The sequence below is a fragment of the Pimephales promelas genome, chromosome 18 (genome assembly GCF_988280905.1).
Source record: "Pimephales promelas chromosome 18, fPimPro1.hap1.1, whole genome shotgun sequence".
Taxonomy (NCBI): Eukaryota; Metazoa; Chordata; class Actinopteri; order Cypriniformes; family Leuciscidae; genus Pimephales; species Pimephales promelas.
Window position 1 is genome coordinate 19,289,415 of NC_142786.1, and position 144,179 is coordinate 19,433,593.

At 37.1% G+C, this 144,179-nt stretch overlaps 2 protein-coding genes and 2 long non-coding RNA genes across 6 annotated transcripts in view; 2 read left to right on the forward strand and 2 right to left on the reverse strand.

Annotated features, from left to right (window-relative positions):
* Positions 1 to 1,841: 1,841 nt before the first annotated feature.
* On the reverse strand, positions 1,842 to 3,096 carry utp23 (UTP23 small subunit processome component). The gene is made up of 3 exons (XM_039680476.2): positions 2,711 to 3,096; positions 2,457 to 2,631; positions 1,842 to 2,371 (listed from the first exon to the last, which is right to left on the reverse strand). The coding sequence occupies exons 1-3, from the start codon at positions 2,896 to 2,898 to the stop codon at positions 1,973 to 1,975; spliced, it is 762 nt and encodes a 253-aa protein (XP_039536410.2). The 5' UTR covers positions 2,899 to 3,096; the 3' UTR covers positions 1,842 to 1,972.
* Positions 3,097 to 3,873: 777 nt separating this feature from the next.
* Positions 3,874 to 109,322, forward strand: eif3hb (eukaryotic translation initiation factor 3, subunit H, b). 2 transcript variants are annotated; one of them, XR_016147387.1, is made up of 9 exons: positions 3,878 to 4,032; positions 23,459 to 23,615; positions 57,226 to 57,393; positions 62,535 to 62,634; positions 64,343 to 64,492; positions 96,798 to 96,918; positions 104,070 to 104,202; positions 108,736 to 108,889; positions 109,129 to 109,322. XR_016147387.1 is itself a non-coding variant. In XM_089122971.1 (8 exons), the coding sequence occupies exons 1-8, from the start codon at positions 3,910 to 3,912 to the stop codon at positions 108,831 to 108,833; spliced, it is 1,050 nt and encodes a 349-aa protein (XP_088979097.1). In that variant the 5' UTR covers positions 3,874 to 3,909; the 3' UTR covers positions 108,834 to 108,938. The 2 variants fall into 2 exon arrangements, 1 of the variants encoding a protein (XP_088979097.1); XM_089122971.1 differs by lacking the exon at positions 109,129 to 109,322 and having other exon boundaries at positions 3,874 to 4,032; positions 108,736 to 108,938.
* On the reverse strand, positions 80,066 to 95,336 carry LOC120487972 (uncharacterized). Of its 2 annotated transcripts, XR_016147389.1 has the most exons (7): positions 95,181 to 95,336; positions 91,068 to 91,135; positions 90,889 to 90,957; positions 85,977 to 86,043; positions 84,060 to 84,157; positions 81,260 to 81,304; positions 80,066 to 81,169 (listed from the first exon to the last, which is right to left on the reverse strand). It is a non-coding gene; the product is annotated as an uncharacterized LOC120487972 (long non-coding RNA). The 2 variants fall into 2 exon arrangements; XR_016147388.1 differs by having other exon boundaries at positions 80,066 to 81,304.
* Positions 109,323 to 136,915: 27,593 nt separating the features above from the next.
* The window catches only part of LOC148970980 (uncharacterized), a 98,565-nt gene continuing 91,301 nt past the window's right edge, over positions 136,916 to 144,179 (forward strand). The window contains exon 1 of the long non-coding RNA XR_016147379.1: positions 136,916 to 137,096. This is a non-coding gene — a long non-coding RNA (uncharacterized LOC148970980). The remainder of the gene's footprint in view (positions 137,097 to 144,179) is intronic.

A 144,179-nucleotide genomic window follows, 5' to 3' on the forward strand; every position in this document is an offset into this window, starting at 1 on the left:
GTTACACAGTCAAAAAGACAGAATGGGTCCAAGTTCTGTTTCAGAGCCTCTGCCATGATGAAACAAACACACACACACACACACACACACACACACACACACACACACACACACACACACACACACACACACACACACACACACACACACACCCCACACACACACACACACACACACACACACACACACACACACACACACACACACACCCACACACACACACACACACACACACACACACACACACACACACACACACACACACACACACACACACACACACACACACAAACACACACACACACACACAAACACACACACACACACACACACACAAACACACACACACACACACACACACACACACACACACACACACACACACACACACACACACACACCTGCTCTTATAATGTCCTGCAAGATGTTGAGCCAATATGATGCAATTACGCATTTTTTAGGCGTTTTCTAAGCGAAAACAATGGAATGCATTATTAATATTAACGTATTCATTAATATATACGTATTCATTTATGTTAACAAACCTTACAAATATCACATTTATTGGCCAAGCAAATCAGCCTGATTGGCTCTTCGAGGCTGAAGCTCCCTCTTGTGGTGAAAAAATATAATCTCAAATTCTGACCATTAAATGCAACTTGATTCTTTATTATTATAAAATAATAGTATTTAAACATTATCACTTTAAATTGATTTTATTCATTTATTTAAAAGCATGAAAATCTAATCTAACCCACACTTGTTATTATATATATATATATATATATATATATATAATAAGCCAACTACACTTCTGTTCTCAAATAATAAAACTAATTATAATATATTAGTGAGTCTCACATCTAACATAAAAGTTTGTGTATGTATGTTTATATTCATTTATATATCAAATACACACACACACACTTATATATAAAATAAACACACATATATTCCATAAAAATAAACTTTTATTTTAAATTCGATTAATCAATTTGACAGCACTATAAAATATTTATAACTATAATGTTATTTAATTATAGCTTAAACCTTCACAAAAATCAGGGTTATTTAAATGGAAAAAACTGGGTTGTTTAAATGGAGGCAAACGTATATCTCAAATTATATCTCAACCATTACCTAAAATTAACATAATTAAACTATTACATAATCTTAAAAATATTAATTGATTCATTTGATATAATTTGAACAAACACACACACACACACACACACACGTATAGTCTACAACATAATTGGTTATTAATATTTCATTGCTTCTGTCTTTCTGCATGCTTTCATAATTTCTTTTTATGACAGCCTGGACAAAAATGATGTGTTATCACAAATAACTAATAACAAATAACTATTGACTCTGCAATATACTTAAACAATCTTTAACAAATTTTGAATAAAAAAACCCCAAACTTGAAAACAGGTGAAACTCGAAAAATTAGATTATCGTGCTAAAGTTTATTTCAGTAATTCAACTTATGAAACTAATATATTATATAGTCTCATTACATGCAAAGTGAGATATTTCAAGCCCTTAGTTGCTATAATTTGAATGATTATGGCTTATTTTATGAAAACCCAAAATTCAAAATTAGAATATTGTGAAAGTTTTACATAAGCTGTAAGCCATAATCATCAAAATGATAACAAATAAAGGCTTGAAATATCTCACTTTGCATGTAATAAGTCTATATAATATATTAGTGTCACCTTTTAAGTTGAATATTTTAATTTTTCGAGTTCCACCTGTATACTACTGTGTATACACACACAAACCCTTAATTATAATTGCGTGTCTTAATTATAACATCCACAAAAAAAACAGGCTTGTTTAAAAGAGAAACACTGGTTTATTAGACACACATTATTATTATGCACATTTGCACAGTCTGGGAAAAGTCTTCACAATGAAAGAATGGTGAGAAACGAACACACTATTGCAAAAGCTCTGCTCGACTCTAAGCATTCGTGGGATCGGATCCGATTGCTTTCTCTCCTCCAACGGGCCGTCGCTTCTTTTTTCTAATGCGCTTCTTCTTCTCTCCATCCGTCTTCTTGCACTGCGGAGGCAGGGGTTTCTTCTTCTTCTTCTTCAGGCAACTGAGTGGGTTGGGATTGCTGGATTTCCTCTTGCGTTTTTTGCCTCTCTTGTCCTCGCCGTCTTTCCCGAGGCCTTCCTTCTCTTTCAGACTCTGGATGCTCTTCTGTTGCGACGGGTTCACGATCTCACCGAGCTGAACGGCTTCGACGTGCTTCAGCGTTCGTTCGGACGGCTTGTCCAACACCATTGTGTTGACGATAATGTAGAGCAGAGGAACCCCTGGGATCTTCTTCAGCGCCTTCGTCAACTCCTGATCCTGGTTAGAAGAACCATTGTGTGTTACTATTCCTTAATTCTACAAATTAAACCACATGACTTTGTTCCAGTTATTGAGTCCTTACCTGAGTTGCGATGAAGTAGTGGTGTGGATTTGTCTCTCCAAGCATTGACAGCAAACACTCAGATGCAGGAACCGGATCGTTCGTGTGTTTGCATCTCCTGATCTGAAATCTCTGTAAGATGAGTTTCGCTCCATAAAGCTCTTTCGGAAGGGTTTCAAGTTCCTTCAGTGCGCAGCTGCAAAATAACACCACACATCTGTTATTATACAACATCTAACACACGTGTATCAATACTAGAAATAAGATTGACTTACTTTGTGGTGCAGAGCTGAACCTCTCCCATCAGATACTTTGGCAATTGCTCTTTGATTTGAATCTTATTCTTTAACGCCGCATGACAAAACGTCCCGTCAATTATTATTTGGAAAGGTTCCCGGAAGCTAAAGTTGTACTTGTAAAAACTGATGGTTTTCTTCGCGTGCTTCTGACGCTTTATCTTCATGCTGGATTATTTATACATAAAGCTCAGACAGTTTGAACTAATAGATTATTTTGACAGGGCAGAAGAAGAAGAACAATTAATCCGAATTGGTGAGGATTAATACCTTTGATTTATGTCAATATGTCAACAAAACAGTTGGAAGAAACTCACGCCAATCCCAAACATTTCTAGCATGGTACCAGCGTGGTTACAGTAAATGTGAACCGGGGGGGAAACCGCAAGCTGCTGTACTTGAAATACCGCGTTAATCCTAACAAATACTAATAGGAATAAGGTAATAATAACTAAGAACAATATCAAAGTTTAATGAATTATTATTAGATAGTCATTTTCAGAAATGTATTAGTTAACTCACTCTAGGAACCGTGAGCAATAGTTATTGTTTCTCCGACCACTATTATAGCTGTACCTTCTAGCGAGCGCGAATCGATTCTTTCAAACAGTTCATTTCATTGCAGGGAACGGTTCAAAACATAGATATCATATAGAGAAGAGACTATATATATATATATATATATATATATATATATGAGATGTATACTATATACCTATAGACTATATACTATGTATATAGACTATAGACATATGCAGACTAATATGTCTATAGATATATGATGTCTATGGTTCAAAACCATCGTAATGTGAAATACGTAGTAACATATTGCTCTTTATTAAGGGATTTCTATTAATAAGGCTGTTTATTGTAATTTTATGGATTTCAGTTAAGTTTTTTGCTGTCATGTTTTAAAAAAAATCACGTTTAAAAATAGTTTACGTTATAAAAAAGTAATTTAGAACATAAATAGAATGTGTGAATATACAATAAATAACATTATATTTGACGCTCAGCTGAACATGTTTTTGCTCGTTTTCATAATATGTTTTTAATCGCTCAGTCCCGGTTTCTGAACCGGTTCAACAAACTCATCGAAAAAGATCCGATTCCAGTAAATGATTCTTTTATCTATTCTCAGGTTCACCGGAAGCCACTGATTTAACGGTATTTTACTTATGCTTGTATCCCTGTATATATCCCGTGTCTCTCCAGCGCGAGTGAAGATGGCATCCCGTAAAGAAACCCCGCCTGGAAAAACACTGGATTCTCCCGTCAAACAAATCCAGATCGAAGGGCTGGTGAGATCCCGTTTAACAGACTCAATGTTGCTGAGTTTAAACAGTGTGTTTAAATGTTCACCTGCAGGTCACTTTGCAGAATGACGTCATGATAATATTCTAAACAGAGATTTATAATAACAATAACAACAATGAGTAATAATAACAATAGTAATAATAATAATTTTTCAAATTTGTCCACAAAATACACATCTAAATAGTAAAAAATAGAGAAATATATTTGTTTAATTTGATCAATGAACATATATTATACAATTATTATAAATTATTATTTAAATATTAAATAATTATTATAAAAATATTATAAATATTTTGATGCTCACATATGATCAAAAACACTTGAATATGTTGTCTATTGCTGCCCATTTAGCGGTTTACCTGTACATAACCTATTTAATTCCAGTGATTGACTTAATTCCAGTGACTTTCCATATATATATATATATATATATATATATATATATATATATATATATATATATGAAGAGTTCAGATGCAAAAGCCTCTAAGTACCATTTGAAATTTTCTTCTAAAATGATAATTTTTATAAAGCTTGTATATTTAAGTTCAGTAATTTCACTTAAATGGCAATGAAGATTACCTATTAATTGGCAATTAAGTGAAATTACTGAACTTAAATATACAAGCTTGATAAAAAAATGACCATTCTAGAAGAAAATTTCAAATGGCATTTAGAGGCTTTTGCATCTGAACTCTTCATATATATATATATATATGGAAAGTCACTGGATATATATATATATATATATATATATATATATATATATATATATGTCACTGGAATTTTTATATAGTCACTGGTTATTCAGTATTACTGTTTCTTGCTGTATTTTTAATCAAATAATTGCAGGCTTGATGAGCATAAGAAACGTCTTTCATTAAAAAGAGTAATGTTTCAAAACTTTTGATTGGTACTGGTTATATATATATATATATATATATATATATACTGTTTTATTTATATATATGCAAATACAGTATTACGAAAAAGTTGCAAACACATACTTTTAGACCCCTGAAACTACAGGTTTTATGGATACGTGGTAAAAGTTTAGTAATCAAAAAGCATAATTAATTGAAATCATGAAACTTACAGAATTATTAAACTTAAACAACATTTAAAAAAGAATTACACAAATTCAGTGTTGTGTTTTTTTCTGGCAATCAAATATTATAATAAATTATATAATATAATTTCTTTTAAAGGTCCCGTTCTTCATGTTTTTTGAAGCTTTGATTGTGTTTACAGTGTGCAATATAACATGTGTTCATGTTTCGTGTCTAAAAAAACAGTATTTTTTCACACAATTTACTTATCTGTATACGGATGTTTTCACTGTCCAAAAAACGGCCTGATGACTTCCTTGTTCTATGAAGTACCTCCTTCAGAAATATGTAACGAGTTCTGATTGTGTCAGCGAAATCGCTGTGTTGTGATTCGACAGCAGCTTATCGCACGTTGCCCGGTAACGTCATGCCTCTTAGTCTTACCATAACTTTATAATTTTACAGTTATTATTTTATTTATGCTCTAACCGCAACATTACACACTAACTAAAGTTTGAAAAATGGAATCGCGAAGAACAGGACCTTCAAATTTAAGTTACAAATACAATATATAACAATATATGTCAGTGTTAGCAAAATTATTATCATCAAAAATGTAAGTTATAATAATATTACAGTGCTATTTATTCATCAGCTTTGATTAGATGACAATTATGGATTATGTGCAGATGTCAAATATTCACATTAATATAAATTGCATTGTGCAAGTCTCTGAGTTTTTTTTTTGGCAGTAATACGCCCCCTCTGGCGACAAGCGAAACTGCAACCAGAGGTGTGCACACTCATGGACCACACACACACACACACACACTTGCACGAGCTGTTCATAACCAAAGGAGCGTCAGCCGCACACATCTTTTGTTACAGTCATAATGTCTTCAGAGGTAATAAAGTTATAAATCTGCAAGTCATTTTAAATATTAGAAAGGAAAGGCATTTGAGTAAATTACACACTTGTGTGGGTGTGAGGGGAAAACGGGGGTTGTAGAAAACTTCGCTTTTTGTTTCCATCTATCTCCATGCTTTATGTGCTTACTGTATCCACTTATGATTGTATTATTATGGAAACACGTTCATGAACATTATAAGTTATTACGTTGTGCAGGACCCGTTTGAGCCCTAGAGCAGACCGGAGATCTCTCCATTTGTTGAAACCCTTCCCGATGTTGACTCTCGTCTTATTCCGACGCCTGGCACTAGACAAACGTTTTCTTTTCTTTGTCTTATGTGGAGTTTGCGTTGAACTAGAAGCTGGTCTCTTTGAATCCATCTTCTACTTTTGTGGAAAGTTGACTAAAGTTTAGTTGCGCGAGTTGTCTTCTCTGATACGGAGAATGGTGGCGAATAGACAAGCCAGGTGAGCGTGAACGCGCATCACGCCCAGTCTCAAATCCGTCCCGAATCCCTCTTATTTATTTTACTGTACAGGATTATTGAGGCAATGGCAGTGATCAGAGAAGGGCAATTGTTTAAGCATGTATGGGTTTGAAAAATGGGTATTTTTAACATGAAATGTTGCGCAATGCACCTTTAACAATATGTTATGCATGGTCTACAATATGTAGATTGAGAATATGAAGATTTTAAGTTAATGATGTACACATTTCTCTATGATTGTTGCTCAACAATTACACCCTTGTTATCAAATATGAAGATGTTCTATTTCTATTTCAATGTGTTTTGTCAGTTTTTCATTGTGTTTTTGTGTGTTGGAGATGTGCTCATCTGAGCAGTCTGAGAGTTTTATAATTATTAAGTAACCGCGTTGTCTTGTTATGAACCCTCATTGTCTTGCAAAGCAGCTGTTTTACTCTTAAACATTATTAATGTAGTTCCATCAGGCTGAAGAAGACCATAGCTTCAGTTTAACAGGCCTCAAATCATTTTTTGCTGTGTTTATGTAGTTTATTCGTTTGCACCGTCGTCAGACACAATAAATTCACTGAACCGAATTTAATTCAGTGAAGATTCTCAGTCATTTAACTTTCTTGTCTCGCTCCCCACTGCCAAGTACGAAATGTTGTGAATGCTCAGAAACTTTATGCTTGTCTTCAGCATATGCTTTGTTTCTTGAAAACCGTCACACATAGTGTTCCTCTTTTGTAGATTTCATTGCTTTTCTCAGTTTCAGGCTCCACTAAAGCTCGGCTCCGGGTCTGAATAGTTGTTTTGTGCCTGAAGGTTTTCCAGCTCATTCTCTGCGGTGTCTTGATCCTCAAAGTTCAGGCGCTGACTGTTCACAGGCCTTTTTGCACATTCTGATGTTTCCGATGAACATTTGGGCTTCCTGAAGGTTTTTTGTTTGTTTTTGACTTCCATGATTTCACTGAATAAGGTTTTTCATGCGCACGTCTTTTTTGCCCCGTAGTTGCAAACTTCATTATTGTTTTTCTAGCTCAGTGCTGCAGATATGTATGCATATATATGGATGATGGTTCAGAATAACAAAACTCTTAACCAGGAAAACATTGTGAAATACACTCACCTAAAGGATTATTAGGAACACCTGTTCAATTTCTCATTAATGTAATTATCTAATCAACCAATCACACGGCAGTTGCTTCAATGCATTTAGGGGTGTGGTCCTGGTCAAGACAATCTCCTGAACTCCAAACTGAATGTCAGAATGGGAAAGAAATGTGATTTAAGCAATTTTGAGCGTGGCATGGTTGTCAGACGGGCCGGTCTGAGTATTTCACAATCTGCTCAGTTACTTGGATTTTCACGCACAACCATTTCTAGGGTTTACAAAGAATGGTGTGAAAAGGGAAAAACATCCAGTATGCGGCAGTTCTGTGGGTGAAAATTGTTGATGCTAGAGGTCAGAGGAGAATGGCCCGACTGATTCAAGCTGATAGAAGAGCAACATTGACTGAAATAACCACTCGTTACAACCGAGGTATGCAGCAAAGCATTTGTGAAGCCACAACATGCACAACCTTGAGGCGGATGGGCTACAACAGCAGAAGACCCCACCGGGCACCACTCATCTCCTCTACAAATAGGAAAAAAGTCTACAATTTGCAAGAGCTCACCAGAATTGGACAGTTGAATACTGGAAAAATGTTTCCTGGTCCGATGAGTCTCGATTTCTGATGAGACATTCAGACGGTAGAGTCAATTTGGCGTAAACAGAAAGAGAACATGGATCCATCATGCTTTGTTATACCACTGTACAGGCTGGTGGTGGTGGTGTAATGGTGTGGGGGATGTTTTCTTGGCACACTTTAGGCCCCTTAGTGCCAATTGGGCATCGTTTAAATGTCACGGCCTACCTGAGCATTGTTTCTGACCACGTCCATCCCTTTATGGCCACCATGTACCCATCCTCTGATGGCTACTTCCAGCAGGATAATGCACCATGCCACAAACCTCGAATCATTTCAAATTGGTTTCTTGAACATGACATTGAGTTCACTGTACTAAAATGGCCCCCACAGTCACCAGATCTCAACCCAATAGCGCATCTTTGGGATGTGGTGGAACGGGAGCTTTGTGCCCTGGATGTGCATCCCACAAATCTCCATCAACTGCAAGATGCTATCCTATCAATGTGGGCCAACATTTCTAAAGAATGCTTTCAGCACCTTGTTGAATCAATGCCATGTAGAATTAAGACAGTTCTGAAGGTGAAAGTGGGTCAAACACAATATTAGTATGGTGTTCCTAAAAATCCTTTAGGTGAGTGTATATTATAAACATTTCAGAGAACTATTTTCAATTTGAATATATGCTTTAAAATGTCATCTATTTCTGTGAGGCAAAGCTGAATTTTCAGTCAGAAGATTTATATAGCGAGTTTAAAAAAAATGTTTTCAATTCGTGATTGACTATTGGCCTTACTTTCTCTTTACTCGGTTACTCAACTTCATCCCTATAAAACATATTATTAGGAGAATTTGTGGACATTATTTTAACTTAGATGCCTTAATCAGGTCATCTGCTGATAAAAGGTGATTATGATTGGTAATATTGACAATATCGGGCCTAGTTGTGTCCGTCTTTGTCTTTGGATCCCCAGAGTGCTCTAATCTCGGTCCATCTCCATTTTTTAAATAATCAAAAACTGAATTTGTCCGACGTGTTTTGTCCTCTCAGTGAAGCCGCCAGCTCTAGTCGCATAAGCAGGTTTCTGAAATCGCATCTGATGCTGGTGTTATTGATATGCTTGTTTTCTTGTTAATCCTCCCCTGTGAGCAAAACGGTGAGTTACGAAGGAATAGAGGAAGACCCTGATATTAACCATCTGCTGTATTTTCCCTCTCGGTTCGGCCACCTGAGCATCCGGCATTGTTGCCTGCTGTTCACAGAGTTTTTAGATGAATACAAATATGCTAAATTTACAAAGCAGGTGGATTAGAGGCGACTGCTTCAGGGTGGGTAAGCAGCTTAAACGGAGAGCTCTACAAATCCCTTTCAGGGATATATATCTTCTCAGCTCTCTCTTTTTCTCTCTCCGTTATGTGAAACTCTTTATTTTTGACCTTTCAGGCAAAAGCGAAGCACTTTTTAAGCAGTGTGAAATAAGGTCTGCTTATGCATTAGAATCATATTTAAATCATTTCTGATTTCTGAGACCCTCAGGAGTTTTTCTCTTTTTGTAATGCAAAAAATACAGACTATTCATATTTCTTCCTCATCTCAATGGCAAAATATTAACCTGAAATCACCCTATTTCATTTAAAAATGATATGCCGTTTCTGAATCACCTGCACTTTTACCGTTTGACATCCGACTTGTCTTCTTCAAGGTGATACACACCTCTTTTACTTGCTGCCTCTGCTGTACAAGTTATTCTCTTTATTAGTTAAATAAATACCCCCTTAAATGCTTTGCTTGAGCACTTGTCACCCGGAGGAAAGGCATGTGGTCAACAGGGGGCAGCAGCGATCCACTGAAATCACTCTTCACTTCATGCACATCTTTACAAACGGTGACGTTCGGGTGAAACACTGAAGGCTAGAAGCTTGAATGAAGCATGTCACCGACACAAGACAGTAGACAGTGCTTTGGAATATTCTATTTTAATATATTCTAGTTGTATAAATATGAAAAGAAATATTACCTGTCACCTGTTCAAATTAATGCAAATATTTATTTATACAGCAACTCAATGCATCATTTAGGGATGTAGACATGATCAAGAGGATCTACCGAAGTTTAAACCGAGCATCAGAATGGGGAAGAAATGTGAATTAAAGTTATAGTCTGTAGCTTTTTTGGGGGTAAAAATTATCCAAAAGACACATTTGAGACAATACACAACCAGCCAGTGTTTAACACTATCTGCTTGCCGTAGCTCGATTCAAAGCGACGAGCTTGTAATAATATTTTTAATTCCAGTGGTACTGGTGGATTTCCTCGGGAGATTCGAGCATGTCTTATCGTCATTACTTCACATCTGCACACACACATCTGTACACGTGAAGAAGAGTCTCGTAAGCTATGAGTGTGAGAATGTTGGAAGTGGAGATTTATAGCATTTTCTCACAATACTTGATATAATTAAACTGATCAATTTGATGGCGGACCCAGAAAGTTTCAAACGACAATCACCAGTGAAAACTAGAGACTTGAAAAAGTCAATAGACTTCGGAGTTGGCTAACTTGCGAAAAAAAGAGACTGCAAGCAGCCTATGTGAAAACAAGAATAATATTGGAAGGGAATGCTATGTCATGCAATGCTGACGCTGTTAACTTTAACAATTTGATATAATTGGTAATATTAAATAAATATTTGTAATATAATATTAATAAGTATAATTTGCACGGTTTTGTGTGATATGATATGCGATTTTTAGATTTAATCAGTGCGATGTATTGCAGTGTCAGAACCAGAACAAAAGTAGATGTTTGTTGCTTGTTCAGATGACATTTTCCGGTGAAAATTATTATGTTGGTCATACTTCCAAAAACAACGTGTTCAACTGCGCTGTGCCGTGTCGAAGTACAACTCACATAAAGTTGATAATTACGCAAATAAGAGGAACAACTGCAGATTTGCAGCTTTAAAGGGTTAGTTCACCCAAAAATGAAAATTAAGTCATTAATTACTCACCCCCATGCTGTACCAACCCCGTAAGACCTTCGTTCATCTTCGCGTTCAATAAAAGAAAAATAACGACTTTATTCGACTTTTCAGACTGATCTCATGAAATTGTATGACACGCCAATTCGTATTTCCATTTCCATTATATATAAATATATGACCTACCCCAACCCCGTCCCTAAACCTACCCGTCACTGGGGTTAATAGCATTTATGAGTCTTCCCCTACCATCCTAGGAAAAAAAATATCGCTCCCCAGATGTAGATCTATATTTTGCTTCGTTTTGCTCGGACATTTAACGCCGTGTTACACAGTTACACAGTTACACCTTTATATTCAGCAAATCATCATGTTCAACCAACAGAACTCAATAAAGGCTGGACAAACTAGTGTAGACAATAACTTGTCTATTTTATTCAGGCTAGTCAGCAGTGCAAAGACAGTTCACCCGAAAATAAAGTAAGCTAAAATATTAATATCGCAGTTAGATCGGCGGCTAAACCCGCGTCAGGCTGACCGGGAGAGGGAGAGAGAAGCGGCCGCCGCCAGCATCTGACTTGCCTTCTTGTGGGTTAAATTAATGACTCTGAAGAACTGGGCTGGGTGGACTCAATAGATGAAGGAAGTGGCGTGTCTTCTTCCTCAACTCTCACTTTTTTCCAAATAGCACATTAAAGAAAGTTGTTTGGCCATTATTATGGCGCCGCCGAGCGTTATCCTATCGGAACCCTCAGCAACCATAGCAACCAATAAAGTTCCGGAGGGAGGCTTACAACTTGCTTCGACAGTTGAAATTTCTATGGCTTGTTTGAAAACACTGATTGATCGTTATTATGTTTAAATACCTTTCCGTAAGTTGTACTGTATCTTTAAATAAAAACTAAAGTAACATGATCGGTTTACTTGAACTAAGAAGCAACGATCTGTGATCAGAACCTAAGAGCTGATTTATCAATAACTTTATCAATTTATCAATAACAACTTTCATATCAAAAGTAATACTTTTAAAGTAAAAGTATTTTTCTCTGTGTGAGAGCGTGTGAAAAGTGTCAAATGCGTTAAGCGCCTTTCAGACAGGACGCGGAATGCGCGACGCTGGCCGCTTGGTTCAACGTTGCCCTTCAGATACAACGTGATTTGCTATTTTACAAATAAAAAGTTGAACTATTTTGAACTTTAACCCCGGCGTGTGTTGATCGATGCAGGTCGACGCAGAAACAAAACATCCCTGCGCGTCGCGTGCGTATTCCGCATCCTGTCTGAAAGTCTCAAGCTTGAGTCTCAAGCTGAATGTGTGAGAGTTGGCAGCCCTGCGGGGATAAATCGTCGGGAGCGTTCCGTCATGCATGCTTCTACTCCATGTGAGGATTGTTTACATTAGACTAGTGCGCACTGCTGCATGCACAGTGCTTATACATGTGGGGATCGTTTAGGCTACATCAGAGTGCGTGCGTGTTTTGTGCAGCATGTAAGCAGTGTTTGAGCGGTTGATGGAAAATAAGATAATGGGCGCTCTAAAAGTCTAAATTCGAATCTATTATTTTTCACGGTATATTGAAGAGCCCGCGATAACAATATTGTGCATATTAATTACCGCGATTTATCGCATTACCGAATACCGGCACATGTCTAGTGTTGATATTATGCGTGTTGATAGCACACCAAAATTGGAAATACGAATTGGCGTGTCATACATGCGCCATTTCATGAGATCAGTCTGCTGGTTTTTAGACTATAAATTCTTTGTATTTTTAGGATCAAAATGACTGGTTCCTATCATCTAAATGGATAAATTCGACACGGCTAGCAGGTTAGGCAACTTCCCTCTGGCGCTCTTTATGACTAATGTGTTTAGGTATCTTTAAAACTGTGATTCACTCTTTCAACAACCTTTTGGTGGATTTTAGATGGTGACAGAAGGTGAGCGTGAGTGGAGCTTATATACGACCCTTGAGGGCCCTCTGAGAGCCGGGACCACAGTGACGGCGGGCTATGAAGTGCAGATTAACAGGCTGAGAGAAGAACTTGATTTGCCGTAAAGCTGGAGCACTTCTACAGCAAGCGTAAAAGATTGATGGCTGAGCTGGTGCCATGGGTGCACAATAAGATCTTGCTAGCAACTGGAAGAAAGCGAATCTGAGTTTCTTATTTGTCCTTCAGCATTTCTCACTGTGCTCTTTCTACGGCCAAAGTAGCAAACTCCGATTGGAAGATTTTTCTTTAGGTTTTGCTGGGAAATATTGCGTTGTGGCATCCAGAAGTCTAATTCCATCACCATTTCATATCTATAAACTCAATTTATAGCAATTTAATGTCTTTAAAGCATCTTTTAAAGCAGATTTCTTTGGTCCTACACTTTTAAAAATAAAGTGATGCCACAAAAGAAGCATTTTTGGTTCCCCAAAGAATCCCTTTTCCACCAAAGCATTATGAGAGCCCATTTGGAGCCGGTGTCTACTCGCGAACCAGTTCTTTGTGTTTCGGCAGCCAAAGAACCGGTTCCCGTCCAGGAAAATTGCTTCCAAAGTGGCACCAACTCTTTGCTGGACTAGAACCGTTCTTTTACCACGTCATGCTTATGTCGGGCTAAGACGTCAGGCGGCGTACACCGTGATGTAGCGACATCGTTCGCTCGGGTCTCTAGTCAGTGGAAAAACAAACCGGTTCTGAGAAGGTTCGCAAGTTAAACCAACTTTGAACCAGCGCCATTTCCGAACCAGTTCTGTTTTTGGTGGAAACGAGGTACTGGTGCTGAACTATTTTTTTCCAATTGTGAAGAACATTTGAAAAGAACCTTTTTCCTTTGAAAGTTTCCATGGATGTTAACAATTCTTTATCCAAATTGATCCATATCCACATTTATCACCATTTCATAACTAAAAACTCAATTTATTAGCCTGACTTCGTCACTTCACTTCGCCTGACTCATAGTCTATTCCGAATGTGAGACTGATACTGGTCCATAGGGCTTTGATTATGAGACGTGTCTTAAACGAACCAGGAAAAAAACAAAAAACTCTGCACTCAATTGGATAGTTTATAATTGGATATATTAAGTGCTCACTCTTCCGTGAGCAAATTTTTTTTAAATCCTTACTTGTCTGGTTTATACTTCTCTGAGCAATGTTTGAACTTTGTTTATTTAGTATTTAGCCCTCAGATGTAAGTCGTTTTCATCTGCTAAATGACTAAATGTAAATGTAAATGTTCACGGCAAGCACAGTTCTTTGTCCCAGACACAGCCGACGCGAGGGCGACAACACTTTTTGATCACCACTATTTTTTAATGTCGGCTTGGTGTCTCAGACTTGAAGAGCCTTGGGAGGCGCAGCTTTGTTTGATGCGTTGATGTAATTTCAACTGAAACAGGAAGCTAAGGCGGGACATATTGAATGGCTCCTCCCCCTTTTCAAAGAGCCAATAGTGTTTAGTTTTCCTCACAGACTGCGGTCGTACTTGACGGCTCCATGGAAGCGAATCCGAGCTCTGATGATACGTTGGATTCAATAGTAGAGGTGTGAATATATTTTAGCCATTTTATTCTTAACCACCGAACACACATCTCTGTGACGTGTCAATGGTCGCTTTGGTCAGGTGGTGTTTATAACATAGTTGGCGGAGCTTTAGATTCTAGAGAGCATTTGATTGGACAGAAGATGTGATTAGAAGCTGAAGTCGGCAGTGACGTCATAAAAATCCCTGATTCATTTTAGCGGAAGTGAGAGACTAAGTTTTGAATGCGTATATCTCCCAATTTTGTCATTGTTTTGGAACACAGCTTATTCATAACCTTAAGGCTAACATATTCATTCTAAAAGCTAAAAAACTAAAAATTTGATTTCAGTTCTGACACAAAGTAGATGTCCATCTGCTGGAAACTCATCCACCTTTTCTGATTAGTGTGCACCTTGCCGTAGAGTTTCTGCTCTTCCTCGTGACTTTGCAGTGTCTGAGTTTCGGTTGCTTGACATGTGGACTACAGGGACTAGCGCTCAATGCCTGCCTCATTCTCACTCTGGATCCCCGGTGACTTCGGCTTGGGTTAGAAATCACTCTCTCTACGACCTGTGAATGCCACTTGCTCTGAAACTCTCACAGTCACCTTGTCCCACTAAGACAATGAGCAAAGGCTTTGTCGAAACTTGACACATCCGGACATACGGCTGCTTTCCTCTCTGGCCATTTCTTTTTGTTTTTTAAAAAAAAATCTTCCAGTGCTTTTTTGCGAAGGACAAACCTATTTGAATCAATTTGTTAATTAGCTTTTTTTTTCTTTAGTCAGCATAAATTTTTCCATCTCATATTCATTGATTTTAGTCAGTGTTACTATCATATACAGTATATATATATATATATATGCATTTTATTATAGTGGGTACAAATAAATTTTAGGTGACGGGAGTGCACATAAATACTATATATATATATATAAATACATAATCTATATTATATTTACATATTTTATATATGAATAACACATTTTCTTGAATATATATATGTATCTTTGTGTATTTATATATACAAAATAATTATACACAGCACAAATATATTATGTAAACACAAACTTTTATGTTTGTGTGTGTGTGCTGTATATAATTATTTTGTATATATAAATACACACACGTATAACAAAATGTTTATATATAATATACGTAGATTATGTATTAATATACACTCACCGGCCACTTTATTAGGTACACCTGTCCAACTGCTCGTTAACACTTAATTTCTAAGCAGCCAATCACATGGCGGCAACTCAGTGCATTTAGGCATGTAGACATGGTCAAGACAATCTCCTGCAGTTCAAACCGAGCATCAGTATGGGGAAGAAAGGTGATTTGAGTGACTTTGAACGTGGCATGATTGTTGGTGCCAGAAGGGCTGGTCTGAGTATTTCAGAAATCTACTGGGATTTTCACGCACAACCATCTCTAGGGTTTACAGAAAATGGTCCGAAAAAGAAAAAACATCCAGTGAGCGGCAGTTCTGTGGGCGGAAATGCCTTGTTGATGCCAGAGGTCAGAGGAGAATGGCCAGACTGGTTCGAGCTGATAGAAGGGCAACAGTGACTCAAATAACCACCCGTTACAACCAAGGTGGGCAGAAGAGCATCTCTGAACGCACAGTACGTCGAACTTTGAGGCAGATGGGCTACAGCAGCAGAAGACCACACCGGGTGCCACTCCTTTCAGCTAAGAACAGGAAACTGAGGCTACAATTTGCACAAGCTCATCGAAATTGGACAATAGAAGATTGGAAAAACGTTGCCTGGTCTGATGAGTCTCGATTTCTGCTGCTGCAAATCTGCGGCAACTGTGTGATGCCATCATGTCAATATGGACCAAACTCCCTGAGGAATGCTTCCAGCACCTTGTTGAATCTATGCCACGAAGAATTGAGGCAGTTCTGAAGGCAAAAGGGGGTCCAACCCGTTACTAACATGGGGTACCTAATAAAGTGGCCGGTGAGTGTATATATATATATATACATACATATATACAGTATTTACGTGCAAATAATTCTTAAATATACATACATGCATGCATATTATATATTACAGTGGGTGCAAATAAAATGTTAGTTGATGGGAAAAAAACCTGGTGAAACCTGCTCTCCTGAAAACATTGATAACTAGACAATTGTAATAAAACATTGTCAATTCTTTATGCTTTCCTTTTCATTGTCCTTCCTTTTTAGTGCGGTATGCAAAGTGACTTCACAATGTATGCACACTTTTGATCACTGTTCACTTTAAACTCCCACCAAGGCATTATTGACTGAGTACAATGGGTCTTGACTAGCACTGTAGGCCTGGTTTAATATGACTAAAGCGACTGTCTCTTTGACCCGCTGGAGTCTTGCCTAATGTCCTAAGTGCTTGTTATTCACAAGCTGTCTGCTTTATTGATAATCAGATGGCAACCCGCCAATACAGCCATCAGCTGACAAGTCGAGACCCCTGCCATCGTCAAGTCAGCCAAAGCTCTACCTCTGGGTTAGGGCATTATGGGCATGAATGTTTGCTGTCAGGGTCCCGCGGTCTAATAATTATGTACGTTCTATGAGTAAAATTGGACCCCTGAAGATAGTCAATTTCAGTAATAAATTTGTTTGGATTGATTTCTCAACTCTTACAGGCTCTGTCAGTTTTTTCTTTTGGACCCCAAGAGTAGAAAAGTATATTTGGATAATTAAAAATTGTATATATGAAAAAAAAATTGTATAAATAATTGACAATGTTTTATTACAATTGTCTACTTATCAATGTTTTCAGGAGAGCAGATTTCACCAGGTTTTATTTTGCACTCCTGTCCCCAAACATTTTATTTGCATCCAGTATATACTGTATATATATATACACTCACCGGCCACTTATACCTGTCCAACTGCTCGTTAACACTTAATTTCTAAGCAGCCAATCACATGGCGGCAACTCAGTGCATTTAGGCATGTAGACATGGTCAAGACAATCTCCTGCAGTTCAAACCGAGCATCAGTATGGGGAAGAAAGGTGATTTGAGTGACTTTGAACGTGGCATGATTGTTGGTGCCAGAAGGGCTGGTCTGAGTATTTCAGAAACTGCTAATCTACTGGGATTTTCACGCACAACCATCTCTAGGGTTTCCAGAGAATGGTCCGAAAAAGAAAAAACATCCAGTGAGCGGCAGTTCTGTGGGCGGAAATGCCTTGTTGATGCCAGAGGTCAGAGGAGAATGGCCAGACTGGTTCGAGCTGATAGAAGGGCAACAGTGACTCAAATAACCACCCGTTACAACCAAGGTGGGCAGAAGAGCATCTCTGAACGCACAGTACGTCGAACTTTGAGGCAGATGGGCTACAGCAGCAGAAGACCACACCGGGTGCCACTCCTTTCAGCTAAGAACAGGAAACTGAGGCTACAATTTGCACAAACTCATCGAAATTGGACAATAGAAGATTGGAAAAATGTTGCCTGGTCTGATGAGTCTCGACTTCTGCTGCGACATTCGGATGGTAGGGTCAGAATTTGGCGTCTACAACATGAAAGCATGGATCCATCCTGCCTTGTATCAACGGTTCAGGCTGGTGGTGGTGGTGTCATGGTGTGGGGAATATTTTCTTGGCACTCTTTGGGCCCCTTGGTACCAATTGAGCATCGTTGCAACGCCACAGCCTACCTGAGTATTGTTACTGACCATGTCCATCCCTTTATGACCACTATGTACCCAACTTCTGATGGCTACTTTCAGCAGGATAATGCGCCATGTCATAAAGCTGGAATCATCTCAGACTGGTTTCTTGAACATGACAATGAGTTCGCTGTACTCAAATGGCCTCCACAGTCACCAGATCTCAATCCAATAGAGCATCTTTGGGATGTGGTGGAACGGGAGATTCGCATCATGAATGTGCAGCCGACAAATCTGCGGCAACTGTGTGATGCCATCATGTCAATATGGACCAAACTCCCTGAGGAATGCTTCCAGCACCTTGTTGAATCTATGCCACGAAGAATTGAGGCAGTTCTGAAGGCAAAAGGGGGTCCAACCCGTTACTAACATGGGGTACCTAATAAAGTGGCCGGTGAGTGTATATATATATATATATATATGCATGCATGCATGTATATTTGCAGGTAAATACTGCATGCATATATAAGTACATCATCTATATTAAATATGAATATGAATATTTTATATATGAATAGCACATTTTTTTATACACATGGATGTGTGTATTTATGTATGCAAAATAATTATACACACACACACACACACACACACACACACACACACACCCACACACACACACACACACACACACACACACACACACACATACACTCTAAAAAATGCTGTGTTGTTTCAACCCAATTTTGGGTAAAATATGGACATACCCAGCCATTGGGTTAATTTTTTTAATTACATTTTTAACCCAACATTTGGGTTTGTCCATATTTTACCCAAAATTGGGTTGAAACAACCCAGCATTTTTTAGAGTGTATATATACTGTATATTTACGTGCAAATAATTCTTAAATATATACATGCATGCATATATTTATTTATACAAAATAATTATACAAACACATATTATGTAAACACAAACTTTATTGAGGGAATGCATTGATGTCACTTTCCTGCCGGAACAACCCCCCTCAGCCTGACTGAGTGACAAAAGATCTGCTGTGTGACTGGATTTAATTTTTGAAACTGCGAAAATGCGACTAAAACGAACAATTTGATCAATTTAAACTAAATGTTGGACTAAGTATAGAGTTCCTTACAACTTACTAAAGATTCAGTGATCCATGGATATTGACATGCAGCCTATAGCAGTCTGTAAAAATATACCTCTTTTTTTTTTTTTCGATTTTTTTGTCAAATCTAGTTGTCCAGTCAATCGCAAAGCTCTTTCCCACTTTTTATATGTGTTGTTTGTTTATCGCGGCATTCACGCTGAAAACAAAAACAGCCGCTCAGTCTTTTACCTTTTATGCGCATACCCTATATAATTTTGCCTCCTGTAACCAGCTTTCAAAACCTATGTTCTCTTAGACTATGAGTCTACTAACGCATGTGTAAGTCCTATACATGACAAATATCTCATCTTATAAAATGTGTGGTCAGTACTGCCGCTCCTTAAGCCCATACTTTATTTTACTTTTGGATTTTATTCTAGTTTAATTTAATATAATTGTTTTAGTTCTAATTTATGTATATATTTATATTATTTATTATTTATAATTTAATTTAATTATTTAAAAATTCTGTTTATAAATTATTTTAATAATTGTATTATTCTATTCTATTCTATTCTATTCTGTTCTGTTCTGTTCTGTTCTATGTTTGGGGGGACACACAGTTCTGGAAATGTGATTATCCAAGTAATTTTGGCCCTACCTTGTGAGTGACAGAAAGGTATTTGGTATCTTCCACTATGAGAACTGGAGATTCTGGTTGTAAGTCTTTAACTTTCAGAAATTGCTTCCAAGCACAGGCTCTCCACGAGGGTCACGCTTTGAAGTTGAATGGATGGTGTGTTGTATTGATTTTTTCCACCCCATATTGGTTCTGTAATCCTGGCTAATCATTAGGAGATTTAAGCACAGGCCTATGTCAAAGGTTCCTGAACCAGGATCTTGTTAACCAGGTCTTTCCTTTGGGCCCCACTGACCTTTCAGCGCTGGTCCAATGAACACGAGTTTATCAGTGTATCTCTCCGCTATTTTTATTTGAAACCTTTAAGGGGTTTAACATAAGACGTTTTTTATTGTTGTTGTTAGGATTTAAATAAGGTTGCGCCTGCTGGTGGTCACAACTGAAAATCTATTATTGCGTTAGATGCCAGGCGTCCTGGACTCGGGGATCGATGCTGCTTTGTCGACAGATTCGCGCCCCTGCTGTGCTCGGCTGAAGATGAATTAGATTTTTCTATAAAAACGCAGAGCTTCGTCATTCGCCATTGAGCTTATCGCTGCCGTGTGGGATGCTTTACTCTTCACCTGTGCTATTTCATCCACTGTTATTACTGCGGCCCCACTCGCATTCTCCCATTCTCTATCTGTCCTCATCTGTTATCTATAGGGCACATTTCCAATTACAAATGGTTATGATGTGTATTAAAGTTTACGGATTAAAGATTGAGCTTTATTTTGTCCTAAATCCACCTGCTACCATATTCCTTTCATTCCTTTCATATTTCCAAGGAATTCCTTCAACCTTTATCATTTATACTCCAGACCATGCTTTCCAATAGACTATTATTCAGACATGATATACAAGCACAGCACACTTCCAGTCAAATTTCTGGTTACTAACTCTTTATTTGTTACTGCCATATGTCATGTTAAATAATAAATAAACAAATTACCTAAAACTATAATGAATTTGATTAATGTACATGTGTACAGTATATCTGGCTGTTTCCTTGCAGTAATTTAAAATCTTTCAGGGTGTTTTGCGAAGGGCAAACATCCCATTTTATGTACCACTTTGTCACTGATATTTACATCCCTGCATTGCGGTGCCAAACTTGTGCAGTGTAAAACGATGCATTGCTAGAAGATGCTTAACAATAGCAACAGACAGACAATAGTAATCAATGCTTGTAATGAATTACAATAATAATCAATTACAGCAATGTAATTGTTTATAAACGGTTATTTGAGAGGAAAAATGTCAAATGGTGACAGAAAACAAGACCACTGGAGTGAAGAAGAGACCGTTTCATTCTTACAGTAAACTTGATATGGTAAAGTCTGTGATTACATAAAATGAGGTTGTGCTTGATGAAGGCAAGGGAATAAAGCTGTGTTGCTTAGTACTATTCAGACAGGATTTATTTCTAAATGACATTTGAGTTACAATTATTGAAGTAAGACATCTTGCCATCAGCACTGTCGCTTAAAATATAATTTTATTCAAGGATCAAATTTAGCTTTATATCGGTTCTTTCGCACCGGGTACTCAGTAGAGATCAACCGATAATTGGTTTTCCCGATATTTAAGCATTTTCCCATTATTGGTATCAAATTAGACTTGGATGACTAACTTTTCTTAGCAGTTTATGCAACTTTGTTGCTGATCACATACAGAAAGACTAATTACTCCTAACCAGTGTTGGGAGTAACGCATTACAAAAGTAATACATTACTGTAACATATTACTTTTTGCTGTAACGCAGTAGTGTAAGGCATTACTAATCAATTTTCAGTAATATTTTACTCGTTACATGTTCAGTGAGGCTTGTATTACAGTTGTATAACAGTGTATTTTCTGCTTTTACTTCTTAAAGGCAACAGACTGTGTGAAAGTTTTAAAGTCTTTTAGTGCCAGTTCAGAGCGGTCGCGTCTGTAACATTGTTTTTTCCTCATAAATGCGAACACGAAAACTAAAATTAAATGAATATTTTAAGTTCTATGGAGACTGGAGAACCCTTCCTCATCCGATTTGCGCAGTGTAATTAACAGAATTGCAAAAAATATATTTTGCCTCCTATTTTTTTGTCACGCATGAATGTGTGTCTTTTTCCTAATGTTAAAAATAAAACATAGACTGATATTTGTCTAATGTCTCGAGTCCTTTAAGGAAGTAGCCTATATACGTTTCAATACATGTATTTTCTAAGAATTTTTATTTCAAGTTTTGACTGCAAATGTCATGTCCATAATGCTGGACTTCCCCAATTTTCAATAATTTATCCTCAACTAGTTTTGTGGTTAACTTCAAATGTTAACTTCAAATAATAGCCTAATTTAAAGATAAGGCAGCATTGGATCTGGATTGGTCGCAATTCTGTAGGTTCGTGGATCTGAGTCGTGTGGCGAATGGCGATTTCGGTTTCATATTGCATATCGTTACAGCCCAAAAGTTAAGTTCTACTTAGTTATTTTGGTGAAAGTAACTCAAAAGTATTACATGAGTAATGTAACGCATTACAATTTTGGGACAGTAATATTGTAAGGTAATGAATTACTTTTAAATAACAGTAACAAGTAATACCTAATGTATTACAGTTTGGAAGTAACTTGCACAACACTGCTCCTAACTAACTGCTAGTTGATCATACTAGTTCTTAAAGTGCAGTTTTAACTTGTTTATGCAAATATGAAGTTTAACCCAGGGTTTAGTACAATATTCAATGTTCAATGTTTAATGTCAGCATATGAATAAATAGAAGTATGAGAAGTGTGAAATGTGATTCTGTTAATCAGGGTTAACTACACTCTAAACAATGCTGGGTTGTTTTAACCCAACTTCAACTTTCACTTTCAACTGTACATTTTTTAACATTTCACATTGGGTTTGACCATATTTGACCAAAATTTGACAGCATTTTTTAGAGTGTAACTAGCTTCTGGAGAAAACATCAAACTTTGTTGCATAATTTTCCTGTTATCTCTTGAAAGCTGCTTTGATGCACTGTATTGTACAAATCGCTGTATAAATGAATGTGACTAGAGTGATAGTGTGAGTGTTAGTGGATGAATTTGATAAATGTTAATGTAGTTTTGTGTAGGGTTGCTTTTTTCACAGGTTCACATTTCTAAAGTTTACGTAGAGAGAACATAACCGGAGTTGTGTCGTGTTAGTGGACCCTAAGTTAATAACTAATTTTAAATAAAATTAACATTAACTGGAAAACAACTTTATTCTAGAGCTGTCATAAAGCCAAAACAATCTCTGTTACTTTAATTTCCTATTATCTCTATAAAGCTACTTTGGAACAATCTACATTGTTAAAAGCGCTATATAAATGAGGATGACTTGACCTGATGTTCAAGCATGTGTGTGTTGTGTTCCAGGTGGTGATGAAGATCATCAAGCATTACCAGGAGGAAGGTCAGGGCAGTGAGGTGGTGCAGGGGGTGTTGCTGGGGCTGGTGGTGGAGGACCGGCTCGAGATCACAAACTGCTTCCCATTCCCTCAACACACAGAGGATGACGCAGACTTTGATGAAGGTAAGGAAATAAAGCTTTGCTTCTTAGCACTATTCAGACAAGATTTATTTCTTAATGTTATAATTATTAAAGTAAGACATCTGCCATCAGTTTTGTCGTTTAAAATAGAATTTTATTCATGGATCAAATTTAGCTTTATATTGGTTCTTTCGCACTGGGTTGTCATAGGATCTCAGTAGAGATCAACCGATAATCGGACCGATTATTGGTCAATTACCGATATTTTTCCTGATATTTAAGCATTTTCCCATAATCGGATTCACCGGTAAATGGTGCTACAGAAATCAAACATTGAATAAATATCGGTTCTGTATATCGGTTAGCGAGACATAAACACAAATAATTGTTATCGGTAATAAAAAAATCAATATCGGTCGATCTCTAGTACTCGGTTATATGAACTTACCACTAGGGCGGCCCCCTGAATTTTTATATATTGTCAAAGGAGACTCATATATCGTACATCTTATCGCCCACCAATAATCATGCGGTGAATTATCATGACTGATATGATATTGACCAAAAATAATAAAAAAATACAATTCGAGCAGGCCTAATTGCTTTTTTAAAAAAGCGGATGTTGGTGTTTCACAAATGCAGTCACAAATGTAGCCTAAATTGTGCTAGGTTGAGCTAATTTAGTTCCTCCAAAAGGTGTTCAACTAAAATCAGTCGTAGTCATAGCGTAAAGCAGGTTCTTCTGCCAATATTTGAAGAGTTCAGATGCAAAAGCCTCTAAGTGCCCTTTGAAATTTTCTTCTAGAATGATGATTTTTATCAAGCTTGTACACTCTAAAAAATGCTAGGTTGTTTTAACCCAATTTTGGGTCAAATATGGACAAACCCGAAATGTTGGGTTAAAAATGTAATGTAAAAATTTAACCCAACGGCTGGGTTAGTCCATATTTGACCCAAAGTTGGGTTAAAACAACCCAGCATTTTTTAGAGTGTATATTTAAGTTCAGTGATTTCACTTAAATGGCAATGATAATTACCTATTAATTGTTATTTAAGTGAAATTACTGAACTTAAATATACAAGTTTGATAAAAATCATCATTAAAGAAGAAAATTTCAAATGGCATTTAGAGGCTTTTGCATCTGAACTCTTCATTTATAGTGACTATGAAAATGTATCTCCAGTGTAAAAGCTCCTATTGTATCAGAAATACCCATTAGAACTGATGCGACTCAGTTGACTTTCTCAGAAATAAAATTAATATATTTTCCGGCTTCCTGAAGAAATATTGAAATAATCATTATAAGCAGCTTTTGGGGAGAAAGCCAATGATTATATGACAGTGTTGAGATTATGTTTACGTTAAGCACTGTTGGAGTGCAGACACACAAATTAGAGTCCTGGCAATACTATGAATGCATTCACTGCTAGATAGTGATCCTGTTATTCCAGTTCAATGCAGATCGTTCTGCCTTAAATTGTGTCTGATAAGACTGTCAACAACTTTCTGATTTTATAAGCAGCCATTTGGTTAGAAATACCTTTTGCACTTTTCTTCCTCTTGTTCTTTTTCTTTCAGTTTGCCTAATCACACAGGTAGATGAAAAACCTGATGTATAAACCATCATAACCTCGAACTGTTGTGTTTTTAGCCCCATATTTTTATCTGCTAATCTGCTGTTGCATTATTGTCCAATTAGCCACAGTGTTTGAATGTGGGCCATTTGTATCTGACGGCAGATTTTCAATTATTGCTTAAGGGTCTGTCATATACAAATGGAAGATGGTCCTGTTATTCAAATTGGTGTTTAACCAGCTATAAAACTATGATATATTGTTTTATTTATTGCTGTTTAATGCAGTTTTGCACACAACATCAACATTAAAGGGATACTTCAGGATTTAGCATTAAGCTTTCTATTAGCAAAAAACCTGTAGTATTTTCAAATTACCATGCTTTCCACCCTCAAATCCCCCAGAGACGAGAGATTTCTATATTTTTTGTCTGGAAAAAATCCTCAGATGACGCAAAAATCATCATTTTTTGTCCAGAGGCTAAAGACTACAGTCAGTAGTAGGGTCTGTCCCGCATGTTCTCAACCCGCCCATAGAGGGTGGACGCAAAGTGTCAGTAAAAGTGACGCAAAGTGCCGTTCTCCCGCAGCCCTCACTCCTCCTGCTCGCCACAGTAAACATGACTCGTGCCGTTCTCTCGCGGCCCTCACTCGTCCTGCTCGCCACAGTAAACATGACTCGTGCCGTTCTCTCGCGGCCCTCACTCGTCCTGCTCGCCACAGTAAACATGACTCGTGCCGTTCTCATGCGGCCTTCACTCGTCCTGCTCGCCACAGTAAACATGACTCGTGCCGTTCTCTCGCGGCCCTCACTCGTCCTGCTCGCCACAGTAAACATGACTCGCGCCGTTCTCTCGCGGCCCTCACTTGTCCTGCTCACCACAGTAAACATGACTCGTGCCGTTCTCTCGCGGCCCTCACTCGTCCTGCTTGCCACAGTAAACATGACTCGTGCCGTTCTCATGCGGCCTTCACTCGTCCTGCTCGCCACAGTAAACATGACTCGTGCCGTTCTCTCGCGGCCCTCACTCGTCCTGCTCGCCACAGTAAACATGACTCGCGCCGTTCTCTCGCGGCCCTCACTTGTCCTGCTCACCACAGTAAACATGACTCGTGCCGTTCTCTCGCGGCCCTCACTCGTCCTGCTTGCCACAGTAAACATGACTCGCGCCGTTCTCTCGCGGCCCTCACTGGTCCTGCTCACCACAGTAAACATGACTCGTGCCGTTCTCATGCGGCCTTCACTCGTCCTGCTCGCCACAGTAAACATGACTCGCGCCGTTCTCTCGCGGCCCTCACTGGTCCTGCTCACCACAGTAAACATGACTCGCACCGTTCTCCCGCAGCCCTCACTCGTCCCGCTCGCCACAGTAAACATGACTCGCGCCGTTCTCCCGCAGCCCTCACTCGTCCCGCTCGCCACAGTAAACATGACTCGTGCCGTTCTCTCGCGGCCCTCACTCGTCCCGCTCGCCACAGTAAACATGACTCGCGCCGTTCTCCCGCAGCCCTCACTCGTCCCGCTCGCCACAGTAAACATGACTCGCGCCGTTCTCCCGCGGCCCTCACTCGTCCCGCTCGCAACAGTAAACATGACTCGCGCCGTTGTCCCGCGGCCCTCACTCGTCCCACTCGCCACAATAAACATGACTCGCGCCGTTCTCCCGCAGCCCTCACTCGTCCCGCTCGCCACAGTAAACATGACTCGCGCCGTTGTCCCGCGGCCCTCACTCGTCCCGCTCGCCACAGTAAACATGACTCGCGCCGTTGTCCCGCGGCCCTCACTCGTCCCGCTCGCCACAGTAAACATGACTCGCGCCATTGTCCCGTGACCCTCATTCGTCCCGCTCACCACAGTAAACATGACTCGCGCCATTGTCCCGTGACCCTCATTCGTCCCGCTCACCACAGTAAACATGACTCGCGCCGTTGTCCCGCGGCCATCACTCGTCCCGCTCGCCACAATAAACATGACTTGTGGCCCTCACTCGTCCCGCTCGCCACAGTAAACATGACTCGCGCCGTTGTCCCGTGGCCCTCATTCATCCCGCTCGCCACAGTTAACATGACTCGCGCCGTTGTCCCGCGGCCCTCACTCGTCCCGCTCGCCACAGTAAACATGACTCGCGCCGTTGTCCCGCGGCCCTCACTCGTCCCGCTCGCCACAGTAAACATGACTCGTGCCGTCCTCCCGCAGCCCTCACTCGTCCCGCTCGCCACAGTAAACATGACTCGCGCCGTTGTCCCGTGACCCTCATTCGTCCCGCTCACCACAGTAAACATGACTCGCACCGTTCTCCCGCAGCCCTCACTCGTCCCGCTCGCCACAGTAAACATGACTCGCGCCGTTCTCCCGCAGCCCTCACTCGTCCCGCTCGCCACAGTAAACATGACTCGTGCCGTTCTCTCGCGGCCCTCACTCGTCCCGCTCGCCACAGTAAACATGACTCGCGCCGTTCTCCCGCAGCCCTCACTCGTCCCGCTCGCCACAGTAAACATGACTCGCGCCGTTCTCCCGCGGCCCTCACTCGTCCCGCTCGCCACAGTAAACATGACTCGCGCCGTTCTCCCGCGGCCCTCACTCGTCCCGCTCGCAACAGTAAACATGACTCGCGCCGTTGTCCCGCGGCCCTCACTCGTCCCACTCGCCACAATAAACATGACTCGCGCCGTTCTCCCGCAGCCCTCACTCGTCCCGCTCGCCACAGTAAACATGACTCGCGCCGTTGTCCCGCGGCCCTCACTCGTCCCGCTCGCCACAGTAAACATGACTCGCGCCGTTGTCCCGCGGCCCTCACTCGTCCCGCTCGCCACAGTAAACATGACTCGCGCCATTGTCCCGTGACCCTCATTCGTCCCGCTCACCACAGTAAACATGACTCGCGCCATTGTCCCGTGACCCTCATTCGTCCCGCTCACCACAGTAAACATGACTCGCGCCGTTGTCCCGCGGCCATCACTCGTCCCGCTCGCCACAATAAACATGACTTGTGGCCCTCACTCGTCCCGCTCGCCACAGTAAACATGACTCGCGCCGTTGTCCCGTGGCCCTCATTCATCCCGCTCGCCACAGTTAACATGACTCGCGCCGTTGTCCCGCGGCCCTCACTCGTCCCGCTCGCCACAGTAAACATGACTCGCGCCGTTGTCCCGCGGCCCTCACTCGTCCCGCTCGCCACAGTAAACATGACTCGTGCCGTCCTCCCGCAGCCCTCACTCGTCCCGCTCGCCACAGTAAACATGACTCGCGCCGTTGTCCCGTGACCCTCATTCGTCCCGCTCACCACAGTAAACATGACTCGCGCCGTTGTCCCGTGACCCTCATTCGTCCCGCTCACCACAGTAAACATGACTCGCGCCATTGTCCCGTGACCCTCATTCGTCCCGCTCACCACAGTAAACATGACTCGCGCCGTTGTCCCGCGGCCATCACTCGTCCCGCTCGCCACAATAAACATGACTTGTGGCCCTCACTCGTCCCGCTCGCCACAGTAAACATGACTCGCGCCGTTGTCCCGTGGCCCTCATTCATCCCGCTCGCCACAGTAAACATGACTCGCGCCGTTGTCCCGCGACCCTCACTCGTCCCGCTCGCCACAATAAACATGACTCATGGTCCTCACTCGTCCCGCTCGCCACAGTAAACATGAATCGCACCGTTCTCCCGCGGCCCTCACTCGTCCTGCTCGCCACAGTAAACATGATGAATGGTGACTGTAGAACGCAAAAGCCGAATCCCGGACATTTTGTGCGATCTCGAAACACATTTTCAGGCAGACTCATCACGGAGACTCACTAGTAGCCTAGACTTGTTGTTTAACTACTGCGCTCTGTTAGCGGTAGGCGTGGCCTCCTAGGGCAGCGAAGCAAATGCATTCTGTGAGTTGTTGTCTTTCATCCACATAAGTCAAAAATACATTTTCTGGCATTTCTCAGTCTAGAAAGCTCCAAATTCAAAAATAATTTATAAAATAAATGACCCATATTAAATACACATTCATCTTGCCAGAGGAGAAGTATCCCTTTTAAGAGACATTTATTTCAGTGACACCAGGGAAATTTCACTTTTATCTCTCGTGCATTTCGTCACACATTAAAATCCTTTATAAGTGTAAGCTTTTGTGTTTTATCACACCACTGTGTCCGGCCTGCCAGCTTGTCAGTGATCACTAAGGCAGAAAAACGTCACTGTCGATAGTCGCGCTAGTAAACGGCAGAGTAAATTGCTGTGTAATTCAACAGAAACCTGTATCGGAGTAAAGGTTCGGGGCTCAGCTTTTATAGGGTCTCTCCAGAGAGGCCTGGTTTCGGCACAGAGCGAGAGTTGTTTATTGGGTTTTAAGGCCTGCGAGATCACAGGTGTTCGCCTGTGAGATGTGTCGCGAGTCATGCGAGGAAGAATAAGGCAGGGTCGGATTATTAAAAGTGTAATGGGCTGTAGAGGCTCTGAAATGGAGGCAGCAAAGGAACCAAAATTGACTAAGGTGTTGTTTTGTGGGACACCAAAATAGGGCTGGGTGAAAGGACCATAAATACCACAATGGCAGGAAAAGATTCTGCTCATACTGTGAGATATCCATTTCGTAATATAAATATAAAAATTAAGTCGAAATTAAAGCCAAAAATTATAGTCAAAACCATGCCATTTAAGATTAATCTCTTGCCTTTTTGGTTTGTCAATGAAGTTTAAAATTTGAAAATGAGTTTATTAAAGTATGTTAGTCACTAGAATAAAAATGTGCAATACTAGATGACTGTGATATATGTTTATTATTATCAATAGTGATACATATAATTTTACTAGTAACTTATAATAATAATAATAATAAAACTTTATGTTGTTGCAGTTCTACATGTAATATAAAATATTGTTATTGTCAAGCCAATTAATCACAATTAATATATTATAAACCTATATTATATATAAACACAGACTTTTATGTTAGATGTGATTAATCACAATTAATTGATTTGAAAGCACTAATAATATATAATGTAATGCAGCATAACTTATTATTATTAATTATTTTGTTTTGTTATTAGCATTGTTATTAATACATTTTTAGACATTATTACATGATGATACTTTTATAAATAGTAATAAGAATATATTAATAATACAGCAGTACATAACAAAAAATGTATTAATCACTGTTTAATTTTTGTTTGTTTAAATCCATTACTATATATATAATCATTAGTGTGAAATAAAATGATTCATGCTATAATATTTGGCTATAATATCCGAAGTGTTTTGCAGACTTGGATTTAAAAATATATATTAAAATTAAAAAATATATATATATATTTTAAATATGAATATTAAAATATTTAAAAAATGTATATTTTGAATACTTGAGTCCATTTTGAATGCGTTAGAAGGAAAACATGAACACCTTTAAAGCAGCAACTGACTTTAATGTCTTATGATGCATTTATTAGGAAGAGTTGAGTTGTGCATGGCATCTCCAAGTATACATTAACTCTGAGACTGTGACACTGCCTGAGGTGTCCTCGTGCTTCAGTGACTCTCCACTTCTGCTACAGACTGTGTGCATACACCACAATGTGTGTTTGAGTGACCCTCTCCCAGCCTTCCCATCACAGCCTGTTTCTCTCTCCGTCTTTAGCCCGTAGGGCTGTGCCTGACAAATTATGAAGTCTAATGGATATTTAAACACCCTTCATATGCAAAGCAAGGAGCCTTGAACTGCACATGCCGTGGAAAGGTGTAAATTCACTCTTTAATGAGCAGCCGAGAGTCTTTTGCTTGTTTTTCCAGCAAGGCAATTGCTTTATTTATTACTTGACTTTAAAAAAAGTGAGTTAGAGTCTGCCGCCTCCTCGTGAGTGTTTTTTTCCATGGGCGTTTTCAATTTCGACCATTATGAAACCTGCCGGTGACCTGAGGTGACTTCCATCACTTCGCTCTATTTTTACCTGGTGTTTGACTGCCTCAAACAGAGCCGGTCTTTCAGGTGGTTGGATTAAGTCTTATCTGATGGAGGAGTGCAGGTTTGCTGAAACACCTGAAGAGTGCAATACAAACATTCACAGGCCGTCTCTGCAGAGATAAGCTTCCTCTCTGACCTTCCGTTTTCCGAGTCAGAAACCGATCATAAAAATAACTTTTTGATCCCAGCTCTTCATATTTATTAAATCGGTGATAATGCATGCTTTTTTTATCTTGGCACATTTTTGTAAAGTATTTTTTTTTTTAGATCTGCCAATGCAAAACATGCATCGACAACATAATGCAACATCTAAATACAGATTGAAGCTTAAGCTGAAGAATGTTTTAATGCACCATTGTTAATGTTACATTTATTGTTAATGTGCATGAAATCCCCTCAGGGTTTTGTTTCTGTGTACAAACTTTGACAGCCATGATTTGATTTCACGGGCATGATTCTGTAAAAAGTTAAACGTGAACGGACAACCAAAATGTTGGTAGTTTACAAGTTTGTCTTCGCTTGTTGTGTTTGTTTCAGTGGCTTCTGCCTCTGCTGTTGAAAACACACTTAGTGGAATAAACTGCTTTTAATCTGTGTTTTCTGCACTGCATCTACATTTCTAATCTTCATGTCTGTATTCACTGTGTTTGGGTCCCATTTTTTTTTTTTAACCTTTTGACAAGGACATATTATGCTTTTTTCCATGTTCATCTCTCTTTAGTGTGTAATGTTGCTGTTTGAGCATGAGAAAGCTCCAGTTCTTCTCTATAGCAGTGTCTCTGTTTCTGAACTCCTGAAATGCTTCCATTGTAGTCTTGAGTTTCTACCGGGAACGACCACATCATAATATTCCTCATTATAATAATTAATGCGCAGAATAAAGGGGCGGGGCCTGGTTGAGTTAGTTAGTGGTGTGTTAAACTGGCAGTTATGGAAAGGGGCGGGACATTTCCCAATCACACTCGAAGCGCTCGACCAATCACGGCACACTGGTCCAGCCGACCAATCAGAGCACAGTGTGCTTTTCAGAAGGAGGGGCTTCATAGAGACAGGAAGTAAACAGAGCATTACTGACAGACTGGGAAGAGAGGAGCAGCAACAATGGAGAATATGAGGAAAATAATCAACATTCAAGCAGGAAAACCTGTTCTAGTAGAGCCTGAAAACATCAAGACTATATATAGCATAATATATCTTCTTTAATGTTTAAAATATTAGAAGTTGCATTAAAAACACGACTAAGCAAAGCAAGAATTATATTTAATTACTGCCATTTATGCACCAATATAACAATAGACAGTTTATTTTTAGTTGCTAGCTAGTATAATGAGTCTTTGCATGTTGGTCAGGGTTAATTCAACTTTGGCTAAGCCCCGCCCCTCTTAGTTACTGTTGCTACATCCGTCAAACTTCATCTGCGCTCTGCATGGCTTATGCTGTAACAGCTCTTCCTGCTGAAATGTTATCAAACTTTTATAAGGCAGCAAATAAAGTCTCCGATAGAAGTAGGCAAAAGGGGCTGCAATATGCGTTCGAAGGCTATATTCAGAATCAAGACATGCAGGTGAAATGCAAGAACAACAAGGCATCCAAAATAGAGGCAAAAGCATAACGTTACCGGTCACAGTCAAAAAATGAACCACCGCAGATCCTAATCGAGACGGAGGCTGGGACTAACAATATCAGGGAGCAACACTGTTCATGCAAAGCTGGGTAGGTCTCTATTCACTTCTATAATCGTTATTACAGAGCAAACGGACTACACGAGTATAACGTTGTATTTATTAGCAGCGTGTGCTAGCGTATCAACAACTGGTATGAGAACCAAAATCATAACCTAAAACATTATAAAATGGTCTAACTAGTCTAACTTCACACTCACAGTAAGGTTAGAAGTAAAAAAAGATGTGATTGTTGATCTTTGCAGGGTTTAGCAGACTGAGGACGTCCATACAGTTTAATCCAAAAACGACACTTGTCAGGATTTGACTTCGGTTTTGGGAAGGGAAAAAACGGACATCCCCCTCCAACCTCTCTGGGAAACGCGTATCTGTGTTACGAATGCCTGAGGCACAACGTTTAACCATAGTTTGGATAAAACTGCGACGGAAATAGCCTGTCGAGACCAAAAATATGAGACGCCTGTGTTGAAAGTCAGTGGAGCGCTGTGAAAAAGTGTCCGACCTCTGTGGGGGCTCGTTCTTGGCTGCGCTGTGATTGGTCAATCTACATTCTAGGGTGTGGCTTAGCCAAAGGTGAATTACATTGACACCTATTTATTTAAATGTTTATTGATATACATTGCTATAAAGAGATGTGTGTTTTCATCATGTTCCAGGTTGGCGATGAAGCATTCAGTGTGAAAGCTGTTTGCTCAACCCAGTCATTTACTCACCCCCATGTCATCCAAGATGTCCATGTCTCTTTCTTCAGTCGAAAAGAAATGAAGGTTTTTGATGAAAACATTCCAGGATTTTTCTCCATATAATGGACTTCAATGGGGTCCAAACGGTTCAAGATCCAAATGAGAGTTTCAGTTTGCGCTCGTTACGCTCTCAAAATGAAAAAAAATTTTTTTCCAGTCATTTGGTTCAATCAACGACCTAAATGAATGAAATGACAGCTTCGTTCATTTTGATGAACGAGTTCGAACAGGAGAGTCACGAACGCACATTACAGAACAGAGCATGGCAAGCATTTGTGCTTATAAAACTTGTTTTTTATTTATCTTTTAAATGAGCGATTGTTTCACTAGATAAGACCCTTATTCATTGTCTGGTGTCGTTTAAAGCCCTTTGAAGCAGCAACGAAACTCTCGTTTGGACCTTGAACTGTTTGGACTCCATTGAAGTCCATTATATGGAGAAAATGTTTCTGGAATGTTTTGATCAAAAACCTTCATTTCTTTTCGACTGAAGAAAGAAAGACATGGACATCTTGGATGACATGCAGTCAATTATCAGCAAAAGTTTTTTTTTAAAGTGAACTACTCCTTTAAGATGTGGATCTTCCTTTAACGTTTACATATTCCCTAGAATCAAATGTCTCAATTACGTAGGACTGTATTTCTCAATTTTTAACCTGATATTTTGTGTCCCCTTTATTGAATAAGCCTGATTGAGGTCACAGAGCTTCTGCTAACGGGTTAATCCGTAGAATCAGGTTAGTTTGAGAAGCGAGGCATCACAAAAGCTCAGTCTTGGGGTCCAGATAGTGGTTTAGCATGAAAGCACCTCCGCAGACAGGCTTTTGAGGCACTATAAAGTCATGTCTAATGATCTAGAACAAATTCAACTGAGCTTTACACCGTGTCCTAACCAGCTGTGACACAATACGTTACTAGAATCAGGTAATTTGTCAGTCCATGATGAAAGTGAAAATGCTGAGTGACACAGAATTATTAGAGCCGGTCAGAACATATTTTAAAAACATATTATAATTTTTTTTTGTGTGTGTGTGTGTGTGTGTGTGTAAAAATGGCATCTGATGTAGTGTGTATAATTGCTTTATATATATCGTTGTCATTATTATATAAGTATTTTATAAATATACACTATAAAGATCAGAAATATTTCAGTATTTTTTGAGAAGTCTCTTATGCGTCGCAAGACTGTATTTATTTGATCAAAAATGCAGTAAAAACAAAAATATTTAAAAAAATAATACCAAAATTTAAATAAATAAGTGTTTTCTGTGTGAATAGTAAAGTTTAATTTATTCTTGTGATCACAGCATCAATACTCCAGTGTTCAGTGTCACATGATCCTTCAGAAATCACTCTAATATAATGAATTGGTGTTCATAAACATTTATAATTATATTATCAATGTTGTAAACACTTGTGCTGCTTAGTCCTTGATAGTTTTTCCTGGATAGGTAGATACGCTATATATGGTTTTATATGGTTTTGTAACCATATAAAAGTGTTTAGTTTCACCTTTGAATTTTGCATCAGTAGATCCTAATGCATCCCTGCTAAAATAAAGTGTTAATCTTACTGACCCCAAACTTTCTAAACTAGCAACTTATAGTGAATGTTTTTAACTTGTTGAACAATATTTATATTCTGGATCTTATATATTATATATTGGATATATTGGATATATATATATAATATATAAGGATGCAGCCATAACACCCTGTGTACTGTCTGAGAAAGCAACATTTTTCAGGTTTCTATCTTGTGAGTCTCACAGAATAAGAGACATGTGATATTTTTTCACCAGAAGGCGGCAGTCTGGGACCTATTTAAAATGCCTGTGTGTGTGTGTGTGTGTGTGTGTGTGTGTGTGTGTGTGTGTGTGTGAGCTCAGTGACTCTAACTGGGTGGGGGAACTTATCTGATAAATGCATAAATAAAACGGTATGACTTAAAGATTGCAGCTCTGTGCTGTCGGAGGTAATCCGCAGCCCATATTTCCAGGCAGAAAAATTGAGTATTCATTGTGGAAATGATCTTGTAGATTAACTCGGGTGCACTGAGAATGGATTATCCATTTAGGCTGTTTGTAAGTTTGTGTTTTTACATGAACGGAGCGTTACGACTTCACCTCCGTGGCAGGAGTGATATATTTTTTAAGTTGATTTCAGGTTTGTGACAGAGGAGAGAGTTGGGGAGGTGTGTGTGTGTGTGTGTGCCACATTTAACAGCATGTGGACCAAGAAAAATGAAGGCTTTCAGGGATGTCGTCAGTCAAGCGACGTGCCCGGCATCCTAATGTGCTTGGGGTGTGATTTTTATTTTCTCTCTTCTTCATTTTCCTGAATTTGATGTTATATAACCGCAGACCCTGCTGAAAGCAATCTTAAACCAGTGTAAACTAGTTTTCTCCTGTCTGATTGCTGGTTTAAAGAGGTTTTGGGGGATTTTCAGCCGGTCAGGTTGCAGGTTTAAGATTTTGCAGGAGTGTGTGTGTGTGTGTAGACGTGCCAAGAAGTGACTGAAACGATGAGAAAATGATGGACTACTAATATTATCTTGTACCATTGACTCTTTAAGGCTGTGATGTATTAATCAAGCTGGCCTAGCACTCAGTTTTAGGAGTTAAACATGACAGTCTAAATCTTAACCTGCATCATCAACCTCCTGCCCGGTCCCGTCGGCAAGCGTGTGATTCTTCATATTACATTTTTCCACATTTGAAGAATTAACCACAATTAGGCGTATTTGTTTGATATCCAACATTGTTAATCCTACTTTTGGAATGTTTTTTTGGCAAGCTGGATTCATCTCTTGTGGCTGCTTAGCAGTGGGATTTGGAGAACTACATATTTTCAAAACCGACCAGTCGATTAATTGGTGTGTAATTAGGCCGGTTTTGGGTTCACCTTGACCCAGTTAAGTTTTTATGGTTTGTTTATATGATGTAAGTCACGTGTTCAAAAAGAGAGCGTAAAATGGAATAAAATATATATATATATTTTTGCATATTATGCTTTGAAGGAGACAACCCCAACATTTAGCGTTTTACCATGCAATCTTAGCTCACTAATGAACAGTGTTGTGCAAGTTACTTCCAAACTGTAATACATTAGGTATTACTTGTTACTGTTATTTAAAAGTAATTCATTACCTTACAATATTACTGTCCCAAAATTGTAATGTGTTACATTACTCATGTATTACTTTTGAGTTACTTTCACCAAAATAACTAAGTAGAACTTAACTTTTGGGCTGTAACGATATGCAATATGAAACCGAAATCGCGATTCGCGATTCGCCACACGACTCAGATCCACGAACCTACAGAATCGCGACACACCTCTTCCAACTCCAGCGTTATTCTCCTTACAATCCAGATCCAATGCTGCCTTATCTTTAAATTAGGCTACTAGTATTATTTGAAGTTAACATTATAAAATACGTAGACCTACACCACAAAACTAGTTGAGGATAAATTATTTAAAATTGGGGAAGTCCAGCATTATGGACATGACATTTGCAGTCAAAACTTGAAATAAAAATTCTCAGAAAATACATAATGTATTGAAATGTATATAGACGTATATATATACTTCCTTAAAGGACTCCAGACATTAGACAAATATCAGTCTATGTTTTATTTTTATTATTAGGGAAAAGACACACATTCATGCGTGACAAAAAAAATAGGAGGTAAAATATATTTTATTGTAATTCTGTTAATTACACTGCACAAATCGGATGAGGAAGGGTTGGCTCTCCAGTCTCCATAGAACTTAAAATATTCATTTTATTTTAGTTTTCGTGTTCGCATTTATGAGGAAAAAACAATGTTACAGACGCGACCGCTCTGAACTGGCACTAAAAGACTGCTTTAAAACTTTCACATAGTCTGTTGCCTTTAAGAAGTAAAAGCAGAAAATACACTGTAATACAACTGTAATACAAGCCTCACTGAACATGTAACGAGAAAAATATTACTGAAAATTGATTAGTAATGCCTTACACTACTGCGTTACAGCAAAAAGTAATATGTTACTGTAATGTATTACTTTTGTAATGCGTTACTCCCAACACTGCTAATGAAAGTCTAGATTAACTAACTTCACTAATCATCAACTAGTCAGTTGTTGGATTGCTTATCCCATTACCTTTCCTATTAGCAATGTTCAAACTCAGGTCTCTTTGTAGCTTTTTGTATGTTTAGCCACGTCTTCATACTTTTAATTGGATATGGTTTTTGTTTCTGATAAACAAAACAAATTTAGAAGTATTTTTGCTGTTATATACAATAATGCTCATAAGTTTGGGGTCAGTAACTTTATTTTTCTGCAAGGATGCAGTAAATTGATCAAAGCTGACAGTGAAGACATTCATAATGTTACAAAAATTTATATTTCAAATAAATGCTGTTCTTTTCTATTCATCAAAGAATCCTGAAAGCAAGGATTCAACATTATAATAATCATAAATACTTTATTTCTTGATTATCAGATCATCATATTAGAGTGATTTCTGAGGGATCATGGGACACTAAAGAGTAATGATGCTGAAAATTCATCTTTGATCACAGGATATAAATGACACTAAATTACACATTATATATTCACATTGAAAACAGCTGTTTTAAATTGAAATAATATTTCACAGTTTTACTGTTTTTTTTACATTTTTTACAGAGCCCCTAAATGGATAGGTTGGTGGAAAGAAATGTGTGATGGCATAGGCAATGTTTGTCATTACACACAGGTTTTTATTTGCTTTAAAGCTGTTTGATAGAAACACACTTTCACCAGCTTTATTCCCATGAGGTTTTTTACCGAACTTCAGATGATTTGATTGACAAGTGGATGGAAACTTGGCTTGAGTCTGGTTTCTCCCAAGGTTTTTTTTTCTCCATTTTGTCACCGATGGAGTTATGGTTCCTTAACACTGTCACCTTTTTGCCTTTGGCTTTTGTCTTGCTTGGTTGGGGACATTTAAAGAAGTAGTTCACTTTTAAAAAAAAACTTTTGCTGATAATTTACTCACCCCCATGTCATCCAAGATATCCATGTCATTCTTTCTTCAGTTGAAAAGAAATTAAGGTTTTTGATGAAAACATTCCAGGATTTTTCTCCATATAATGGACATCAATGGGAACCAAACAGTTGAAGGTCGAAATGAGAGTTTCAGTGCAGCTTCAAAGGGCTTTAAACGATTCCAGACAGTGAATAAGGGTCTTATCAAGTGAAACGATCGCTCATTTAAAAAAAAAAAAGTTGAAGTTATAAGCTCAAATAGTCGCCTTGCTCTGTTCTTTGATGCGCGTTCGTGACTCTCCTGTTCAAACTTTATCAAAAGGAACTTTATCGTTTATCAAAATGAACGAATCATTTTTGAAATGAACGAGTTGACTCGGGAAAAGATTAGTTCATTTTGATGAATGAGTTTGAACAGGAGAGTCACGAATGCACATCACAGAACAGAGCAAGGTGACCATTTGAGCTTATAAAACTTAAACTTTTTTTTTTCTCGCTTGATAAGACCCTTATTCATCGTCTGAAATCGTTTAAAGCCCCTTGAACAGTTTGCACTGAAACTGTCTTTTGGACCTTGAACCGTTTGGTTCCCATTGAAGTCCATTATATGGAGAAAAATCCTGGAATGTTTTCATCAAAAACCTTAATTTCTTTTTGACTGAAGAAAGAATGACATGGATATCTTGGATGACATGGGGGTGAGTAAAATATCAGCAGTTTTTTAAGTTTTTTAAAAGTGAACTACTCCTTTAAGTTAATATTCAACTATATTATTAATCTGCATTGACACCATTTATATGTGAACTGAACTGAGCTGGGTGATGACAACAAATTATACGGGAGTCGGTGTTAGAAAACTTATTGTGAGACAAGCTGCAGAGCAATGCGTTTCAAAGTAAATATTTCTGTGTTGGTAGAGAGAGCGAGGCTGGTGAACGGAGCCGGGGGGGAGGGGGGGGGGGCAGTAAAGCGCCACTCGCCTGATCTGATGTAACCGGAGATTAACCATGGCTTTAATCCTCACCACGGGCCATGCTCCGCCCGCGACAGGCCCGCATGCTCTCGCTCTGATGAGCAAAAACTCATTAGGCCGTGCTGTAAACTTCACAACACTGCTTACCGTCCCCGCAAGCCACACTTAACCCGCTCCGAAACGACAAACGGGTGCATGCAACGGGGTCTGGGGGAGACATTAGGAGATGTGAACTCGACTGAGACTCTGACACAGGGTTTGTCTGCACTAGAAGATATGTCAGATGTTTTTTACGCATTTTATTTAAGCATTCAGCTATAAATGAGCTCATTGTTTCTGCCTTAAATTATTACATTGTTTGGTTACACTTTATTTTAAGGTGTCATTAGCCAAGTTTCCATCCACTTGTCAATCATATAAAAAACTCGAATAAAGCTGGTCAAAGTGTGTTTCTATCAAACGGCTTTAAAGCGAATAAAACCTGTGTGTATAATGACATCACATGCTGATTTGCGATCAAATTGGTATATCGAATTGATTTGAGACATTTTAAGGTGTTTCCATTCATTTTCTCACCAAATTGCACAACATTCAAGCGAACAAAGTTTTGCTAGGAAAAATGGATCGCGCCATAATAACGTTTCCATCAGCGTTTATCGCCTAAGCCGTATATCGATCAAGATAAACTCCGATGAGTCTGAACATATTTCATTTGAGTCGATATTCATGTTCACTGTTTCAATAAAGCCATTTTTCATTCTATATCACTTAAAGGAGTAGTAAAATTTTACTGATAATTTACTCACCCCCATGTCATCCAATATGTCCATGTCTTTCTTTCTTCAATTGAAAAGAAATTAAGGTTTTTGATGAAAACACTCCAGGATTTTTCTCCATATAATGGACTTCAATGCGGTCCAAACAGTTCAAGGTTCAAATGAGAGTTTCAGTGAGGCGTCAAAGGGCTTTAAACGACACCAGACGATGAATAAGGGTCTCATCTAGTGAAACTGTCATTTAAAAAATAAATGAAATAGTTTAAGTTTTATAAGCTCAAATGCTCACCTTGCTCTGTTCTGTGATGCTCGTTCGTGACTCTCCTGTTCAAACTCGTTCATCAAAATGAACGAATCTTTTTTCGAGTCATGACTCAAAGGGTCCTAGATAAGACCCTTATTCATTGTCTGGTGTCGTTTAAAGCCCTTTGAAGCTGCACTGAAACTCTCATTTGGACCTTGAACTGTTTGGACCCCATTGAAGTCCATTTTATAAAAATCCTGGAATGTTTTCATCAAAAACCTTAATTTCTTTTTGAATGAAGAAAGGTATGGATATCTTGGATGACATGGAGGTGAGTAAATTAAAAAAAAAGTGAACTACTCCTTTAATGCGCATAAAAACGTGTGGATGGAAACATAGCTTCAGTCACTTAGTTCTCCTCTGGCCAACGCACGAAGAGTGTATGATTCAGGCAGCATTACAGGTCAGAAGTCAGATTGGATTGGAAACATTCAGAATAAGACCATAACAAACCCTTATTTTTCACTTCCACCCCTCTAGCAACGTCTCCTCCTTTTTTCTCCTCTTGTTTTCTCCATCTGTCCTGGAGGATGATTTCAGCACTGCATCTCACCCCAAGGCGTTGCTAATTCAGGTCAGGGTTAGTGTAAAGCATGTGTCTATTTGTGGCAGATGTTTGGGTATGTTTGTCCGCTAATGGCACTGAAGATTGCGCTCGCATCCATTTCCATCTTTCCATTTATAAATTTCACCCATTTCGATTCTCCCATTAGCATATTTCAGCCTGTGTTATTGTGCATCACTCATTGACTGTTTACTTCCTGTGATTTGTTTCCATTAGGCAGAATAGAAATGATCTTGGCTTTCCTCGGGATATCAGATTAGACGCCCTTTGGATGACGTGTTAGTTAGTTTTGCGCAATCGGGGGGCCATTGTAGCGTTCGTTACACACCTCATCAGCCGTTCCCAATCCAAGCACAAGTGTTATTCACATAGCAGCCCAAATTGATGTCTCACCTCTTGCATTTGCATGCTTTCGTGAGAGTAAGGAGATGTCTGGGCCAAGGTGTTTGGCAGGCTCGGGATTTGAGCGTTTCAATGGGTGCGCATGTCTGTGTCAGGAGATAAAGTTATCTGTGTGGGTACACACATACACACACACACACACTAGGCTGGCTTCATCCCTCACACAGACTCCTGCGGGGAAACTCTGTGTGGTAAAGTGGAGGTGGTGCGGGGTACTAAAAGGGTTTGTTTCGCGCAACAGCAACAAAGTGGATGAAAACGCTAATGCGGCTAATGACTCTCTTCTTGCCCGACAACACCTCCTCATCCGACTCCTCCACATCCCTCGCTCCGAGAGGCTTGTAGACACAGCAACCGAGACAAAGGTGAGCGAGAATCGAGGACAAGGGGCCGGGTGACGCATATAGGAGTGACGCAGTTCACTGGTTTGAAGTTGAAAAGTCATTTTAAACACATTTTAATCCCTTCTTTAATTCACCAAGGATGCATTACATTTATTAGAAGTAACATTATAAAGACACTGATAATGTTACAACATATTTCTAGTTATTATAAATGGTGTTCATTGGAACTTTCTTTGGTAAACTGTTTTTAACATTGATAATAATCAGAAAATGCAGCAAATCATCCTATTATATACTGATTTCTGAAGGATCATGTGGCAATGAAGACTGGAGTAATGATGATAAATTCAGCTTTGATCACAGGAATAAATTACACTTTACTATATATTCACACAGAAAACTATTATTCAAAATTGTAATAATATTTCACAATGTTACTGTTTTACTATGTTTTTGACCAAATAACTGCAGCCTTGGTGAACAAAAGAAACTTGTTTTAAAAGAATTAAAATATCTTACTGACCCCCAAACTTTTGAATGATAGTAGGTTTTAGAGAAAATGCCCTCTAAAAATTCCGATATTGACTCATTGACTTATATTATTTACTTAATATTGACTTATTTATTATTTATTAAATTATCACTAACAAATTGTAGTTGTAATTGTGGGCATATAGTTACATACAGTTGGGCATACAGTTTTAGCAATATATTGTAATTACTCTTATAAAAAATTTTTTCAACCAACCAACCAACCAACCAAATAACCAAATAAATAACCAACCAACCAATCAACCAAATAAATAACCAACCAACCCAATAACCAAATAAATAACCAACCAACCAAATAACCAAATAAATAACCAACCAACCAAATAAATAAACAAATAAATAACCAAAAAACAAACAAACAAATAACCAACCAACCAAATAACCAAATAAATAACCAACCAACCAAATAAATAACTAACCAACCAAATAAATAACCAACCAACCAAATAAATAACCAACCAACCAAATAAATAACTAAATAAATAACCAACCAACCAACCAACCAAATAAACAACCAACCAACCAACCAACCAACCAAATAACCAAATAAATAACCAACCAAACAACCAAATAAATAACCAACCAACCAAACAACCAAATAAATAACCAACCTACCAAATAAATGTCTAAATAAATAACCAACCAACCAAATAAATAACCAACCAACCAACCAACCAACCAAATAAATAACCAAATAAATAGGCTAAGCAACCAACCAAATAACCAAATAAATAACCAACCAACCAAATAATAACCAAATAAATAATCAACCAACCAAACAAACAAACAAATAAATAACCAACCAACCAAATAACCAAATAAATAACCAACCAACCAAATAACCAAATAAATAACCAACCAACCAACCAAATAAATAACCAACCAAACAAACAAACAAATAAATAACCAACCAACCAACCAAATAAGCAATAACGATGCTTAAGATCTTTTTGCGGTTTAAATGCAGACTTGGCGATAACACTTTTCAGTAAGTTGTTCTGTATCTTTCCCTATACATTCATGTTATTTTCCACATATATAGTAGTAAAGTGGTGTGGTCACGACAATATTTTACAGGAAAAAATTGACAATAGTGTAGTGATGTAAGATTCATTTTTTTTTTGCTTTCAAATGGCTCAGTGCAACTAAATATTTCTCAGAAATAGATTTGGGGATTGAGCATCTGTGATGTTTAGCATGTGAATGAGGATAAACTTCATGAGCAAACTGTGTCTGTGACATATGGCGCACCTGATCTTGTAAAACAGACTCATGTTCTTTGGTTGTTATATGATCCTCTAGACTAGAGCAATCATTGAATGAAGTGACTTCCATGCGACATTGACGGTTCAAGGGCTTTTTTTCGAAGGTAAACCCATTTACTTTTGAGAGATGGAAGTGAAAGAAGATGCAACCAATTGTAAAGCTTTTCCCATCACTTTAGAGTGCTCCTTACCGCCGGTTATGCTCAACCAACGGCAAGGTTTCGTTCACCTCTGGTATAAGTGGTTTTCAAGATTTTTTGCTTTTTTTGAGACTTTTTTGTATGTTCAAGGTACTACTTTTTATAATGTAGTTTGGCTGTTGGTGAGCTTTGACTTTGGATACCAAATATTTGGGCATGTTTGGAATGTTGCTTTATTACCATCCACTACAAGGACAATTAAACTGACCATTTGTAGAAAATTTGACTGGAGAAATTGCAATGCTCAGTATGATTGTAGGATACAAAGTCCCGCCTCAGCTTAATGAGCCAATCAATATAAATATTATAAATAAATAAAATTACATATTACATTTTTCCCTTAAAAAAATATTAAAATAGCTTAAATGTAACTCAACACCCTTGCCTCATTTAGTATATGTGGTTCTATGAATATGCAAATGAGCTCCGCCTCCACTCACTCACTCAGCTCAGAGATCCACTGGTTGATCACACGTTGATCTGATTGGTTACTAGGTTGTTTGTGACGTCAGAAACACCAGCGATTTCAAACCGTGTTTTTGAGACTGTCTTTGGTTCTCTGCAGTTTTAACCAGAAAATACTCATCAATGCTGTTGACTTATGAACTTACATATGGTTTGTCTTAAAGCATATTAAAATCACCACATACACACATAAACAACATTAAAAGCTGGATTTTCACCACAGGGGGACTTTAAGTTTTAACTTAATTCCTTCTGATTGTTTGTTATCGATACATATAGAAATTCTACATGCATCGCAAAAAAAAAAAAAAAAAAAAGTTAAGAGTAAATGCATAAATTTGTGATCGTCTTTTTAATAATGAATAAGAATGTGATTGTTGTAACGGATGCAGTCCTAGTGATGGGCCTTATGTTATTCTGCCATGGGTTCGTTTGTGGAGAATGATGATTTACAGGACTGTGATTCTGTCGAGACATGAGTTGAAGCAGCCAGAGCAGATGTTCCAGCAGATGGAGTGCACAAACACTAGTCCATTTTTGTGTTGCTTTTAATATATTATTGTCTGTATGTAGAGAATTAAGTGGAGGTTGGCAGCTTATTTCACCGGAGAGAGTAAAGGTTTTAGAGGTTTTTAAGTCACATTTCAAAGACGAGATTGAGACCAACTTGTGTTTTGAGACCCAGATCAAGGCCATGTTCTTTTCATGGTTCTTTCAGCTCAGCTTTGTAATATATATATATATATGAAGAGTTCAGATGCAAAAGCCTCTAAATGCCATTTGAAATTTTCTTCTAAAATGATCATTTTTATCAAGCTTGTATATTTAAGTTCAGTAATTTCACTTAAATGTCAATGAAGATTACCTATTAATTGTCATTTAAGTGAAATTACTGAACTTAAAAATACAAGCTTGATAAAAATGGTCATTTTAGAAGAAAATTTCAAATGGCATTTAGAGGCTTTTGCATCTGAACTCTTCATATATATATATATATATATATATATATATATATATATATATCGGCTGATACATGTTCATTTTGAATGTTCTTATTAAAGGATAAATAGGAACCCCACTAATACTGTGTTTGACCCCCTTTCACCTTCAGAACTGCCTTAATTCTATGTGGCATTGATTCAACAAGGTGCTGAAAGCATTCTTTAGAAATGTTGGCCCATATTGATTGGATAGCATCTTGCAGTTGATGGAGATTTGTGGGATGCACATCCAGGGCACGAAGCTCCCGTTCCACCACATCCCAAAGATGCTCTATTGGGTTGAGATCTGGTGACTGTGGGGGCCATTTTAGTACAGTGAACTCATTGTCATGTTCAAGAAACCAATTTGAAATGATTCGAGCTTTGTGACATGGTGCATTATCCTGCTGGAAGTAGCCATGAGAGGATGGATACATGGTGGCCATAAAGGGATGGACCAACAGTGGTAACAAGGCATGATGGATCCATGTTCTCATTCTGTTTACGCCAAATTCTGACTCTACCATCTGAATGTCTCAACAGAAATCGAGACCAGGCAAAATTTTTCCAGTCTCCAACTGTCCAATTTTGGTGAGCTCTTGCAAATTGTAGCCTCTTTTTCCTATTTGCAGTGGAGATGAGTGGTACCTGATGGGGTCTTCTGCTGTTGTAGCCCATCCGCCTCAAGGTTGTGCGTGTTGTGGCTTCACAAATGCTTTGCTGCATACCTCGGTTGTAACGAGTTGTTATTTCAGTCAAAGTTGCTCTTCTATCAGCTTGAATCAGTCGGCCCATTCTCCTCTGACCTCTAGCATCAACAAGGCATTTTCATCCACAGGACTGCCACACACTGGATGTTTTTCCCTTTTCACACCATTCTTTGTAAACCCTAGAAATGGTTGTGCATGGTTTATTTCAAAGCAGCTTAACAGTGATAAACAGGAAAGTAATGATTAATGATGCAAACAGAATTCAATTCTGCTTCAAAACAGCTCTACAAAAAGACAATAGTGTCATTATACAGCTAAAGTCAGTCAGTGTTGGTTCAGATGAGTTCAATAATGAAGGTTATTCATTATGAGAGGAGTTCAATCGAACTATAAAACAGATGCAGAAAATTGTATGTTTTACAATGAAGTGCTATTTCAGTCTTTCATGTTTAAAGGTGCATTGCGCAACATTTCATGTTAAAAATAGACGTTTTCTGATCCATACGTGCTTAAACAATCGCCTGATGAGCTGAATGAGCCCTTCTTTGATCACTGCAATCGCCTCTATAATCCTGTACAGTGAAATATATAAGAGCGATTCGGGCTCGAATCTGACACTGGGCGTGACGTCATGCGCGTTCACGCTCGCCTGGCTATGTCTGGCAGATTCGTGTAGCTATTCGCCGCCGTTCTCCGTATCAGAGAAGACAACTCGAGCAACACAACTCTAGTCAGCTTTCCACAAAAGTAGATGATGGATTCCAAGGGGCTGTTTACACCTGGCCACTTCATGCGTTTTCTGTGATCGGATAGCTTATTCGATCGTGAAAAGACCAGGGTGTAAATGCCCTCCGAAACGCATTCGAGACGGATTTGAATCCGATCGCTCAAACCACTTGAGGACGTGGTCTGGGCCACATTACAGACGAAACTGGACAAGTGTAAATGCATCTGGTTGTTAAAACCAGGCTATATGTCATGTTATTTTAGTCATATATGACGATGCGCATCACCTCAGATGAGCAGCTTAGCCCCTTCATCAAGCCAGCGCGCCGCAATCTATCGCAAATCAAAGTGAAAGTAAGTCGCAGACGCTTAACACTACCATCTTCATTAAAAGTAAGAAATGAAATGATCTTACCAGGCCTGTTGCCGATCTCTCTTATTGCTGTCTTTGCTGATTTTGAAGCCGATGATTAATAAAATGCAGCTCATATTTGTTGCTTTCAGTGACATGCACTTCATTAAATCTGTATATGGTGCGGAAAGAGACTGGCTTGTAGTTCATTACAAACCCCAACGCAAACTCCATGTGAGACAAAGAAAATAAAACTTCTGTCTGTCCAGTGCCAGGCGTCGGAATAAGACGATGCTCCTTTGGTTGTGAACAGCTCGTGCAATCGTGTGTGTGTGTGTTCCTCCATGAACGCGCACAGCTCTGGTTGCAGTTTCGCTTGTCGCCAGAGGGGGCGTAGTTCTGCAAAAACTCAGATACTTGCGTTTAGCTCCTTTAAAGGTTCTATATGTAACTATTTTTATAAAATGAATCCTTTTTTTATTGCCTGTGTTTGAAGGGGTTGTAATCACACATTGCAACGATCCACTTTTCGGGTTTTGCCATTACCTCTGAAGGCCAATATTCTTATTTATATGCGAGGTCTCCGGGTCGGATTTCCTGCGAAATCCATCAGAAGTGACGTGCATGCGCGCTCCCGAGTCCCGAGCCTCTCTATTCTACAGTCTATCATGCGAACAACGGCACTTCAGCTGACGACATGGAGTCTGATAACCCCCCAAAACGTCCTGCCTCCAGCACAACACAGACTCCAACACAAACTCCACATAAATATAAAAAACACTGCTCAAGCTCGTCAGGCAAAACGTGAATCTGATCGACTCCGGACGAAAACGCGGATCAACATAGTAAACTCAAGTGAAATAGCAAGGTAAACTACATGAAACATGACATGAATACAAAATAATGTTCCAGGATAACATTAGTATAACATTTATGTAACTTATTTTATTTACTAGATCTACTGACTAACGTTGTCATCCCACTACCATATTGTTTATACACATTTCCAGACAAGTTCAGTTCAGTATTGTTACTTCCAACGATCTTACTGATACACTGAAACTGTTTCGTTTAGTTCACTAACCATTTTCGTTATCATATTATACATTCACCTATGTTGACATTGCTGATTGTGAAAGATACACGAATAGTTAGAGATATGGCTTATTATGCTATATAACATCACATGTCGGCTAAATGCAGTTTATTGTAGCATTATAATCATGGTACGAGCACAGAGCATTAGTTTAACGTCAAGCTGATAAAAGTAGGCTATTATTGTACCTGCAGTGGGAGTTTACATTAGTTTCCAGCATGTGTGATAATTTCGCCGTTGCGTTGAAAGTCTCCGTGTGGCTGGTAGTGAATGATTGCTCGCTCTTGAGATTGAGCACGAGCACGAGCGCTCTTGTTGCATTCTGAAACATCACCGCTAGAGGTCGCTAGAAATCGCATACAGGACCTTGAATTAAATGTTTCTTTGTAATTATTTGTGAAACTGTCAATATCAGCAGGTATCAATCATCTTTTTTCGTCATTCAAAACGGGAAACTTACCATTTTTGAATAACAATCATGATCAATCATCAAAAAAAAGGGGGGTCCGACTAGCGCCCATGATGCAAAACACACCAAAAACTTGACAGCCTTTAAGAATATTTGAGTTTTTTTGTAGTTCCTGAGCCGTCCAAGACTTTATTCAAGGCTTTAATAGCTTGTTCTGGGAACTTTCTAGTGATTCCTGGCAATAAAACGCCCTGTTTCTGGGGCACTCTTGCATCTACCCAACCCTAGTTTGTGTTCTCCAAGGGTTCTGACTGACTTTTTTTGGCCTTGTCTTGTTGGCCTTGACGTGAGTTGGCCCAAAGTTCTCCAAAGAACCGTGTTTATCGCCAAGGGAGCTCCTCCCTGCCTTCCACACCACAGGCTGTTCACTAGCACAGGAACACTGTGTGCTGTGTGTGTTCACCACATTATTTTTGTGGGACCCCTTGTGTCATAAAATAGGGCGTTTGACAGAAAGCGGCAACTAAGTGATGGATATGAGCTTTTTGCTGAGGCTCACTTTGGTCGTGCTCGGCAAGACATCAGCATCAGGTTATCTCTTTAACATCGGGGAATCAGACTTACGTACTGCCCGTTCCTATTTTTGGGAAATATACTATTGTTATTCGTGTTATGGTTTTGAAAAATGCTATTTTCAAGAACAGTTTATATTTAATGAATCTAAAAATGTCCAGTAAAAAATATATTTTCTTTACACTTTGAATACATGTGAGTGTGCACAATACACATCTTAAAAAAATTGTCAAAGTAAAACTTTTTTTTAAACAAATATGAATTTATTCATTTGGAGAATCACACCACATGAAACTTTACAACCCGATTTAACCTTGCCTTGTCATTAAAAAGGAGGCATTATTTGATATTTTATGCAACTTATTGACCTGATACCATTTGCTGTTTTATTTTTTTTACCATATGAATTTGATTTGTTTAGCAAAAACTTCAAATTATTACATTTTCAGTGAAGAAATTTTGCTGAAATAGATTTTTTTTTTTAGATTATTCCAGAGATTCAGATTTAGATTTCAAATCAGTGCTGTTTTCTTTGGTACTTTCTATTTATCAAAGTTTCTTGTGTTGAATAATCATAAATGTTCCTTGAGCAGCAAATCATCATGGAGTAATGATACTGAAAATTCAGCTTTGATCACAGGATATAAATTACATACTACAATACATTCGCATAGAACACAGTTATTTTTATTTGTAATACTATTTCACAATATTACTATTTCTAATGATCTATTTTTGACCAAGTAAATGCAGCCTTGGTGAGCAGAATATACTTATTATAAAAACATTAAAAATATGTTACCAACCCCAAACTTTATGAATTGTTTATGAATTTCATTTTAATGTAGTTTTCATAAATTAATAGGCACATTTGATTTGAACCTTCTATCTTTTCTGCTCATCCCTTGCTTTTAATCTATAGCTGTGCATAAAGGATTAATTGCAATTAATCACATCCAAAATAAAAGTTTGTGTTTACATAATATACTGTATGTGTGTGCTGTGTATAATTATTTTGTATATATAAATGCACACACATGCTTGTATATATTTAAGAAAATGTGTTATTCATAATAATTTAAATGTACACATGCATGCATATGTATTTATATATATACAAAATAATTATACACAGCACACACACACATATTATGCAAACACAAACTTTTATTTTGGATGCGATTAATTAATTAAATACAGTAATATTTGTACAGTCCTAATATATATAATATACTGTATATACATATACAGTAACATAAACAGTTTTTAATGTTTTTTTATGGTTTTAGTTAGCAATAAAATACTCAGCAATGGTGTCGACTTATGAATTTACACATGATTTGTGTGTATATATGATACAGTATATATGTATTATTTTATGTCATTGTGTATCAAGCATTTTTTTTGTTTTTAGTATATTTTATAATAACCCTGGTACAATATTGAATCAATACAATTAATGTGTATTATCAAACCACAGGTGTGATGTGAAATAGAAAGGGTTGGAGATGTTGATCTCCTTTATCTGTCTTTCCTTCTCAGCAGAATTATGATTGACAGGTGGGTGGGGCTTGTGATGTGTTGGATATGATTCCTGTGGTGTAATTAGGAGGCATGGAGTAACGGAGCGAGCTCTGTCGGGGTTTCGACAGCTTAGTTCAGCCTAGCGGAGAGAAAGGCCTCAGGACATCATGCTATTAAACGTTGGGGACGAATCGACACTGACTTCAACAGGCCTTGACAAGCTTAAGACCTTAGACAAACAGCCTGGAATGTCTCCTGATTGATCAAAATTCAATTTATGCTATATTTTATGCATTATGGAAACCAGTAGCACACTTGTTTGTTTTATTTGCCCCACTGATTGCTTGTTTGTGTGTTTACATGTGATTGCCTGCAGATTTACAAGCTGAGGTTGTGCTTTAATCAGCACTGAGCTGGAAGATGCTCACACTAGATGGCGCCACAGCTCTACACCTAAACCCAGCTCTCGTGCTTTTGATTCAGAACTTTTACTGCTTCACATCCTTGTGTAGATTTGGTGCAACGTGCAGGCATAACCTCAGCTTCGACATATCCACTACACTTGTTTTAACCCAATTTTTGGTCAAATATGGACAAACGTAAACATTTGGTTAAACATATAATAAAAAAATGTAGCACAGTGGCTGGGTTTGTGCATATTCGACCCAAAATTGGGTTAGAACAACCCAGCAGGATGAAAATACATGGTCAACACTGAACGGATGTTGAGACTTTAGCTATATATGATTGTAGTCTCGAGTAAAAGCCCGAAGAGAAGAGGAAGACACGGTTTTTGAGATCTGATCTTCCGTTCACAGTATAGAAGCAGAAACCCTTGCCTGTTCATTGTAATGAGTTGAATGTGATATCATTATGGAAACGTATAGTCTCAGAAATGTCAATGTGAGCCTAATCTATACCGTAATTGAACAGCTCATGAAAACAAGAAAGGTTGCAGAAATGAGGCTTGAAAGCCCTTGAAAGAGTAGAATTGCTTATAACATTTCCTTTTGCGTTCCACAGAAACGTACGAGGGTGAGTAAATTCTACAGATCCATAACATATCAGTTGTTGATATTAGAGTTTTTTTTTTTTTTTAATTTTGTGGTCTCAGGTGATGTTGGATATTTAATAATGCATGCTAATTTCTTACCTTTTTTTAATGCTCACTTAAAGGTGCCATCTGTAATAATTAAAGTTAAAATATCCAAAAAATGAGCTACACGCATTAAAAGAATGAGAAGAAATAAGGTCGATGATGTCATTAAAAAAATGACAAGTTATAGTGCTGCTGAGATATTAACCTGAATTAGCATGCTAAATTGCTAGCCCCAGACCGGCAGGTGTCGTAATACCAGTTTGGGCCATGGGAGGCGGTATGCGGGCGGGCAACATAACCACCAGCCGAACTGCAATACACGAGTAACACACACGGCTTGTGGGTGTACTTGAACCTGATGTCAATCGTGTGTAATTTAAGTACAGCCCATTACTACATTTCAGTTCAGGGAAGAGTTCAAAAAATGATTGGTTGATATTATGCATGAGGAATACATTCTGGTAAGTTGTAACATACTGTATCTTTCAACAGTGTTCGTGTTCGGTTCACGTGCGCGAGGGATCTGTCGAGTAACATTTACAAGCACCAAAAGTGTATGTATTGTTTGAATTGCGTAATAAAGTTGACAGAATCTGAGAGCTGAGATTTTTTTTTATATTTTTAGCTTGGTCAACATCAGCGAATGCTCTCTGTCAAATTAATTCAATCTAACAATAAAAATGTAATATGAACAAAACGAATACCGTAAAACTACAAATAATAGCCTGGGTTTTTATTTTCCCATATCGTATTTTATACAGGCGTCTATGAGACGGCCTTTATAATTTAGTGTCGAGATGTTGTTCATTGAGTCTCTAATCTCTAAAAATCTCCAAATGCTCCATGTGAAACTGCGGTCTTCCAACCTTTTACTATCGTGTCAAATGATCTGATTAATATGCACTAGGGAGAGAGAGCAAAACAGCACTCGCTCGTGTTGTTTGAAGACGTGAGAGTGCACGCGAGCGCAGCCGCGGCACAACTCACTTTCTGGAGGTATACTGACCCCATCTGGTATGGAATATGGAGTATGATTTGATTTTTTTATGGCAGATGGCACCTTTAATATCAATAACTCAATAATTGTAATTTTTACAATATTGATGTTTTTACAGTATTTTTGATTAAATAAATGCAGCCTTGGTGCAGCATCTTGGTGAGATTTCTTTAAAAAAAAAATTAAGTAAATAAAAAACATATATTTATATAAGCATTTTATAGCATCTATATAGCATCTATCTATCTATGTTCTAAAACATCCTATAAATGTTTTTATTAATAATCATTACTCATTTGTTAATAATCCTTAGCCATCATTTAATGTTCAATTTTATTGAGGAAAAACAAGTTAATTTTGCACATTTGATTCAGTCAATAAATGTTTTATTAATAAACTTTGTTCATTTGTTGATGATTATTGAATATTTATCACAAATTATCATTCAGAATGTTCTGTTTAAAAAAACAGGTTCATTTTGCACATATTATTCAGCTGATAAGTTTTTTATTAATAATCATTATTCATTTGCTAACAATCATTGACATTTATTGCTAATTATTATTCAAAAATGTTCTGTTTTATTGAGAAAAAACAGTTTCATTTTGAACATTTTATTCAGCCAAATAAATGTTTTATTAATAGTCATTATTCATTTGCTAATAACTAATTTTAATTCAAAATGTTCCGTTTTATTGAGAAAAAGCAGATTCATTTTAAACATTTTATTCAGCAAATAAATGCTTTATTAATCATAATTATTTTGTTTATAATCATTGAAGATTAATCACTTTTTGAAAAACTTCATTGAGGAAAAAACAGATTCATTTAGTACATTTTGAACATTTTATTTAGCCAATAAACATTTTATTAATCTTAATTCATTTGTTTATCACTAATCGATCAAAGCTTAGATTTTATTGATGGAAAAATAGTTCATTGATCTACAGATTTTGGCATAATGATGCTTTTCATGGGTTTCTAAAATAAAAGTCCTTTCTCCATTCACGTCTATCCCAGAATGCCTCCCCGTCCCAAATGCTGCTCTGGATGTGTATCTGTGGCCATGGGGTGTCCCATTTGACATTTTAAGGTGCTCACGAAAGGCACGTTGTGCCCTTTTACACTGGACGATTACCCAGCAGGCCATGCTTCAAACAAAGTGTAAACTGGGGTGCCATTTGGGATGGGGTCTATGTGAGCTCATGCAGGGAACAGAATGAGCCGATTAGCGATTAGCGCAACGCAGGCGTGTTTTATATACAGTATATGCCTTTGAGAGAGTCACATGGTGAGCTGTCAGCTGACTCATGCCGGGTCTGTTCTCTTTCTTTATTACTTTCGTTGAGTCATTAGTCATGTAATTTCGTTTGAGGTCGTGTTGGTTACTTTTATATGACCACAGTTTTAGATGATATAGGAGGAATATAAAACATGTCCTGTGAAAGTATGAAAGAGAGATTGAAAAGTACGTTGGGTTTCCTTTTGGTTAATTTGGATACAAAATGCATGACTAAAAATGTCATTTTTCAGAAGTAAATCACTAAAATAGGGCATTTCTGTTCGATTGCTAACATGTTTTGACTGCGTTGAGTGATTGTTTGCCCACCCTTAAGTTCGTACCATTATATCATTAAAATTGAAAGTTTTGTTGCTATGGCACAATTCTCTTTGAGTATGAGCAAAATACAAAATACAGTTTTAACCTTTGTGTGAAGGAGGGTGACGTTGATGATGTGCCGTTTAATTTGAAGCGTGTTTAATCTCTTCTGTTTTTGGTAGTCCTTATTTTAACATTAGCGCTTGGAGACGAAGGCGTCTACATCGCCGCTCAGAGCTGCCGCTTTAGGCTTGTTTTTCTGTTTCTAAACCACAACATTTGAAGTGTCCACAGAAGAAGTCAAAAAGTTAAGGAGGTCTCAGATCGTGCAAAAAATTTGGTGGGTTTGGCCTTGTTTTTATATTTTTTTAGTGTTGTTTTTTTTCCATATGAAAATCCATTTAATTACAGGATGCCATCAGCTAGACTCTCATTATCTTGTTTTTTGTGTTGTTGTTTCAAGTGTTTTAGGGGGTTTGGGTTTTGTGCATTTTGTCTCCTTTTTTTTTCTTTTTACATCTTTTTTTTTTTATTCTCATGCAACTCATTTGTCCTTGCAGTATCTGGCTTGGCCTTGCACTGGAATGCTTATGTCATTTGTTTTGGTCCCTCAAACCCTCTTCCAACACACATTTCCTCTCAGAGATGTGCTCCCCCAAAGGATCAACCATTTGATTACTTTAATTTTTTCTTTTTTTTGAGTTACTGATGCCTTCCATCCTACGGCTAGTCTTCATACCGCAGATGTTTTCTCACGAGGGAAGATTTAATGTACCTTACGAGACTCTCGGGCTCTTTTAATAAAATGAAGACCCTTGTTGTGCTCGTCCTCGACGCGTTTCCTCTGTTAATAATCCTGCTATCTCCCTTTTGCATTCGGGATAAAACCGAATGGCCTTTGGATTGTCAGAGGGAGTGTTTTCAGGACATCAGGACTCAGGCTTGGCACACGGGATGGAAACTGTTGTCCAGCTAAGCCGAGGAGTGAATGTGTCTGTGTTCATACATTTATCTCTATCTGTAGTCTTTGGCTGAAAGTTTCCAGGGTTGACGGGAATCCCAGCGCTCCATAAATGCACAAAGGCACGTTTATGTTGCACTTATCAACATTTTTATCTTGTCTTCCCTATAACATGCTCTTTGCGAGTGTTTCGCGACTCAAACCAGTATATCTGTTTGTCAATAACTTCCTTTTACTAACATTGACCTGTGCATCTTCATGGTCTTTTACACACATACTGTACATTGCATGCAGATTTACACTTTTGTTTGGGAGAAATAGTACAAAGTTTATTATCAATTCATTAAGAGGATTTTTTTTCTCATAAGCTCATCATGCATTTGGTAGAACAGAAAAATATGCAGTTTTTTAAATTTATTTTTTTTATTTTTATTTTTTTTACCTGTTTCTGAAGCACAGAACTGGAGCATACTGATATTTAATCATTTGTGGATTTAAATAAATTACTTTTTTTTATGTAATAAATTACCTGGTTGTGCTTAATTTATCCTAGGATAACTTTATCCTAAAATCCTTCTGAATATGAAGACATCCAAATATGAATGTGCTAAATTGTGTATATGGGTTTTAAAATAGTTTAAGAGGATATTGACAGAGCTTTTTTTCATAAGGCAAAAGCAAACATTTACCATGGTCTGTCAGTGAAGCTAACATTCACTAAATTTATTTCATTTCTGAAATTAATTTCTGACATTATACTTATATAGAATATATTTTAATTACTGTAAGTTTGTTTCTCAGATAAAGTTGTCTTTAAGCATGCTTAGTGATAGTATTAATAATGTCATTAACAGTAGTTATTATAGTAATTTAATAATGATACATTTATAATTTAAATAATGATTAATTACACACACACATATATATATATGTATGTATATGTTTATTATTATTAATATTATTATTATTATTATTATCTTGTTTTTAGCAGATTTCTTGTTTTAAGCATGTTTTACCTGGAAACAAAGATATCAATTAAGAATAATATTAATATTTTTGGCACTGTAATAACCAAAAACATTGTCTTTGCTTTATTTTTTTAGTGGTGTGTTCATAATTAAGTGTTCTTACTTTATTTTAATGTTCTAGTTTTTGTTTTTGCATAATGACTTTCATATTCACAGCAATTTCATATCGGGCAAACTATCATAATCTTCAATTAGGAAATATTAATATTCACAACTAAAAACCCATACTGGTTGAATATCGTTCCTCAGACTCGAGGCCAGGTCGAGTCTCGACCCTTAACAGCTCGCTAACTGATGAGGGAAGTGTGGACATGATTTCATCTGTAAGAGAGTCTCCCTCTCAGGGTTTGCATGTTCTTCTTATACACTGTAAAAATCTGAATAACAGACAGATTTCAAAGATGAATTACGAAGTCTTTATTTTTTATTGCCAACATTGAAGACACCTGATGTTAACAAGCAGAATCACCGAAGGAGAAAAACAGAATTTGAAGTCACCATTATGATGATCAGTGTTTATTTTAGTTGGACTCTACACCTTTAAACTTTAGATTTGGCTGCTGTACCTGAGTTATAACATCCATATGAACAATTAGAAAAGGTGATCTGATGGTTTTGGTTATGTTTTAACATAATCATCATTTCACAATCACTGAACTCATATAGAGCCCAATTTCTGAGTTAGGTTTACTTTATTATTTATAGCAGCTCAGAGATCCACAATAATAAGCAAGCCTTCTCTCACCTGTGTGCCTCTGTGTTCTGTCTCTCCTCTTGTAGTTCAGTATCAGATGGAGATGATGAGGAGTTTGCGTCATGTGAACATCGATCATCTTCACGTGGGTTGGTACCAGTCCACCTTCTACGGGTCTTTTGTGAGCCGGGCTCTTCTGGACTCTCAGTTCAGTTACCAGCACGCCATCGAGGAGTCCGTCGTGCTCATCTACGGTACGGCTTTCCTCTGGCAGCGTGTGCTCACAACATACAACCAGATTGGAAATTATCAAGGGCACACATTACATTGATCAAAAGTGACAGCAAAGAATTTTATTTTGTTGCAAAAAAATCTTTCAAATAAATGGTCCACAAAAATATGAAACAGCAAAGTTGTTTTTAACACTGATAGTGCTTCTTGACCTACAAATCATCATATATTAGAATGGATTAATGATGCTGAAAGATAGTTCACAATATTGCTGTTTTACTGTTTTTTTTTGTTTGTTTAATCAAATATATATATATATATATATATATATATAAATTATACAATCTTTCATCATCTATCATTCTATCCATCATCTATTGTTCTATCCTTCATCTATCGTTCTATCCATCATCTATCATTCTATTCATCATCTGTCATTCTATCCATCATCTATCATTCTATTCATCATCTGTCATTCTATCCATCATATATCGTTCTATCGTTCATCTATCATTCTATCCATCATCTATCATTTTATCATCATCTATCGTTCTATCCATCATCTATCGTTATATCTATCATATTGTCTATCCATCATCTATCGTTCTATCTTCTTTCGTTCTATCCATCATCTATTGTTCTATCCATTATCTATCATTCTATCCATCATCTATCTATCCATCATCTATCGTTCTATCCATCATCTATCATGCTATCCATCATCTACTGTTCTATTCATCATCTATCATTCTATCCGTCATCTATTTTTCTATCATCTATTTTTCTATCCATCATCTAATGTTCTATTCATCATCTATCGTTGTCTATCATTTATCATTCTATCCATCATCTGTTGGTCTATCTATCATCTATTGTTCTATGCATCATCTATCGTTCTATCTATAATCTACCATTCTATCCATCATCTAATGTTCTATTCATCATCTATCGTTCTGTCTATCATATATATCATTCTATCCATCATCTATTGTTCTACCTATCATCTATCGTTCTATCCATCATCTATCGTTCTGTCCATCATCTATCGTTCTACCTATCATCTATCGTTCTATCCATCATCTATCGTTCTATCCATCATCTATCGTTCTGTCCATCATCTATCGTTCTATTCATCATCTATCATTCTAACCATAATCTATCATTCTATCCATCATCTATCGTTCTTTCCATCATCTTTCATTCTATCCATCATCTATTGTTCTATCCATCATCTATTGTTCTATCTATCATCTATTGTTCTTTCCATCATCTATCATTCTATCTATCTATTGTCTATCCATCATCTATTGTTCTATCCATCATCTATTCCATCAATCATTCTATCCATCCATCTATTGTCGATTTATCACCCATCTATCGTTCTATATATTGTTCACACACACACACACACACACACACACGCACGCACGCACGCACGCACGCACGCACGCACGCACGCACACACACACACACACACACACACACACACACAGAGCATATTTCATCACCCCTAACCCAAACACACACTTCTTTCCTACTCTCTCTCTCTCTCTCTCTCTCTCTCTCTCTCTCTCTCTGCATCTGTTGGCTGTGGACTGCGTTCCCCTTGTGTAAACAGAGGCTGGTGTGTGTATCAGCCTTGTCTAGACAGGGTTTCCTCCCCCTGTTTATTTAGCCTGCTATCGCAGAGCTGATGTGTGTCTCCAGGAGTGGATTCGGGACCCGGACACCCGGATCCACGGACACAGAGACAGATGGAACAATTCAATTCCTTTTATTGTCATTATACATGTATTATACAATGAAATTAATTAGCAACCCTTATGGTGCATCCACATATTTCAACAATAATTAAAACAACATAAATTTAACACCCTACAATACAGAAACTTGACAGTTTCATGTAGATATTGAACACTGTTGACCTGAGCTGTAATTTACATTTCTGCATTTGGCAGACGCTTTTTATCCAATGCATTTCAAGGTACACATTTTACATTCTTATCAGTTTTTGCTTTCCCTAGGAATCGAACCCATGAAAACGTCAATGCCATACTACTAGTGCAATTGAATCACGACTGTTCAAGGTGTAATCAAAAGTTCAGATCCGTTTCCCTTAAACTCACACAAACACTAACTAAAACGATCTCAGATTACACCCGGATTGAAAGGAGACGCAAACATAAAACTTGAACTGTTTACTCGTGGTCGTGGTCCACGCTGTCTGTAAGTTTCCTCAGACTTCGCCAGATGTGGATCCGTATCAGAGTGTTTGTTCAGCTCCTCCTCGTGGTTTCAGGCCGGCGCTCCTCACTAAAAATATATCAGACACCTCTCGGCTGCCAGAACCCCACCCTGCCCCGGGAGCGAGAGCACACACCAACAATGAGAGCATTCAGAGGCCCGGCGGCTCCATGGATGCAGATTCATATGTTCTTCAGGCTCTCGGGTACAAGTGGGCGGAATTAAAAAAAAAAAATAGCAGAAGAAAAAATGGGTAACACTTTATTTTACAGTGTCCTTGTTACATACATGTGAAACTCGAAAAATTAGAATATAGTGCACAAGTCTATTTATTTCAGGAAATCAACTTAAAAGGTAAAACTAATTTAACTAAAATTATAACAAAGATAGGCTTCAAATATCTCACTTTGCATGTAATGAGTCTATAGACACTTTTACTGTTTGTACACAATGATGACGTGGCAACGTATGCGCGCGCATATTGGCAACGGAAGAATGGCAAGAATCAGCAGTGTATCAAGCTACTCGAGCGGATTTCTATTATGTCCTCGCACCAATCAACACGTTTAATCGCCGGCAGGCACAAACGCCATCGGTTCTTCAGAAACGGCCATGATCCTGTCGGAATCCTAAAAACTTAAGCCCCTTGGTGGAATATTGATTAGTGCAATCGTAAACACAACAACCAGACATTTTGAAGCTGGGAGTTGCTAACACGTTAAAGCCAGTGGGAAACAACACTACTTCTGTTGCCAAAATGCGTGCGCAACTATTTGATCACGTGGGTTGTAAAAGGGTCTATATAATATATTAGTTTCTCCTTTTAAGTTGAATTACTGAAATAAATGAACTTTTGCTCGATATTCTAATTTTTCGAGTTTCACCTGTACTAGTATTAATAGTAAGTAAAATTATGCATAATTACGTGCAACTAACCCTTAATAATTACACTGTAACAATGACACGTTAAAAAAAGTGTAACCAAATAAAGAATCGAAATGCAAATGGACATTTAGTGGGGTTGAGACCAGTAGTGAATTTATTATTTATTTTTTTTCGTTTTTTTTTTTCTGATTTATTACTGAAGGTTTCATCACAAATTAAGTCATTCATAATTCAATTTCTTATTCTTATATTTATTTTCATTTATGATTATTATTATTATTTAGTCTTGGGCATCAATTAATCACAAATAATCGCACCCAAAATAAATGTTTGTGTTTACATATGTGTTATTTTGTATATATAAATACACATGCATGTATATATTTAAGAAATGTTTGCATGTGTATATACTATATATATATATATATATATATATATATATATATACATATATTTATTTATTTAACACACACACACACACACACACACACACACACACACACACACACACACACACACACACACACATATATATATATATATATATATGTATATATATATATTTAAAGAAGAGAAGACTCACTCACTTAAGAGATTAAAATCTGGCCAAGATAAGCAGCCGAGGTTGCATAAACAATTATTCATCAAAGTTAAAACATAAAAAAATAAAAATAAACATACATGCAAATGTGCATAATTTTATAAATAGAAAATAATTATACTGCACACACACACACACACACACACACACACACAGACACACACACACACACACATATATATATATATATATTATGTAAACACAAACTTTTATTTTGGATGTGATTAATCGTGATTAATTGTTGCCTAGCACTATTATTAATACAGTATTATACAATATGAAATTGATAAAGTCTTATGCACATACTGTATAATCAAGCATACAGCAATAACACGCTGAAAGAAGGTGTAGTTGAAAGAGCCAAACACATTAATTAGAGGCTGTTAGTGAAAATGTTTCTGTTTTTTTATGTTTGTTCATTTCATTTATAGTTTTTTGAAGATATTATGGATTTTATGTTAGTAATGGGTCGAGTTGAAATAATAAAACATATTAATTAGAAGAAGTCGTTCAAAAGTCCACTAGTGAATCATTTGTGAAAATGTTTCTGTTTCTTGCCCTGTCTAAACGAACATTTAGTTAGTTAGTTTAGTTAGTGGAAATAAACAAACCTGTTAATTAGAGGGAGTGTCCACATATGGTGGGATATGTGAATGACAGTGAAGCGATGGTAGGTCACATAATAATGACAACATGGAGAATGGATTAAATTCATACATACATTCATATCATACTTTTTAACAGTCGTGAAGTAATTACTTATTCGAATCAAGTACCTACTCAAAGAAAAAATGCGATTTGGGACGCATTTTATTATGCTCTTCTGTGCAGTTCTGTATTTTAGTCGTGTTTTTATCATTTCAAGTTGTGTACACTGTTATTGCAGTATTGTCTCAGAAGTGGAAGATAAATACATCCTCAAACCTGATATTGATTCATTCTTCTCCAGTTCAACAGGTTTGAAGAAGACTAGCTGAATCTTACCTGTGTCTGAGCAGATCTGGAGATTGCCTCGAGTGCTGCTCTTGTGCAATTGTTAAGGACGTTTCAAGGCAGACAATCATCTTTCCACAATGTCTAAATGCATTTAATATCAGAATGAAACCAGTCCATAAATCCCGTCTTTGGATAACAGATAACGGGTAGAGCCGACTGCCAATCTTCTGCCCGTCTTCGTTATTAATGAAGCTTTTTCTGACTCAGAATGTCAGGCTTCTGGCAGAGGATTAATCCAGTCTGACGTTGTGTGTTCCCCTGGTAGATTAACATCGACTGCATCTGTTTAAATCTTCACTTTTACCTTCATGCGGTTGTTAAACAGCCGTTAGTGCTGTAGGGTCTTGTTTCTGAAGCTGAGATAAGCACCCTGTGTTCAACACTTTTGCTCGTCTGCTGTCTTCACTGAAGTCATTGTTTGGTTCTGCTTCTCTGTAGATCCCCTGAAGACGGCCCAGGGCTCGGTGTGTGTGAAGGCCTACAGGTTGACCCCCAAACTCATGGAGATCTGTAAAGAGAAGGACTTCTCTGCAGAGGGGTGAGCCTGAAACATGGGAGTCAAGCTGTAGCTCGACTAATATATCAAAAGGAAAGAAAATCAACATATATTATATTATATTTAGGGCTGTGAAAAGAATAAATAAAAATAAAAGTTTGTGTTTACATAATATATGTGTGTGTGCTGTGTATAATTATTTTGTATATATAAATACATATACATGCATGTATATATTTAAGAATTATTTGCACTTAAATACTGTATATATAAATACATAATCTATATTATATATAAATATAAATATTTTATATATGAATAACACATTTTCTTAAATATATACATGCATGTGTGTGTATTTATATATACAAAATGATTATACACAGCACACACAAATATATTATGTAAACGAAAACTTTTATTTTGGATGTGATTAATCACAATTAATCTTTGCACAGCCATAATTATATTTTATCCAAAATATTTTATATTATTATATTATATTATATCTTTAGTTTATTCCAGTATGTCTCATTTATTATATAATATATATATATTTTTATATATTTTTTTATATTCTTCCTAAATTTATTTCTAAATGTGTTTATTTCTAAATAAATTTCATAAATGTTTATTTTTTTCTCTTTTAGAAATTTATTTCTAAAAGTTTTTCTTTTGTTAAAGATATATATTTATTTATTGTATTGGGGTTGCCTGATTTCAAAATTGATTATTTTATTATATTATATTATGTAGTATATATTATATTATATGTATAAGATGTCATTCATATATATATATATATATATATATATATATATATATATATATATGGTTATATATTGCCCAATTTCAAAATTGATTATTATATATTATATTATATTATTGTATTTTATTTTATATATTCTTTTTATTATATATTCTTCCCAAATTTAATTCTAAATTTGTTATAGTTTTTCTTTTATTTGTTATAAAATGTCATTCATATATATATATATATATATTTATATGGTATTATATTGTATTGGGCCCTGCCCAATTTCAAAATGTATTATACTATGTTGTATTATGTTGTATTATATATGAATATTAATTTATAATCTTCATACATTCATTTATAAATATGTAATATTGCTTTTCTTTTATTTGCTAAAGAAATATTATATAATGTTGCTGACAAAATCTAGAATATTTGGTATTGGGGGATGATGGATTGGCTGAGAGTGGATAAAGGGTCGACTGGTCAGAAACGCTTGCCACACACACACATACACTCGAAATGCTTTGTTGACTTCATCCTCCTTTCAGGAAGTGCCTTTGAAATCCGTTGACTAATCAGCCTTGAGTGCTTGTCTAATGGAGCGATTAGTGATGGAGAAGAGTTGAAATCATCCACTCATTTAATTAGTGATCAGTTGACTTGGCGTCTCTCGCGCCCTCATTGCAGGAGTCCCAGCCACAGGCAGATCCTGATGAGGGGGTTACAGCAGACTGATTGGGAGGGAGTGCAAAACACAGGGAGCGAAAGAAAACAAGTTAGCGATGTTAGTTTTTTTTCTTTATACCCAAAGAGCAACAGGACATTCCGGAAATTACGCAACAGGAAATTAAGTTCCTCACGAATGCAGTGAATTATTGTACCGTTACACCCATAGTGCCTAGTTTGGTCTCAGTTATCAAACACGTGATGTCAAACCTTTGACATGAGTCAAAGTTCTGATGCTTGTCGATCTGCTCTCTGTGTGTCCAGGCTGAAGAAGGCTAGCGTGGGATTCGAGAAGATGTTCGAGGAGGTGCCGATTGTCATCAAGAACTCTCATCTCATTAGTGTTCTCCTGTGGGAACTGCAGGACAAATCCACAGCAGCCGATAAACACGAGCTCCTCAACCTCTCCAGCAGGTCTGAACACACACACACACACACACACTGCAGCCGATAAACACAAGCTCCTCAACCTCTTCAGCATGTCTGAACACACACACACACACACACTACTATACAAGTATCAGTTCTATACTATGAGCTAATGGTGACTTTCATCACACATGACAGTTCACAAGCGGCTTTACTCCTGATTGTGACAGAAACCAGACATCTCCTACCTTTATCTGACAGAGCAAATGTGCGGATGAATTTAAAGACACAATTTCCAGGGAGGGTTTTACTGCACACAGAATTCATCTCTCTTTATTAACCATCGCCACTGGCACCTGAACATCACGTCTGCAGCTCACCTTCAGTAAGCGCACCGAAACACATGCAGGAGCGCTTATTTTAGCGTTTAAAAATCCATAGGTGTCCGTTTGTGAGGACTGTGATCCATTTCTGCAATAAAATAGAATTTCAGAAGTTTAATTTTACATATTTTTTGGTATTACCATTCTAATAGTTTGGGGGTCAGTAAAATAAAAAATAAAATAAAAAATTATGATTTTCTATTTATCAAATAATCCTAAAAGAAAATTGAGTAGCACAACTGTTTTCAACATTGATAATAATCAGAAATGTTTCTTGAGCAGAAAATCATCATATTAATGATTAATATAAAAAAATAAAATAAAAAATGTAATATATTAAAATGACTGTAAACCCATGGTGACATCCAACCAGTCAGGGGCATATAATTTAGTAGGGACGCTAGGGACGTGTCCCTACCAATATCCAGTGACACTGGTAGATCCCTAGCAATAATTTCCATCAAAACTTAAAATATATTTAGAAATTGATTAGGGCTGGGCAAAAAATAGATTTTACGATTAATCGGTTTTTTTGTTTTTTTTTTAAATGTGCTCGATTCAAAATCATTTCTCAACGGCCACGAATCTTTTTCCAAATTAAGGGCCTGGATTATATTTTTATCCCTGGATTATATCGCTTTAACAGTAACAAACACGCAAAATTAATTTCAAAACTCTGGTCTTGAGTAACCTCGTAAAGACAGTCGGTTATGTCTTAAATTGGCATTAAACGCATGTGACAGACAAACAGTACTATAATGAGACAGAGATCCGTGCACTCGTTCTTAAAGTGAACGCAGCCAAATGTGTCTATCATTAATTCGGTTGTCATAACAACATAATATAGCATTAATTGTAAGCAATCAGAATTAAAAGCCTATGTATTTAAAAGACTATCCAGTGTTATTTTACATTGGATTACTTTATTCAGTTTCTATAGTATTTCTGACATACCAAAAAAAAAAAAAAAAACTACCCCAAAATGTCTCTTTATTTGTGTTTTTTTCTATTATATTTATTTGTGCTACTCTTTTCAATTTAATTCAAAGATTGAAATCAAGCTTCCATGTGTTGCATAACTCTTAACTCTTAACAAAAAACAAAAAAACAAAAAACATTTAGGTAAGATCAATGTAATAAAAAAAAAGTCTTAATATCTATATATTTATTTATCTATATCTATCTTAACCCTCTGGGTTTCTTCGGTCAAAAATGACCGAAAACTGTTACGTTTTGAAATGTTTAATTTTTTTGCTTGATCGGATCGGGCTGAAACTTGGTGACTTTTGTTTTATTACCTATATGAACACACAAAAAAAATCAAGGAGATGATTCTGATTTGTTAAAGGGTCGTAAAAAAAAAAGTCAAACTTAGCTTCCTCCCGGTCAAAAATGACCGACATAGGAAATGAATGGGAAATACGAAAAAATAGGAAAAATTTAGAGAAACTTTTGGTGGTACAAGCTACAGATCAGCAACTGTGCAGAAAAAAAGTGTACAGCATTGAAGGGGTGACACTCTCGAACATCAAGAGTGCAAATAAGACCACCCCCCCCCCCCCACACACACACACACGCACACACACACACACACACATACACAGATAAACTGGCAAGACTGCACCAGCAAATTTGTAGAATATGAAAAATAAAATCAATAAATGAGAAAAAAATCTTGCTCAAATGCGCACTCACACACACACACACACGCACACAGACATGAGAAATCATGTCTAAACCAACAAAAAGAATCAAAAAGCCTTTCTATGTATTTGAATAGGAAGCTATAGGCAGCCTACAGGCTGTACAGGACATTGCACACATGTAACTATTTTTTAAAGCCACTAGGTGGCGCTCTTCTACTTGAATTATTTTTTTTTTATTAGCTGACACTCTATTTTGATGTGAAATGTTGTATTTATTGAAAAAAATATATATATAAAATAAAAATATGTATATTAATTCTAATGGAAAAAAATAGCTCATAAAAATTATATAATTAATGCAAAGTATCATAAAAAATTCTAAAAATTCTAAATAATAATCATAAAATATTATAAAACAAAAATATATTTGAATGGTTATCCTGGGAAGAAGTAAAGTAAAATTTTAAGGCTTCGTCCGTTTTTGACCGGGAGGAAGCTAAGTGTAACCCATTTACGAAGAAGCCCAGAGGGTTAAACAAAAAATAACCTGATCCTGTTTGATCAAGCTGTGCGACTGTTCTGACTTTTTTGCATCTTGCATCAAAATCCTGTCTATTCATTGTATGCATTTAGTGTATAGTTTACCTAAAATAAAAATAATTTTATTTACAGGTTTGTGGCTCTTAATTTCTTTGTAGCCTATTAATTAACCACTAGTAAACTTATGTCCACTGTTCTTTTATATATATATATATATATATATAAATATAGGATTTGTATTACATCTATATTCATTAGTCGAATCGAGAATCTAAATCGAATAGATCTGAGAGCTTTCGAATCGAAATTGAACATGTGAATCGATACAGCTCTAAAATTGATGTCCCCGTCCCCACCAATTTCAAAATCAAACCTACGCCTCACAAGTGCATATGTTTCCAGGACCCTGACAGAGACATTGGAGGAAAAGACTCGTTCGAAGCGTCCCGGGTGTGTTTGAAGACCCTGCTCTTCTACGCTCTTGCTGTTGAGGGTGGAATGATGTTTGCTTTGAGTATTCTTGAGTAAATAGATAATTGATTACCCCTGGTTTGCATAGATGGGTCATAAGTGGGTAAGACACATGCTTTTGGTGTGAGAGACCTGGGTTCGAATCCACATTGAGACACCAATTGAGCAAGACACTTAACCCCTATTTGCTCCAGAGGCGTACGGCCTCTGACATATATAGCAATTGTAAGTCGCTTTGGATAAAAGCATCAGCTAAATGTAAATGTAATATTAAAGTTAATTCAGCATCGGTCGGCTAACAGAAGCAGTCAGCTTTTTATTTTGCACAAAAAGTATTCTTGTCGCTTGTTAAACTTAAGGCCGCTATTTTAGTGACTACAATGTCTTTAATAACTTTCTGAGCCGGCAAGTTTCAGTTACAATAGAAGCCTATGGAGGAGTGAGACCGCTCTCAAATTTAATCAAAAATATCTTAATTTGTGTTGCGAAGATGAACGGGGTTGAACAACATGAGGGAGAGTTATCCTTTTTGGGTGAACTAACCGTTTAAATCATAAAACGACAGATTTAGAGGGAATGTTTTGACAACATTGACGTCACTTTCCCGCTGGAACAACCCCCCTCAGCCTGACTGAGTGGCAAAAGATCTGCTGCGTGACTGGATTTAATAGGGGAAACTGCGAAAATACGACTAAAACGAACAATTTTATCAATTTAAACTAAATGTTGGAGTCAATATAGTGTTCCTTACAACTTACTAAAGATCCAGTGATCCATGGATATTGACATGCAGCCAGGAATCTTGTTGCCTGTCATTTATGTTTGCCTGATTTCAACACCAGGGAAATAAAAGCAATATAGACCTAAATATACAGCAAATTTGCCTGTGAACGCTTTATATAAATACAATATAGGTAGGTCTAAATCCGGGTGATCACTTATATCAGTGTTATACATAGCCTATATACATATCATCATATCGTCCAGCCCTAAATCTTTATTGTTTTTTACTACAGCGTCCGTAGATCGACTGGTAGAGACTATTTTTCAAGGATGCTTCTTCCTGTATTCGCGAAGTTGACTGTATGTATAAAATATCTTCTTATTAAACTGTATGGACACTGACAAAGTTCTCAATGCTTCGGTTTGCATGTAGGGACCCTTATTATGCTGCCGTGTTAGTGTGGGGCTATTTTGAGCCTTGTTAGTGGTAATAACAAGCGATTTTTATTTGTCATTACTCTATGCCCTATATACTAGCGTTATACTAGCATTATAGGCTAAACTGTTTTTAGAGATAAAACAATTTACATTCGGCAATCATGAAAACAAATCTCGGATAACGGTTGAATGTGTAATTAGACCAAAGGTTCATTTTGCGCCGGAGTTGTCCTTTAACGCAAACTCATTTTAACTCATTTTTTTATCGTGTGATTAACTGTCTTTTTGGCCTAGAGAACTTCATAGTTTTTTTCACATGCTTTTGCAACAATTTACCCAAAAGTTAATAAAGACATCGTTAAAGTAGTCACTAAAATAGCGGCTCAACCTTAAGTTTATCAAGCGACGAGAATACTTTTTGTGCAAAAAAGCTTACTGCTTCTGTTAGCCGACCGATGCTGAATCAACTTTATTATTGCATTTACATTAGCTGATGCTTTTATCCAAAGCGACTTACAATTGCTATATATGTCAGAGGTCACACGCTGTGCTGAAACATATTCATTTCAATGGCTTGCACTGCACAATGATGTTTTGTTGCTTCATCGACCAACGCGCAAGCGGATTTAGCTAGACCTGAAACAAAACAACAGGCACGCCACACACACTTGTTTAGGCTTGCGAGTCGGTGTGGTGAAGAGATGAGTCCCATCTTAGGACCCCATTAGTATGCTTGATCTAAATCTTTTCTTGCGATAAATTTGTAGCTAACGTGAAAAGAAGTTTTGGCGTTATGTTTAGCTTGAATGCTAAATCCCGCTGCTATGTCCAAGATAAGATAAAAGATAAAAGCAGCATTTGTACACTGTAAAAATGAATATGCTTTTTCTAATCAATAAAATTGTGGCACCAGATTACAAACAATATTATTATTTAAATTCAACAAATTAGAATTGAGTAATAATTAATCAAATTATTCCTTAAAAGTTAACCATTTAAAATGAGCAAAGTTTACACCAAAAAATTAAACTAAAATATCTGAATAACAGACAGATGTCAAAGATTAATTAAAGGGTTAGTTCACCCAAAAATGAAAATGAAGTCATTAATTACTCATCCCCATGCTGTACCAACCCCGTAAGACCTTCGTTCATCTTTGGAACACAAACAAAGATATTTTTGAATGAATCTGAGAGCTGGATCAGTCCTACATAGACTGCCTAAGGGACTGCCTCTTGACGGCCCATAAAGTCATTAAAGAAAATGTTTAAATATTCCATGTGACTACAGCGGCTCAATTATAAGTTTATCAAGCGACGAGACTACTTTTTGTGCGAAAAAAACATAAATAACGACTTTATTTGACTATTCCATTACTTCCTTATGGGCGCATGCGCGAGAACTGAGATGACGATGTTCTTCTTCGACTACTTTTGTTACCGGCTGCTCACCGCTAGGAGTATTACCGCCACCTACCGTATAAGATGATGATCCATATATAAGGCGCTCCGGATTATAAGGCACACTGTCGTTTTTTGAGAAGATTAAAGGCTTTTAAGTGCACCTTATAGTGCGGAAAATACGGTAATTGAAAAGCGTATGTACAGGGCAGATCTTCCTCTGCTTGCAAACAGAAAGTTTTGCGCTTCCAGCTATATCAGCACGTCATCTTATACGGTAGGTGGCGGTAATACTCCTAAGCGGTGAGCAGCCGGTAACAAGAAGTAGTCGAAGAAGAACATCGTCATCTCAGTTCTCGCGCATGCGCCCATAAGGAAGTAATGGAATAGTCGAATAAAGTCGTTATTTATGTTTTTTTCGCACAAAAAATATTCTCGTTGCTTGATAAACTTATAATTGAGCCGCTGTAGGCACATGGAATATTTTAACATTTTGTTTAATGACTTCATGGGCCGTCAAGTGCCAGTCCCTTTGGAAGCCTATGGAAGATGATCCAGCTCTCAAATTTAATCAAAAATATCTTAATTTGTGTTCCAAAGATGAACGAAGGTCTTAAGGGGTTGGTACAGCATGGGGGTGAGTAATTAATGACTTAATTTTCATTTTTGAGTGAACTAACCCTTTAAGAACTCTTTATTTTAAATTGCCAACATTGAAGACACCTGATGTCAACAAGCAGAATCACTGAAGGAGAAAACCATCATTTTAAAACAATCACCGATTACCATAATGGTGACTTAAATGTACTTTTTTTGTTACGTTTTACTCATTTTAAATGGTTAACTCTTAAGGAATTAATTTGATTAATTATTACTCAATTCTGTTGTTAAATTTAATGAATAATATTGCTTGTAATCTGTTGCCGCAATTTTTTTGATTAGATAAAGCGCATACATTTTTACAGTGTATAGCACTTTTCATAGTAGGTTGCGTCAATAGCAGAGGAGAAAAGGCAGTGCAAAGCAAGCACAAAGCAAGCTGATCCACTTTTTCATGTTGATGAGAGCATTAAATTAAAAAAAATGAAGAGACATTTAGAACAGATTAAAATGTGCGATTAATCGTGAGTTAACTGTGACATTAATGTGATTAATCGCGATTAAATATTTTAATCGTTTGACAGCACTAGTTTTTAGTAAAGTTTTTAGCTCGCTCCCTTTAAACGTCTCTTTTCTGTATAAAATAGTCCAATTCAACATTGAGATATCAATGTTAATATGAGCGCTTTGAAGAGGAGCCAGCTCGCTTATGAATGATCGTTGTCTATAAATCATCGTCTTGGTCAGTTTCCTTCTTCAGTTCCCCTGTTTGTCATCAGTGATCTCGCAGATGAGACAATACATCAGACCATATCAATATTTCACACACTTTTATTATTTCATTTCTTTTCCACTCTCATTTTTTCAATTCACTCGCCATGCGTAGCTTGTGAGATCTGTGAGGAAGTTTCCAATTATCGATTTAATCTATTAATTATTTTCGCAGCTATGGTTGAGATGATGCTTTTTGGGACAGAAACATTCATTTTTACTTCTGCTTTTTGGATTGTCAAAGGTCCAAGAGGGGTTTGAAGGTCTCTCTCAGCTGACTAGAAAGGGAATTTTATCTTTTTAATTTGTCTCTCTTAATTCGGCCTGCCAGATTTGGTGTTTCCGGATGAAAGGAGGAACATTCGCCCGGCTGAGGACTAGAAAGAATACATTCATAATTACGTCCCAACTGAACGCATTCACACACACACACACAGGACACATAACATTTTTTTTTATTATTATTATTATTGAGGATGTTAGATTCAAATGTAAAGTGTGTGAATGTACAGTATAAGGGGAAGAGTGTATTTTAGATGCTACAACTTAATTTAATATATAGTAATAATATATAACTAATATATAAAAAAAAAACAACTATACTAATAGACCTAATTATTATGATTTTTTATTTATTGTGTTCTTTTTATTTTATTTTAAAGAAAGGCTAGGTTCCATAAAAATACTGTGAACTGTTTATTTATTTTATTTTAATCCGTTTTTTAAATTTATTAAAATTTGATATTTTTTTATTTATTTATTGCAGCACATTTTCATGATTCTGACAGCCCTAACTGCATCTTTTAATAATAACATATTTTTTTTTATTATTGTTTTTATCTGTTGTCCCGGTCAACATCCTCAGATCTTTTTTCCTTTCCTTTTATTCAGTAAAACAGATGAATTTCTTATGATTCTTTCTCCAGTTTTTTTTCTTTCCTTTTAATCTCTCCTCTGTCTTCCGCATGGTCTCTCTCTCTCGCTCTCTTTTTCTGGACATGATTTGCTGTCTTTAAACACCAAAATACCAGAAACACTCTCAGACAAGGCGGATTTATCTGTGGCTTTTCTGTTTCGTTATTTTTCCTGATTTCTTTTTTGGGCTTTCTCTCCCTCCCTCCGGGTCGGGTTCTCCACATCTGTTTAAGTTATCTCTCTTCTCAGTCTGGCGTTTCCATAGAAACCAAAGCAAACACTGAACCACTGCAGTCTCACTGACACAATACCTCTCTTTCTTCTCTCTCTCTCTCTCTCTATCTCTCTCTCTCTTTAGTTAAATAAAAAAAGAATTATGAGTTTTACAGTGTGTTGGCGCAGATTTTAGGAGGGTGTGTGTGAGAATCCGTAAGTCTGAGCTCAACACTTTTATTATTTTCTTCTCTATACCTCTTTCTCGTGTTCCTGGCACCCTGGTAGTGTGTGTTTGTGTGTGTAACAGGGGGAAGCCCCGTGTCTTCTGTTACCACAGTGATTTAGACTGTAAATCTCTGCTCAGATATACATCTTCGCTGCTACACAAAGCTTGGGCTCTTGATCTGAAAATAAAATCAGCCCCCTCGGGTTGAGTCGAATCCATCACGGCTGTCAATGCAGTGGTGTTAGACTTCATCTGTGCTGAATGTGGCTCCCAAAACCACTAAACTCCATGATCCACTATCCCAGAGTGCTTTGCTGGACTTCATTGACTCTCCTCAATGATCTGGATGCTTCATTTGAATCTGTTTGGCCTTAAGGCTCCCTTTAATTGTCCAGGAATGAGAGCGAGTTTCCTCCACATAAATCCAAGAAGTCGTGACTGTAGAATAACATGTGTTTCTGTCAGCCCGCAGTGTCTCTGTGTTCATCCTCACCAGACATGATGCCATAAAGCCACCTCTATCTTTAATGCCTGTGTTATTGCGCTAACCAGTTTGTTTTGTCAGTTCTTTTTACCCGTGTGTCGTTTTCTCCTGTGACGCACTACAAGATATTCTGAGTACTATTGACGGCAAGTTGCTACTTGCATTTTTACTCGCATGCAAAACACAATGAAAGGGGAATGAAGCTTCACAAAGGACACATTTCTCTGATCAAAAAACTGCATTTGAGCTTGTCTTTGGTAAAATGTTATATAATGTAATGTAATAATGTAATGTAATGTTTCCCATGGGTCCTTGAAATCCTTGAAAGTTTGTGAATCAGAAAAAAAAAAAATTCAAGGACATTTTTTTGTGCAAGATGTTTTCTGGAAAAAATTCCATAATTTCCCCTCCTCTCCGCTAATGTGTTATTTCGACTGCACTTTGTGGCCAAACGTGTCCCCACACTGTAAAAAATAAAACTGTAATTTTACAATAAAAAAAAAAACGGCAGCTGTGGTTGCCAGAACTTTATACCGTCAAAAATACGGTAGCAACGTTATTGGTTTTACAGACTTAACTTAAAATTTACAGTAATAAACCGTATTTCACTATCTGATACAATATTAATTTACCAACCTATTGAAGTATTAATATCAATTTACATTTTTTCACTGTATTATACAATGAGTTGTTCTTTTTCAATTTCAAAAACTGTAAATCTAATGGTATTTTACAGTAAAATGACATTAAATATATACCATGACATCTTTAAATTTAGAAAAATTAGAATATGGTGCAAAAGTTCATTTATTTAAGCAAATGAACTTAAAAGGTGAAACTAATAAATTATATAGACTCATTACACGCAAAGTGAGATATTTCAAGCATTTATTAGTTATAATGATGATTATGTCTTACAGATATGAAAACCTTTCACAATATTCTAATTTTGAATTTGGGGTTTTCATAAGATAAGCCATAATCATCAAAATTATAACAAATAAAGGCTTGAAATATCTCACTTTGCATGTAATGAGTGTATATACTATATTAGTTTCACCTTTTAAGTTGAATTACTGAAATAAATTAACTTTTGCACAATATTCAAAAAATTTTGACGTTCACCTGTATATGGGCTGTATTATATTTTATTTTATTGTGTGTTTCTTTTTATTTATTTTTGTATATATATATATATATAATTTTTTTTTAATAATTATTTTATTTTTTATTTTATTTAGTCTTATTTAACTTAGTTTTCATTTATTTGTAATTTCATTTATTTAAAAGTTTTTTTGTTTAGTTTTAATTAGTTTTAATTTAATTTAGTATTAACTTATTTTCATTGAATGCGTTGCTCATCTTGTCAGCCTGATGTTGTGCAGACAGACCATAACTCTCACGTCACATCTGGATAAATTGTGTGACTCGTCTCTGATCTGTAGCTGTGTTCAGTGTGTGTTACTGGTTTCCTGAAGTCCTCATGGTTGATCATGTGACACGTTACTGTCAGTCTGACTCCTGTGTGTGTGTTTTGGCCAGTGTGTGTTGTGTTATGCTGTCGCGATGACTCCAGACGACCCACACCTTCCGTCAATAGTGTTCAGAAATAGAATGGTGTGATTTTAATGAGTCACAGTTCACATTTGCGGTCCACATTTACAGGCTCATGACGTTGATCACTCCGCAAAGTTTAACAGAAGATAAACATCCAACTGCTTTCTTAAGGGATGCTAATATTCACCGAGTCATCTGGTTTATTCATGACGCCCATTTTAGATATTCAGAGTTTTGCTTTGATTTGTTTGTTTCAGACAGAGCGAGAAGCAGAAATGGTGAAATGTTATTAAATATGCTAATGAAAGTCAGGAGATGCAGATAGTGCTGTGTGTGTGTGTGTGTGTGTGTGTGTGTGTGTGTGTGTGTGTGTGTGTGTGTGTGTGTGTGTGTGTGTGTGTGTTTGTGGGTAAATTAGGGACAACATTAGATAAATCTGACAAACTTCATGCTGGAGACAAGAAATGATTCATAAAGAATAATAGTTATTATTATTAAATTACTGAACATTATGGTCCATTGTTAGTTTATTACAGTTAAGGTTATTATAATCAACTAAAAATATTAAAACATTTTTGTTTATATGAAATAAATTTGAAATAAAATAAAATGTATATTAGTTGAATCTAAAATTACAAATGTTGCCCTGGCAATAAACTGAAATAAGTTTTAAGTTGAAGCACTAAAATTATGAACTGGAAATAAATTATTAAACTATTTTTTTTTGTATTTATCTAAATGGCAATATTTAAAAAACGCACATATAATTGAAGTACAAAAAATAAACAAAAAGTAACATAAAAATATAAAATGTAAATTAATTAAAAATATTAATTATTATAAACAACTGCAGTTTATGGTATGTTCTCAGTTAGATAGCAAGGTGAGCTTAACTGCTATTGTATTTATTCAAATAATAATTAAAATTGTTATTATTGCTTTAGATAGTAGATAAAGTAATAACAATAATAGTATAAAGTAATAAATAAAAATACAATCATTGTTAATGTTGTATATATTTATTAATTGATTGCATAGTTACCTTTTTTACCTACAAAAATGTATGAGATCAAGCAATAGTTAAGTAATTAAATATTGAAATAATAAATAATATTTAAATAAAAATAATTAAATAAAGTAAAATATGACCTGAAATAAATAATAATGCATGTGTGCAAGTGAACCTATACTTTTGTTGCACCTTTGGTTAGGAATGTATACAGTAGGAGTGTGTGTGTGTGTGTGTGTGTGTGTGTGTGTGTGTGTGTGTGTGTGTGTGTGTGTGTGTGTGTGTGTGTGTGTGTGTGCGTGCGTGCGTGCGTGCGTGCGTGCGTGCGTGCGTGTGCGTACAATTGTGTGTGTGTGTGGCCCTGGAAGACATTTTAATGTTTCCGTGGAGGACCGCCAGCTCTGATGAATGAGGGCAAGCATCCCTATATGACCTCCTTCCTTTACCAGCACCTCATTATTCAGAGTCCAATGAGCTCTATGGATCTTCTCTACTTCTGTGTGAATCACACACACACTCTCTCACTCTCTCTCACACACACTCATAGGCACGCACGCGCACGCGCACACCCACACACACACACACACACACACACACACACTCACTCGCTTACTCACTCTCTCTCTCACACTCACACACTCTCACACACACACTCGCACACTCACACACACGCTCACTCACTCCCTCACTCACACACACACATGCATTCACTCCCTCCCTCACTCACACTCACACACACACACACACACAAACACACACACGCTAACACACTCACAAGCACTCACTCCCTCACTCACACACACTTTCTCTTTTCTCTCTTGCAGTTTCCAGAATCTTGCTTTGTTGCCAGACGTGCAGAGCCAGACAACTGCAGCTCTTATCCTGTAGGGGCAGTTAAAGGGGATAAAAGTCTTCATGTGATTTTTATTTCTTTCTTTATGTTCACAGTGCAGTTATGATGGGGCTCACACACACTCTTCTCTGGAGATACAGTGAACAGATTCCCTGAAGTGATGAAGCCATCTCCAGCTCGGATCTGAATCGCTGTTCTCGTTCTCTGTCCTCGTTTAGCTCAGGAACAGAGCCTGGCTTTTGCAAAACATTTTATTTTAACATTCAGACGGTTTACTTTCTGTCCCGTTACTGTTAACTGACACGTTTGGGCATTTATTTATATGTTTACGTGTGTTATAGCAATAAACCACGAAGAGCATGATAAATTATGTCAATACCAGTGATGGACGGTAACACATATTTGTTCATTTTTCAAGAGTGAAAAACGTTTACTTTTATTTTACAACAATTCATGTCATTCCACGTTGTTTCAGAGAGCCATCAACTCACTGATTCAAATGATCCAATTCTTCAGTCAATGATTCACTGAGTTCACGAGTCTGACTCGAAATGAGCCAAAACGGTCAGATATTTAATGCTTTCGCATTTACCGTCTTTTTACATTTACATTTTTATTTTTTTATTTTTGCTGTCTTTATCTAATGCTATCTAAAGTTAATCGGCTCAAGTCATCAACTCACTGATTCAAATGATCCGATTATTCAGTCAATGATTCACAGAGTTCACGAGTCTTACTCGAAATGAGCCAAAACGGTCAGATATTTAATGCGTTCTCATTTATCGTCTTTTTACATTTACAATTATTTATTTTTGCTGTCCTAATCTAATGCTCTCTAAAGTTAATCGGCTCGAGTCATCAACTCACTGATTCAAATGATCCGATTCTTCAGTCAATGATTCACAGAGTTCACAAGTCTGACTCGAAATGAGCCAAAACGGTCAGATATTTAATGCGTTCTCATTTACCGTCTTTTTACATTTAAATTTTTTTATTTTTGCTGTCTTTATCTAATGCTCTCTAAAGTTAATCGGCTCAAGTCATCAACTCACTGATTCAAATAATCCAATTCTTCAGTCAATGATTCACTGAGTTCACGAGTCTGACTCGAAATGAGCCAAAACGGTCAGATATTTAATGCGTTCTCATTTACCGTCTTTTTACATTTACAATTTTTTATTTTTGCTGTCTTTATCTAATGCTCTCTAAAGTTAATCACAACTTTAATAATCTAATAATAGTTAAATGTAATTTAATTTAAATGTAATTTAGCAAATCTCAAAATTAATATCCATTTTTAAACTCCATTACTAAATGGTGTGATGCTTAAATTCAATTGTAAAATTTATTTTCATTTTTTACTTTTAGATTTACTTTATTTATACAAATTTAATGTCAGTGTCACAGTCCGTCGTCTGCACCAGTCTGTCTTGTCATCAGCACTACACTTCCCAGGATCCTCTTTTCTCTACTCCCGAACTCACTCCCTCATCAGCCACCTGTTCCTCGTCTTGTTCATCAGTTTCACCTGTTTTCACATCATTAAAACAGGCCATAACTTATTTTATTGGACATTACTTTTAGCTTATAAAGGACGTCAAAGGAAGACACCAACGTCTGAGAATATTCCTCTGTTCAAAAAAGTTTGAAATCGAATAAATAAATAAAATTCCAGTCTTCAGAGTCACATGATCCTTCAGAAATCACTCTAATATGATGATTTGATGCTCAAGATACATTTATGATTATTATGTTGAAAACAGACTTTATAAATGTCTTTACTGCCACTTTTGCAAACCAGTGCATTCCTAAAGACTAATCTGGTTTTCTCAGGATTTGTCCAGCAGCTTTCGACAGATTTTTAGTGTTGCTTCACATGGACCTCACTGTTCACGTCAGTTGGTGTGTGTGTGTGCGTGTGTGTGTGTGTGTGTGTGTGTGTGTGTACATACATATTCATGCATGATGAAGAGCTGCTCCTGGTTTGTCTGTTCACTTCCACATATCCATCCAGTGTTTTCCCACATGATTAATGGAACACGCTGGTGAGGCTAATTTGTTGGTTTTCCAAGATCAGATGAAGCGCTTTTGAATACTTTTCCCCCATTGTTGGTCTTATGGAGCTTATGGCTGCTGTCCTGTTATTAAATATTAATCTCATTCTATTACAGATACAGTGGGATCTGTTTTGCATATCACATGATACATGCAAATGTTTTTTATGTATGCGGAATTGGATGAATTATTAATGAGAAATCAGCTTTTTTTTAAATTCTGTGTTACTCTGTTGATGGTTAAGATGTGCTTTGATCATTTGACGTTCCCATAAGATTTTGATCTTTATGGTGTTGCCGAGATACTGGAAGAGTTGTACATTTCTGATCATTTATTTGTGATTTTGAGCATATTGAGTTTTCAATAACAATGTGCTGTGAGCGAAAAAACTATATTAAATGAGTTTTGAATAAGCAATATTATTACCTTAGAGATTCAATTTAATAATTTGCTGAATTTATTTCTAATCAGTATTTTTGTATTGTTTTCAGGTAAAATGTTATTCAAAACAAAATACATTTTTTTTAGCAGCATTGTATTGTAAAAGATCTGACTTTTATCTGCCTCATTTTTCCAAATCAAATTTTGTGCTTAAAACAAGGGAAAAAATCGTGGGAAATATAATGTTTTAAGGATATTTAGATACACTACCTTCAAAAAAAATGATGTTAGTAAGATTGGAATAATACTAATAAATGACACACACACACACACACACACACACACACACACACACACACACACACACTTGTTTTTGTGGTATAGAAGGTCGCACCGGTGTGGTAGTGGTATATAGGGACACACCTTTCCCAATGCCCTACAGTGATGATACAACTATCAAAAATTTTGTTTTGATCTGCAGATCACAAATCTGACTTCAAATGTTCTATACACACAACAGAACAGAAAATATAAAAATGGTGGTATACAAGGACATTCCCGCCCCCTCCTAAAATGTTCCCGCCTATGACATAATTGTGATTTATGGGGCCCGACCTGATTATGAGGACACTCATTTTACAATACACAAAATATGTCATTTCGGTGGATTACAGGGACCTATGTGTTTTACTGGTACATGCCCACACACACACACAAACCTGACGAGAGGGTGTATTACCAAGACTAAGGTGATTTAAGAGTACTGGATCTTAAACACAATACACAACTGCACAATCCAACATTATAAGGACGAGTGTGTTTTACTGGTACATGCCCACACACACACACAAACCTGACGAGATGGTGTATTACCAAGACTAAGGTGATTTAAGAGTACTGGATCTCCAATACAATACACAAAAAAACTTGCAACATTACAGGGACAGAAGTGTTTTACAAGTGCTTTAATTATGACTTCAATAATATCATCATAAACATTGAGTTTTTTTTCAGTTTTACCATGTAATTCCATCATGTCATGCCATTTTAAGTGTAAAGTCACATCCACAAACTTAAAAACATGGTCAATGATTGACAAAACAGCCCTTTGAAGCAGACACATTTTAAAGATGTCATTAAACAGGCTTTGAAATGTATAAAATTAACTCACTCAACATACAATAGATGCTGCTTAGTGCTGCACAGTATTGAAGAAAAAAGCGATATGCGTTAACTCATTAAATACTGCGATATTCGATACAGTAATGTTTAAAGTGTGTAAAACAAACTTAAATTATCTATTATTTAACCTTACATAAATGTTTCACATTCTTTTTGTGACAAGAAAACATCAGCTTCTGAAAGTGAACATCAGTGTTTTACTGTACACTGATATTAAAATAATACTTCTTATGCTAAAGCACAGGGTTCAGATTATCCTACATTAGGATTATTTAACAACAGAAACTGAATAATCAAATGTGAAAATAAAACACTGCTTAGTTTTCACTGTATTATTTACATATATACAGTTATTCAGCAAACAGCAGTGAGTGATTTTCTTTTGTTCATGACCCCAGCTATTGCAAGCCGTCGCGATATGCATATCGCGATATATACATTTGCAAAACAAAACAAATTACAACGGACGGTTTACCTCTGTTATTTCCAGAAAATATAAACAGAATTGTCAAGTCAAGTTTCAAAGCAGATTTACAGGAAAATTATTTAACAAAGTTTGCTTGGGTTGTACATCAGCTCTAGAAGCGTCTAGTGTCAATATAACTATCATTGTAAGTACATGAGCTCCCGTGTGTTTAGAGCTTACTAAAGCATGTATTCTCCTGCGCTGAGAATGAGAGTGAGGTAGAGATTGAAACTCCACGGAAAGGGTCTTCAGTGGTCTTACACTTCTGCCATTCAGTCAGTGTGGCCAGTTTTCCTTTGGTTATATGTGCCTTAACATGTTTAATTGCAGCTGTAACTTCAGCATTTGACCAGCACACTTTTTGTCCTTTCCACAAGGTTTTCAATTTCTTCCTCACTGTCATTCTCTGTACAGAATACAACATGCTTTGTAAGTACATGAGCTCTCATAGATAAAGCTTACTAGATGGTCATATTCTAATTTAAACCTCGGGTACCTTGAGGCACGTCAGTGGTTTTCTCGATGGGCATCTTCTGAACACCTGGAAGAAATCAGTTATTACTGATCAGAAACTCAGATGTAACTCAAACCTGTATCTAGAGCTTAAAACTGGTTTTACATCTGATATCTAAAAAATACATTTCAAATGACATTCAGATGAAATGTTGTGTTAAACAGATGCTTTTAAAGTTTTAGACCAACATGAACATCATCAACGTATTGGTATCGGCCAGAATTACAATGTTGGTGCAACACTAACTCCATTAATGTTCTTCTAGAAAAGGTGCACACTATAGTGCAAATATCTGATTATTGATAACTGATTATTGACTGATTATTACAATTAATGACAAAAGAAATGTTAAGAAATGTAATCTGATATTACCTACTGAAACACTATAGCATTATATATATATACACACACACACACACTGAACAATTGTAAACGCAACACATTTGTTTTTGCCCCCATTTTTCATGAGCTGAACTCAAAGATTTAAGACTTTTTCTATGTACACAAAAGGCCATTTCTCTCAAATATTGTTCACATATCGTCTAAATCAGTGTTAGTGAGCACTTCTCCTTTGCCGAGATAATCCATCCACCTCACAGGTGTGGCGTATCAAGATGCTGATTAGACTATTAGACTGTGATTATTGCACAGGTGTGCCTCAGGCTGGCCACATTAAAATGTGCAGTTCTACTGTATTGGGGGGTCAAAAAACCCTCAGTCAGTCTCTGGTGTGACCACCATTTGCCTCACGCAGTGCAACACATCTCTTTCGCATAGAGTTGATCAGGTTGTTGATTGTGGAGTGTGTAATGTTGGTCCAGTGTTGGTCCATTTGCTGGATATTGGCAGAACCTGGAACACACCGTCTTAAACGCCGATCCAGAGCATCCCAAACATGCTCAATGGGTCACATATCCGGTGAGTATGCTGGCCATGCAAGAACTGGGATGTTTTCAGCTTCCAGGAACATGGGGCCGTGCGTTAACATGCTGCAACATGACACAACAATGGGCCTCAGGATCTCGTCACGGTCTCTCTGTGCATTCAAAATGCCATCAATAAAATGCACCCGTGTTCATTGTCCATAACATACGCCTGCCCATTCCATAACCCTCCCGCCACCATGGGCCACTCGATCCACAACGTTGACATCAGCAAACCGCTCATCCACACGACGGCATACACGGTGTCTGCCATCTGTCCTGTACAGTGAAAACCGGGATTCATCCGTGGAGAGAACAGCTCTCTAAAGTGCCAGACGGCATCGAATGTGAGAATTAGCCCACTCAAGTCGGTTACAAGGATGAACTGCAGTCCAGCCGAGACCCCGATGAGGAGGACGAGCATGCGGATGAGCTTCCCTGAGACACTTTCTGACAGCTATGCAAACCGGTTGTTGCAGCAGCAGTCCGGTTGGCTGGTCTCAGTCTTGTAGGAGAAGAGGCTGGATGTGGAGGTCCTGGGCTGATGTGGTTACACGTGGTGTGCGGTTGTGAGGCCGGTTGGATGTGCTGGAAAATTCTCTGAAACACCTTTGGAAACGGCTAATGGTAGAGAAATTAACATTCAATTCATGGGCAACAGCTCTGGTGGACATTCCTGCAGTCGGCATGCCAATCGCACGCTCCCTCAAAACTTCGACATCTGAGGCATTGTGCTGTGTGATAAAACTGCACATTATAGAGCGGCCTTTTATTGTGGCCAGCCTAAAACACACCTGTGAGGTGGATGGATTATCTCGGCAAAGAAGAAGTGCTCACTAACACATATTTATGAACTATATTTGAGAGAAATGGCCTTTTCTGTACATAGAAAAAGTCTCAGATCTTTGAGTTCAGCTCATTAAAAAATTTGGGGGCAAAAAGTGTTGCGTTTATAATTGTTTTCAGTGTATACAACTGGCTCAAAACAATTAAGCCAGTTATATACGCAACACAGTATAATTTTAATTTGACCATTGGGTGCGGATATTTAAGTTAGAGAGCATTATTAGGGCGTGTGGATGATGTGTGTTTGGCTGTGGATTCGGGTGACATTGGAGCTCATCTTACTCTAAAGCAGTGAATCTGCAAGCAAGAACAGCTCGGGTGCACACGGCTAACTTGGTTTATCAAGTTAGTGGTATTACATCCTGCATAATCTGTGTGCGTGACATGAGCGCACACAGCGCGTGTCTTCTCCAGGTCTTACCGGGTTGTTCATAAAAGCCAAATGTGGCCAGATGTAGGCTTTTAAAGTAGTTGGCTTTTAAAGTAGTTTTATTGACTCACACTCGGGGGGACTCGCCTCCCTCTGCCAGTGTATGCTACCGCAACAAAGCACATACGTGATAAATGACGTCAGAAAAAAGCGTCAGTGCATTATAACCGGTTATGGTCTATTACTGAACCGATACCAAATCGTCCTCGTCTGCATCACGATGCATCGTAGAAACGATTCATTTCGACACCCATAACAAACGCAGTCATGGCGCAGCACAAAGTGAAATTGTTGTGGACAGCAGAGATGGAGGATCAGCTAGATTTGTGGCAACAGCACGAATGTTTATACAACGTGTTATGTAAAACCTTTCCAAAAACTATTCTGTATACTGTATTCTGAACTCTTGCGAGATTTTGTGCTCACAGTCGAGACTCTGGTTAAAAACCTGTTCGTGTGTGGAGCAAAACTATAGGAGCAAAATGGTTAAATCTAGGATTTTTGGAAAATCTTATCACATTTTGAAAATCTTATAAGATGTAAAAATTATTTTGGTGTGTACCCAGCATTAGTTGACACATACCAACATAACTAGAGACGCTGCAGCTCCAGCAGGAACATCTCCTCCAGAACCGCTTCCATCAGGATCACTGGCAGCAGAATCCGTCACACTGATCTCATCTAAGAGAAAAAGAGACATTTAAAACAAGAACATCTTCAGTTTAACCTGTATTCAGATGTCATTTACGAAACATGAAAAATTACGCCGTTTAATAATAATAATATTAATAAAAACTATAATACTTCACTAAGATGCCTATTATTCGAATTATCGCTAAGACCGTAATATTCTAAAACTGTCAATGAAAAATTAATATTTTATAATGCGTATATTATTTTACAATAGGAGGTTATAATACTTTCTTAATTTCGTCACTTAAGCTGTTATACTGGCAGAAACCTGCAGTTTCAGTGAAAACAGGTTTATAAACGCATCTTATTACAAAATCTTATTACCACAAAAAATGTGGATATAATGCGAATGTGAAAATAATGTAACTGGTGCTGGTTGCGTGCCAAATGCATGTTAAACTCAGAGATGGAGTTCACTGCATTCATTCCCTGAGAAACGGGGCGTGGAAAAAGGCAGATCATGAGCTGATCGAGCGAGTAAAGTGTGCTCTTCAGCACTTGCTTAATTATCGACTTTTGCCATTTGATAAGGGCGCTATAAACCATGTTGTACTTTTGATTTTAGTTTGTTTGAGAGATGCTTTGCCAAAAATAAATAATATTTAAAAGAAATATGATATAATATAAAATAAACAAAGACAAATATTTTTGGTTCATTTGGATCAAACTGTGGTGGGTCACTAGAGTAAAGGTAATAAATGGTAACACTGTATAAATTTGACTCGGAAAAAATGCCAAATAATAAACAGTTAAGAGGCTATAATGACATGTTATAGTGAGATATGACAGTGCTTCTGCAACACGCATCACTACAGATGAGTAGCTGAGTATCTCTTCAGCATTCTGATGCGCAAAATACCAATTGAAAACTAAAGTCACAGATGATCAACAGAGTCATCTTGATGATTTTACCAGTGCAGATGTTACTCTCTCTCTATTGATCTTAAAATTAGCTGACGATACATAAAATGTGGCTCATAGTGGTTGCTTTCAATGACGTGAACACCTTTAAATCTGATATAGCGTGGGATTTGAAGATTCGGATTTATATCCGTTTTGTGAACACATTTATGTGGCCAGGTGTAAATGGAATTGTTTTGACAATGAAATGACCCGGGGCCTTTACCATGAAGCTGGTTTAGGTGGCTAGCCAGCTATGTTTCAGTTTACTTTGCGCCAACCCTGGGTTTAAGGCACCATGAAAGTCTTTTAGTAATTTTTAGTAATGTTTATTTAGAATAATAAATTTGTATGATTTAGAAATTATTATTCCCTTAATCTATCACACATGTACAATTTTAGTTCATCAACTACAATGCAGATTTTAAATGAATAAATAAATATATAAAAGGTAACATAAATATACTTTAGAATCAATAGATAAAGCTATAAAATGCTATAGCTATAAAAATATGAAGCTATAAAACTTCACAACTTTTACTTGCACTGATATACAGTGACAAGCCTTTTTCTTTTAGTTGTCCTCTTTCATAGACAGATATTTTCTTCTTGTTGTGTAAATTTGTTTAAATTCTTAATATTTTAATATTTCTATTTAATAAGTGAATTGTGCTGCTTCTCTTGCGAGAAATGAATTTCAGTTTTGAATGAGTTTCTCTTTCTCAGCATGTGATTGGCTGTTGGCTACTGATGTCACACCTAAACTCAGGATCAAAGCCTGAGTTGACAGAGAAAGTTGATGATCAGCATCATGGTACAGGCCTCAGGTGTAAAAAAAAAAATATGATGTGATAAAGATCTTACTAGACTAGCAATTTCTAAAATGATGCAATGCTCTTTTTATTACCATGTCAACACAGTCTTGACTCTTGACCCTCCAATGATGATCTGATATGGTCCTTCTCAGGGCTCATCTGAAAGCAAGGTAAAGAAAGAAAAAATTAACATTCTACTAAAGACAAAGGACTCAGAGATTCTCCAAATGAAGCAGCACAGATACTTGACTCCATCAACACTGACTGATCACGGTCATAAAACATAAGATTAAAACAATTTCACATTATCAATGATATACTTGAGCAAAAGAAGGCTGATCATGCCAAAACAAATTCAGGCATGATGGTACATTTCAAACCACTTAGTATTAATAGTGATCAAATTAATGAGATGAATAGGGACTTGTTTTAAAACAGGGTGACATACGCAAGTTGTGATCATGTATATAGTTAAAACCCTATAGATATATGGTCATAACCAATCAGAGATGCATGATATATAGGGCTCCATATCAGTATTGGAAAATAAATTTTTAATGTTATCGTTGTCAATTCGATAGGAAAATTAGGTTGATTAACACTGATGAATAATGGATTATGTCCTTCAGCTTCAGATGTGCGCTGTTCCCCATGATGGTTGTGAACAGTTTGAATCACAAATCTGTGATCTCTTTTATTTTGTTATATGTATATGTATATATATATATATATATACTTTATCTCATATAGAAATCATTTGGCTGAGTAAATGATCGCTGCAGTAAAGCGCTTCACTGTAGGCCTAGCGGTGATCATCTCCTTTAGCACATGCGCTCTAACAGCAAAGCAGAACAATAATAACTATGATTGGGACTGTCATATACATAACATTATAATGAGCAAACTACTGCATTAAAAACTTTGTGAATTCTTTGGGTTTAGCTGCTGTTTCATCCACAACAGGAGTTTCACTATGTAACTTTTCTCAAGTTAATGTCTGCATGATTTTGTATAAATATCTAATCAATCATATATAGGCTGTGTTCCGTTGAGCTAAAACCATCTAATAAAGCTTCAGTTTATGGGTGTTCCTTCAGCTCTTAAGCTTTAGCACAGCTCAAACACAACGCTATTTGAAACAGAAATATTAAAGATGTTTACTGTAATATTCAAATGTTTAATATTAAAAAGTTCTACATGTTTAAAAAACACTGATGCGTTATTATTCATAACTAGTACTTTTTTTTGTTCTTGTATCATTTATCAACAATATGGTTTGAGTAAAATCATTCCCTTATTGCGTGTGCGGAGTGGACTTGGCAAACCCAGACAACTTCCAGCAAATTTAGATTTACTCTGCAAGTAAGTCTCCCACTAAGCAAAATTATGTCCAAAAGGCGTCTTTTCAACGTCTTGCTCACAAAAGTCGGGCGTTGAAAAGACGTCCACTGAGGAGCCAGAATGAAAGTTTTTATGACGTCTTTTTGTGACGTGTTCTGGACATCTGATATACATTCATCGAACCATTGTACAAGTTTAAAAACTAGTTCAAATGTGGCCATCGTGGACATGTTTTCAACATAACTTATGGTCTCCTTTAGACAATTATATTGTTTCTGGACTATATAAACACTAATTGTTTAGATGTGGTTTAGATGGTGATATTTGTTTCATTTTAAATCACCATTGTGGTGATCACTGTTTGCTTTAGTTGGGCTCTTGGTCCCACATCACCTTATTTAAGCTTTTCTTTGGCTGTTGTAACTGTGTGTTTGTCTAACACCATTGGTTGGTAGTTTTTAAAGCCAAGAGAAATCAGCTGTCATCAGCTCTTTATTGATGGTTACAAAATAAACACATTTACTACTGTTTAAACTTTCATCTTAAAATCTGATATTAATTACGACTAATCTTGTGGAACTGCATTATTTGGACCAGTAAATTTATAATGACCACTGCATACAATATGTTTTTAGAAAGTGAATCACATAGTCACACACAGATATCATGATTTTGGATATGACTCTCAACGACGGTGACAACCAAAACAAAAAAAGCCTGGGGATCAAGGATGTTTTGTGCTATGAAAGCTACCCATCATGCATTGCAGCGTTAAGCTTTTTATTTATTTATTCTCACCATTATTGTGAATCATATGCAAAATCTTGATGTCTCTGTGTGACTACATGGTCAATTTTCTCAAAACATTGTGTAAATTTGCTTCCATACTAATAAACCAAATAATGCCGTTCTACAAGATTAGTTATAAATTCTAAATATAAATACAAAGTCTAAACATCTCATTAAATATTCACTTTGTGTTGATTTCATCATCAATAAGAAGCTGATGACAGCCAATTTTACGTTTTCTTGGCTTTTTCTGTCACAACAATGGTGTTATTCAAACAGAAAGTTACAACAGCCAAAGAAAATCTAAAGTAAGAAAAACTGGGACCAAGAGCCCAACTAAAGCAAACACTGATCACCACAATGGTGACTTAAAATGAAACAAATATCACCATCTAAACAATGTAAGGAAATTACAAAGAAATAAACATGAGTTTTAATTCAATGCATCCTGAGAGTTTATTTGGTCCAGAAACATTTTAAATTGTCTAATAATGTTGAAAATGGCCACATTTGAACTAGTTTTTAACCTTGTATGAAGGATCCTTTAACGTCTACATCAGACGTTCAGAACACGTCAAAAAAAGACGTCATAAAAACTTTCATTCCGGCTCCTCAGTGGACGTCTTTTCAACGTCCAACTTTTGTGACAAAGACGTTGAAAAGACGTCTTTTGGACACCATTTTGCTTAGTGGGCTGGCATAGACCTCATTCAAGCCTATTTCTAATCCGTCAAAATCGCGGAACTTATCAGAAACGTTGGCTTCCATTGACTCCCAATCATTTTGGTGACAGCGAATAACTTTACATCGAAGATGTCCAAAGACTCCATTTGTCCATTATTTATTTCTAAAGAAAAGGGTTGGGTAGTAACCAAAGTCTATGGCATGAGGCGCACACACGTAGTCTCTCGCTGTCTCCCTCTCCCTCTCCAACGTGCGCGTACTATACGGTTTATTGAAGCACTGTCTGATCTGTCTCGCACGCGCTTTTGCTCGCTCGCTCTAGATTCCGGGAGATTTGAACTAATTTGCGATTATCCAGGAGCCGTTATCAATATGCGGGAGACTCCCGGAACGTCTGCCGATAGCGAGGATATTATTGAAGATGCCGAAGACAAAACGCTGCAAGGTTTGGCTGCATTTCACGTGTAAAATTACGCGTCAGAACGATTGTCTGAACTTAAGCCCATATAGAATCACCATTCGCACCGCCTTGACGCTCACGTCGTCATATTATATTAGTGCGCGCATGCTCTGCTCCTCAGATTTCTCTGTTGAAAAAGGAAGCTTGTCAGCAGCGCGAGGAGTTTGGCAGCGAACGGAGCATCTCGTTCCCTATTCAGAGAACATGGTTTACACAGAGACGTTCTCTTTCATATGTTCATATGCAGTGGGAACGAAATATAAAACTGGATAAGAGCTTAACTAGTAAATGACCAGATAACTTACATGACTAGTTAAAGCAGACAAAACATGGGAACCTGTAGCCATGTCGATATTATATTACCCTGGTAGTAATCTCTATTAATCTCCAGTATAATTATATTGTTTGATATAATATTGTTTTATTTGATATTATGTAAATATGATTTTTTATTTTATATTTGGTTTATTTATTATTAACATATGTTACTTGTTTATATTGTAAGTTAATATTGTGTCCAGTTTGGCCCTGTAAATAAAGGGATATTATTTTTTTGACAAAGTGTGTGCGGTTTCCTTTTCTTGAGTACCGTTTCAAGAACCATTTAGGCACCGGAACCGTTTAAAAAATACCTAGTAGGTACTGGTATCGGATAAAACCCAAACGATACCAAACCCTACTAAAGAAACATGACAATGTATAAAAGGCCCCATTACTTTGTATCTTACGTTACGGCCGATTTAGAAGATGTTTTTGTAAAAATAGGCTAACGATTGCGTCACGAGACTCTGTCGCACACTAGAGCAATTACCATATAGAGTGGAGGAGAAGCTCAGCATTCGGGGGGACGTGGAGGCATAAAGTCAAGGGAGAAGCCCATAGAGAGCTGTAGAGTTGCTCCTGCTGCGAGCTCATGGACAGCTCTTACTCGCGCTCTCCGGCTCTGCAAGATTCGGAAGGGAATGATTCAGATTTCTCTTTGCACCGCTACTAGGTTACTCAAGTCTCATCTCCGTCGTCAAGCTCAGTTTGAGCCTGCGCAGTCGTTCAGCCATTTCTTTTACAGTCTATGGTTTTAAGCGATTTGAACGTTTCCTTTTTGTTAAAACCCGAGCAAAGAACAACACTCGGAGATGTTTCTCCGTCATCAACGCACTAACACCGCACTGCCACGATGAAGATTTTAAAACTGGAAGACGAAAAAAGTGGAAAAATACCCCTTAAATTTAACCATTTTAACCCTACTATTAAATCTAACAGATGCTAACATTGTCTTCAATGGTGTTCAACACACATACCTCTGTTAAAATCTCAGAAAATTTGGTTTGGGGTTTAATGGCTCTTTAAGAAAGATTAATAAATCCTGTAGAACTATTGTTCATTGTTAGTTAATGTTAACTAATACTAACAAGACACTAACATTTTTTTCAAAAAAGTGAATGGAAATATGAATGTAAAATAAATTTTAAAGTTAATTAATTCCTCACTGGTTCAAACTAGGCTACTGTACTGTATTTGTTTGTTTCATGTTGAAGTGTTTGGGAGATTGGCTTTTAATGATGATCGTTTCGTTTTTGTAATTAGGCCTTTCAAAGTATATACAATTTGCCAATATATCAGATCTCGGCTTTCAAATATAAAGAATGATCAGTTATTGAACTCGGCCCAAATGTTCATATCTGTGTATCCCTAATTTGATTTCCAAAAATAAAAAAAACAAAAAACAATACCTTCTGTTCATCTCCGACTTGATTTCGAGTGTTGATTTCGAGAGTGGAGCAATCAACCTCACTGGGAGTCTACAAAACATAAAAGTAGACATGAAACACTGGTGTAAATATGTGAACACTAGATCTCACAATGTGTCTGCTTCGTTTGCTCATTCTCTTCCAGCACAACTCTCACTTACCTCGTGCAGTCCCAGAGTCAGAGCACATAATCATCACTGCCTGAGGACAACTGGGTCTTATGGCTCATCTGAAAATATGAAATAAAGCATTACATACAGAACACTTCACCTAAGAGTTTAAAAAAATCATAAATAATATATAAGGACAATGTAGTCAGCCAGTTATTAATAATCAGGGTCCCGATACACAGCTACCTATCAATACTTATTTCCACATGAAATATTGATTTGAGATAATATACAAGATTACAAAACATTTCAATATTTAAATGTTAGCCAAGGTAATTTTAATGGATTTTATGCATCACATTACAAGTGTTTTCATTAAAGAATGTCACGTGTCTTACACCATTTTTTTATGAGGACATCATAAGATGAGATGAGATGTTCCTGATGTTTGACTTGACTGGAGAATCTCAGTGTGTTGTGTAAGTTTGACAGAAGTCTGGTCTATGAGGACAGTAGTTTTACCAGGACACTGGTAACTAGAAACATTTGGATGGCACCCTGAGTTTAAGTATGTTTATGTATGAGAGTGATATAATACGAGACATTGCGCCTGTGCTAGAAATACAGTACGTGATCATGACTCACTTCTTATACACACAATCATAATTCAGTGACTGATAACAATCTGTTTCTGAGGAACTGAAATCTGTTCTATTCTTTAAGGAATAACTCAATTATTACATTAACATGGTCTTATCAGTTATCATCTGAAAAAAAGAAAGAAGAGCAAATAATATATATATATATATATATATATATATATATAAAGACAAACAAGTACAAATTTTATTATTACTTATTGAAAGCCAATTTCAACAGAGGTTACTATTTTTTAACTTCTTCAATGATTACATTTAATCTAACAAGCACAAATAGTTTTTGATATTGGTATTCGCCAAAATGAGCTGTGAATTATGGGTCAGTATATCAGTATCGATCCTAATATTCCATATTTGTGTCCTGGTAAAACTGTGTCCTCATAGACCAGGATTCTGTCAAACTTACACAACACACACAGATTCTCCAGTCAAGTCAAACATCAGGAACATGTTCTTATGATGTCCTCATAAAACGGTGTCCTCATAAACCAGGTGTAAAGCTACACACAACCTGACATACTGTAATGAACACGCATGTAATGTGATGCACTAAAGCCCTGAACATTAATCTGTAGGGCTGCACAATATATTGCTTTATCATTCATACCTATCTGTGGTAGTGAGTCTAGTGACACTGCAGTATTAGGCCTATGTGAAGTCAGGCTATACATGCATAACCTAAAGATGATGCAGTGTTATTTTACAGTTATTTACTCAATTTCAGTACCTAAATGTTGTTAGACTCACCTGGAAAATATGAGCCACTGATTATTTCACATCTTTGTTAATTTTTTTTATCTATGCTTTCCATTTATTATTTTCTATACAGATACAAACCCCAACAAAATCACGCCAATCATTCTAGAATGATTAATTATCTCCAAATAGAGCTATTTAAGTAATTTGTAGAAATTGCTTTTTATATTGCATTATACGTATATAGTAGAAAAAACAAATATTGCAATATCAGTTTTTTGCAATATCGTGCCGATCTATTACATAGGGTCATTTTTAACCTTTAATAATAAAACAAGTAAAATCAACACTGTAAATAACATATCATGTAGCTGACACAGCTTTATTAAACAGTGTCACTTCAGCATGGAAACACTGAATTCAGCTTTATAATGATGGCTGAATCTGTCCTGGAGTAATCCTGACCTTTTGACAAAATGAGCTGTGAATTATGGGTCAGTATATCAGTATAGATCCTAATATTCCATATTTGTGTCCTGGTAAAACTGTGTCCTCATAGACCAGGATTCTGTCAAACTTACACAACACACACAGATTCTCCAGTCAAGTCAAACATCAGGAACATGTTCTTATGATGTCCTCATAAAACGGTGTCCTCATAAACCAGGTGTAAAGCTACACACAACCTGACATACTGTAATGAACACGCATGTAATGTGATGCACTAAAGCCCTGAACATTAATCTGTAGGGCTGCACAATATATTGCTTTATCATTCATACCTATCTGTGGTAGTGAGTCTAGTGACACTGCAGTATTAGGCCTATGTGAAGTCAGGCTATACATGCATAACCTAAAGATGATGCAGTGTTATTTTACAGTTATTTACTCAATTTCAGTACCTAAATGTTGTTAGACTCACCTGGAAAATATGAGCCACTGATTATTTCACATCTTTGTTAATTTTTTTTATCTATGCTTTCCATTTATTATTTTCTATACAGATACAAACCCCAACAAAATCACGCCAATCATTCTAGAATGATTAATTATCTCCAAATAGAGCTATTTAAGTAATTTGTAGAAATTGCTTTTTATATTGCATTATACGTATATAGTAGAAAAAACAAATATTGCAATATCAGTTTTTTGCAATATCGTGCCGATCTATTACATAGGGTCATTTTTAACCTTTAATAATAAAACAAGTAAAATCAACACTGTAAATAACATATCATGTAGCTGACACAGCTTTATTAAACAGTGTCACTTCAGCATGGAAACACTGAATTCAGCTTTATAATGATGGCTGAATCTGTCCTGGAGTAATCCTGACCTTTTGACAAAATGAGCTGTGAATTATGGGTCAGTATATCAGTATAGATCCTAATATTCCATATTTGTGTCCTGGTAAAACTGTGTCCTCATAGACCAGGATTCTGTCAAACTTACACAACACACACAGATTCTCCAGTCAAGTCAAACATCAGGAACATGTTCTTATGATGTCCTCATAAAACTGTGTCCTCATAAACCAGGTGTAAAGCTACACACAACCTGACATACTGTAATGAACACGCATGTAATGTGATGCACTAAAGCCCTGAACATTAATCTGTAGGGCTGCACAATATATTGCTTTATCATTCATACCTATCTGTGGTAGTGAGTCTAGTGACACTGCAGTATTAGGCATATGTGAAGTCAGGCTATACATGCATAACCTAAAGATGATGCAGTGTTATTTTACAGTTATTTACTCAATTTCAGTACCTAAATGTTGCTAGACTTACCTGGAAAATATGAGCCACTGATTATTTCACATCCTTGTTACATTTTTTTTATCTATGCTTATTTTTTTCTATACAGATACAAACCCCAACAAAATCACGCCAATCATTCTAGAATGATTCATTATTGCCAAATAGAGCTATTTAAGTCATTTGTAGAAATTGCTTTTTATATGTTGCATTATGTATTGTAGAAAAAAACAACAACAAATATTGCAATATCAGTTTTTTGCAATATCGTGCCTGTCTATTACATTGGGTCATTTTTAACCTTTAATAATAAAACAAGTAACTGTAAATAACATATCATGTACCTGACACAGCTTTATTAAACAGTGTCACTTAAGCATGGAAACACTGAATTCAGCTTTATAATGATGGCTGAATCTGCCCTGGAGTAATCCTGACCTATTGACATATTATTCAACAAGTTTGTTTTAAATAAATCGATAAATTATGGTAAACGGCATTCAAGTTATTTTCATACTTTATTATATGATATTTAAGGAATATGTTAATTGAACATAACTATTCATTTAATAAATTGCATTCACAATTGATAAATTACAGGCAATAGTGACAGTATTAATAAGACTTAATCAGACTGACAGTTATATTAATATTCAGAGTATATTGAATTATAGTCAGGAGTGATAAGAGCACATGTTTCTTAATGTAAGCATAACTGTAGTAATATACTGTACTGGGTAAAAAACACAGACTGTAGTCATGACAACGCGTTATTATGAAGGCTAGACTATTTTATGTGATCATTAAAGGTAGCAGTTACAATTAAAGTTCAATCTAAAACGAGTTTAAAATGACACAAGCATCGCTGATTCCCTCATGTCAGTCTGTAAACAGAATCACTAACTTAAAAGTCCGCTAGCTCCGTTAGCATCACGCGCTAGCTGCTTTCTAACTGTAAAACGAGCAGCAAAGAGCCTACAGGACATCACAAACAAGCCAAACAGACCCAGGTGCTATTAGAGAAGCAATTAAACAACATTATAACTTACCTAACACATAACAGTTGCTTTCATCGGGTCCAGATATGTCCTTTCGGTCCTTTCAGGTCCAGAGTTTGTCTCTCGTTCAAACAGGAAGTGACCGTGACGACCGTGACCTGATTAAGTTACGTCTAACTTATCATAATATAAACAGGGTTTTATTTATTTATTTATTTATCATACAATTAATCCACAATTAATAAATTACAGGCAAAAATACTTAAATAATAATTATTTTGCATTAAGTTGCTTGTTATAAAGACTATGCTGACGCTGAATGAAGCTCCGCCCACCGGCGCCATTGTGTTTTCGCAATTTCCCGCCTACCGGTACCGATCTGTCCAATCACAGGCCTCGAAGCATACACTTGTGTAAAACATGCAAATTTTTGATGACGCGGGTGTAATACCGGGACCTGGCTACAGGGGCGACACTCGCGAAATCAGGGATACACTGTGTATGGTAAAATTTCAGGGTTTTGTGGTATATAAAGACATGGCGCCAAACTTTGAGAGGGAGCATCTGGGACATCGTAGATGGCGTTTACACTGTCGGAATTATGAGGACATGGCCTCTGTCCTCGTAAACCCAAATGTCCCCATAGTGCCGGTGCGTATTCAGGTCAAATGTCCTCGTAAACCACAAAAACAAACACACACACACACACACACACACACACACACACACACACACACACACACACACACACACACACACACACACACACACACACACACACACACACATATATATATATATATAAAAGACATATATGCCTGGTTTTTCTGCAGGGTTCTTTAATATATATTAGGGCTGTGAAATGATTAATAGCGATTGATCGCATCCAAAATAAAATTTTGTGTTTACATAATACCTGTTTGTGAACTGTGTATAATTATGTTGTATAGACCATTTCACAAGATGTAAACAACACTGGTCCAGAAGCACTTCCTGTTTCAGTTTTTTAACACTACACAAAGCTGGGATAAATTACAACCAACAGAACATTTAAAACTGAATCAAAAAGTTAAACAAACATCTTTAAGATGTTTTCTTTACATGTGAAATAAAGAAAACAGTTACAAACTGAAACAGGAAGTGCTTATGGACCAGTGTTGTTTACATCTTGTGAAATATTATATGTTTATAATTGTGTATATTGTATGTTTATACAGTGTGTATATATATATACAGTATATATATATATATATATATATATATATATATATATATACAATTTAAATTCATAGAAAATTAATAAAATAAAATATATATTAAAATAAAAATGAGTTATTTTTGATAAAGTGTATTGTTAATAAAACAAATGCACCAGTAAAAAAAAAAATATTCTAAAACATACAAAATAAAAAAAAAAAAAAAAAACATCTAATTCTAAAACAGAAAATATCAGTGTGACTTTGATTTTCTTTTCCCTGTTTTTTGTTTTGTTTTTGGTAATGTCATTACACATCAGATATTTTAGGGACATTTACAATAATATAAAAGTCATTTTATGGATAACCTGTGAACGTAAGTTTCTCCATAGCGTGTTACCCAAAAAACAAATCTGTTTGTGTACTGTGTGTGTGTTTACTAAATAACAAGAACCTGGTTGTTCCTCTGCAGTTCTCATCTGGAGAAGAGCCTGCAGATGCTGATGGACCGTGTGGATGACATGAGTCAGGACATCATCAAGTACAACAACCACTGCCGAAGTCTGAGCAAACAGCAGCAGCAGAGACATCAGGTGAGAAACCTGTGTGTTCATGCTTCCCCTTCAGAGAAACACCTGTGTGTTCACACTTCCCCTTCAGCGAGACACCTGTGTGTTCACACTTCCCCTTCAGCGAGACACCTGTGTGTTCACACTTCCCCTTCAGCGAGACACCTGTGTGTTCACACTTCCCCTTCAGCGAGACACCTGTGTGTTCACACTTCCCCTTCAGAGAGACACCTGCGTGTTCACACTTCCCCTTCAGCGAGACACCTGTGTGTTCACACTTCCCCTTCAGAGAGACACCTGTGTGTTCACACTTCCCCTTCAGAGAAACACCTGTGTGTTCACACTTCCCCTTCAGCGAGACACCTGTGTGTTCACACTTCCCCTTCAGCGAGACACCTGTGTATTCACACTTCCCCTTCAGCGAGACATGTGTGTACACGCTTCCCTTCAGAGAAACACCTGTGTGTTCACGCTTCCCCTTCAGAGAAACACCTGTGTGTTCACACTTCCCCTTCAGCGAGACACCTGTGTGTTCACACTTCCCCTTCAGAGAAACACCTGTGTGTTCACGCTTCCCCTTAATGAGACACCTAAGTGTTCACGATTCCCCTTCAGAGAAACACCTCTGTGTTCACACTTCCCCTTCAGCGAGACACCTGTGTGTTCACACTTCCCCTTCAGCGAGACACCTGTGTGTTCACACTTCCCCTTCAGCGAGACACCTGTGTGTTCACACTTCCCCTTCAGCGAGACACCTGTGTGTTCACACTTCCCCTTCAGAGAGACACCTGTGTGTTCACACTTCCCCTTCAGAGAGACACCTGTGTGTTCACACTTCCCCTTCAGTGAGACACCTGTGTATTCACACTTCCCCTTCAGCGAGACACCTGTGTGTTCACACTTCCCCTTCAGCGAGACACCTGTGTGTTCACACTTCCCCTTCAGAGAGACACCTGTGTGTTCACACTTCCCCTTCAGAGAGACACCTGTGTATTCACACTTCCCCTTCAGCGAGACACCTGTGTGTTCACACTTCCCCTTCAGCGAGACACCTGTGTGTTCACGCTTCCCCTTCAGAGAGACACCTGCGTGTTCACACTTCAGCGAGACACCTGTGTGTTCACACTTCCCCTTCAGCGAGACACCTGTGTGTTCACACTTCCCCTTCAGCGAGACACCTGTGTGTTCACACTTCCCCTTCAGCGAGACACCTGTGTGTTCGCGCTTCCCCTTCAGAGAGACACCTGTGTGTTCACGCTTCCCCTTCAGAGAGACACCTGTGTGTTCACGCTTCCCCTTCAGAGAGACACCTGTGTGTTCACACTTCCCCTTCAGCGAGACACCTGTGTGTTCACACTTCCCCTTTAGAGAGACACCTGTGTGTTCACACTTCCCCTTCAGCGAGACACCTGTGTGTTCACACTTCCCCTTCAGAGAGACACCTGTGTGTTCACACTTCCCCTTCAGCGAGACACCTGTGTGTTCACACTTCCCCTTCAGCGGGACACCTGTGTGTTCACACTTCCCCTTCAGCGAGACACCTGTGTTCACACTTCCCCTTCAGAGAGACACCTGTGTGTTCACACTTCCCCTTCAGAGAGACACCTGTGTGTTCACACTTCCCCTTCAGCGAGACACCTGTGTGTTCACACTTCCCCTTCAGAGAGACACCTGTGTGTTCACACTTCCCCTTCAGTGAAACACCTCTGTGTTCACACTTCCCCTTCAGCGAGACACCTGTGTGTTCACACTTCCCCTTCAGCGAGACACCTGTGTGTTCACACTTCCCCTTCAGAGAGACACCTGTGTGTTCACACTTCCCCTTCAGCGAGACACCTGTGTGTTCACACTTCCCCTTCAGAGAGACACCTGTGTGTTCACACTTCCCCTTCAGCGAGACACCTGTGTGTTCACACTTCCCCTTCAGCGAGACATGTGTGTATTCACACTTCCCCTTCAGAGAGACACCTGTGTGTTCACACTTCCCCTTTCAGAGAGACACCTGTGTATTCACACTTCCCCTTCAGCGAGACACCTGTGTGTTCACACTTCCCCTTCAGAGAGACACCTGCGTGTTCACACTTCCCCTTCAGCGAGACACCTGTGTGTTCACACTTCCCCTTCAGCGAGACACCTGCGTGTTCACACTTCCCCTTCAGCGAGACACCTGTGTGTTCACACTTCCCCTTCAGAGAGACACCTGCGTGTTCACACTTCCCCTTCAGAGAGACACCTGTGTGTTCACACTTCCCCTTCAGCGAGACACCTGTGTGTTCACACTTCCCCTTCAGCGAGACATGTGTGTATTCACACTTCCCCTTCAGAGAGACACCTGTGTGTTCACACTTCCCCTTTCAGAGAGACACCTGTGTATTCACACTTCCCCTTCAGCGAGACACCTGTGTGTTCACACTTCCCCTTTCAGAGAGACACCTGTGTGTTCACACTTCCCCTTCAGAGAGACACCTGTGTGTTCACACTTCCCCTTCAGAGAGACACCTGTGTGTTCACACGTCCCCTTCAGCGAGACACCTGTGTGTTCACGCTTCCCCTTCAGAGAGACACCTGCGTGTTCACACTTCAGCGAGACACCTGTGTGTTCACACTTCCCCTTCAGCGAGACACCTGTGTGTTCACACTTCCCCTTCAGCGAGACACCTGTGTGTTCACACTTCCCCTTCAGAGAGACACCTGTGTGTTCACACTTCCCCTTCAGAGAGACACCTGTGTGTTCACACTTCCCCTTCAGAGAGACACCTGTGTGTTCACACTTCCCCTTCAGAGAGACACCTGTGTGTTCACACTTCCCCTTCAGCGAGACACCTGTGTGTTCACACTTCCCCTTCAGAGAGACACCTGTGTGTTCACACTTCCCCTTCAGCGAGACACCTGTGTGATCATGCTTCCCCTTCCCATGATGCCTCAAATCACACTGTTGCTGAGAGAAGTGTGCAAGTCCTTAACGTTTTATCTTGGTTTTATTAATCTTTTGAATTATATTTGCATTTTATATATTTTTTTTTACTTTTTAAAATTTTTATATTGCTAATAGATTTAGATTTTATTTATTTAGCCTTACAGTAGCTCAAACAGTAGATCATTGGCGCTTGCAACGCCGAGGTCATGAGTTTGATTCCCAAGGAAAGCAAGAACTGATAAATAATGTAAATACCTTGAAATGTAATGTACAGTAAGTTGCTTACACACAGTTGGATGAGAGTGTCTGCCAAATGCAATACATATCCAATTAATAATTGTAGTGATTCAACTTAAAACTTATTTCAGTTTATTGCCAATGCAACTTTTCTAATTTCTAATGAAAAATAAGTCATCATTTACTCATCCTGGTGTTGTTTTAATGTTGTATGCCCTTCTTTCTTTCTCAGACCACAAAATAAGAATAAAAAAAAAAGTCCTGCTTAAAAAAGACACACAAGTATCAGAAAATTATTACATGCGAGTCGTATGTTCCAAGTGTTCTGGGTGGATATGATAGGGTTTGGTGAAAAACAAACTGGAATTAAATGTATTATTTAATGAAATCTTGGCCGTTGGTCACATTCATGAGACTCTTAGTGTCGCAGTTCACTCCGAATCGCCCAGAAAAACACACACAAGTTGTGAGAAATCAAGATCGATGAAATCGTGCCATGAAAAACAATGCCTAGAAATCCCCATAAAAGTGTCGTTGTAACGATGAGGAGGCAAGGAGGAATCCAAATGCAAGCACAATGGTTTAATAAAGATAATAGACAAATAAAAGGAAAATCCACGGAAACCAAAGAAACTTAGAAACAGTAACTCAGAACAAAACTCAGAAACAAGAACTCAGAACTAGACTCAGAACTAGAAACAACGCTACAGTGAAACATCGACCGACACCCAACAACTGAAACACAGGGGTTTAAATACACAGACAAACAAGCTAAACGAGGGAACAAGGGGGCGTGGTAAATCAGAAACACCTGGGGAAACTTATAAACAAGAAAAACTACAAAGGACTACAAAACCTGGCACAGAACAGAAAATAACTAAAGTCCACACAAGACAAGGAAAACACAAGACAGGAATCGTGACAGTCGTACTCTTTCTTCACCGAGTTGAATATTTCTATACTGGAACTCTGGTCGTCAGAATCACAGATTATTGAACTTGATAACTTCTTGTTACGACGAACACAACAGATATATTCACCTCAGAGAAGAAGGTTCATGGATTGCGTTTTGTTTCTGGTCGAGTTGGATTGAACCGCGACACTAACTGAGTCATGAACATGCAGTCGAGCACAGAAGACCTCGGACAAGCTCAGGATTTACAGTATGTTCAATAACACATTAATTACAGTTAGTTTTATACACGCAGAACACCTGAAATATACAAGTCGTGTCACATTGGATCATTCTGTAATACTTTTGCTTTTGAAGCTTGAAGAACAACACCAGGGTAAGTAAATGACTTAATTTTTTTTAAATTTAAAAAAAAAAAAAATTAGTTAACAATAATATCCCTGCTTTTAAGTAATCAGATTTTCATCTAGACGACTGAAGAAACAGGTTAAAGAAAGGGAACGGAGACATGTGACGCTAACACACACACACGCAGACACACACACACACACACACACTTTTAAACGCTTTGATGTTCTGGTTGGATGAGAGCTATCATAAGCATGTAAACGCTAGTGACTTTAATGGTAGCCTTGCTAGCGTGACGTCTGCTGCTGGGAAAACAGGTTGTCACCACAAAGATCACAATAAGGGGCCAACACTGAACGAGCGGCTGATGAGGCTTGATGTTTCACTCTTGATGTTATACTTTGAAAGATATAATTATATCACAGTCGTAATTGATGAAACTGTGCAACTTGAAACCCAGGAATTATCTCTGAGGCTGTAATCAAAGCTTTGTTACGAAAACACAGGGTTGCACTTTAGAGGCTTGTTGGTAGTTTTAGCAAGATTTTACTCTTAAATCAATGTTTATTTGTTAATGCACAGTATAGACAATATAATGGGTGTTTCTAACTGTCAAGACATTTTTGGATCATACTTCACCCCAAAAGACAAGAATAGGAAATTATATTTTTGCCTTTTTTTATATTTATTGTGATATTAAACGCATTTCCCCTCCATTCACCCCAATGAATGAAAACAAATGAATAAATAAATACAAAATAAATTCATTTTTAATCTGCTCATTTGGTGCTGCAGTAACTTTTATTCTTCTTAATATTATCTCTGTTGAATAGAAAGTTCAAAAGAATAGCATTTATTTGAAATAGAAATCTTTTGTAACACCATGTCTTTACTGTGACTTTTGATCAATTTAATGCATCCTTGCTGAATAATTGTTTTTATTTAAATAAGTAAAAAAATCTGTCTGACCCAAACTTCTGTTTAGGTTGTAACCTTAAATTAAGCTGATTTGAATTAACAAAATAAACAATTAAATCTTTTAATGATCCTAAAAATAGTTTCCATATTCTCTACACAAAGTAATATGATTTCTAACATACTTAAAGTAGGGATGCCCGATATATTAGCAAATCGGTATCGGCTGATATATGATCATTTTAATGTTGCCGTTATCGGCCCGATCAGAAAATTTGGTCGATATACAGTATTAAAGCCAATAAATAATGCATTTTTTCCTTCAGATGTGCATTGTTCAACATGATTGAAATATGATTGGAAAAGGAAAATACAGTTAAGTGCAACATGCAAGTCTGTCATAAAAACTACATAAAGTGATAATGAATTAGTGATGACTATGAGACTTTTGTATTTGTAATCAGGCTCTCAAAAATTATATTTATTTAGATTTATCGGCAAATATCGGCTTTCAGATATAAAGAATTATTGGTATTGGTCGATATTTGAATATCGGTGCATCCCTAATTATTATTATTATTTTTTTTTTAACTTTTAGTGTGATGTATGAGGTTCAGAGTTTTTGTTAATTTTCAAAAGCAATGCTGCAAATTGTCCTGTTTAAGTGAGAGTGTCTGGGTTCAGAAGCGGCCTGACTGACTCTATAAAGAAGAGATTTATTGAGTGGCGGTGCATCAAGGTCTGCACGGGACGAGAGAGACGAGACGGTAATGGCCTTGCTCTGATGCCCTGAACTTCATGATTGATTGAAGAACACACGACCTCCCAAACTCCTCTGATACCGCAGTGACACAGCGATTCTCTCTTTATTTACTCATTTCTTTAATCAGATCTAATTCCCACTGCAGCTGCTTTTAAATAAACCATCAGTCTTCTCTGTGATGGCCATCTTTAAAGGGGTCATCCGATGAAAATTCACTCTTATATGGTGTTTGCATATAAATCTATCATTGAAGTGTGTGGACAAAACAGCAATAGAATGAAAAAATCCAACTCAAAAAGACTAAACACTCTCAATAATCAAGCCGTTTGAATTTTCTGAGCACTATGATGTCATATTGCTTATTCTCCACCCATGACCACTGACATACTGGCCCGTATCAGCATATTCCCCGTATTAGCATATTCCCCGCCATCAGCCTTTTTTTATACTGTCTGCCAAGGCATCACTTTAGCGCTTTACACCTGGCCAGTTCATGCGTTTTCTCAGATCGGATTTATCAAAACTATTCCATTTATACCTGATCATATAAATGTGTTTTTGCAAAATGATCCGATCTTTAATTCCCGCTCTATATGCAGATTTAATGGAGTTCACATCACCGAATGCAACCGATATGAGCTGCATCCAAACCACACCTATGAAAAATGAAGCTATTTCAGACCAACCCCTTTTAAACTTGCGTCGCGCACGAAAGTCATTTATCCCGCCATTAAAATATCAACAGCGCCGAGATCCGCCCACAAAGATATTTGCAGTTGATACTTGCGTTTCAGATCGTTAAAATAGGGTGTTTTCACGATTGGATACTATCCCATCACAGACAAAGCATGATCAGGTGTAAACAGCTCCATTTTGCTCATTATCATTTAAAGAGACATGCACCAAAACGGGTCAATGTGAACAGAGCTGTTTCTGAGAAGGTAAAGAGTGTTGTTGTACACAACCCCAAAGCATGTTACAAACTTTACACAAAGACCCTAAAGAATCATACCAGCTTGTGTTATGGGCATCCAACGACCCCTTTAAAAGTTAATAACCGTTCGCTCTTCTTCATCCCTCAGTACGTTCAGAGACGCCAGCAGGAGAACACACAGAGACAGAGTCGAGGAGAACCTTCTCTTCCAGAAGAAGATCTGAGCAAGATGTTCAAGCCTCCCCAGCCTCCTCCACGCATGGACACGCTGCTCATCGCCAGTACGTGATCCTTCCTGCAACTCATGCTTATATATATATATATATCAGTGCAGCGTGAGCCGTTCTCGATCAAGCAACACTGTTACCACACAGCGCTAAGAGATCCGGTAAAGAAAACATTTGAATTCGCCACTGAGGTAATAACATAGCTGCGAGATCTAGTGAGATGCATTCGCATTTCTCCGTTATTAACTGTAGGTCTCTATTAGATCAAACAACGCTGTCATTGTGCCGTGAATGAACTAGTAATACTTTACGTCCACAGATCAGCAACATTCACCATGGATTTAATATAGTTTCCAGCACTTAAAAATTCAAATATTATATAAATAAATACATATTTAAATGTTATTTTTAATGTGATGACCAAAATCTTATTTGTTCATCCTTCAAAGATGGACCCCCATTTATAAACCTGAAAGTTTCAAGATCTAGGAAAACTCACACTTATTTAAAAATATTTTTCTTTAAACAAATAGGAAATTTCTTTCTTTTTGCTGTATCGAAAACGTACCGAACCGAACCGTGACTTGAAAACCGAGGTACATACCGAACCGTGATTTTTGTGTACCGTTACACCCCTAATATATATATATATATATATATACTTTTATAATATACACTGCCTGGCAAAAAATGACACATCATGCCCATGCTCCAAAATGAGTGCTGGACTCTTGCATCTTGACCTCAGAAAGTTGATGGAAATAAATGGCACTTTTTACCGCCATTATACAAATGATGACCTCTGATACAGTAGGCATGTTACTGCCCTGTGTTTTAATCTACATCAAATACAACCTTCAATTTGCATTGGAAGGTTATTCCGCGCTATGATGAACAACTCAATTCCTCTGTAACGGAGTTGTGTTTGCAGAGTTTAAAGGGATAGTTCACTTTGAAATTAATGTTTGGTATGTTTTAGCTTACCTCAAGTGCATCCAAGAAGTAGGTGTCTTTGTTTCTGCAGTAATTTCAATTTTGATATTTTTAGGTCAAACCGTTTGTGTCTATCAGTCATATAATGGAGGTCTATGGGTCCACCTCAAAGAGCATGCACAGAGAAGTCCAAATTAAACATGATTTAATGACTCGTAAATGTAAGTACACATTGATGGCCTAAGACACAAAACGAGCGGTTTGTGTAAGAAAACGAATGGTGTTTATAGCATTTTTGAAAACTTCTTGTAAAACTTGAGAAAAACTTGAGAATAATGTCTCTGATGTTCATTCATGTCATGTCAAGTCATCTGTGTTTGCCGAGAACATGCACACTTTGGACAGGGCGGTAATAATTAAGGTGATTAATTGCTTGTGTATTGTGATTAAAATCTGCTTATGCCACAAAGTTTACTGCGATTGAGGCTACTATGATTATGAGTGTAGTTTGATCGAAGTATTGCACTAACATGAGAGAGTTTAATGGCAACATTGCCAATTTGATTTACATTACAAGCACTTAGAATTTCATTTTACTTTTTGGCTCTATAAATATCTATAACATATTTTTGCTCAGTTTGACTTTCGGATGAAATAGAGGTGATTATTTCTCCTTGAGTTTGAGCTTCATATTCTCACTATATCATATGACACCGTGTCTATATTTCTGTGACGTCGCGCTGGAACGACGAACACAAAGTGTGGCAGTGATTATCTCTGTTTATGTGCTTTATTTACTGTTAAAAGCGTGTAATGTGACACTGAATATCATTTGCAGCTTTAAAAGCAACAATGGATAATCCACCTCAGATCTTGAAATTAAACAAAAGGAAACAAGAACGTTTAAACTGTGAACAAAGAAATGTATTATTTGACAGATAGTGTTTTAGTAACTCAGTAGCCTATGTATTTAAATAAAGTTTAAATGGTGTAATATTTGTGAGTTTGATTATGTAGCCGATTTATCCATTTTCTTGCGATTGGCGTCAAGATTGACTCCGCCCACACGCTGTTCTGATTGGCTGTGGGTTTTGATTGATTGATTGAGTCGCGTCTAGTGTGGACAGACTAATGATTTTTTTGCTGGATTGCATCACGTCTGGTTAGGACACCGTGTGAGCTAAAAGCCTGATACCTGTAAATTGAATATGAAACTTCACAAAAAACACTGTTTGTCTAAAGGTTCAATAAACTGTACCTTAAAAAAGTATATATATTCCACTATTATTTCCTATGTCAGGCTTCACAATGCTAAGTAGAAGGATGTAATGTTCATAAACCGGATGATAAGCCGAATGCGATGTGAGACGTCCCGAAACAGCGTTCACATCTCCTCCTCATTTCATCTCATTTGGATCTGGAAAGATTTGGACTCGTCCCTTTTTTCTCTCCCGTGGAGTTGAGATGAGGCGAAGGAGGTGTGATTTATGGGGAACATTACAGAGGCCTTGCCACAGATGGATTTAAAGCAGTTGTTTGTAAGTTGTTATGGAGCGAGTGTATTATAGATCAGATGGTGACGTGTCTCCTGAACGGTTGGACTTTATGTAGATGTTATGTTACTCTAGAGCTCTGCTGTTTCCCGTCTTCGAAAAGGATTATATGGGAAGTCTTTGCAATCTTTCAGATTTTTTGGGGGGATGTTTTTTTTATGCAACATGCCAATTTTGCACACGAGTTATGTAATTCTCAACTTTTGATGCTGCTGTTTTCTGATATGGTTTAGTCTATGATTAGGGAAGGATGAAGGGGTACAACATTAGCCATACTTAAATGAACCCCGTCAACAGTTATGGATCGTATTTCAAATCATTCATTTGTACATGCAGCGTAATTACTTATATTTGATGTTTACGGTATATTTTACCACCACTGCAGACCTCTTGCGTGATCACGAAGACAGGCTAATGGCTGAATCGGAATTTATAAGCAAGATCACGGGAATCAATATCCTAATACACCCCATTTGTGCTAAAATACATATCATAAGACGTCCATCATCAGATGAAAGCCAGTGCTACTACCCATGCGAACATTAACACTAAGCTTTTCCCTCTAAAAAAAAATTGTCTAATAAATATAGCTACAGTATTTCGTTGTCACCCTGCCTCTCCAAATGCAAAACTGACATTAACTAAATGCAATAATGCAGTAACAACAGAAAAAGTACTTGGGTGTGTGTTTTATTTTGTATTTTCCATTCAATAATGCAATCGCTGCTGTCTGTCCCATTGAAGAACATGACAGTCCGCGTATGTTTTGGAACTATTGGGACTTCCATGAGCCATGACAGCCGTCGCGGCGACATCAAAGAGTGTCGCAACTCTTTCTCTCTATGGCTCTGATCAGCGCTAGTTTGCTGGCGTTGGCTTGGTGTGTTCCAGGCTTAAAGGGATAGTTCACTTTGAAATTAATTTTTGGTATGTTTTAGCTTACCTCAAGGGCATCCAAGATGTAGGTGTCTTTGTTTCCACAGTATTTTCAATTTTGATATTTTTAGGTTAAACCGTTCTTGTCTGTCAGGCATATAATGGTCTGTGGTCACCACCTCAAAGAGCATGCACAGAGAAATCCAAATTAAACATTATTTAATGACTCATAAATAGGGTTGGGTATCGAGAATCGAGTATCGATTGGAATCGGGACTAACTTTTCGTTTTTCCCGGAATCGTTCAAAAGTTACAATTTCGATTTCTAGTTTCGATATTCACAGTCCGCCGAGCGGAAGAAGAAACCGCTGAACAACACCAACGAAGAAGCGTCTACCGGAAGTGTTGGCATAACCGCGCGAGTCGAACATGAGTAGCTTACGTCGGCGGTCCAAAGTGTGGCTTCACTTTTCTAAAAATAACGAAATCTCGGCAAAATGCAAAATTTGTGACAAAAGGAGTATTTTTACAGAAGGAGTATTTCCTTTAGAAAGGATTATTTCCTTCAGAAAGACCGTTGGTTAGCAAGGTTAGCTAAACTTTTTTGACCCTGCCTCTTAAAAGAATCAGAATCGAGAATCGTTAGGAACCGGAATCGAAACAAGGAATCGGAATCGGAATCAGAATCGTTCAAATTCAAACGATACCCAACCCTACTCATAAATGTAAGTACACATTGATAGCCCAAGACACGAAACGAGCGGTTTGTGTGAGAAAACTAAAAGTATTTATATTGTTTTACCTCTTGTAACCACAGCAACATCCGCCTGCGCCCTCAGATCACTAGGATGTGTACTTACATTTACGAGTCATTAAATCATGTTTAATCCGGACTTCTCTGTGCATGCTCTTTGAGGTGCTGACCATAGACCTCCATTATATGAATGACAGACAAGAACGGTTTGACCTAAAAATATCAAAATTGAAAATACTGCTGAAACAAAGACACCTACATCTTGGATGCCCTTGAAGTGTAAGCTAAAACATACCAAAAATTAAAGTGAACTATCCCTTTAATACACGCATTACTCTTCACAACAGCCCAATTTCTTCTTCAACTCCCTCAAGATTCATTTCTCCTCTCTTTCCTTCTCACTCAACCAAATCACAGTGTTTATTCACCTAAATCTTTCTAAATCTGAATTTCCCTCCATCTACTCTTCAGGTCAAATCAACACGTACTGCCAAACCGTTAAGGAGTTCACGTCTCAGAACCTGGGCAAGCTGTTCATGGCTGAAGCTCTCCAAGGGCCGAGCGCTTAGACTGAAGATCAGCAACACTCCTCCCTAACCTTTACAGGACCTTTTCTCATTTTAATATATGAAGAGTTCAGATGCAAAAGCCTCTAAATGCCATTTGAAATTTTCTTCTAAAATGACCATTTTTATCAAGCTTGTATATTTAAGTTCAGTAATTTCACTTAAATGACAATTAATAGGTAATCTTCGTTGCCATTTAAGTGAAATTACTGAACTTAAATATACAAGCTTGATAAAAATGATCATTTTAGAAGAAAATTTCAAATGGCACTTAGAGGCTTTTGCATCTGAACTCTTCATATTCAATTGGTTTGATGTTTTTATTTTCACATTACCAGACCAAAAACCCAAGTATAAGCTTAATAGGTTATTTTATTTAAGCATGTATAGTAAAAGAGCCTGATGTGTGTGTCAGCACGGACCAAACTGTGAACCGATGTATCTATCAATTAAGTGCGAAAAGACATTTGGTAATAAATTGGATCATGTCCAGTTTGTGTCTTGCCATTCTCATTGAAGAGAGAGATGTGGCTCTCGATCTAGTGCTGGAGGAATAGGAGATATTATTTTTGAAGCCGTATGACTTTTTTCCACATGCCTTTTTGATATACAGTAATCCTTTAAAGGGCAGTTTCTTTCTCTCTGCACTCTCTTTGCTAATGGTAATTCCACACCACTCGTTTACTTTCTCCATTACTGCAGAAAAATGTTTAGCCTTAGAGGGATAGTTCACTTCAAAATGTAATTCTTGTCATCATATACTCGCCCTCAAATTGTTTGAGTTTCTTTCTTCTGATGAGCACAAAGGAAGATATTTTGAAGAATGTCAGTAACCAAACGGTTAATAGACCCATTGACATTCATAGTAAATTTTTTCCTACTATGGAAGTCAATGGTCTAGTTAACCGTTTGGTTACTGACATTCTTCAAAATATCTTCCTTTGTTATTTATATTATGTAATGTATATTATAAAAATATCTATAAATAGATGCTTATATGAATAAATACCTTATAAATAGATTTTCTTATCTTTATTTATTATAATATATAAAAAAGTTCTGAAAAAACAGTTATTATATACACACACACACACACACACACACACATCCATATATGAAATAAAAATTGTTTTCTTATTTTTGCTTTTTCTCATTTTTATAATCTTTATTAAAAATAAATCATTTTTACACAAGGTATTTTAACTATTTTACACAATTTCTGCTCAATTTTCAGGGCCTTTAAAAACTCTGTTTTTTTTTTTTTAATTTAAGGCCTAAAAAAATGTAAACACTCTGAAAAGTAGGTAACACTTTACAATTTCATTAGTTAACTACCTTAACATAAATTAAGAATGATCAATACTTCTACATCATATATTAATCATAGTTAATTGCAGCATTTACTAATACATTGTTACAATCAAAGGTTGTATTTGTTAACATTAGTTAATGCACTGTGAAGTACAGCTGTATTTTTATTAACTAACATTAACGAAGATTACAGATAAATACTGTAACAAATGTATTGCTCATTAATAATACATTAACTAATGTAACAGGATAATGTAATAAACTTCATAAGGCAAATTCAATTAAATAAATGTGAGTGATGCACGTTTCAAATATTTCAAATGCATTTTTATATTTTGTTCAAAACCTGTAAAGTTTAATCATGTTTTTTTTTTTTTTTTTTTTTTTTTTTACAGTCATTTGCAATTTCCCTTCTTATTCATACTATATTCACTCTATTTCTGCAGCTCCTAAAAAGGTCCTAAAACCTTAAAGGGTTAGTTCACCCAAAAATGAAAATTATGTAATTAATGACTCGCCCTTTTGTCGGTCCAAACCCAGAACACGTCAGCCACGTCTTATGTCAGCATCGTCACTGAATGCGGATCCACAACAGAACCGGAAGACAATACAATACAAAGTCGAAGTTTCTGTTATTTTTCGACCGAAATGTATTTTCGATGCTTCAAAACATTGTAACTAATCCACTGATGTTACATGGACTACTTTGATGATGTCTTTATTTCCTTTCTGGACAAGGACAGTATACCGTACACACATTTCCAATGGAGGGACAGAAAGGTCACACACTAAATCTAAAATATCTTAAATTGTGTTGATTTGATAAACCCTGCAGATACTCTGTCTGACTTTATGACCAGGAATATGTTGTCTCACTTGAAGTCTTACTTCCAGACGAGGACAGATTTTCTTTTCCTTAAAGTTATTCGGTCACAAATCACACTCTAATTATTTTAAATGTGAGACGAGCAATTTTCGGGATCAAATCAGTCTGGCCTTTTGTACGGGTCATTGTGTTCTTTTAGCCGAATATGGATGGGAATAAGTTATAATTACAGTAGTATTATAACCCTGTCAGCTTACACCAGGAGTCTGGAGCTGGACATTCATTTCAACCCACTGTTCCCAGTTGTAGAGCGACGTTGGGGTTTGCGAGACGTTTCCCGCCCGACAGTCATCAGCCTCCACAGAATGTATTTTTACATTTATTTCCACTTCACTTCAGGTGATTAAAGCAGATAAACCATGACAATAAAACTCTTGAACCCCAGCCGCTCTGATGGATGATTGCTAAGAGTTTCAGTCGTAATTGCAGCGATGAGCTTTTGACATCGAGCGACGTGCCCAGCCTTTCAAAGAGCCGTGTGTCCCAGCGCCATTAAATCCCACGGAGACAGCAAATAAAACGCAAAAAGTTGTAGTTTTTAATGCCCTTTTCTACCTTCCCTGTCACTTTCTGTAATAGAAATGACAGTAATCACAGTTGTAGACCTTGTGCCATTGTAATTAAATACTATATCCAGTCCAGATGGAAATTATTACTTTTTGTGGAATCAAGGATACAGGTAAATGCTAGAAATTATCATCTTTAATTGATAAAGAAAATCAGGGGTCTCATCATAACTAACATCTTTTCAGGCAAGTATATTTTTACATACAGTATTATGAACAACCCGATCTCACGACCAAGTCGTTCTAATTCGACGAATGATTAAAAAGTGGCTAATTCGTAACAATTCATACGACCTCACTCGTACGAATTAATACGATTTTGCTAAATCGTACATATTTTACGAATTGGCCAATTCGTATGAATTCGTACGAATGACCTACCCCTTACCCCGCCCCTAAACCTAACCATCACGTGGGTTTAGACAAATCGTACGAATTAGTACGAGTGAGGTCGTACGAATTAGAACGAATAAGTCACTTTTTAATCATGCGTCGAATTCGTACGAATTGGTCGTGAGATAGTGTTGGTTTTCTACCACAAATGTTCATACTTTAAATCATACTTTAGATTAGGGTCAGATTCTCACGACTAACAGACTATTATACGACTTTTGCCTCAATAAACTCCTAAAAACTGCTTATTAATAGTTTAGTTATTGGGAGATTAAGAAATGAAGAATATGATCATGCAGATTAAGCCATTAATGTGTGCTTTATGTACTAATAAACAGTTAATAATATGCATGCTAATAAACAACTAGTTGATCTTGAGATTTGGACAAATGCTGGGTAGTTTTAACCCAATTTTGGGTCAAATATGGACAAACCCAAAGATTGTTGTTAAAAATGCAATTTTAAAAATTTAACCCAACAACTGGGTTTGCCCATATTTGACCCAAAGTTGAAACAACCCAGCAGTTTTCAGAGTGTAAACTAAAGTGTTACACTCTAAAAAATGCTGGGTTGTTTTAACCCAACTTTGGGTCAAATATGGACTAACCCAGCCGTTGGGTTAAATTTTTACATTACATTTTTAACCCAACATTTCGGGTTTGTCCATATTTGACCCAAAATTGGGTTAAAACAACCCAGCATTTTTTAGAGTGTACCCAGTTATTTTATGTAAAAAAGTATTTTCTGGTAAAGGAGCATTTTTCAAGGACAATTCCATCTTATAAATGCTCATTTCAGAAATAATTTGAAGTCTTCTCATATATCACACACCAAAGTCATCTCATCTCACAGAATTGATAACCCATGCATTACGTAGATTTACCCAACGCATGTTTTCAGTGTGTTTAAAGGCCCGCTGACGGTTAATCTAGAATTTAGCTATATCTTGACTCCTCACAGGTGATGATCTGTTTGAATCTGCAGTAATGGAGGAATGAATGTCTCCCTGAAGCCTCATTGATCTGTGTGTGTGTGCGTGTGTGTGCGTGAGCAGCCGGCTCAGAAGACATTGATTTGAGAAGTCACGAAGCTGCTCATTATAGTTTTCTTTGAACACTGCCATTGTGTTTGTTTTAGGCTGGTACACCGGAGGTCCTACAGCTTTTGTTCTATTATTGATGAAGTCCCGCTTGTTTCCACTCTCTCCGAGGGCGTTTGCTCCACAGGACTGCAGGAGAAGCTGTTTGATGTGTGTGTTAGTTAGACTTTATATCACACAATTCTGACTTTATAACTCGCAATTGCGACTTTATATCACACAATTCTGACTTTATAACTCGCAATTGCAACTTTATATCATATAATTCTGACTTTATAACTCGCAATTGTGACTTTATATCATATAATCCTGACTTTATAACTCGCAATTGTGACTTTATATCATACAATTCTGACTTCATATCACGCAATTCTAACTAACACAATTGCGACTTTATCACGCAATTCTGACTTTAAAACTCCCAATTGTGACTTCATATCACGCAATTCTGACTATAACACAATTGTGACTTCATCACGCAATTATAACTTTATAACTCGCAATTGCGACTTTATATCATACAATTCTGACTTTATAACTCGCAATTCTAACTAACACAATTGCGACTTTATCACGCAATTCTGACTTTAAAACTCGCAATTGTGACTTCATATCACGCAATTCTGACTACAACACAATTGTGACTATCACGCAATTATGACTTTATAACTCGCAATTGCGACTTTATATCATACGATTCTGACTATAACACAATTGCCACTTTATCACGCAATTCTGACTTTAAAACTCGCAATTGCGACTTCATATCACGCAATTCTGACTAACACAATTGCGACTTTATCTCACAATTCTGACTTCATAACTCGCAATTGCGACTTTATATCATATAATTCTGACTTTATAACTCGCAATTCTAACTAACACAATTGCGACTTTATCACGCAATTCTGACTTTAAAACTCGCAATTGTGACTTCATATCACGCAATTCTGACTACAACACAATTGTGACTATCACGCAATTATGACTTTATAACTCGCAATTGCGACTTTATATCATACGATTCTGACATTGTAACTCACAATTGCGACTTTATATCATACAATTATGACTTCAAATCATGCAATTCTGACTATAACATAATTGCAACTTTATCGTGCAATTCTGACTTTAAAACTCGCAATTGCGACTTCATATCACACAATTCTGACTATAACACAATTGCGACTATCACGCAATTCTGACTTTATAACTCGCAATTGCGACTTCATATCACGCAATTCTTACTTTATAACTCGTAATTGCGACTTTATATCATACGATTCTGACTTTATAACTCACAATTGTGCCTTTTATTACTCAGTTCTGAGTTTATAACTCACTTATTGCGACTTTATATCATGCAATTTTGACTTCAAATCATGCAATTCTAACTAACACAATTGCGACTTTATCACTCAATTATGACTTTATAACTCGCAATTGCGAATTTATATCTCGCAATTCTGACTTTATAACTCGCAATTGCGAATTTATATCTCGCAATTCTGACTTTATAACTCGCAATTGTGACTTTATGTCATATAATTCTGAATTTATAACTCGCAGTTGTGCTTTTTATTACGCAATTCTGACTTTATGACTCACAATTGCGACTTTATATCATACATTTCTGACTTCATGTCATGCAATTCTAACTAACAGAATTGTCACGCAATTCTGACTTTAAAACTCGCAATTGCGACTTCATATCACGCAATTCTGACTTTATAACTCACAATTGCGACTTTATATCATGCAATTCTGACTTTATAACTCACAATTGCGACTTTATGTCATATAATTCTGACTTTATAACTTGCATTTCTGACTATAACACAATTGCGACTTCATATCATGGAATTCTGACTTTATAACTCGCAATTGCAACTTTATATCATCCAATTCTAAGAAAAAAAATCTGAATTGTAAGAGAAAAAGTCGCAATTACATTTTTAATTTTTTTATTCTGTGGCGGAAACAAGCTTCCATAGAGATTGGTTAGACTACATGTAACAACATTAAAGGGGCTATATGTAAGAATTTTCACGTATTAATCACATTCTTATTGCAAATAACAGCTTGAACAGTTTGTAAGAAATGTAAAATGCGAGACCTTCCTCAACGTGTCTATGAAAGCTTGTCGACTGATTTTAGGACTTTTTTGTTTTTGCATTTTGCATATAACACCTAGCGTTAGACCTTAGTATATATAATCTTAATAAGAGCTCATATTATATATCATTTATTAAATTAGTAGTTCACATTTGTGAAAGTTAAGCACTTCCTTTCACTGATTGTTACAAAAACATTTTTTTAAGTTTCTGATGTTATTTTGGAAAATGTCTCTTAATGAAGAATAAAATTGTCAGTAGTTTTCTGCCATTTTTCAGCTTTTATCCTGTTAATGCACAGATTCAGAGAAGACTGCGTTTTAAACAGGAGGTCATCAAAAATGTTTTTTCTTATACTTTTTTTTGAGGAAGCAATGTTAAGATGTTCTTTGAAACCACAATGGTCCTGCAGCTTCCTCTTGACGAAACATAGAGCCACACAAAACCCACATAAATGCAGGGCTGGCCGTGCTCGAACTAAAAGCTGAGCCCTTGAACAGTTTCGAGAGGAGCTATCTGCAGTTGCTCCGGTACAATGCTTGCCACAGTTTTCTTTAAACAGGAAATTCCTACTTTTCCACTCTAATATAGGTTCTGTAATGAGTACCTGTCTATACTCACTCACCCGGTCTTGATAACTCACACTTTTCCATGAAGTTTCCCTTGGCGAGGTGTATCGAACGCTCGATCCGTGTTACTGGCTCTCCCAGTGGTAGATGCTGAAAAACATCTGTGATCAAATCAGTTTTAACCAGAGTTAGACAACACAATCTGAAATCTTAAACCAGCAAGTCTGTACAGAAGAGAGTTCACCAATCACTTAAAACAGCCGGCTTATGGTTATTATATGTACAGGTGAAACTATACAATTAGAATATCGTGCAAAAGTTCTTTTATTTCAGTAGTTCAACTTAAAAGGTGAAACTAATATATTGTACAGCATCATTATGCAAAGTGAGATATTTCTAGCCTTTATTTGTTATCATTTTGATGGTTATGGATTACAGCTTATGAAAACCTTTTAACAATATTCTAATTTTTAATTTGGAGTTTTCAAATCTGTAAGTCATAACCATCAAAATGATAATACTTGAAATATATATATATATGTATATGTATATATATGTATATATATATATATATATATATATATATATATATATATATATATATATATATATATATATATATGCAATAATATATATCGGGTTCTATCTCCACTTTTGGTCGAAATTGAGTTTTTGACATAATCTGATCCATTAGGTGTTTATTAATGCCTGTGTGGTGTTATTTTTGTAAAAAAAAATAAAAAATAGATTAGAAATAGAATTAATAAGATTAATAGATAAAGCTATAACAGAAGATTATACTACATTACAGTTTTGCCAGCTGGGATGTAAAAACTGTGATGCTCAATATCTCAGAACTACCCTAAACGGAGATAGAACCTTATAATTCTAAGCTCACGATATATATATATGTAAATATAATTCCAAGAAATAAACAAATGTCATTCTAATGTCAATGCTGCATTTTGTTTGGAGAATGTTCTTTTGTCAGGTGTTTCTCATTAAGCTGTAATTTTAAACTTGTTATGTGGATTTAACAAATTACGTGTGCTCGTAAATGTCATTTTCTATTAATTGAGTGCTTGTTATCTGTGAACACCTGTACTAAATAACCGGTTATTAAAATAACTTATTATTGAGGGGGGAAAAAAGCTTTCAATAGCTTTGAAAAAGCAGCAGACTGAAGACAGACCAAGCAAAGTTCGAATTGATGGAGTATGGTAAATAATTGCAAATATTATTAAACCCAGACTAACCCTAACTCTTACTATTATTGCACTCAGTATAAACTGATAGAGCTGTAAGCTAATGTTTTCCTTACTCTAATATTGTCCTATTTTCCAGTACAAATATATAAAAATTCTTAAATGAATATTCACTGAAAAACAAGTTTTCTGTTATCTCTGCAACTGTAAATTATTTTCTTTGTTTAATAACAATGTTTTATACACTCTAAACGATTTTAAGCTGTTTTAACCCAAATTTGGGTCAAATATGGACAAACCCAAATGTTGGGTTAAAAATGTCATTTAAAATTTAGCCCAACTTCAACTTTTACTTTCAAATGTAATTTTTGTAATTACATTTTTAACCCAACATTTGGGTTTGTCCATATTTGACGCGAATTTGGGTTGATACAACCCAGAATTTTAGAGTGATTCTATTTCTAGAACTCTTTAAGATGCAAAATATCTTAAAGGTAAATTAAAATGAAAAGAAAATCCATAGTTTGCCCACACAACAGCAGATAAATGTACTGTTTGTACAAATGGTCAAACCCAAACATTGGGTTAAAAATTTTATTTAAAAATGTAACCCAACGCCTGGGTTTGTCCATATTTGACCCAAAGTTGGGTTGAAACAACCCATCATTTTTTAGCGTGTACAAATAATTCTTATGTTTTAGTTACCATCTCTCAGTCATTTCCATTAATGTTAGTCAGTTGTTTAATGTAGTATTTAAAAGACTTTCTGTCCAAAAACAAAACAACACTATAAACAATGCTGGGTTTTTTGAACCCAAATTTGGATAAAATATGGACAAACCCAAATGTTGGGTTAAAAATATAATTTAAATTTTTAACCCATCTTTAACTTTCACTTTCAACTGTATTTTTATAATTGTATTTTAACCCAAAATTTGGGTTTGTCCATATTTGATGCAAATTTGGGTTGAAACAACCCAGCATATTTTAGGGTGAAGGAAAATCTTGCGTAACATACATGAATAAAACATTGCATGAAATAAAAAGTTTTGTAAATTGAAGTAATAAAGACCCATGATGATTTAAACTTTTCTCCGATTTTTTATTTTTCAATTATATTATGCCATGTTTCAATTCTATTAGACTAAATGTTATAAACACAAGTTGTGGTTTTGGAGAAGTCTGTACTGGTTGGGTTCAGGGTAACAAGAACTGAAATGTTTGCAGGTAAAGCCACAGAGTTATGAGCTCATATATTTATAATGTAAACATTACAGCGGAAAAACACACGGCTGACGTTCTCTTTGATAGAAATGTGCATTTAAGTGCATTACACACTCTGACTTTAGGCAGGATTGACAAAACATTGCTGGTTCATCCATTGGCATTTGCTTGACTGTCTTGTCTGGAAGTTCGAGTCATGTGATGCTTTAGTTAGATTAATATGGATATAACATGAACATGTGGGTGAAGATTTCAGGCTTAGTCGACCTTTGAAGGGCAAGATAAAACTTAATGATTCAAACTTAAAACATGAGTATTTTCAGGGTGGATGAAAAGCGTCCAGATGCTCCAGTGTCGGTAGAAATCTACTACAGATCTAATGTTCTTGTAACTGGTTTTGCAAATTATATCCCAGGGACCAAAATTATAAAAATATCTCTATTGAGCATAAAATCCAAACATAAAGCCAAGGCTTTGCATTGGAACAGTTCAGTATTATCATGGATATTAATAAGATTTGGCTGTTTATTAAGCACATATTAACGCATTATTCTGCATCACCCAATACTTAACAACTACCTTACTAACTATTAATGAGCAGTTATTAGGAGTTTATTTATGCAAAGTTTAGTTATTAGTGAGAACTGGACCCTAAACTAAAGTGTGACCAAATACATACAATTCATTTATCTTAAGAATAAAATCTTAAGAATGATATTAAATGCTAATGAATGAGAGATGCACATTTGAAAACATTTTTGCCTTTATATAATAATTTATACATCGAAACACAGTCAAATATATCATTCAAAACATATTTCTTTCTCTAATGCTCTCCATGGATATATTTATTGTATCAAAACGGCTGTAAAAACAGTGATATTGTGAAATATGATTACCATTTAAATAACTATTATATTCGAATGCATTTAATTTATTCCTATGATCAAAGCTGAATATTCATCATCACTTCAGAAATTACTCTAATGATGATCTGATGATCAAGAATTCTTTGATTTATAGAAAGTGTATTGTTTTGTAACAGTGTAAAAGTCTTCACTGTCACTTTTGATGAATTTAATGCATCCTTGCTGTATAAAAATATAATTTCCTTGACAAAAAATACTTTGGTAACACTTTACAATAATGTCTCATTTGTTAAAATTATTTAGTGAATTATCTAACTCACAATGAGCAATACATTTGTTACAGTATGTATTCATCTTTGTTAATATTAGTTAATAAAAGTCCAGCTGTTCATTGTTTGTTCATGTTAGTTAACAGTGCATTAACCAATGTTATAAAACGGTTAGTTCCAATCCTTGATTCTGATTGGTCGGCTATGACCGCTTCACCCACCGGTTCTATGTATCACTGCGCAACACTGCGGTTCCAATTTCCTATAAATGTTGTGTTTATTTGAGCTTTATTCATATTACACATTGAAACATTGTTGCTGTTCACGGTCAGGGACTATTTTTTCTCTAGCGGAAGGAAGGCTTTTAGTGATTTTGCTTCATGAAAATTGCTCTAATACATTTTTTTTCTTTAATATTTGTATTGTGTGGTTACCATTTTAGAAAAGCAATAAGGTACTCGAGGCAAGTGCTGTATCATGAATAAGTAACGGCTGAAGGGGTTAATCCGCTTCGCGTCGAGCCTAACAACGTCCTTCAGCCGTTACTTATTCATCATACAGCACAGCCTCTCGTACCTTAGAATGACGAAGTTAAGACGTTACTCTGTAGGCCAAAACGCGGAAGTGAGTTAGCATTTAGCATTCCCGGATCCCTCGCTCTAAAGTCTATGGGTTTTTTGAATGGGTTTTTGCTAAATTGCCTGAAATAAGGTCTGTGGTGAACAAAGCCTCTAAATATTTTCACGTTTTGATCTATGACATAGAACATACAGTTATAACCTGCTTGTGGTTTTTTAAACTTTATTGTGTCTGCTTATGTTTTTTAAAAACTTTATATAGGCTTCAAAATGTATAAATTTTGGATTAACTTGTAAAGATTATCTTGATAGACAAAACGTGTAAGGGTCACAACTCTTTGTTAAACACAGATCTTATTTTTTGCGATTTTCCAAAAGTCTATGGGCATTGCTTTCGCTAACTTCTGAGTTGTCTTACAAAGTGACGCCATCAATTCGGCACTCTATTGCTCACTTATACCATGGTCTGGGTGAATACTTGATTCTGATTGGCTGCAGGGTGTCCATTAAAAAGTGAGAGAGGACACAAAGTAAAGGAGTTCTGGTGAAACTCCTTGCTCTGTTTTTCCAACACTATCTCACGACCAATTCGTACGAATTCGACGCATGATTAAAAAGTGGCTAATTCGTACTAATTCGTACGACCTCACTCGTACTAATTCGTACGATTTGTCTAAACCCACGTGATGGTTAGGTTTAGGGGCGGGGTAAGGGGTAGGTCATTCGTACGAATTCATACGAATTGGCCAATTCGTAAAATATGTACGATTTAGCAAAATCGTATTAATTCGTACGAGTGAGGTCGTATGAATTGTTACGAATTAGCCACTTTTTAATCATTCGTCGAATTCGTACGACTTGGTCGTGAGATCGGGTTGGTTTTTCTGAATTAACGAGTTCATTATCTCAGATTTAAAAGATAATTTTTCATGGAATTTTTTTGTTTTACTCTGTTTTTCTGAATTAATGACTTGATTATCTCAAAAACTTAAAAAAACAGAGCAAAAACTTTTTTTCCATGAAAAATGATCTCGTAATTCTGAGATAATGAACTTGTTAATTTCTACTAAAAGTAGATTTTGTTTCCTCAAGTGAATGCAATACGCTTCCGTACCTACCTGTGTGTTTTAATTTAGGTTAAAAAAGCGAAAGTGTAAGCTGTAAGTGCAAGCTGAGCGGACTATACATATCTCCGCTTGCTAAATAAACCATAAGGCCTAACCAGGGAAACCCAGTTATTGTTTGTAAAAAGTTTCGATTTTGATTGTAAAACGAAAAACGTGTTTTTTGGCAAGTGACCATGGTATAAGCGGGTTTATGCCCTTCGAGGTGTCCGTCATCAGGTATTAGTGGACTTCGGAGGAGGCAACCGTCCAACTGACGATAGACACCTCATCGGGCATTAACATAATTAATGCGGTAGAAGTATTGTTGCATGTTAACTAAGGTAGTTAACTAATGTTAACGAATGAACGTTATTGTAAAGTGTTACCAATGCTTTGAAATGGCAAACTCTGGTTTTGCACAAATGTTTTTTTTTCTCCCCCATAGAAATCTTGCAATTCTCTCTGGTTCTGCTCTTTAATATGATTTTAATGATATCTTTGATAACTGAAACGACTGAAGCTAAACGTCCCGTACTTTTGAGGAAAGACGCCTCTCTTGTGGATCCATAAGAAAAAGGAGGATTCTGTGTTGTGAGTGGCATTGAGCTTGTCCAATGTTACTGACAGGCCTGAGATCAGGGCAGAAGGTGTAAGTCTTCAGGATGGAGGGGGATATTGATGATGGCTCGGGAGGTAATGACATAGGCTTTAGTGCAGGTCAGAAGGATCAGCTAATGAAGACTTATGTGTGGAGGAGAGGAAAGCATTACTTTAAATCAATGCCGCCTAAGACCGAGCGCCTGATAACCTTGGTTCAGAATTAGCCGGCGGACCGTAAATTGTGAGCGGAAACGCCTCTGACCTCTCATGCAAAACACAATGCTTATACAGACTCACACACTCTCTCTAAGTCCTCTGCTGGCCAAGTGCTGTCGATATTGAAATAAGCCCGAGCAATTTGTTTTAAGAGGATGATACAGGGGAGGATGGGATTAACAAGGCAAGTCTCCTGTGTATGCGTGGATGCTTAAATGTGAGAGAGGAAAATCTTTATCAATGCGTGCGGTGGTGGACATGGGATCTCGAGCAGCGTCAGCAATCTCCTGTGAGTTCATTTAATACTACTTTTTAATACTTCCTTTTCTTTATGAAAGTCGGTAATTCTCACACTGCAGTGCCAAATGAAGTGCAAAAAGCGATCAAATAAAAAAATATAGAACACTCAAAAAAATGCTGGGTTGTTTAAACCCAAATTTGGGTCAAATATGGACAAACCCAAATGTTGGGTAAAAAAAAATGTAATAAAAAAATGTACAATTGAAGCGAAAGTTGAAGTTAGGTTAAAATTTTAAATTACATTTTTAACCCAACATTTGGGTTTGTCCATATTTGACCCAAATTTGGGTTAAAACAACCCAATCTTGTTTAGAGTTTACACTTTTTGTACTGGATGATTACTTTTAGATCATTTGTCATTATATCAACATTTATACAATATATAAATAGAGGTTTAGGAAATATGTGAAACCAACATGAACACATTACAACTTGTGGTTTAAACTACACTACACTTGTTTCAACCCAAATTTGGGTCAAATATGGATAAACCCAAATGTTGGGTTGAAAATGTAATTTAAAAATTGTTAAAAAATTACAGTTGAAATTGAAAGTTGAAGTTGGGTTAATTTTAAATTACATTTTTAACCCAACATTTGGGTTTGTCCATATTTGACCCAAATTTGCAGCCCATTCTCACCCCCAAGGCGTCACCTAACTGACGCCTTGGGAAGCATTTGGACATGCTTCAATATCTGACGCTTTAGGCGCCCTTTAGCGTCAGTTAGATGACGCCCTATGATCGCGTGTACCCTACCCCCACCCCACACCTAAACCTAACCGCGTCCTCTAACAGATGCTTTCCTTTAGCGTCAGTTGGATGACGCCGTAGGATCGCGTCATGTAAGTGACGCTAAAGGGCGCCTAAAACGTCAAATATTGAAGCATGGTCAAAGGTGACGCCTTGGGGTGAGAATGCGTTGAAATTTGGGTTGAGTGAATCTTTCTATTATACTCTGTGGTCTCAAAAACTAGGCCTATTTAGATACTTAAATGCATTAATTAAATTGTAAAACAACAAAAATTGCAATGATGCTTTCAATGAATGTGATTTGTATATATTAAAAGTAACACTTTATTTTAAGGTAATGTACTTACACGTTACTACATGCACTTACGTTAAATTATGCATAACAAGTAACTAACCTTAAACCAAACCCCAACCATAACTATAATAAGTACATTATTACTCGGTACTTAATTAAGTACAATGCAACTCATCTTAAAATAGTGTAAGCATATTAAGTTATTTCCCCTTAAAGCTTATACAGCAACAGTTTACTAACAAATAATTAAATAATTTACATTTTAGACACAATACTTTGTCTAATTTTACTCCGCCAGCAAAAATTGCTCCAAACGAAGCCACAGAATAATCAACATCACAAGTCTTGTAGCAATGAATAATTTGAGTTATTGATTCATTGACTCACTCATAAAAACACTGCCATTCATAAATTATAAATCATGGGCTGTGTCTGAAATCACATATTCTCTTGAGTAGGAAATAATTTGTATAAGTAATTGCTTCAAGACCACTAAAAAGTATGTTTTATACAGTATAAATGTAATCTGGATGCACTAGATCCGCATGTTGTCATTCATACTGTAAATCCTCTCCCGTGGCCTCATGGGATATTAAAGTGTCCATTATATACACACTTCAGAATCTCACCGGAAGTAGTTAGTCATTTGGTATTTTCTACTCTTTTCCGTTGTGAAGCAAGTATCCTGAACCAAAGCTGTTCGGACCAATCAAATTGTCAGGGTGGGCTTTATACAATGATGGACAGATGATGAACCGTAACGTAATCATCCACATCACCAAAGAGCGGTTGGGTTGAGTTCATTGACAACAAATATGGCCGCCACTGGAGAACTGAGAAGTGATTCAGTATCGCGTCTGTTGTTGAAGATGTAGACAGCGAATTCATTTTAAAAGAGGAACAGAGAACCGCGATCAAGGCATTTGTCGATCCAATTGAGTCCAGAGGCATTTTCTTTCCTGGTTCGGTTAAAACGCCCCTTAATCACAGCCCAGTAGAGTCATTTCAAACTCGCATTCTGACTAGCATCTGAGTATGTTGACGTCAGGCTAAGGGAAGCATGCAATTTCAGTCGCGTTTTTACTGAATGAATCTGTGTTTATAACCAAATCATCGCTCATAAAGACGAATTTGCCGCCACCTACTGGTGTAACAAAGAAAAGCTGCAGAAATAGACCCGGAAAAGTATTTGCATGTCTCTAGCATATTTAAAGGGGTCATGAACTGGCTTTTTAAATGTTATTATATTGTTGTCTGAGGTCAACTTATAACGTTCGCTTGGTTTTTGCATTCAAAAACTTTAAAATGAACAAGTAATAGGCTATTTTGTACCCTGGTTGTGAGCCTACCTAAAAAACGGTCGGTTTTTATGGGCGTGTCGCACTGAAGACTTGGAAGTAAACACCCACTGCTGCGAGTGGAGAACAGTTTTGCATATTATAATGAGTTTAACTCACCCGTCGGTGCACATGGGGGAAAACGTCCAATGTTGTAAAATGGCAACCGGATTCGCCCATACATGTTCGACCCAGAGTCCGTGTGTTGCACAATATTCCTGTCAGATCCAATATAGACGGCACAGCACCGTTCTTTACTCTTTATCGGTCTGCAAATCCAGTCTTGTTCACAAAACAATCCTCAATGAAATGAAGCGAACAGACGACGATGTTTTACCTCATCAGCTGGAACATCATTAAAAATAAATTTTATCCATGCAGTCCTATTGTAATCCAGAGGAAGCTTATGCAGCGACTGTCTTGCACAACCAGGCACTGCACAATATTCTGTATTGCTCGGTAGCGATCCAGTTTGTCATCACGAGGAAAGCATGTACATGTATGATACTTATGTGTGTAATGCGCGAATCGGTGGGCGGGGCTAAACCTGCCGTGGTGAAGGAGGCGTTGATCATCTTCTGTGGGGGTGGTGCTTTATCCTCTTTGTCGTCATAGTTCCCCACTTTTAAAAACGAGTCGTTTTTAGAGGCTGTGTCAATAAAAGCTTTTATTGGACTAACAAGGACGTTTTCAGTTCTGAAACTTACAGGATATTCTTATAATATGATGACCTCTTAGATGTCAAAAGCTCAAGGAAAATTTGATTTCTCAGTTCATCACCCCTTTAAGCATATTTTAAATATCACTCTTAATGTTATAAACACGAGTAGTGGTTTTGGAGAAGTCTGCATTACCAGCCCATTCTCACCCCTAAGGCGTCACTTAACTGACGCCTTGGGAAGCATTTGGACATGCTTCAATATCTGACGCTTTAGGCGCCCTTTAGCGTCAGTTAGATGACGCCATAGGATCGCGTGTACCCTACCCCCACCCCACACCTAAATCTAACCGCGTCCTCTAACTGACGCTTTCCTTTAGCGTCAGTTAGATGACGCCGTAGGATCGCGTCATGTAAGTGACGCTAAAGGGCGCCTAAAACGTCAAATATTGAAGCATGGTCAAAGGTGACGCCTTGGGGTGAGAATGCGTTGGCACTACTGGTTGGGTTCAGGATAACAAGAACTTAAATGTTCACAGTTATGAACTCGTTATATAATGTAAAGCATGTGTTCGTGTTTTTAACGCTGCTCAGACAGTGATATTCGAGGATCTTCCTCTTGAATAAATCCACTTGGGTTGGATATTTTATCTAATGAAGTGACTTTCATTCCCCTCAGTCACACACTCTCCGGCAGACATTATTCATTCACAGAGACACGGGGAAGACTCTCTGAAGACCACAGGTCGTCTGTAGTCCATCAGTCTGCCACAGGTTTGATGGAAGAGAGCAGCGTTTCATCGATAGTGAGGAGAGGTGAATGATCCAGGCCTCACCTTGCCTCTCTCTTTGCATGTGGAGATTTCTTTGCTTTCTTCTATTCTGCCGCTTTCTCTCACATACGTATATGCGCATGATATATAGCCTCTCTTCCTTCCATTACCATCTATTTTCTTTTTTCAATCACATACACATTACCATGGAAACTGCAAAACTTAAGCTCAGAGGGTCCGGAGGTTGTTCGGTGTAGAGTGATGTGAAACCAGCCCCCTCACATCTGAATATCCCGAACCCTGCAAACTATTGATTGCTAGGCGAGAGAGCGGCCCTGTGATCTAATGGGTAAAGGAAACCATGGTTACGCATGTTTAAACGAAATCTTTGTACTCAAGGTTACAGATCCGGCCACAGGGGAGAGATACAGACTGAATATCTGCACAATATGAGAGTTTTTCTCAGGTCAGGACATCACAGCAGAGGAAAAAGTAAATGCACACGGATGCCAGGAGGTCCTCTTTGTATTGTATATTCAGTTAGAGAGCTGGGAGTGTAATTGCGGCTCTAGCCCATGCAGTGACCATGAACGCCTCTTTTAGATACACATTTATTAGAGTTGCACTAAAGTGACTTGCATGTTAATATGCTCTTTTAAAGCCCACTGAAGTGTCTTGGAAGGCACAGCTTTGTTTGATGCGTTGACGTAATGAAACAGGAAGCTAAGGCGGGACATATTGAATGGCTCCACCCCCTTTTCAAATAGCCAATAGCGTTTAGTTTATCTCACAGACTGCTGTCGTACTCGACGGCTCCATGGAAGCAAATCCGAGCGCTGATGATACGCTGGATTAGAGGTGTAGAGGTGTGAATATATTCTAGCCATTTTATTCCTAACCAACGGAAAACTCGAGCGTTTGTGTCATGATTCTGCCATCATGTCTTAGATTTTTCCTGGTCTTGTGGCAGGATCATGGCAGACCCATGTTTTATGTACAAATGCATGGTCTGTTGTTTGGGCCATGTGCTTGTGTTGTCTCGTCTCATAACCCCGCCCCCTTGTTATCCTTGTTTAGTCATGATTGCCTTGTTAGTGTCACCTGTTCCCCTTGTTAGTTTCTTGCTATTTAATCCCCTTGTGTTTGCTGTCCTGTGTCAGTACATTGTCTATCTTAAGGTGTCTTACTTTGTAAGAATCAAGCTGTAAGTTATCAGTTGATCGTCTTGTCGTGTAAGAAGCATTTATCTTGTCTTAGCTGTTAGTTTTTCGTCTTAGTCTAGTGTTTGTTATCCTGTCTTGTTTTGCCCCATCGTGGGTTTTTGTTTTCTGTTTGAGTCATAATAAAAATTTAGTGTCTGCATTTCATGACAGTTTGAACAACCGAACACACATCTTTGTGACGTGTCATGGTCGCTTTGGTCAGGTGGTGTTTATAGCATAGGGGGCGGAGCTTTAGATTCTAGAGAGCATTTGATTGGACAGAAGATGTGATGAGAAGCTGAAGTCAGTGGTGACGTCTTAAAAATCCCTGATCCATTTTAGCGGAAGTAAGAGACTAAGTTTTGAATTCTTATTTCTCCTAAATGTGAATTGTGTAATTGTTTTGGTACACACCAGGTTATTCATAACCTTAAAGGGTAACTAAACACCAAAACAACTTTTTTTAGTTAATGATCTGTAAGAATGGAGCTTCATAAATGCTGTTCATTGATTCGAGTACATTTTTTGACAATTGAGTATAAAGTGTTTTGATTTTCAAATATATGGTGTAAAAACGTCTGAGTGCTGCCCTCTTCAGGTTAAACGGAAAGCTCCTGCAGTAGGGGTACTTTCTGACGTAGGGAACTCTCAGACGCCACTCTGTCACGCCCTTGGTGCGAGCTCACCACACCCATGGCAACCCCTGGTATAAAAGCATCTGGTTCCGTCAAAACTACTGTAGCGAGTCAGGAGTTGGATTTATGAGTATTGAAAACGATCAGGATAGCATATAATAGCATCTAGTTAGCATAGCATATAGTTATTTATATTATTTTTGAAAACAATCAGGATAGAGTATTGTTGCATCTATTTAGCATAGCATTATATAGATAATTTAGATTATTTTGTGTAGCTAGTAGCATAGTACAGTTAGGATAGCTTCAAGTTAGCATAGATTTATCAGTGTTTAGTACAGTGATCACGATCAGGATAGTAACGGAATAGAGGTGGACATGGGCTTCTCCACACAGCTCCACACGCAGTGCCAAACACTGCTCGTCCTGCATGGACTCCTCCACCGCAGCGGCGTCTTGATGTGAGTGATCATGGATATTTTAATCACAATTTATGGTTAGGATAAAGTTAATCCTCTGGGGTCGACAAACGAGCCGGTGCATTTTGCTGGATTTTTTCACATAGCAGCAGAATATCAATATGAATATATGCCCACAGAGCGTGCCCTATTGAGATCAACTCGACGACAAAACTCATCAGATGCCCGTCGCGATGCGGGAGTTAAGACCGCAGTTTGAGCCAGCGGCTCGAATGGATTTGGCCCTGTGTCTAGGACTTTTCTCCCTCACCTTCACCTTCACCTGAAGTGGATGTCAAGGTGAGGGAGAAAAGTCCTCGACTTCAAATGGCCGCCCTGTTGCAAAGGCAGCTACTTGCGTCACTCCAGTCTCTCTCTATTTTAGAGTCTGACAGCAGCTGTCACTCACGGCGGGTCTCAGGTGCACGCCCCCTAGCCCCGCTGGGGTCTGCCCATTTTTTTCAGCATTTTTCAAATATTGCTAGTGGGTGGAGTCAGCCTCTGACCAGGGGTTTAGTTACCCTTTAAGGCCAACATATTCATACTAAAAGCTAAAAAACTTACATTTTGATTTCAGGGGGCCTTTAAATATCACATTTTATAGCATCTTGATAAATTTATAGAGGACCCATTATGCCTTTTCAAACTGCAAATGCAACTGCAACATTACACATAAACATGAAAAAAATAATAATCACAAGACCCCTTTAAAACAGCCTTTTTCATAAACCTATTATTTTATCAGCATAACAATTAAAACTTCAATCTCTGATTTCAAATAAAGTAAAAATAAAATAAGGTTATCGACTTTTGCAACCTCATCTAAACCTCAAAGACGATCTAAATGCCTGTGATTGACAATGATTGACAGGTCAAGGCCAGCATCAGCCTGGGTTACAGTGGCCATAGCAGCATGAAGAATGCCTTTCAGACGAGTTTCCTCCTGTTGATTTAAGGCTTTAAGGACACGTTTGAGTCACCAGCCACCAACACATGCAACAATTTTCATTATCCGTTTTCCTGTTGCTCACCCTCCCCCTCCTCGGCTTTGAAGACTTCTTGTTGCAATGCTTGACAGTGCTTCCTCATGAATCTGGACTAATTGGATCCCACCTCCATGAAAGGCTGGTTGAGGAGAAGTGATGGAGAAGGTGGGAGGAACAGTCGGATGACAGAGTGGGCGACCGGAGCAGGAGGCAGTGGGCGTTCGCATTACGCTGCTCCTCTCAAAGCCACTGAACGCAGACATTAACTGTTCACAGAACTTTTAGTTTTTAGAACTTTTCAGATGCTTGCGTCTGCCTTGTGTCCAGTTTCAATGCTAAAAACTATGGTGATGATGACGATAAACTTCAAAATCAAGGTTTAAAAACCTCAAAGTGTTTTTGAGAAATGGATTTAGATATTTTTTTTTATCTAATTCAAAAAAATAGATAAAATTACCAATTTTTGGTTTCCAGAACATTAGTTTTAGGTTCCCAGAATGTTCTCAAAATGTTAGTTTTTTGGATCCCAAAATGTTAGGTTTTGATTCTCATAACAGAACATTCGATTTTGTTCCCAAGAATGTAGAACAGTATTTTTTTTAAGGTTCATTTTTAGTTCCCAGAATGTTATTTTTTTTATGCTTTGATTTTTTATTTTTTATTTTTTTTTGGTTAGCCTGGAAAGTTTTCTTAAGGAATTGCTCGTTTTTGGTTAACGTTATTCTAACATTCGTAATAATCATTCAGTAATCATCAGCACTCCTGTGGCCCAGTATAAGCAGTATGGAAGATTGATGTATTTCAGCCCATTCTCACTCCCAAGGCGTCACCTAACTGACGCCTTGGGAAGCATTTGACCATGCTTCAATATCTGACGCTTTAGGCGCCCTTTAGCGTCAGTTAGATGACACCCTAGGATCGCGTGTACCCTACCCCCACCCCATACCTAAACCTAACCGCGTCCTCTAACTGACGCTTTCCTTTAGCGTCAGTTAGATGACGCCGTAGAATCGCGTCATGTAAGTGACGCTAAAGGGCGCCTAAAACGTCAAATATTGAAGCATGGTCAAAGCTGACGCCTTGGGGTGAGAATGTGTTGTGTATTTATGTGACACTTTAATAAATATTATGCAAACCATAATCTTGTTTAATTTATTGTTTAAATAATCCAAGCACAAGAACCAAGATTAAATAAGATTACATTTGTCCAAAGATTTACAAGATTTCTTGGGGTACCCAGATTTTACCAAAAAAACAAAAAAAACAAAAAAAACAATGACAATCTATGTTTTTTTAAAATATGAAATGTATTCAGGCATTAAAAAATGAATTATTTAATCTGTCTCCTAATGTCATTCACTTCCAGTTCCAGTTCGATCAGTAAATGGGTGTAGGGTGTTTCTGGAATCCGTCAACATTATTCCCACTTGATGTTTTCCATGATGGAGCAGAGCTTGTGTACAACAGGCTCCTTTAGAGGACTATAAAAAGCGTGTCATTTCATGGCTGTAACTTGTGAAGAAACGGCCGCTGGAATGATGAGGTGTCATATAGCATGAGGTCCCATAAAGTAAACGATTGCAATTACTCCTTCATATTTGATGTTGACATGCTGAAAATGATTTTCATGTACTAAATCTTAAAATGTCCTTGAAAAACATGTAGGTTGATTTTAATGGATTTAGGCTGTTTTAATTTATCCGTTTACAGTCACTGAATCTGTGGGCTGTCAATTTACAATTGTGGGTTGTTCATAAAAAAATAAAATGCTTTATATGGCTATTTATTTCATTTTTGTTTTCCTTTGTGTCAAAATGTGTATTTAGTTTATTAAAATGTCCATCACACAGCCAAACATTATTTCCTCACAATATGCGACTTGTCTTGTGGTGTGGAGGTTAACTATTGGACAGCAGAAACAAGCCAGAAATGCAAATGCAGTTTATGGAGAGACTTGCGTCGTTTTATTGGTCCTTGGCCATGAAATGAACAAAGTTATTTTAGCTTCTCATTATGATGCGATAATTAGACACCAATTCGGGAGCGAGAGATGGAAAACTGTTCCCAGCCCTCCTCCTCCTACGCAGGGCAGTATATATATATATATATATATATATTTTTTTTTTTTTCAAAATAGACATTTTCCTCTGTGCATGTTTACTGCATGAATGGAAGGCTTTAATATCAAGTCTTTGTTTATAATCACGCCTGCAGAAAGTCCAATAAACCGAGGCTTTGTAGACCGAGTGATTTGTGTCTGAATGGCGAACCCGTAATGCAGGACTGCCCGTGATGATTGCTCCTCTGTTCTGGCATCTGCTATACGGTCTTATCTGATGTGGATTTCTATAGAGCCTTTCATAATTTACTCTGCTGATTTCCTTAAATATGACTACTGGCATATGAAGCGTGTTTTTAAGTATAGAGTGTCTTATGTTTATTCTGCTATATATTTTAATTGTCCCAACCCTGAGAGAGATATCTATGGACTGTGGAATGGAAAGCATCAAAGATAGACTTTAAATGAAAAGACCCTGTATTGGGTTTGTCACATTATAACCAAAACAATGGTTTTATGTATATTTTACTGTTTCCTGGATTATTTTGTTTCAATTTAGCTGGAAAACCAATAGGCTGTGAAATGGCAGGCTCCAATTTTGTGACATTGTATTCCGCTATTGGGGCTTGTTGTCACACACGCCAATGATGGAAATGTTCAAAAGCTTAAATCAAGCATGTCTACACTGTAAAAAAATATTGGTGGTTTAACTTTAAAAGTAAGTGGTTGCCTTAAAATTTTAAGTTCATTGAACTGGAAAAAGTGAGTTAATACAATGAAGGAGGTTAATTTAACCATCAGAAACTCAAAATTATATGTTATCTGAACTAAATAAATTATTTAAGTTGATTTGACAAAAGAAAAAATTTAGTGATTACTACACTGTAAAAAAATATTGTTGGTTTAACTTAAAAAAGTAAGTAACCTGGGTTGCCTTAAAATTTTAAGTTGATTGAACTGGAAAAAGTGAGTTAATACAATGAAGTAGATTAATTTAACCATCAGAAACTCAAAATAATAAGTTATCTCAGCTAAATAAAATATTATAAAGTTGATTTGACAAAAGAAAATATGTTGTGATAACAAATCTTGAAAATATTTTTTACAGTGTATGTGGTGTTTTTAATACGCTCTAAGACAAACCATGTGTAAATTCATAAGTCGACAGCATTGCTGAGTATTTTCTGCTTAAATTTGCAGTGAACCAAAGACAGTTTAAAAAACACGGTTTCAAATCTTTGGTGTTTCTGACGTCACAAACGACCTTGTAACCAATCAGGGGTGAGTTTCCTGTACAACGATGTAGCTCGCTGCTTCACTATAATGCATCTTTAGAGAAATCAACTAGCTAGTCACGACTGTTTCCCGAAAGCCATTGTCGCAAAGTATCGTTCAACCACGTTGGTTTCGCACGTGGTGGAGTAATAACTACTTTTAATGAAACTGTTTGAGATCCAATGGGCTCTATGCACGGCGGTATTTCCGGTGAAGGTCTAAGGATGCTCAATAACTTCCGCTGATCGTAGAGTCCAATGCAATACCGAGAATTTATATTGAATTTTATTCTCCATGGTTATACTAAAGAAACGTTAGTCACAAAAACAGATAAAACAGACACCCCTCGTTGTGTATATGCTTCTTTTTAAAATTATATTAAATAAACATAACTATATATAAAATTACATCTAAATGTATGTACGCTTCGTTTCAAAGACGGGAGGACAGTAAATTTTGAAGACTCTGCCATAATCCCGTTTTCCTCGGTTTTCCTCCGCTTTAATCTCCACAACCAGAAATGGACGAGCATCCTTGCGTCAAATGCAGAACTTATGCGTGCATATAGCCCATTAACACTAGATTTGTTAATATAAATGACATGTCATATTGTATGTAATTCTGCTGATCAAAGATGAGTTTAAAGGGATAAAATGATTGACTAAAGCAAGAGCCATTAAAATCCATTTATGAGAAAACCTGTTTATTGCGTTTAGCAGGAGTGAGTTTTGGATGTTCTGAGGGTGTTTTAGGCATTGGCCATCAGACTGTTGTGATCTTCAGCTCAGAGACTGCTGATGCCAGCTCTTCTCTCCACTTTATTCATAGAAAACTGCCCTTTTTCTCTCACTCTCTTATTCCGCCTGTCCTTGTGTTGGTGGAAAATTTATCGGCTTCTTAACCAGAAAAAAACTATGTAAACATGAACTCGACTTCACAGCCCAAAAATTCTACATTTTCTTCAGGCAACCTCCAGAAGCATAATAAGATATCTCTATTGCTATTATTCTGGCAATGCAATGTTTTTAAATATAAAACCCCCCAGATGGTTTATAAGGGCATTAAAGTGTGTGTTAGAGGACATTTTGTTTATTTGAGTTAAGCCTGATCTCTTTATTTATCAAAAGGGAATAAAATACCATTTTATACTGCATATATTTTTCAGTGCACAAAACTGATATGGACAAATTTGGATTTACCTGAATATCTTGTCTTAGAATATAGAGATAAACAGTTTGCTTTGACAAATGACACACAAACGAGTCTATCTTTATTGAACACACGTATGGTAAATCCATACGGATGCATGTTTTTGCAACCCAAGCTCATGACAAATACGTGCATGTGACGACATTTCTGAAAACATGACATTCACCACGTTCAAAGATGATGTTCTAATGTGCACGCCATCACTGTTTTTAAAGTTTGCTTGAACTTTTTTCTTTTAAAACGGTGTCATCCTAGCGGCACCTAAGTTAATAACTAATTAATAACTAATAACTAGTTGCGACGGAAGCAGTGTTGTGTGTTAGGTGAAAATTTCTTCTGAAAATTTTGTAACGAAACGTAGTTCCTTTTTCAATTTGCCGCAACGTTACTTTTCCCAGTGACAGATTTGACAGTGATCTCCGCCATTCGACAGATTTGACAGATTTTGATAAAAAGTTACTTTCCACATGGGGTAACTAAGTAAAGTAACAGATTACTTTTTGTAAGAAATAACAAGTAACGTGAAAAGTTACTTTCCATGTGGGGAAACTAAGTAAAGTAACGTAAAAAGTTACTTTCCATATGGGGTAACTAAGTAAAGTAACGGATTACTTTTTTCTAAGAAGTAACGAGTAACATAAAAAGTTACTTTCCATTTGGGGTAACTAAGTAAAGTAAAATAAAAAGTTACTTTCGGGGTAACTAAGTAAAGTAACGGATTACTTTTTTTAAGAAATAACGAGTAACATAAAAAGTTACTTTCCATATGGGGTAACTAAGTAAAGTAACATAAAAAGTTACCTTCCATATGGGGTAACTAAGTAAAGTAACTGATTACTTTTTTTAAGAAGTAACGAGTAACATAAAAAGTTACTTTCCATATGGGGTAACTAAGTAAAGTAACAGATTACTTTTTTTAAGAAGTAACGAGTAACATAAAAAGTTACTTTCCATATGGGGTAACTAAGTAAAGTAACAGATTACTTTTTTTAAGAAGTAACGAGTAACGTAAAAAGTTACTTTCCATATGGGGTAACTAAGTAGCCTAAAGTAACAGATTACTTTTTTAAGAAGTAACAAGTAACAAAAAAATTTACCTTCCATATGGGGTAACTAAGTAAAGTACCGGATTACTTTTTTTTTTTTAAGAAGAAATGAGTAACAAGATACAGTACTTTTTAAAAGTAACTTCCCCAACACTGGATGGAAGTGAACTTTATTCTAGAGCTGCCATAAAGCCAAAACAATCTGTTACTTTAATTTCCTATTATCACTGTAAAGCCGCTTTGGAACAATCTAGATTGTTAAAAGCACTATATAAATGAAAATGACTTTTTGTTGTCACCTTTTATACCATTTTTTTTTTTTACCAAAATCAGATTGTGAATAGATTTCAAGGAACTAATTCACTCAACTTTCATACTTGCATTTGTTCTCCAGTCCTCTCTTTTCCATTTTCCTCTCTTTTTCAGCTCCCGCCAGATCTATGGCCTTGTGAACAGGGTGATTATCCCCTGATTGACCCTGAGGTCAGTCGAAGCTTTTGACCGGGCTCCCTCTCTTACCTGAGTGCAGAATGAATAAAAGATTTTACAAGATGACCCTATAGAATACAGATGAATCTGCTTCACACGTATACGCTTCCTCATCAATTTACCAACCTCTACTATTGGATCAAATAAAGGAATCCTGGCCAGAGCCATTTAGTCATCACAGGTTTATTTTGCACTGATGAAACCAATGTGACTTGTGTTGATGAAAGTGAATTCAATCTTTTCCGGCGCCTTATAACATGAGTGTAGTTGATTGCGCCGATAACATTTGTAAAACCCGAGCTCTCTGCAAATTGCTTTTTTGGACTGGTGTGACTGTTTCATTCAGTTACATCTTTTAGTTCAATTAAGTGGGCCACTGTCAAAAGATTGGTTGTCCAAATCAGGGTTCTGTAGGTTTTTATAAATCCTGATGCATGTTCTGGAAATGGTGCAGTCATGTTTAAAAGCCCTTTTTGTGCTTTTGTGCACGGTAGCACAGATTTTCGAAGCTAGCTCTGACAATTTAGCATGAACAGTCACACAGGAGCTTGTGAAAGTACATGAGGTGAAGAAAAACAAGTCCACTGCAGTCCTGGCCAGTCATAAAATCTAGCATGATACCACGATATAATGAGAAAATGACATCAGTGGTCCAGTCTGCATCCTCAACATTTTCAGTTCTGCATGGATTAATGCCAAGTTAGCACTGAAACAAAAGAGGTGTTTGCCTCAGGTAATTTCCTTGCAGTTTCTTTCAGGCACTTCACAACTGCAAACCCTCAGGCTTTGGCACTGCAAGCCAAGGAACATGTTTCTCATTATCAACAAAAACAAAACCGAGAAACCATCTGTCAAAACAAGCAGGCTTTTTGTTCGTCTAAACAGCTCTGACAGAGCAACCACGACAAATGGAGGAGAAAAGAGGAGGGAACTGTTAATCGAGATAAATGCACTGTATAGAGCTAAAGAGGTCCAGCATTGCTTTTTAAGCGAATTGAATTACTCTGCACTGAGATGTATGGCTTTTATAGCAGATCCGAAATAAATGGTTTTATTTTTATTACAAGTTGTTTTTTCTTCGAATGCTGAAATGTTTTAGATGAGTCTTAAATATTAATGTTAAGTAATGCTTCCAAAATATCTTAAATAACAAAAACAAAACAAAAAACAGCTTGTTTGAAGAGCCATCTGTTGAAAATAAGTGCCATTTTATTTTTAAAAGTGTCATAAAGCAGCCAGTTACATTAATTGGTCTAAAAACCTGTCCCCAATCTCCAAGCAAAATATAAATTTTTAATCACAAACTGTCAAGAGTATTTTGGTTATACATTTTAAATTATGTAATAGTGATGATTCCTAAAAGTGTTGAATATATAGTTAAACCAAATAAGTATGAATGCCACAAGCAAACCTGAAATCACTGAAATAACTGTATAATATATTTTTTACCCTTTGTGAAAGACTTATGATCTGTAAACGGTAAAATACATAATAAAAGCGTCAGATTCACGAATCAGCAGGTTTCTGAAACGCTTTCCACCTGTCAATCATTTTACGCGTTCTATATATGGGAAGCCGGAAACTGAGAGCGCGCGAGAAGAGCGCGTGACATGAACTTGAGTGGTTTGAAAGAGTTTGGAGGGAATGAAATGTTCACATCCTAAAAGGAGTAGGAGTACTAAAAAGCGACGGACACAGAGAAGAGGGACATTGGTAAAGCTTTTCAGCGCTGGAAGAAGAACTGAGAGCTGTGAAACCCTTGAAAAGAGAAGCCGTCATGCTTAACAGGTAAATAAACTGCTTTGACTCGGTTGTAGAAAAAAAGGGCGTGTCTAAGTTTGGCGGAAGTTCTTGAACATAACATCGCACCTGTCAATCCATTGAATAAAAAACAGCAGTACTATTACCCGAGTCCAAAAAGCTTTTATAAACCACCAGGCCGGAGACACTAAGCTTTTATAGACCTTTATATTTAATTTTCCATCTGCCCACACACTTTAAAGGGGTGGTTCAGAATTTTGGGCTTCAGGCCTCATTTTCAAGGTGCGATTTTTTTGCTGTTTTATAATTTATGAGCTTGCAGATGATTTTTTTCTCTCTCGGGAGAAATCGCGTGGAAATCGGTTGTGCTCTAAATGCGGGCATAGGCCTACACTGTCACTGTGCGATTTTCGTCCGATTTTGAGCCGAATTCTGACTGTGCGACTCTTTTCGTGTCAGACCGATTTTCAGCTTTGACATGTGTCGTTTGTCGTGCAGTGTTCGTGCAGTGTACAGGGAGAAACGAGAGGCGATTAACCTCTCACGATCGACAACCGGATGGTCGGATGAATTTCTGGCATGTCAGAAATTTTGGTCGCTCCTCGTGACTATATCGTGCAGTTGAAGCAAAGTTACGAACCGATTGCCCTAAACTCAGTGTTTTTTCCCTCACTGCACCTGCGCGAAAACAAAAGTTTAACCATTTCATCTGCAGCAAAAATAAAATTTAAATAAAAACGAATAGAGGGAGATCTTTAAGTTCTGTAGTTCAAACTAGCTACAAATTACTGTTGCTTACCTCCAGTTCGTGTTGCAAAAAAATGATAATATTACCCACCGTCTTCCAAGCCACCTGCGATGTAACACCTCTTTTATTATTTTGTCAATGTTTTTGAAATAAACCTGTTTTTAATGTTCATTGATGATTAATTATGGCAATGTAACATATTATAGAATGCTAATAGTTATTTTATATGCCTATAATTCATTGTAATCGACCTAAATGTTTAGACAATGTTTAGACAAATGTTTTTAATGAGGAGTAAGATTATGTAATATTTTATTATCCTCACAACACGTTGGTTATGTCGTATGTGCTGTGAAAATATTGCGTGTCAAATTAATTATAATAGCAGATCAATTTAATAATAAAATTAGCCTATAGCCCTCCCCTAATAATGATAATACAATAATACTAATAAAAATTAAATGCATAAAATTGAAAATACTAAATCACCTTGATACTGATAGCAGATGCTTGTTTTGACAATACATCTGAATACGTACACGTAAATAGGCGCAATCCAGGGGGTTATCACAGATATTACACGTATAGTGTGAGCAGTGTCGACGATCGGACCGTACAGTGTGAGCACATAAATCCTGAACTTTGGCTTTGCATCGCATGCGTTTTACTCGTTGAGTGTGAGTAGGTACCTTGCTGAAATCGCACAGACATCGCACAGTGTATGCCCGCCTTAATGTTGCCGGCTCGTGTCGTGTGCACGAGCCGGCAACATATTTTTGATCGTGATCGAAAATGATCGTGACGGGGCTCGGCTCATATCTTTCTAGCACGATATGAGCCGAGCCCCGTCACGATCATTTTTAAACATGTCTAAAAAGTTCGGGAGCTGTCGGCTTGAATTCGTGAGGTGTGTGCGGTTGATCAATGAGCTGATTTGTCGATCTATCTGAATTTGACCAACCAGGAGTTGACGCAATCCACTGAAGAAAGACGAAAATGGCAGTGCCACAGCAAATTTGGACTATTGAAAGGGAATCCTACCACTTTATTATGATTTTGAGTATCATAATGATTAATAAATGCATGCACAATTATCAGTGAACTTGATAAATGCTACAGATGTTTTAGCCCATAAATAGAGAGTCCATAAAAGTAACGGGACAAAATATTTCAACGTTTTTGAGGAATTAGGTGATTCAGATTTGTGTTTTGCACAGCTACCAGAAGATTTACAACTGTCAGACTGTTGTCAAGCTCAGTTTGAGCCTGCGCACTCGGTCAAACATCAGGCAGGAATTGCAATAATTGGGCTTCAGTCTTCTCAGTTGAAATTAATGGGGTCGCTGTGTCCATTTCTTTTACTGTCTATGCTACTAACGCTGTTGTCCACATTTGTCGCCATAGTTACTATGCTCGTACTGCACGAGCGGAAACCCAGAATAACGCATTACGTCACTGACATGCAACAAGTGAATTTTCCGGGACGCGATATTTTTTTTCTCAGGATGGTAGGTGAAGGTACCGCCTTTTTAGCCTCTGATTGGCTAGAAGGGCTCTCCTCTTATTGGTTATTTGATTTGGCCGTGAAACGTCATCTCTTCAGATGATAAGTTTTTATTTTTATTGACAGAAGAAGGGATATTCTGATGTTTACCGAGTGCAGAATTTTCAAAACTCACCGGAACATTAAGTTTAAATCCAAACCAAGGCAATCCGAGAAAGCTGCGGCTATTAAAACTACGCCATTATTTCACAGCAGCGTGTCAGTGTTCGTCTACACTAGTGACGCGACGCTGTAATGTGTTAGAACAGATGAATAACATCAGTACGAAACACGAGCGTTTATTTATTTGGATTAAATATTGTAATCATTCAGTGTCATTTTTCAATGTCAATCGTTTTACTATTACATGTTCATGCCCAAAATGCTTATTTAATATTCAGAGAAGTTTACTGTCATTCTCCTCTAGCTGCGTGCGTTCTGATCTACCTCGCGATCATTCATTCATTCATTCATTCATTCATTCATTCATTCATTCATTCATTCAGTCAAATTCATAAAAAAAAAAATGTAAACTGAAGTATAGAATATAAGTAGGCTAAGAGAAAAATACTGTTAATGAGAAGACAGAAGACTGCTGCAGGTTAGTGGATAAATATATTTAGCCTATTTATTATTCAGAATGGAACAGTTGGATAGAAAATATATTTATAGGAACATTTCAGCAGGCTCAAGATAAATAATAGAGAGATCATTATTCATTGTTTTAATCAATTGGCATGCATAAAACGTAGTGATAATCTGCATTCTCATTTATGGACGTGCGAAGATCACACTAACCGGAAACTCCCGGTAAGTAATAAGTAGAACGCGGAAGTAGTTGTGCAAGTAGTCCATTGGAGGAGAGCCCCTTTTAGCCAATCAGAGGCAAAAAAGGCGGTACCTTCCCCTACCATCCTAGAAAAAAAAATATTGCTCCTGTGACGGCCAATTATTTAACATTGGAATTCCTCTGAAATTAAAAATCTTTGGGAACTTTTGGTATATTGTAAGTACTCAGCTGCAGGAAAGATATCACATTGTCCAAGTGATTCTTGGATATGTTATTATAAAATTCTTACATATTGCACCTTTAAATAGCAAGCTGGCCTCAACAAATGGAAATCCCCAACGTGCATTTATTCTCTTGCCTTTGCACTGTCCTTACACAAAATCCAATTTTCAGAAAAAAAAAAAGGCAAAAAAGTTGGATTGGAAAATAATTGACTGCTTGCAAATAAACCGGTGAAGAAGGTTGCAGAGCCCATAAAATAAATTGACGAGGGTAAAAAGCGTGTTACTGTTCTGTTGCCCTGGTCCTTGTGATGAAGTATACAGATTCGCAATTTCCACAGGCAAAGACAAGCCCAATAAACCTCATAATAACATGCAGGGTTAACAGAGCTGTTGTTTTCACCTAGCCAGCCATAAATATGCACTTAAACTAGCTGAAGATGGTTACGCGTGTGGTATATTTATGGGCCTTTGTTTTCGCTTTATGGCTGTCTGTTAAGTTTATATTTTGCTAAGCTCTATGGCAAATCAATAGTCACATATTGAAAGCATAGATCTTTGGAATAACTCACTAAATCTCTTCTGAAATATGTATGTGTGACAAATTTTATTACCCATTTCAATAATGAAAACAGTTGATTCAGGGATGCGAGTCGTTCATCAGGATGAGTTTGTGAGAGAAAATTTCAGACAAACAAGGGTTTTTCACCCAAAAATGAAAATTATCCCATAATTAACTCACCCTCAAGCCATCCTAGGTGTATATGACTTTCTTTTTTCAGTCAAACACAATCTAAGTTATATTATAAAATATCCTTGCTCTTCCCAGCTTTATAATGGGAGTGAATGTTACCTGAGATTTTGAAGCCCAAAGAAGCACATCTATCATAACAATAATCTATACGACTCCAGGGGGTTAATAAAGGCATTCTGAAAAATAAAATATCCATATTCAAACTATAATCCTTCCGGTAACGGCCATCCGCGAGTCTAGTTCCGGTGGAACGCATGACCTCTAACCCAAAGCATGACCTCTGACTCGACGAATGACCTCTGACCCGATGCATGGCCTCTGACCCGACGCATGACGAGTGACCTCTGACCCGACACATGACCTCTGACCCGACACATGATGCATGATGAATGACCTCTGACCTGATGCGTGACCTCTGACCCGATGCATGATGAGTGACCTTTAACCCGATGCATGACGAGTGACCTCTGACCCGACACATGACCTCTGACCCGACGCATGACGAGTGACCTCAGATCCGATGCATGATGAGTGACCTCTGACCCAAAACATGACCTCTGACCCGACGCATGACGTGGGACCTCTGACCCAATGCATGACCTCTGACCCAACGCATGACCTCTAACCCGAGAGTCGACGCCTTTCATGGTTCAAACAACAAACTCAAGCTCCTCCCACATTTCACTATGGTCGTTTTAGACTTCTGTTTTCGAGACCGGTGTTATGTTTTTCTTGATCCTCTGCATTCGCCAATATGTCATGTGTCGGTATCACTCTGTTATCGGCTGTTTCCGGTGATTACAGTTTATGAAGTTATTAATATGGCTTTGCTTCAAAAGGCCTGGAGGCCTATTAACACCTGGAGGCGTATGGATTACTGTTATGATTTATGGATGCGCTTTTTTGGGCTTCAAAATCTGAAATACCATTCACTCCCATTATAAAGCTGGGAAGAGCCAGGGTAAATTTTATACATTATGGGATACTTTTTATTTTTGAGTGAATAACCTTTGAAGCATTTTCCAGTGATTCTGACGTGAACCAAGACAGCCCTGGTCCGCTGATAATAAACAATGGTGCGTGTGAGTGTGTTTAGAAAGGCAGCAACAATGTGATGGCTCTGTGCTGGGAGACGGGTTTATTTACTTAAGCGGTGTGTGTATGTTTGGCTCGGTCGGATTGTTCTCTCTGTGTGAGAGGGTTTGCCTGCTTCTGCTTCAGGACCCTGCTGATAATACAGGGCTGCCCTGACACTGCCCGATGGAAAGTGACCCCGAGAAACACTGAAAACACCATGCTGTGACCAATTTAAAACACAGAGGCAGTCACTAAAAACACAAGACAAACACACACTGATAGTGTTTCTAGGATTGTAGTAGGCTATCTGACTTCTGTCTTTTTTCTTGGAGGAAACCTTAATATTGTTAATATCAATTTTTTTTTTTTACAGCATATGCATGTACTGTACCCATATAATACTACAGGTATGGTACTTATGACACTAAAATTCATGTGATATTCCAAGAATACTGTGGTATGTTATATTGTAATTCAATAATCCATGGTTTGGCCCAAAAATTGTGGACGCTTAAAAAAGCTAATTGAGGTATTTTATTTATATACATATTATTTGTTTTAAAGAAATATGGTAGAAGCACGACTTTTGAGAACACTTTTTAAGTATTTATAATCAATAATATATATAGACTTCTTTCAAAAACATCTTACTGACCTCACACTTTTTGAACAGTATAGTGTGTGTGTGTGTGTATATATATATATATATATATATATATATTAGGGGTGGGCGATATGACCAAAATTGTGTTTCACGATATGACTAATTTTATTTCACGGTAACGATATATTTCACGATATAGTTATTTATATAGTTATCCTCAAAAAAAAAAAAAAAGACAAAAAGGGCTTTGTATAATAAATAAACCCAAATACTTTAGAAATGAAAAGTATGTCACCACCTTGTTTTATTTTTATTTTATTTGGTAACTTATTTATTTGGTAAACTATTTTTATATAAAAATATAGTAAACAAAAAACACTCATAAACTTTTAGATGAACTTCCCACAACAGATTGATATTAAATACAACTCATAGGTGCATTTCAACTTTAAATCATTTTTCAATCTCATGCATTGCTTTAGCCTACTTCATCAATCAGTTTATAATATAATTATAAAATATATAATATAATTATAATATTTTTTTTTTACCACATGTGCTTATTATACTGTGTTTTTAACGGAGAAGGGTACTCCTGCACAAACGGAGACTGCACACTGTTGTTTTAACGGGCTTGTTTTGCTCTTTTTGTTATATCTGGCAACCCGTCAGTTCGGAAGTGACAAGAAGGAGATCAGCAATATGAAAACCAAACCGCAGCTACTGTTAGTGTTGACCAAGTAGTTTAAATTATACACACCTTATAACAGTGCGTCGAACACCGCACGCTCCCTCTCAGTGCATGTGCACGCGCGCGTCTTTTACATCAACAAAATGCGATCGATTAATTTGAGAGTGAAGTTCACGGATCGAATCAAAGGAAGATTTTATCAACTGGTTCAGTAGGCAATTGTTTGGAGTTAAAAAATATATAACTCGCGCTGCATATTTAGTAATTTTGCCTCAGAAACAGGATTATACATTCGTTTTAACAAGCAGGATGTTCATTCATGCTGAATGCGATTTTCATGTTTAAAAAGTAACTATACATAAGAGAAGGAACGATGCGGATAACTATACATTATTTAAGGTTATTTCTCGTAATGATATTGATATTGCCTATGAAATGTTGTTATCAAGTAACTTCATGCTTTCCCCGTTGCTAACGTGCACTCCTCTAAACTGTAGCCTGGGTGCTGCTGCTCTGCTCAAGTTGACGACTGCTTTTCCCCCCGAACATATCACGTTAACAACAATCCTTTAGAAAATGTAATTCCTTTGTGGATCCTCTTGATCTGCTTTCTCCATGTTTCTTTGACAAATCTCAGCATCAGTCTCACGCGCGCTGCACGGGAGTTAACCACGCCCCCTTA

What these genes read in the sequence shown, in the direction of transcription:
- utp23 (XM_039680476.2), bottom strand. Translation starts at nt 2,898, where the DNA reads ATGAAGATAAAGCGTCAGAAGCACGCGAAGAAAACCATCAGTTTTTAC. An exon ending in GTTCAGCTCTGCACCACAAA is followed by an intron (nt 2,632 to 2,710) that starts GTAAGTCAATCT and finishes GTTATTTTGCAG; the next exon opens with CTGCGCACTGAAGGAACTTG. An exon ending in ACTACTTCATCGCAACTCAG is followed by an intron (nt 2,372 to 2,456) that starts GTAAGGACTCAA and finishes TCTTCTAACCAG; the next exon opens with GATCAGGAGTTGACGAAGGC.
- eif3hb (XM_089122971.1), top strand. Translation starts at nt 3,910, where the DNA reads ATGCTTGTATCCCTGTATATATCCCGTGTCTCTCCAGCGCGAGTGAAG. An exon ending in TGACGCAGACTTTGATGAAG is followed by an intron (nt 23,616 to 57,225) that starts GTAAGGAAATAA and finishes CTCCTCTTGTAG; the next exon opens with TTCAGTATCAGATGGAGATG. An exon ending in GTCCGTCGTGCTCATCTACG is followed by an intron (nt 57,394 to 62,534) that starts GTACGGCTTTCC and finishes GCTTCTCTGTAG; the next exon opens with ATCCCCTGAAGACGGCCCAG.